The 114,140-nt window shown below is 39.6% G+C and overlaps 3 protein-coding genes across 6 annotated transcripts in view; 2 read left to right on the top strand and 1 right to left on the bottom strand.

Moving 5' to 3' along the window:
• Positions 1-22,166, top strand: part of LOC139764314 (protein amalgam-like) — a 464,651-nt gene extending 442,485 nt beyond the window's left edge. For 2 of the 4 annotated variants that reach the window (XM_071690804.1, XM_071690805.1), the window contains exons 2-11: positions 4,280-4,453; positions 5,322-5,512; positions 11,715-11,894; positions 13,044-13,184; positions 14,731-14,977; positions 16,792-16,919; positions 19,268-19,469; positions 19,845-19,973; positions 21,040-21,170; positions 21,499-21,638. In XM_071690804.1, coding sequence (XP_071546905.1) covers positions 4,280-4,453; positions 5,322-5,512; positions 11,715-11,894; positions 13,044-13,184; positions 14,731-14,977; positions 16,792-16,919; positions 19,268-19,469; positions 19,845-19,973; positions 21,040-21,149 — 1,502 coding nt within the window. In that variant the 3' untranslated portion in view covers positions 21,150-21,170; positions 21,499-21,638. Of the gene's footprint in view, positions 1-4,279; positions 4,454-5,321; positions 5,513-11,714; positions 11,895-13,043; positions 13,185-14,730; positions 14,978-16,791; positions 16,920-19,267; positions 19,470-19,844; positions 19,974-21,039; positions 21,171-21,498 lie in introns of all 4 variants that reach the window. The other 2 variants (XM_071690806.1, XM_071690807.1) reach the window with 1 other exon arrangement.
• A 13,968-nt stretch (positions 22,167-36,134) lies between these two features.
• On the top strand, positions 36,135-86,887 carry Vps45 (vacuolar protein sorting 45). Its single transcript, XM_071690803.1, has 12 exons — positions 36,135-36,359; positions 50,554-50,752; positions 69,642-69,791; positions 70,491-70,627; positions 72,873-72,983; positions 73,577-73,711; positions 79,404-79,544; positions 80,386-80,523; positions 81,524-81,682; positions 82,376-82,483; positions 82,822-82,955; positions 83,398-86,887. The coding sequence occupies exons 1-12, from the start codon at positions 36,267-36,269 to the stop codon at positions 83,588-83,590; spliced, it is 1,698 nt and encodes a 565-aa protein (XP_071546904.1). The 5' UTR covers positions 36,135-36,266; the 3' UTR covers positions 83,591-86,887.
• LOC139764312 (rac GTPase-activating protein 1-like) lies at positions 86,155-111,191 on the bottom strand. The gene is made up of 13 exons (XM_071690802.1): positions 111,058-111,191; positions 107,595-107,797; positions 103,886-104,066; positions 99,668-99,819; positions 99,239-99,353; positions 96,574-96,704; positions 95,182-95,330; positions 92,963-93,089; positions 91,077-91,223; positions 89,487-89,737; positions 88,304-88,436; positions 87,622-87,806; positions 86,155-86,974 (listed from the first exon to the last, which is right to left on the bottom strand). Exons 1-13 carry the CDS (start codon positions 111,128-111,130, stop codon positions 86,938-86,940), a joined length of 1,884 nt encoding a protein of 627 aa, XP_071546903.1. The 5' UTR covers positions 111,131-111,191; the 3' UTR covers positions 86,155-86,937.
• Positions 111,192-114,140: the final 2,949 nt, after the last annotated feature.

Here is a 114,140-nt window from a genome sequence, read left to right as displayed (position 1 = left end):
CGCCCCACTACACCCACAACACCCCCGCCCCCACCCACAATACACCCACCTCCTCTATCCGGGTTATGCCGTGGAGAAGCGCCACGTGTTCGCCGGGCTCAATATCCGGGTTAGGTAGACGAGGTAGCCATCTTGGTGGACGATCTTCAGTGGAAAAAAGGCGAGAATCTATGGGAAAAATGATTGGGTATACGATATAAGCCTAATATAGGGTGTCTCATATATATATATATATATATATATATATATATATATATATATATATATATATATATATATATATATATATATATCCCTATGAGTCCACGGGGAAAATGAAACACGAAAAGTTCCCAAGTGCACTTTCGTGTAATAATCACATCATCAGGGGAGACACACACACACACACATATATATATATATATATATATATATATATATATATATATATATATATATATATATATATATATATGTGTGTGTGTGTGTGTGTGCGTGAGTGTGTGTGTGCGTGTGTGTGTGTATGTGTGTGTGTGTGTGTGTGTGTGTGTGTAGGGCCAAATCCACCCTGGGCTGGGGTAATCTATTGTAGACCCGTTAACTGCTTAATTACGGAAAAGTATTAATTAGATTCGGTAAGAACCCCAGGCCAATAACCCCCCCCCCCAACCCCACACCCCCATGTAAGATGGGTGGGGTGGGGCGGGGGGGGGAGGTGGGGCGAATTCATGACCCCCAGAGACTAAGAGGAGCCCCCTCCCTCCCTCCCTCCCTTCCCTCACCCCCCCAGAGATTTTCTCAGAGGAGCCCCCTCCCTCCCTCCCTCCCTTCCCTCACCCCCCCGGAGATTTTCTCGGAGGAGTCCCCTCCCTCCCTCCCTCCCTTCCCTCACCCCCAGAGATTTTCTCGGAGTCCCCTCCCTCCCTCCCTTCCCTCACCCCCAGAGATTTTCTCGGAGGAGCCCCCTCCCTCCCTCCCTCCCTCCCTTCCCTCACCCCCGGAGATTTTCTCGGAGGAGCCCCCTCCCTCCCTCCCTCCCTTCCCTCACCCCCCCGGAGAATAGCCTGCCTCCCCCCTCACCCCCTTAGATTACCGTGGTGTTTCTGGGGGTTTGTTTAGCCTCGTCCTGTCGACGGGAGGGGAAAATGGGGTAAGGGTGTTTACTGTGGGCGCCAGGGTAGCAAAGGTTAGCGGGGTCGTTTGGGAGAGCAGGGTAGCAAAGGTTAGCGGGGTCGTTTGGAAGAGCAAGGTAGCAAAGGTTAGCGGGGTCGTTTGGGAGAGCAGGGTAGCAAAGGTTAGCGGGGTCGTTTGGGAGAGCAGGGTAGCAAAGCTTAGCGGGGTAGTTAGGGAGAGCAGGGTAGCAAAGGTTAGCGGGGTCGTTTGGGAGAGCAGGGTAGCAAAGGTTAGCGGGGTAGTTAGGGCGAGCAGGGTAGCAAAGGTTAGCGGGGTCGTTTGGGAGAGCAGGGTAGCAAAGGTTAGCGGGGTAGTTTGGGAGAGCAGGGTAGCAAAGGTTAGCGGGGTCGTTTGGGAGAGCAGGGTAGCAAAGGTTAGCGGGGTAGTTTGGGAGAGCAGGGTAGCAAAGGTTAGCGGGGTCGTTTGGGAGAGCAGGGTAGCAAAGGTTAGCGGGGTAGTTTGGGAGAGCAGGGTAGCAAAGGTTAGCGGGGTCGTTTGGGAGAGCAGGGTAGCAAAGGATAGCAGGGTAGTTAGGGAAAACTATATATATAGGGGATAGGGGAGAAAGAATACTTCCCACGTATTCCCTGCGTGTCGTAGAAGGCGACTAAAAGGGGAGGGAGCGGGGGGCTGGAAATCCTCCCCTCTCATTATTTTTTTTTTATTTTTCCAAAAGAAGGAACAGAGAAGGGGGCCAGGTGAGGATATTCCCTCAAAGGCCCAGTTCTCTGTTCTTAACGCTACCTCGCTAACGCGGGAAATGGCGAATAGTTTGAAAGAAAAGAAAGAATATATATATATATATATATATATATATATATATATATATATATATATATATGTGTGTGTGTGTGTGTGTGTGTGTGTGTGTGCTTGTAGAGCCAGACCTGTAAATCTAGAGTCCACCTTGTACTTCTAGAGCCAGAACTGCTCGTAGAGCTGGGATGTGTGGCTGTAGAGTAGACATGTAAAATTGTAGAGTCCGACCTGTGCCTCTAGAGTCAGACATATATAGAGCTTGGCCTGTTCCTTTAGAGTCAAACCTGTGTAGCGCCAGAGCTGGACTTGTAGACGACCAGGACCCAGTCGTCCTTCTTCCACACACACACACACACACACACTGGGAGAGGTCGTTGCTCTACTGGTCGTGCACCAGCTACGACTTCCTCCCCCCCGAGTGAGGTCGTTGTTCTATAGGTTTCGTCCGGGGCTTCGTCGTTCTGTGTCGTCCGGGGCTTCGTCGTTCTGTGTCGTCCGGGGCTTCGTCGTTCTGTGTCGTCCGGGGCTTGGTCGTTCTGTGTCGTCCGGGGCTTCGTCGTTCTGTGCCGTCCGGGGCTTGTCGTTCTGTGTCGTCCGGGGCTTGTCGTTCTGTGTCGTCCGGGGCTTCGTCGTTCTGTGTCGTCCGGGGCTTCGTCGTTCTGTGTCGTCCGCAGTGCGCCAAAATGGGCTCTCAGGTGGAGGAAGTCATGTTGCACAGAACTTGAAAAAGAAAAAATTAATGGAACAGTTTAGGGTTGAGTGTCGTTCGGTGACCTGGGGTTGTGGTGACCTGGGATTGTGGTGACCTTTGGTGTGTGACCTAAGGGGTTGAGGGGTTGCTCCATGGTCTTGGGGTTGAGTGGGGAGGTCCGTGTGACCTGGGCTTGGGGGGGGGTCGGGTCGTCGCTTCATGACCTGGAGAGGAGGGGGGTGGGGTCGTCTTTCCATGACCTGGAGAGGAGGGGGGTGGGGTCGTCTTTCCATGACCTGGAGAGGAGGGGGTGGGGTCGTCTTTCCATGACCTGGAGAGGAGGGGGTGGGGTCGTCTTTCCATGACCTGGAGTTTTTTTGGGGGGGGAGGGGGAGAAGTTGGCCCGCCACAGGATGCTGTGGTGGGTGGGGGGAGGGAGGAGGTTGGGGTGAGAAAGTTTTGAGTCCCAATTGTTTCGTTTATCATATAAACCCACAGGCCTTCTCCCTCTCCCTACCACTCTCACTCGCTCTCCCAAGCTGTCTCCCATCCTCCATTTCCGCCTATCTACCGCCTCCATTGGGAGAGGAAATGGGTAAAGGAGGTGTCTAGAGACGGGAGGTGAGAGGAAGAAAGCGTACATATGTAAACACGAAGACTAGACCCAGAAATTGAAGTCAGGGAAAGAAAGAAATTGAGGGAAATCTTGAATGAAATAGGTATGGATGAGAACGAAGACAAGGAGGAGGTCGAATGGTAAATAGATTAAAGTGGGAGAGAGAGAGAGAGAGAGAGAGAGAGAACTAATCTTCCTTGAAGTCATGTCCACAAAGATCAGAAGCGCTCTGGTTTTATTACACTCTCATCCTTAAATCTATATTCCTGCCCTTAGAGATAGCTTAAAATAGCATGTATGTTTTTCCCCCCTTGTGTGCTGTCCGCTACTGGAAATAATAAGACCACAAAAATCTAGTGCTATAACCTCAGAACATCCCCTAACTTCCTCCCATGTTGTAACTTCCTTGTCCACCTCAAATTCTCCAGTGACGTAACTTGTCATGTAACTTCTCCAGTCCAATGAGCTCTTAACGTAGCAATCCTCTCCATTCGTATGAACTCGGTAGCACAGCAAACCTAACCTAACTTCCACCAGGCCCCCTCGTGTTGTAAGCTTACGACACCTCTTGTTATCACCCTTGTGGTCAAGATAACACTTTTTTCCCCCGCCCTCCAAAGTTTTTTCCCCCCCGAGACAACACAACGCCCTAGTGGTGTGTTCTAATGCCACAGCAACGTCACCAAGGGTGAAAATATGGCTCCCCCTTTGTGGTATTTACGAGATATTGCTGGACGTCTCGGGGGGCTGTCGCAGCCCTTACGTGTGAACGTATGTCGCTTGGCGCCACCGTCGCTCACGCTGCTTGTCGTCTCTTCGCTAATTACTGCAAGTTTTAGTGGCTGGTCGCGACGGCCTGCATGGGCGGGACCAGGCCATTCACGGTGACTTGTGGTAGGGGGTGGGTCCTTGTTAAGGGGCCAGTTGACATCCCCCCCGTCTGTTGTGGTCCTCTTGTCACGGACCCTCCTTTCTCTCCTTCCCTCCCTATCTATCTATCTATCTATCTCTCTATATCTCTCACCATGGCGTCAGTAACCCCTTGCCCTTCCCCCCAACAGGTTTGGGTCTGACGCAGCCGGACGAACCCGTGGACGAAGACTCCTACGACGGGTATGAGTACGAGGAGGAACCCGTCGAATACGGGGACCCACCTGAGTTCGCTGTCGGGCCCCAGCACCTGGTGGCCACCGAAGGCTCCAGTATCAGCATACCCTGCCAGACCACGGAGGAGTGTGAGTATAACATGGTATATTATGCTTATACTCGCCCATAAGTCCACGACCTACACTCAGAAATCACATCCCAAATTGGCACAGCAACAGTCATGGAAGGCTGGATCAAATGCTACCCCCTAACATCAACAGGTGCAACATGCATAAAAGGAGAAAACTCCTTAAACATGTGTGTGTGTGAGTGTGTGTGTGTGTAGGGGAGAGGGGGGTATATTAATCCGGGGAAGCAGTGCTGGCATGTGAAAGAAGTGTGTGTGGCATGAGGAAGGTGAGAAGTGGGCAGGTGAGAAAGGGTGTGAGGGGTGAAAGAGAAGAGAAAAAAAAGAAGAGAGGTGTATGGGTAGTACAAACAGAAAAGTGTGCAAGTGATTGGGAACTGTACAAAAGAAAGTGGCAGACTAAGAGGAAAGAACAGGGATTGAAAAACAAAGAGGGCAAATGAGCATTTGAGTGAATGATTATCAGCCAACTTCAGAGAGAATGAGATGATTTGGAAGGAGTGTAATAGAATGAGGGAAAACAAGAGAACAGAATGTATTATCAGAGCAAGTGTATATTTGCCCAACATATCTTTTCTTTGGATATCTTCAGAGCAACTTCTTCCTACCTTATAGTAACTATTAGATGCATGATGTTCCCACACTGTAACAGGCAGTCCTCCTCTAATCATTTTTTGTTCCATATTATCATATGTTTAAGTATATGAGTCAGTCACTTTATGAGGTCCTCATGCTGGAGCCTCATAGAATGGGAATTTTGAGACTTGAAAAAGTAATATTAGGTACCAGAAGTCAATCAATTTTGAGATGTTTATACATCAGACATTACTCTAATCTCTTTATAACTATTTCCCCCCTTTCTTATGCAGCGCCCTATGTGATCATTATAAAGAAAGCAGAGACAGAGACAGAAGAGCAGCAGCTGCTTTTTGTTGGGTTTGTCAGAGTACCCCGTTCACGCAGATTTAAGCTGAATGGAGGCCAAGTGGAGATCGCCAACCTCAAACCCTCTGACTCGGGTACCTATGTCTGCCGAGTTGAGGCCGAACCCCCACTGGAGGTAAGACATAGATTATTACTGTAATTGTAGTTGTATGAAACTTAGTGGCAGCACCAGCCGTGGAAGTGAAGTGAACAATGTTATTAAACCTGTACTAGTTGTAATACTGTAGTAGAAAATGGAATCCCATTGCCTTTAACTTTTTGAAATAAGAAAGTGTTTCTTCCCTGGTAGGGAAAAATTAACACAAAGCCATGCATTGAAGGCTACATTCAGACTCTGTTTCCTTCTGCAGGGAAAGGAACATGGGTGTCTTTTTTTACCACAGTAAAGGGGACATAGGAGTCTTTTTTCACCACATAGAGAAAGACTTTAATTCATGAGCACTCATTATGGAAAGAGACCTTAAATGAGTTTGACATATGACCTCTGAATAAAATCCTGATGGACATATGTACTTAATTTAGTGATCCTTCTTTGAGATGTTGTTAGGTGATTCAGACAAAGGAACAAAAAGTTTTAGTGTTGATAATGGTTGTGTTAATGGTAATAACAGGAGTAGATTCTGTCAGTAAGGTTGTTGTAAACATGTTATTATTGTAATGATGCTAATGGTAGAAGTAAAGGTACTAATAGTGATAGAAATGGTACTCATTATTTTAGCAATATATATATATATATATTCTTTTTATTATTATTTTACTTTGTCGCTGTCTCCCGCATTAGTGAGGTAGCGCAAGGAAACAGATGAAAGAATGACCCAACCCACCCACATACATGCATATATACAGACACGTCCACATACGCAAATATACATACCTATACATCTCAATGTATACATATATATATATACACACACAGACATACATATATACACATGTACATAATTCATACTGTCTGCTCTTATTCATTCCCATCACCACCCTGCCACACATGAAATAACAACCCCCTCTCCCCACATGTGCGCGAGGTAGCGCTAGGAAAAGACAACAAAGGCCACACTCATTCACACTCAGTCTCTAGCTGTCATGTATAATGCACTGAAACCACAGCTTCCCTTTCTGCATCCAGGCCCCACAAAACTTTCCATGGTTTACCCCAGATCCTACATATGCCCTGGTTCAATCCATTAACAGCACGTCAACCCTGGTATACCACATTGTTCCAATTCACTCTATTCCTTGCACGCCTTTCACCCTCCTGTATGTTCAGGCCTCAATCGCTCAAAATCTTTTTCACTCCATCCCTCCACCTCCGATTTGGTCTCCCATTTCTCCTTGTTCCCTCCACCTGTGACACATATATCCTCTTGGTCAATCTTTCCTCACTCATTCTCTCCTTGTGACAAAACCATTTCGATACACCCTTTTCTTTTCTCTCAACCACAGTCTTTTTATTACCATACATCTCTCTTACCCTTTCATCACTTATTCGATCAAACCACCTCACACCACATATTGTCCTTAAACATCTCATTTCCAACACATCCACCCTCCTCTACACAATCCTATCTATAGCCCATGCCTCACAAACACCCATTTTTGCTCTCCAAGATAACGTTCTCACTTTCGACACCTTCTTCAACGCTCCCAGAGCCTTTGCCCCCTCCCCCAACCTGTGACTAACTTCTGCTTCCATGGTTCCATCTGCTGCTACATCCACTCCCAGATATCTAAAACACTTCACTTCCTCCAGTTTTTCTCCATTCAAACTTACCTCCCAATTGACTTGTCCCTCCACCCTAATGAACCTACTAACCTTGCTCTTATTCACATTTACACTCTGCTTTCTTCTTTCACACACTTTACCAAACTCAGTCACCAGCTTCTGCAGTTTCTCACCTGAATCAGACACCAGCACTGTATCATCAGCGTACAACAACGGACTGCATACTTGCCCCTCTTTCCAAAACTCTTGCATTCGTCTCCCTAACTACCCCATCCATAAACAAATTAACACCATGGAGACATCACACACCCCTGCCGCAAACCGACATTCACAGGGAACCAATCACTTTTCTCTCTTCCTTCTCGTACACATGCCTTATATCCTTGATAAAACCTTTTCACTGCTTCTAGCAACTCACCCCCCACACCATATACTCTTAATACCTTCCACAAAGCATCTCTATCAACTCTATCATATGTCTTCTCCAGATCCTTAAATGCTACATACAAATCCATTTGTTTTTCTAAGTTTTTCTCACATACATTCTTCAAAGCAAACACCTGATCCACACATCCTCTACCACTTCTGAAACCACACTGCTCTTCCCCAGTCTGATGCTTTGTACATGCCTTCACCCTCTCAATCAATAACCTCCCATATGATTTGCCAGGAATACTCAACAAACTTATACCCCTGTAATTTGAACACTCACCTTAATCCCCTTTGCCTATGTACAATGGCACTATGCATGCATTCTGCCAGTCCTCAGGCACTTCACCATGAACCATACATACACTGAATATTCTCACTAACCAGTCAACACTACAGTCACCCCCTTTTTTAATAAATTCCACTGCAGTACCATCCAAACCTGCTGCCTTCTTTTTTCATACATATTTGCCATTTCTCGCATTAACAAGGTAGCGTTAAGAACAGAGGACTGAGCCTTAAATGGAATATCCTCATTTGGCCCCCTTCTTTGTTTCTCTTTTTTGTAAAAAAAAAAAAAGGGAGGGGAGAGATTACTTCCCACGCATTCCCTGCGTGTCGTAGAAGGCATATGATAGAGTTGATAGAGATGCTCTGTGGAAGGTATTAAGAATATATGGTGTTGGAGGCAAGTTGTTAGAAGCAGTGAAAAGTTTTTATCGAGGATGTAAGGCATGTGTACGTGTAGGAAGAGAGGAAAGTGATTGGTTCTCAGTGAATGTTGGTTTGTGGCAGGGATGTGTGATATCTCCATGGTTGTTTAATTTGTTTATGGATGGGGTTGTTAGGGAGGTGAATGCAAGAGTTTTGGAAAGAGGGGCAAGTATACAGTCTGTTGTGGATGAGAGAGCTTGGGAAGTGAGTCAGTTGTTGTTCGCTGATGTTACAGCACTGGTGGCTGATTCGTGTGAGAAACTGCAGAAGCTGGTGACTGAGTTTGGTAAAGTGTGTGAAAGAAGAAAGCTGAGAGTAAATGTGAATAAGAGCAAGGTTATTAGGTACAGTAGGGTTGAGGGACTAGTCAGTTGGGAGGTAAGTTTGAATGGAGAAAAACTGGAGGAAGTGAAGTGTTTTAGATATCTGGGAGTGGATTTGGCAGTGGATGGAGCCATGGAAGCGGAAGTGAGTCATAGGGTAGTTCAGGGGGAGGAGGTTGCAATTTCATGTGTGGCAGGGTGGCGATGGGAATGGATGAAGGCAGTAAGTATGAATGTGTACATGTGTATATATGGATAAGTCTGTGTATGTATATGTATATGCACAGGGGTCCCGGGTTCGATCCTGGCTGTTGGAGGTTTGTATGTTCTATGAAGTTGCGCGTTCATATGCACTTTATTCGTATGTATATGTATGTATACGTTGAAATGCATAAGTACGTATATGTGCGTGCGTGGATGTTTATGTACATACATGTGTATGTGGGCGAGTTGGGCCATTCTTTCTTCTGCTTCCTTGTGCTACATCGCTATGCGGGAGACAGCAACAAAGTATAATGTAATATTGGTGTATTAGCTGTGATGAATTGGCAATCATTGTATTAATATTTGTATTAACGGAAATGGATGTAGTGATAGTGATGTAGTAGTTACTGTTATAGCAGTATATGCAAAAGAAGCAGATGACGTATTCATGATACTAGTAGTAACATTTAAAGTGCTTTGTGCTGGATGAAGTACTGGGGTGTTGTATGTAAAATTAGCTGGCCTTGAATATGGCATACAGCTCCAATTGAGGTCACTTCAGGCTGATATACCACTTCACCTCCAGTTCAGAATATCAGCAGCCACCAGTGGGAGTTCAACAGGTGTGCCATGTGACTCTGGCTTTGCCTTCCTCCTGCAGGAGCTCACAGAACCCAAGTATCAACTACCTCCTACAGGAACCTCATGTGACCATGAATTACACTGCATGAGCACCATGGGATCCCAACAATCCGACAATGCCTCTTCCCTCCTGCAGCAGTTCCCTGAGTCCTAAGCAGTTTCTACCCTTCTGCAGCAGCTCCACAGAACCCTAGGAACATTACTTTTTTCAAACATCAGCATCACAGGATTCTGGCAAAGCCTTTTCCCTCCTGCAGCAGCACCATGGTACCCCAGTCATGTGTCTTTCCTCTGGCAGCAGCATTAGAGGACTTTAACAGTGCCTTATCACTCCAATAACACATCCACATGACTGCTCTTTCACCCCTCTTCCTGCTCCAGCACAAGCAGCAGCAATTTCTGAAGTAACTACATGCCTTTGTCCTTGTTGATATAGTTCTTGATGTTACTAGTCTCACAGCCCTTCTCACATTCTCACAGTTCTCATATTTGTAATGAGTGTACACATATATATCTGTGAGTCAACATGATCATGTTGACCCTTGAAGAGACCGAGAAAGGTTATGATAAAATTTTGGTGCTTTTCAGCCCAACCAAACCATACCTTACCATCAATGTTCTCTCACTTTTTCTGGAGCCAAGCTATGCAGTTTCTTTGTAAATGACCTTATATATACTAACAGTACCCTAAAACCCACATGCAGCTGGATATCTCGCAACAGGAGTTGTCTCTGTTGACTGCCATCATGCCTCCACTGCTACCCTTCCCTGTTCTTTCCTTGCACAGGCCCTGGTTACACTAGCTCTGCCCACAGGATGTCATCATCGCTACCTAACCAACCCAGGGACCTCTGATCCCTCCTCATTTCAATATAGCAAACTGCACTGTACTGTACCATGTACCACCATCGCCACATGAAGATTGCGGACCTGCTTTCTCTACTGCCCATCTCCCTCACCCCACTCCGCCAGCACTGGTCTTTCAGCTGCCAGAAGCATTTACCTCACTTTCAGCATATATCTACTTTGAGGAAAGGATGGGAGAGGGAGCACTATAGCTGTACACTCTTATCATTCCAAAGCCTATTGTACCCACAGTTGTAATTCACATAGGGGGATCTACATGGTATGCAGCTCTGTGATGGTAATTTACAGCTGTAGAACATGTCAATTTACCCAAGTGGCACACATGCTTTACCCAGCTGGCACACACTACATGCATATAGCCCTGGGTGCAGTGATGTAGTGACATGTGCAAAATCAATTGGCCTTGAGTGTATCTCACACCTGGCACATGGATCACCATGAATTCTGCAGGAGCTGTCTGGGACCCAGGCATTGCCTTCATCTTACAGAAGCTTCCTGGAACCCATCATCATTACTCCCTCCTGCAGCATCAGCTCCTTGGGACCCCAGCAGTGCCTTTTCCCTTTCGCAGAAGCACTACAGGACACGAGCAACACTTATTCCCTCCTCTAGCTGCAGTCAAGGACCCTGACAACGTCTCTTCCCTCCTCCAGCAGCAATACAAGACCCCGGCAGTGCCCCTTTCCTCCTGCAGCCAACGCCTCTCCCTTGTGCCATCAACTCCACAGAACCCCAGAAATACCTCATCCCTCCAGCAACAGCAATATGGAACCCTGTCAGTGCCTTCCTCCTCCAGCAGCTCCAAAGGAACCTAGCAGTGCCTAATCCCTCTAGCTGCAGCATAGGCATAGCACTTAACTCTTCCTGCTCCTGCACCAGCAGTAGCATCTCTCCTAGTACCTACACACCTGTATCTATATTAATATAGTTTTGGTTGTGGTACCCATGTTTTTGTTCCCTGCTGTCAGTCTTCATATTCCAAGAGTGATGACAGACACCCATTATTTGAATGTTACAGACATAAAAAACAATGTCAGAACAGTATGCTTCAAAGTTGTGTGGGGAAGCACGGTTAGATATCATCTGAAATTATCATGGTCAAGTTGATATTAGCAAATGATGCATTGATTCAGACACCACAGTAATAAGGCCTGGTTAAAAATTAGATAAAGAAAATGCAGTACTTCCCCTTTTCAGCACCTGAATATGTTGAGCAAAACAGGTTGTAGGTTGCATGATGATTATATCTAGGAATGCCATTAAAATGATAATAAACTAATATTGATTATTCATAGGAAAAAAATAGTGTGGAAAAAATAGTTTTAAAAGTGCTTAGAAATAAATACAGGAAAGATGTCATGGACATAATAATAAATGTTATAATCCAGTGTATACTAATGATGTGTGTTTTGCAGTTGAAACACGAACTGGATGTACAATACGCACCTAACTTCACCAAAAAGTCTGCAGAGCAGCAGGCAGTGGTGAAGGGCGAAAGCGTGCGTCTGGAGTGTGAAGCAGATGGTAACCCCACACCCACCATCCGCTGGACACGCCAGGAAGGAAGATTACCATCTGGTGAACACGAGGAAGAGGTCAGCCACATTTCTCACCTGGCAGCCCACTCTCTTCATCATTAGGCCATTTCCTTTGCCCACTGAACCACCATCCATCCCTCTGTGAAACTTCTGTTGTTATAGCCAAAATCCTTTGTGACTTAGAAACTCTTTTATTGCAACACTTACCTGTTGAAGAAGTGGCTGAGACAAACAGAAGTACTTTCTCCTCAGTTGACAAACTCTTTAACCTTCAAAACCTTTAATGCCCTTTATTTTTCATTTTTGATGTGGTGAATGATTTTTAGTGATCAATCAGACTACCCTTCCAAGACATTTTTCATGTACTTAGGCATATTCATGTTAGTTATGACATACTCATCAACTGAAACTGTCTAATCACACACCTAATCATACACCTACACTAGTATTTCTCATGACATGCACCAAACAGTAAAGAAGTATCATCTATAGTCTTTCCATCTGTTTTTATGAGTGTGACTTGATCTATCTTTTATTAAATTTGTTAATTGATATGTGTTTCAGGAGAAAGGCACTTAATGATGGACTTCTCCAGTACCAGTTGATTTGTTTAATTCAGAGTTAATGATGTATAAGATTAATGTTCATTTTAATGATTATTACAGCATTGAGAATGCTTTATTAATTGTTCAATTAACAGTCTTTAAATCGTTTAGATGATTAAATGATTTGCTTACATTGAGGAGTGGATTTAGCATCAACTACTACATTCTTTAGTGGTTCAATACTATTAGAATTTATTCATTGAATTATTATGAAATTCTGTTTTACAGTAAATTAACTAGTTACTGATCTATTAACTGACTTTTTAATTAATTAATCAGTGATGACATGTATACATCTCAGGACTTAAAAATGATGTTTTAAATAAGTAATTCATTGCCAAAAATGGTACTGTCACAAAGCTTAATCCTTACTGTTTGTAGAAGAGATTGACATAATGAAATAGTGTTGTTATGAGGCATTATCATCACCTGTAGCAGAACAGATTTGTTAATTGAAATGATTGATAGGCTGCATAATTTCTGATGACCACCCTCCAACATGTGTCATGGTGTCAATCTGTGATCTGTTAGCTGTAAAAGGAATTTACTGAATACATGACTATTAGAAGGAAGAGTTTGACAATGTATGTGGGTTTTTCAGGGTCTAAGCATGACGCTGGAAGGTGTGGACCGCCATGTAGAGGGCACTTATGTCTGCTCCGCTGAAAATGGTATTGGTGAACCAATCACTGCATCAATGTCTGTCATCGTAGAGTACCCACCAGAAATCTTCACTGAGAAGGTCAGTGTAGAGAGAGATGTAGGATTGCCAAGGGAAACAGGTAGAAAAATTAAGGGAGCTATTGGAAATGATGCTGTTAGTGAAGTTAATTTACTGATTAATATGGTCTGAACACTAAATAGATTTGGTGTCATAACATAGGAAATTTAACAGTTTTATGGCAGCATTGCACTTGAGATGGATTTGTTCCAAATTCTCATTATAATTGCTACTGTTTTTTTATGTGCCACACTTCTCACTGATAATTATATGCATGCCAAGTTGCAAAATATATTACATACTCACCAGTGTTAATAATTCAACTTGTCATAAAAAAGATTCTCAGTAGTGCTTGCATTACCTGCCGGCCTTTTTAACATCCAGTTCAGCATTATCATTAACCATTACAATGAACAACCAAGAGAAAATACTTGAAAGGAAATTGGATGTGATGATTACATTATCTTCATAGTCAGTCGGAGGTCGTACCTGATCAGTTAGCAAAGCACACAAACCCCCTTTATCAGTGTAAAGTCAAGAAAGCTGTTATATGGGATGACAGCGCTACATTAATATCTGTGTCCTATCTTTTTACAAGGTAAAGTTTGCAGAGACAGGAAGATTTCTTTACAAATGTGTGGTATATTTCATTCAGTTTAATCAGTACTGTGGTCTTAACTTTTATCAAACAATTTTGCACTTTGTAATACTTTAGACTGCAGTACTAACAAATTTCTGTGACTTTTATCATGAGGATATACCCTAATCATTACTTTCTTTATTCACTATCAATAACATGAGTTAATCTGTTAAAATGAGTAATTACATGCAGTTAGAATGCCAAAATATATGATTCCAAAACTTAGAAACTTCAAAAACCACTGGTCCAACACTTTCAAGATTGCTTTACCTTCAACGTGAGTTTGGCCACTATCTATTGTGAACTGTTCTTACCGTCTAAACACATGGGGGGTAAAGCTCATGCTTTTCTTAGTTATTTGTGCAATATTTATATAAATTGTGCCCATTAATGACATCCAAAACTGCATCCAAATGTTAGTGCTGTGTGTAGTGCTAAAGAAAGGAAGCATGCTGTGTATACCAGTACCCATGAAATGAAAAACAAAACACACTGTTAAAGGCTTCATTGTGTTCAGACAGCAGTCTGTGACTCATTTTCCAAAGATCCATAAAAACCCAAAATCCACACATTACTTGATTCCAGGAATTATGAATTTTTTGATATTCAACTCAGAAGCAGAAATTCCCAAAAAAATCTTTAGTCACTAAGTTTACAGAAGGATATGAGTTATAGGATTAAGTGATATGAGTCAGGCATAATGAAGGACTACTTGATATCATAAATGATAGCATTAGCTTAATGATTAGGTAAATGTGGATTGTCGATATATCCTCCAACTTAGAATGGATAATCTCTCTTGAACTTGTATGTGTTGCCTGTCTTCCTATTAGTGTGTGATACTTGTCGGTGTTCAACACATTAGGTGTCAGATGTAAGGTGGACAGTGTACCGAGTCATATGAGCTTACTCTTTCTCTACCGACAGGCAATTGTGCGCACTGGAGAGGGTGACAGGGTGGAGCTGGTGTGTATCATTCATTCTCGGCCTACCGCTAAAGTTACATGGAGCAAAGACAATGAACCTATTACCCTTGATAGTCACCTGGAGGAACAAGATGGAGGCCACCGTCATGCCCTTAAGATATCTCAGGTCACTGAGGATGACTTTGGAGAGTACGTATGTACAGCTGTCAACCAGTATGGAACTGTCAAAAAGTCCATACACATGACAGGTGAGGATCATTATCTCCATATACATAACATGTAAAGAATATCTAAGTCTAGATATCTAAATCTTTTTCACTCCATCCTTCCACCTCCAATTTGGTCTCCCACTTCTCCATCCCTCCCCCTCTAACACATATATCCTCTTTGTCAATCTTTCCTCACTCATTCTCTCCATATGTCCAAACCATTTCAGCACACCCTCTTCTGCTCTTTCAACTATACTCTTTTTATTTCCACACATCTCTCTTACCCTTACATTACATACTCAATCGAACCACCTCACCACATATTGTCCTCAAAGATTTCATTTCCGATACATCCACCCTCCTCTATACAACCCTATCTATAACCCATGCCTCACAACCATATAACATTGTTAGAACCACAATCCATTCAAACATACCCATTTTTGCTCTCTGAGATAACATTCTCTCCTTCCACACATTCTTCATAGTTTCCAGAACCTTTGCCCTTCCCCCACCCTGTGACTCACTTCCGCTTCCATGGTTCCATTTGCGGCTAAGTCTACTCCCAGATATCTAAAACACTTCACTTCCTCTAATTTTTCTCTATTCTAACTTACATTCCAATTAATTTGTCCCTCAACTCTACTGAACCTAATAACCTTGCCCTTATTCACATTTACTCTCAATTTTCTCCTTTCACACACTTTTCCAGACTCAGTCACCAACCACTGTAGTTTCTCACATAAATCAGCCACTAGAGCTGTATCATCAGCAAATAACAACTGACTCACTTCCCATACCCTCTCATCCACAACAGACTGCATACTCACCCCCTCTCCCAAACTCTTGCATTTACCTACCTAACCACCTCATCCATAAGCAAATTCAACAACTGTATCATATTATATTATATGGTTGCAAGGGTTGTGGGGAGTGTGGTGTATGTTTTGGAAATTAAATTTTTGAGGACAGTATGTGGTGTGAGGTGGTTTGATCAAGTAATGCAAGGGTAAGAGAGATGTGTGGTAATAAAAAGAGTGTGGTTGAGAGAGTAGAAGGGAGGGTCTTGAAATGGTTTGGATATATGGAAGGAATGAGTAAGGAAAGGCTGACAAAGAGGATACATGTGTCAGAAATGGAGGGAACAAGGAGAACTGGAAGACCAAATTGAAGATAGAAGGATGGAGTGAAAGTTATTAGAGTGATCAGGGCCTGAACATGAGGGAGGATGAAAGGTGTGCAAAGGATAGAATGAATTGGATCAGTGTAGTGTACTGGGATGAATTTGCTGTCAGTGGACTGAGCCAGGGCATATAAAGCATCCAGGGTAAAGCATGGAAAGGTCTGTGGGGCCTGGTTGTGGCTAGGGAGCTGTGGTTTCGATGCATTACACATGACAGCTAGAGAATTAATGTGGGTGGATGTGGCCTTTCTTTGTCTGTTCCTGGGAAAGGGCAATCAAGTAAGAATTTTTTTTATACTTGTTTGCACTTTCCTGCATTGGTGATGTAGTGCCAGGAACAGATGAAGAAATGGCCTTATTTGCTCACTTCCATTCTCTAGGTGTTTATTCAATTAATCATTATTCTGTGTGGATGGGGGGGAGGGTGCAACTTACACATCTCCTGCATGTTGTATAAGGTGACAGAGTCAGATATGGGGGGTAGAAATCCCCCCTCTAGTATTATCACTTTCTAAAAGTAGGAATGGAAGAAGGAGCTAATCGAGATTTCCTCAGAGTCTCATTTCCTGGTGCTACTTAGGTAAGGTAAGCTGATATGAAGAAAATCATGTGCAGTAGTCTTCAAGGTATACAATATATTTACTTTGATCACGTTACCTCCTCTCTCCAGGCCTTCCGAAGCCACCCCACTTCACCAGTGACCCAAATGGAGGTGAAGAAAACACTTACACCCTCACTTGGGAAACTGAGAGCTACTACCCCATCCTCGAGTATCGTCTTAAGTACCGCAAAGCCAAGGTAAGCACCCACAGAGAAGGGAATAACAATGATAGTGACGTATAGGTTAGGGAAGGGCATTTAGGATAGGGTAGAGGTTATATTCCAAGCCAAAAATCCAAGAATGGATTTTGGGTGTAAAATGCACATTCAAATGTTCATGACTGCCTAATAAAACTTCCCATCTGATTGGGAGTTAATACTGTCAAGAGGTGCAGGGAATGTGAAAGAATAGTAAAGAAAGTACAAATAAAAATGTTCCCTGCTTTAAGTTATAGAAGCACTCCCAGAAAGTGCTAATTTAGGTGAAATTCCTTGAAAAGAACCAAATTTTCCCATAGACTATCATCACATGAGTTGAGATGCATGTCAGGGTCAAATTTTTTGACCCCCACAATACAATACAATTGTCACAGCTACTTTACAGTACAATGATTGTGATATAGTACAACATCAACAATGTGGAATGCTTGTGACTTGGACACTGACAAAAATTTTAATTTTCCAGACTTCTGAGTGCATTAAAAAAATACAAGTAAAAATTTCAATTTGCTGTGCTTTAAGTTATTTTATATTAGGCTATCTCGGTATTTGTAAACTGAATTAGAATAAGAAGATGTGTGAAATATAAATCTTTCTGAAAAAATTTTCCATAGCTCTGACGTCTGGATTCTTGATGTAATCTTATCCCATAAAGCATTTGAAAACAAGGTTGTTTTTATAAAGATGGTGTTAGTAAAGACTTTATACAAAAATATATACATGATAAGTGACATGAATTATACTACCTCAGGACCCCTTCTATGGGGCTCTTGCAGCTTTAAGGCTGTACTACAATCAGGAGCAGGGACATGTGGGATTCCTTTAATGCGAAAAGCTCCTCAACAAGATCGTATTCCTTTTCAACCACTGATGGTAATGAATCTTTGCTGATGGTGACCTTTCACTTGCGATGTAACAGCTTGCAGATGGCCTGTAATAACTTTTCATTATATTATTTATTGAATATCATGAAAATTTTATTGTATAAACACCAGGAAGTCAGGAAGAAGGTGTTAGACTGGAAAGAAAAAGGGTAAACGAGAGAGTATTGGCAAACTCCAGTGAAAATTAGGAAACATCTTAGGAGTTGAATGGTGTGAGAATATGAGACATATGGGATCATCAGTAAGGGGAGCAGATGTGACGAGTGATGTGAAGAGCTGGGGTTAGCATTTTAAAGGACTTGAATGTATCAGATGACGGAAGGAGAGGAAAGGGCAGGTATGGGATGTTTGGGGTGAGGTGGTGCACGTCATGGCAAATGCTTTGGTAAAAAGGAAGGAGGTGGTGAAAGCCTCACCTAAGATGAAGTGTGGCAAAGTGGCTGGACCTAAGATGAAGTGAGATGAAAAGTGGCTGGAGTGGATTGGATTGCAGTTGAATTCTTAAGAAAGGGGATGGCATTGTTATTGATTGGTTAGGTAGGATTTTTAGTGAGGTGCTTGAGGATTGGCTGAATACCCACACAGTGTCATAATATAATGACAAGGTGATAAAAGTAAATGCTTCAATTATACAGGTGTAGTGTCATTGAGTATAGATGGTAGGTTGTATGAGAGGGTGGCAGCATGCATACAGCATCAGGGTGGGAAAAAGCAATGTGCTTTGAGGAGTGATAAAGGATGTGTGGACGAGGAGTTTGCTTTGAAAATGATGTATGAGAAATATCTTGGAGAAAGAGAGGGAATTTTATGCAGCTTTTATGGACTTAGCGAAAACATATGATTGGGTTGAGATACTTTGTGAAAGTTGGGAGTAAAACTACGAGATGCAGTGAGCATTTTTATCAGAGAAGAGTAAAGTGTATGTTTAGGTAGGAAGGGAGGGGGGGTGAATGGTTCGAAGTGAAGGTGGGTCTGCATCAAGGTTTTGTGATATCACTATGGGTGAGGAGGGTGAATACGAGGGTCATAGAGAGAGGGGTGAGTCTACAATATGCTGGAGTTGGGGGGGTGCCTGGGAGGTGTCAGTTGCTATTTGCAGATGACATGGCTCTGGCTGCAGATTTCATAGGGAAATTGCAGAAGCTGGTGTCTGAGGTTAAAAATGAGAGTAACACGAGGAAATTAGGAGTTAATGTTGATAAAAATAAAGTAAAGAGGTTTATGATTGTAGGATAATGTAAAGATTAGACTTTCAAGATAGGAATTAAAAGATGAAAAATGAAATACTCAAATACATCAAAATAGGTGTTAGAACAGATGTAAATTGAAGGATGTAAAAACAGTCAAAAAGAAAAAGCAAAACAAAAGTGTATAAAGTTTTATACATGAATAAAGTTTTATACATGAATAAAGTTTTATACATGTATGTAACTTTGCATCCAGGCCAACGACTCAACGGATGAGCCTGGGGATTGGATGGACAGCACTTTCGAGGCAGCAGATGTAGAAACACAGGGTCTGATGCACAGCATGAAACATACCATTGCTGACCTGGAGCCAGCTACTGACTATCATGCCACTGTTCAAGTGAAAAACAAGTTTATGTGGGGCGCAAACAATGAGTTTGCTTTCTCCACGAAAAAAGGTGAGCTGAAGCCCTTCACTTTTAATAGTTTATGAGGAAGCAGGCACTATAGCTAAATTTTTCAAAATATTGATATATATACTGTACAGTATATTTTTTCAACCATGCTTTTTAAGTCAATACTAAGCACATATGTATCATATAACATTGCTTGATAATGCTAAATACCCAGCCAACACAAGTTCTACTAAGTATGATATCAGTATTCATACAATATTGCTTCATTGATAGTACAGGCTAACATGCCAGTCTCACTGTGCGATTAATAGTTGTCATAAACAGCCTTTCATCAGTAGTTGTAGTATTACTTATCTTCAAAAAAGAATGCAGAGTTTCTTCAAAGACTGAACTTATTTTATTTTTGGTGCATGGAAGTCCCACCCACCACCACCACCACCACTCCCACCACCTCTACCACCACTACTACCCAAACTACCACCACCACACTCCTCACCACCACCCTTGCTGGGAATAAAGAGGGTCCATCAAGTGCTTCCAGCCAAGGTTTGTAGACCCAGCCACAGACCTGCCAGCACCAACCTCTGCTTTTAATCCTGGCTTAGAATTTTGAGACAAACTCAAGTCAGCCTTTGCATTAATGAAACACCTACCATCATCCAGTGACAGTATGATAATCTGAGAACACAGGCTGGTGGTAAGTGCTAGGCGAGTATCTGGACCAACTCGCTGACCCTCCTAACCTCTCCTGACCCTCTTTTCTCATCCCAGCATGATGCTCATTTAACATCCCTCAGCAGGCACCTGGCATAATTTTCGAGTGTTTGTGATGAATATATCATGTTTGACTAATTAATGCATAGCAAATGTTTCTTTCTTTTAATGAAATGCAAGTTACATAGACATCATGGAATTTTTTTCCTCTGACCTTTATTGACCTCTTAACTTTCAGCATTGACATTTCTCTAGAAATCAGAGACTAAAAGCTGAAAAGCTCCTGAATGAATCATCTGATGCATATTTCAGAAGACAGAATGGCTACAGTTGTGTTTATTTCACTGCGAATTACAAACATCATTTATACTATCTGTTGCTCAAATGGCCTTTGAAATGCAAAATGAATATTTCAGCATGAGATTGCCCAAAAAAGAGAAAGTTACACTTTCTTGAAAGAAACATTTACCTTGAACACTCACTGTGTGACATATCTCATTTGTTTGATTTCACTTTCAGCCATCATTACCCAAACTAAACCTAAACCCAACCCCTTCTACTTCTAGCTTTTGAGAAATATCCTGTACTGTACTAAGGATCTTTAGACCTATCATAAGCATTTGTTTGTGCTGAGTTTAGAATTGCTTGAGATGTATTTCAATTCTTTCAGAATGTGTGAAGAACTATTAGCAAGATGTTTTGTTAGATACTCTGTGCCTTTTTTTTTTATTCATATGATCATTATTGCACTACTGTTCTTTTTTTACATAATAGAGAGTAATCAGTACAATTTATAACATATAAAGATAACAGAAACTTGATGTACATTATGTTTACTGGTGAATAAGTAAACACTTCAGTTTGTTCTTCTATACCTGTTTTTTCTTTGGTGTGGCAGAAGTAGCTGTTCAGCAAACGACAACCAGTGGAACTCCAACAGTAGGCAACACTGTCCTGTTGATGTTGCTCTCGCCTGTCCTACTGCTCAGGACTTTAGCTGCTGCTTAAGATTAGTTCCTGCTATGTCGGGTGAGAAGCAAAGATTTGTGGTCAATATCGTTAATTGATGTACTGTTAAAATGAATCAGACATTTCATGAAAATCTTATTATCTGAAATCTAACTAGTAAGATGTGTCAGGAATCATGTTGATGCTGCTCTTGCCTGTCCTATTACTCAGGACCTAAACTGCTGCTTAAGTTTGTTTATGCATTGAACATTAAAACCAAGAACAGCAGAAAAATAACAATGATAAAACCATTCATTAGATGTTTCATTACTGTATTTATGGAACTGTGTTAAAAGGAATGATATCTTTATCCTATATGACTGTTTTAACTAATAATTTTCTGTTGCAGATACTTCAGTGCCTCCATTTAGCACTCTCTTCCTACTAAATTGAGGAACAAGCAACAATATTCAGACTTCAACACTGCAACAGATTCACGCACAAAACACATCTTTATATGAATGATCCATCGATTCCTAATTCTCTGTATTTTATTAAATCCTGTTCAAAAGTATAGAGTGGTTATGAAATTATGATCATGGCCTCAAATCAGTCTGGAACTTGTCATCAGTAAGTCAAAAGCTGGTGTCTTACATTTAATGATCTTGTTTTAGAATGCATTAGCGGCTTTTGAATAATATTGTATTATCTGAGTGGAGGCATAAAGAAAATATTGTCTGAGTGTAGTAATGATGAAGTCTGAGTGAACTTAATAGAGCAAGTGATGTGTTTAACAGAACTAGTTATAGCCTTAGTATATTAGATTGTTTAAATTTTGGGATGAACTACTCTGCCCCAGTGCTCAGACAAGACCCAGTGTTCCCTGAATCATACCCAAGTCAGAACAAAATATTAGACACTGACAAATAGTAAAAATGGTATGTTGTAACAATCCAAGATTGCTTTGCAGTATCCTGAAATGTTATTGGGAAGAAACATCTTAAAAATTGCTTGAACAATGGTGGAACAGTTTTTATGAAATAATATCTTTGTAATAAAGAAAAAAATACTGCAAAATGTAAAAGAAATCTAAGCAAGAAATTCTGTAATTTGGACGATAAAAGTGTGATACAAAGAATTATCATGAATGGGTAATTGAATGAAGGTGTTTACTACACACCAAGTGTTTGTAGTTATAATTGTAAAGATCCCCTGCAACATTGATTCCTGGCTGGAAATGGGCATAAATTGGGTACATATCTTCAACTACTACGGTACACTGGGGTACACATAATGACTCTGGATTACTTCAGAAGTCTTCTTGAGTGCATGGCACAATGTTTCAAGGTACCTGCCCTTGTACTCTGAAGTCCCTAGCTTCCCAGTGCTTTTTATTACTGCCAAACAAAACTCCTTCATTTCATAAAGTGTTCAGACTTGATGAGCCTGGCATGCTTGTGATTTGTGCCTGCTTATTAAGTACTGAATAGCAACAGTGTGGTCTTTACAGTTTTAAATGAATAACCAAAGTGAGCAAAAGGGAGGTTATCAAGGATGGATCATGTATACTGTGGAAGGCAACACTGGAAGGTAGACAATTGATATAGCCTTAGAAACCCATTACTGCATAGAAATAAACTTTGATTTTTCCATATTTTCAGATATATATTTTTTTTTCTTTTACTTTCTACTATGAAATTCTCCTGCTTCCTTTCTTCACATATACAACTCCAGTAATTAAAGAGGATTATCTTAGTCTCTTACATGTAGCTCCTTGAATAGAATGATACAGCCAGACTTGAGTTAAGATATTCAACTATATATATATATATATATATATATATATCCCTGGGGATAGGGGAGAAAGAATACTTCCCACGTATTCCCTGCGTGTCGTAGAAGGCGACTAAAAGGGAAGGGAGCGGGGGGCTGGAAATCCTCCCCTCTCGTTTTTCTTTTTTTTTTTTTTTCCAAAAGAAGGAAGAGAGAAGGGGGTCAGGTGAGGATATTCCCTCAAAGGCCCAGTCCTCTGTTCTTAACGCTACCTCGCTATCGCGGGAAATGGCGAATAGTATGAAAAAAAAAATATATATATATATATATATATATATATATATATATATATATATAATATATGAACGAGATAGCGACAGGAATAGATGGCAGAGCCATAGAGAGAAAATTCCTCGATTGGCTCCTTGCTCTGTTCCTTCTTTTGGAAATTAATACAGGAAGGGAAGATTTTCAGCCACCTGCTCCCACCCCTCTTAGTCATTTATGACATTCAGGGAATACATGGGCAGTATTCTTACCTTACCCTGCTGCCCAAGGAACCCTTTCTATGGAACTCCTAATGTACTCAGGAAGTCAGATATGTCAACTGGTAGGAAACATAAATATCAAGGAATATGGTGGTGATGTGTGTATATCAGTGTGAGATGAATACTGAACAGTAACTGTTCAATGTCTTCAGCCTGGAAATTGCATCTTGAACATTCAAGATCTTTTGATACATTGAATTTACGTTTGTAAAGTTTGAGAGATTGATGGCAAAATAGGGTGATTGTATGTGTATGGGGAGTGTAGTTTCTGATGAAGTGTATGTTTGATGGGGTGGTGTTTAAGGTTTGGTTGAGAGATGGGTTGCTGTTTTGTGCTTTTTGTGTGATTACGAATATATCCTGTCAATTTTGCATTTGTCAGGTGAACGGGGTTTTGTGAGCATAGGTTGCAGAATGTGAGGCACATGTAAACTTTTAATTTCAGCTTAGTGGTTTGTGCTAAGCATGTTAAGTTAGCATTGCATTTGGAAGAAAAAAAAATTTGTTGTGCATGTGTTAAAGTTTTGTGATTGCTAAGTGATCAATGATTGCTCTATGTGCTATATTTTGTCTAGTTTATCATTTTGAAAGGGTGCATGATTAGGAAGGTTTGGCATAGTCTAGGGTGAAACCAATTAATTGTTTGTACAGGAGACAGGGATTCTTTTTCTTGTCTGAAATGTGTTCTGTGGCCATCTGATTTGTTTATGGCCATTGTGTTGATGTTTGCTGAGTGGGGAATGAATCTTGTGTGTGTGTATGTGTGTTTGTGTGTGTGTGTGTCTTATTGAAGTTTTGTGTGTTTGGTGCCTTGCAGAGTGGGAGTGGTTGGTCATTCAGTGTTACAAGTGACTGTCAGTTGGATTAATATCTGTCAGGAATTAGAATCATAAGGATGAATTTCTGCAAGAATAGACATTTTCTTTGGAGTGAACCAGTACTTCAGTTGTGATATGGAGTATTGCAATTTTTTCTTCTTTTTTGCATGTATGTTGTAATTTTTAGGTCATCATCTGTGTGTGTGTATATATATATATATATATTTTTTTCTTTTTTATGCTTTGTCGCTGTCTCCCGCGTTTGCGAGGTAGCGCAAGGAAACAGACGAAAGAAATGGCCCAACCCACCCCCATACACATGTATATACATACACGTCCACACACGCAAATATACATACCTATACATCTCAATGTACACATATATATACACACACAGACACATACATATATACCCATGCACACAATTCACACTGTCTGCCTTTATTCATACACGTACACATGCCTTACATCCTTGATAAAAACTTTTCACTGCTTCTAACAACTTGCCTCCCACACCATATATTCTTAGTACCTTCCACAAAGCATCTCTATCAACTCTATCATATGCCTTCTCCAGATCCATAAATGCTACATACAAATCCATTTGCTTTTCTAAATATTTCTCACATACATTCTTCAAAGCAAACACCTGATCCACACATCCTCTACCACTTCTGAAACCACACTGCTCTTCCCCAGTCTGAAGCTCTGTACATGCCTCCACCCTCTCAATCAATACCCTCCCATATAATTTACCAGGAATACTCAACAAACTTATACCTCTGTAATTTGAGCACTCACTCTTTTCCCCTTTGCCTTTGTACAGTGGCACTATGCAAGCATTCTGCCAATCCTCAGGCACCTCACCATGAATCATACATACATTAAATAACCTTACCAACCAGTCAACAATACAGTCACCCGCTTTTTTAATAAATTCCACTGCAATACCATCCAAACCTGCTGCCTTGCCGGCGTTCATCTTCCGCAACGCTTTTACTACCTCTTCTCTGTTTACCAAATCATTTTCCCTAACCCTCTCACTTTGCACACCACCTCGACCAAAACACCCTATATCTGCCACTCTATCATCAAACACATTCAACAAACCTTCAAAATACTTACTCCATCTCCTTCTCACATCACCACTACTTATTATCACCACCCCATTAGCCCCCTTCACTGAAGTTCCCATTTGCTCCCTTGTCTTACGCACTTTATTTACCTCCTTCCAGAACATCTTTTTATTCTCCCTAAAATTTAATGATACTCTCTCACCCCAACTCTCATTTGCCCTCTTTTTCACCTCTTGCACCTTTCTCTTGACCTCCTGTCTCTTTCTTTTATACATCTCCCACTCATTTGCATTTTTTCCCTGCAAAAATTGTCCAACTGCCTCTCTCTTCTCTTTCACTAATAATCTTACCTCTTCATCCCACCACTCACTACCCTTTCTGATCAACCCCACCTCCCACGCTTCTCATGCCACAAGCATCTTTTGCGCAAGCCATCACTGCTTCCCTAAATACATCCCATTCCTCCCCCACTCCCCTTACCTCCTTTGTTCTCACCCCTTTCCATTCTGTACGCAGTCTCTCCTGGTACTTCCTCACACAAGTCTCCTTCCCAAGCTCACTTACTCTCACCACCCTCTTCACCCTAACATTCTCTCTTCCTTTCCAAAAACTCATACAAATCTTCACCTTCACCTCCACAAGATAATGATCAGACATCCCTCCAGTTGCACCTCTCAGCACATTAACATCCAAAAGTCTCTCTTTCGCGTGCCTGTCAATTAACACGTAATCCAATAACGCTCTCTGGCCATCTCTCCTACTTACATACGTATACTTATGTATATCTCTCTTTTTAAACCAGATATTCCCAATCACCAGTCCTTTTTCAGTACATAAATCTACAAGCTCTTCACCATTTCCATTTACAATACTGAACACCCCATGTATACCAATTATTCCCTCAACTGCCACATTACTCACCTTTGCATTCAAATCACCCATCACTATAACCCAGTCTTTTGCATCAAAACCACTAACACATTCATTCAGCTGCTCCCAAAACACTTGCCTCTCATGATCTTTCTTCTCATGCCCAGGTGCATATGCACCAATAATCACCCATCTCTCTCCATCAACTTTCAGTTTTACCCATATTAATCTAGAATTTACTTTCTTACATTCTATTACATACTCCCACTACTCCTGTTTCAGGAGTAGTGCTACCCCTTTCCTTGCTCTTGTCCTCTCACTAACCCCTGACTTTACTCCCAAGACATTCCCAAACCACTCTTCCCCTTTACCCTTGAGCTTCGTTTCACTCAGAGCCAAAACATCCAGGTTCCTTTCCTCAAACATACTACCTATCTCTCCTTTTTTCACATCTTGGTTACATCCACACACGTTTAGACACCCCAATCTGAGCCCACGAGGAGGATGAGCACTCCCCACGTGATTACTCCTTCTGTTTCCCATTTTAGAAAGTTGAAATACAAGGAGGGGAGGATTTCTGGCCCCCCGCCCCCGTCCCCTCTAGTCGCCTTCTATGACACGTGAGGAATGCATGGGAAGTATTCTTTCTCCCCTATCCCCAGGGATATATATATATATATATATATATATATATATATATATATATATATATATATATATATATATATATATATATATATATATATATATATATTTTTTTTTTTTTTTTCATACTATTCGCCACTTCCCGCATTAGTGAGGTAGCGTTAAGAACAGAGGACTGGGCCTTAGAGGGAATATCCTCACCTGGCCCCCTTCTCTGTTCCTTCTTTTGGGGAAAAAAAAAAAAAACGAGAGGGGAGGATTTCCAGCCCCCCGCTCCCATATATATATATATATATATATATATATATATATATATATATATATCCCTGGGGATAGGGGAGAAAGAATACTTCCCATGCATTCCTCACGTGTCATAGAAGGCGACTAAAAGGGGAGGGAGCGGGGGCTGGAAATCCTCCCCTCTCTTTTGTTTTTTTTTTCTGTTTTCCAAAACAAGGAACAGAGTGGGGCCAGGTGAGGATATTCCAAAAAAGGCCCAGTCCTCTGTTCTTAACGCTACCTCGCTAATGCGGGAAATGGCGAATAGTTTAAAAGAAAAAGAAGAAATATATATATATATATATATATATATATATATATATATATATATATATATATATATATATATATGGGCTGATGTTATCAAGCTCTGCCTTTAAGTGGTTACATTTGAGTGCAAAGTCATCTCCAAGGAGGCTATATCACTATCAGTGGACAGTTTCATTGAAGAACTAATTCACTCCACAGAAGTCTTCCATTTCCTTGCTCCTGTGTACATGTACAGTCTCTAGGCTGCAGAAATATTCATACTGGTGAAAGTGGTCACACCACAAGCGAGACATTTTCATCATGGACAGAAATGTATTAAGTCTCGTCAAGGACCGTTTTGCTCTAAAGAAATCCATCATTTCCCTGCTCTTACTTGGATAGCAGCATCAATACTGTGGGAGCCCCATTAAAGGGGGTCTTATGGATGGTTGTATTGTAAAATGATAGTAGCATTTGTATATAATCACCATATTACCAGACCCCTCATATTCAAGATGTGCCATGCACCCTGAAAACACTGAACGCTTACACCTCAGATGTCATGTATTCACCCCACAAAGATAAACACACAGTATCACTTGACATTTGACCTGTGGCTGAACTCTGTTAATGTGGGTGGCTTCCATCCTAACCAGTGCAGGATCTCCCATAGAAAGGGGTCATTGGGCAGGAAGGTAAGGAGATGTACGTACATAAATACACGTATATTCATATACATACATACTTATGTATTAGCTCTACTATGCAGCTTCACAATCTTCAAACTGCTTATGATTACCATTGATTGGGTCCTTTTCTTTCCTTCAAAACTGATCCTTGGTGTACGGTAGACAAAGCTTGTCTCAACATATCTTGATATATATAAATGCTGATTTAATTTATCTTGTAATTTATATTCTGATACTCCAACTTACCTCTGTACATATAACCTCTCACCTTAACCTATCAACAAATAGGAAACCAGTGCATTAATTTATTTTGGTATGGACATTATAGCAGCATTGGCATCTTGGTGCCTAAATGATGCTATAATGGGGGTCCATCCAGGTCTTCATATCCTTTATGTGTTGCGAGCCTATGAAAAGCAAAGTCATCCGTGCCTTTTTAAACAACCTAGGTGTACTTTTTATATTACCATATATTTAATTGTTTCTGCAATGAACATGTCAGAATACGATATATCCCTATTATTTAATAGGTTGTTAATGAATATTGCACTGACAGGTTTGCTATGTCCTTTGCTCACAACACTAACTGGGTCTGAAATTGTGCTTTAATGATGTGATGTTTGGTCAGGAAGAATTATCATAGAGTTCTGTTATGTTTACACCTCCTTGTGTTGTGATTTGTATGTGTTGCAGAATTCAACATTTACTTTACTTGCCGGTTGATTGTCATTATAGGGTTACCTTTTTTTCTGCAAAGAAAATAAATCTTAAATTTTGATGTCATCATTGCTTTCAAAATACTATAATATGAATTATCAATGAATATACCAAATTGAAAAAAAAATTTTCTTTGAAATCTTGTTAATCATTCACAATGTAAAAACTTAAAAGATATGAATAATATCTTTTGTGTCTTTATTTGAACTTCATCTGAACATTCCAAACAGTGGTCACCATGTTTCTTAAGGCATGGATAATAGCAGCCATTTTAGATGAGGCACTGATAGTGGCCACCGTACTGGCTGAAGTATTGACATTCGCTGCCAAATTTGTTGATACATCGACAGTTGTTGTCGCACTGACTGAGTAGCCCAAGTACTGAAAGTGACTGTCATATTGGCTGAGGCACTGAGAGTTACTGTATATTGATTAAGGCACTGAAAGCGGCTGTACATTGAATTGCACACCGAAGGCAGCTGCATGCTTACTGATGCACGTTGCAACAGCTGCCAGATTGGCTGTGTTATACTGTAGATGTCATATAGGCAAAGGTCTAGACTATGACAGTCATATTGTTGGAGGTATTGACATTAGCCACATTACATATTTTTTACCTTCTATATTCCTTGTCTTTCCCCGATTTCCGGCTATCATACAAAAAGTATATATATATATATATATATATATATATATATATATATATATATATATATATATATATATATATATATATATATATCTACCTCTCTCATTTTTATCAATCTAAATCTAAGAAAACTCGTTTCAAATCCAAGTTGAGAAAAGCACTTCATCTTACACTTACATAGTGACTTAAGCACTCGATAGTGACCACTGTCCTGTGTAAAACACTGGCTTTGGCTGTCATATTGGTTGAGGCTCTGGCAATAACTGCTGTACTAGTTGAAGCATCTACCATGGCTGCTATTTAAGTAAAGGCACAGTCAGATTTTATCTCATACTAAACTATTGCTGCCAAGGGTGAGGGGACTTAATTCTTACTCTGGATGATATGTTAAGAATACTTTACTAAGCAACACAGTGTTTATGTTGAGCTTTTTAAGAGTTAGTCTTCACCTTGCCTTCAACAAAATAATAATAATGATAATAATAATAATAATAGAAATAATAATAGTAATAAGCTTTTTGAGTCATGGTTACTTCTGCAAGGTCACTACAGTTTGATATGCTTAGACACTAAAATGAAGTATTTAGATGGTGGATGGCGCTGGCTGTAATGTGGGACTACTGGCCTTTTTTTTCTGTGTGATCTTACTGTTGCAGCAGTGGGCAAGCAATCTATAGCAAGAGTTTGGCATGGGTGTCAGCACTGCCCCAGCCACTGTATATAGTAGAATGCGAGGGGGCACGTCCCTGCCAGCTCTATACTAATACTGGTGGGTTGCACACAAGCTGATTATCAAACAACAGCTGCTGCTGGTTTGGTTTCCACAAAGCAGCACTAGCTGGTAGTGGTGGTTGTGCTGCACACAGCTACAGTTGATGGGAGTAACTATGCATCCTGCAGCAGCAGATCCTGGTAATCACACAACACACAGTAGCAGCTGGCAGTGATGGATGTACAGCACACAACAGCAGCTAGTGGTGGAGATGGTCGTGCAGCACATAGTAGCAACTAATGGTGGTGGCTATACAGCACACTGTAGCAAGTGTTGATTGGGGGGGGGGGGTATACTTCACACAGCAGCAGCTGATGATATTAAACATTTAGAAACAGCAGCAGCTGATGGAAGGGGATGTGCAGCAAACAACAGCAGCAGCTCATGTTAATGTCTGTGTAGCGTACAGCAACAGCTGGTATTGTTGGCTGTGCACTACACAGCAGCCAATGGTGGTGATGAGTGTGCAGCACACACCACCACTAAGCATAATGTCCAGCACTCAGTAACATTAGCTGGAGATAGAAATGCAACAACCAATGGTTGTGGCATGCCGCAGCAGCTGCAGCATGACCTTATCCTCCCCCTCTCAGCCCAGCTTGCTCTCTGGCCCTCTCAAGATATGATTCATGATGATTGTAGACTCATTCTTGTAAAATTTTTATTTATTAATTTGTGAGTTCTTTGTACATTGTGGAAATTGTAACTTTTTAAATTAAATTGGACTAATGTCCATGAAGTTTTTTATTCGGTACCTTATACCATAATTTTATGAGTGTTGTAAAGAGAGGTTGTTATGTATGTCATTGCTCTAACCAAACCTTCTGCATTAGATAGGAGTGGTTAACTAATATTTAGATAACTCCCTCAATCTTTGTAAACTTAATAAACACAAATTACAAAATTTAATTACCCTAGAGTGTGATCATCTGTATGTACATATATTACTATTATTACTCTATTCCTAATTTAATGAGGTAGATCAGATACATATGCCTTCAAAACATTACTCACTTATCTCAACCACTGCCTAGTATATTCTCTTTGCACCCTAATTGGGTCCGCTATATGGGACCAACATCTTTCATACCACTTCCATACACAAATTGCTTCCATTGCATACAACCTCCCATCATTCCAATGGCTTCTTTATCAGAAATATCCCACCTGAATCAATTTTTCCTGCATCTGTCTATCTCTTCTGTAGCTTACTTCCGCACCTTGTACCTTTTACGATACTGCTATGTACCTTCTTGATGAACCTATATCCTGCAATATGTTATACATGACTATATCACCCTAAAAAGATTTTCATTTATGTACCTTCATAATGACTTCTTCACACTTCATGAAGCTAACACCATCAGTCTTAATTCTTTCTAAACTCCTTTACAGCTCCTGGGTTTCAGAAAGTGCTAAACTTCCATCCCTTTAAGAGAAGAACTGTACTAATATGGTATTAGATCTGCGAAACACATGACTTTGCTTTGTAAAAGCAAACATGTGGTTCTATAACCTACCACATGTCAAATAATGTGTGACCTGAGGCTCAGAGTTAGAAAGATAACAAAATGCTGTTCTTCATGATTCCTTATGCCTTTCATACACTATGAATATATCATACCTGATGGCCTGTGGGGTGTGTTATAACCACGCTTGCATCACTGTAGCCTTCCTTACAAAGTCATTCCTGCTTCTTCATAGCTCATGGTCTTTCCCTTCTCAGCTGTCATCAGTGATATGGACCCTGTTGCTTCATCATCACACTTAGCTCCTCCTAATTAACTGTAGTCAATAATGTGGAGATATTAGTTTCATCACAGCTACAGCTAACAAACTCAGCATGGCCACACATAATTCATCACAGCTCCTGATACTCCTCAGTTGGCAGTGATTTGCACAAGCCCCATCTCTGTACATTACTTATCTTAGTCCTCTTAGCTCAGTATTGATTACCAATGGTCTCAACCATGGCATTACAGCCCATAACCCTTCCATGCGTCTGATGAAAAACACTGACAATAACTACTGTATCACATCCCATAGTTGGAAGATGAACGGTTTCCACTGAAGGTGGATCAGCATTATAGATAAATGATGTCGACAATTTTTGTTTAATCTATTCGTAGACAGAGTGGTGTGTGAGGTGAATGCGAAGGTCTTAGAGCAAGGACCAGGTCTGCTGTATGCTGTGGATACATTGATGGTAGATAGGTAGATAGGTATGGTCATAATGTTGAATATAAAAAATTTTTGTAAATTTGTGCTGTACATGCACCACCTTTTATGCATTTCTTTTTCACGTACCCTATATTGTGGCTACCTTAAGAAACATACTCTGTTGTTGTTGATGGAGTTTATGGGAGTGTGAAAGAGGTAAGCTGACAACAAACATAAAAGTTAGGTAATGAGGTGCAACAAGGAAATAAGGCAATATGGTTCAAGTGTAAGTTTGAATGACAAGGAAGTGGAGTGCTTTAGCTACCCGAGAGATAACATGGGCATAGGGGTTGCATTGTGTCAGGGTGGAAAAGGAGCTAGAATACTAAATGCATAAATTGGTGTGAGGAAGAACACGTCAGTGTCTGTTAAGGCAAAGATTGGTATGTTTGAAGGTGCATTGTATACAAGACTTGGATTTTGTATGGAAAAGAAAGAAAGAGGATGAAGAGGTTGGATGCAAAATGCCTGAGGATGGTATGTGTTGGTGTGAGGTGAAATAGTGTAAGAGAGAGATGCATTTGAATGAGCAGTTTGAGAGAACTTCCCAGAGTGTGGAGAAATTTTTTGAACATACAGAGACGATGTCTGAAGAAAGATTGTCCAAGCGGATCTGTATATCAAGAGAGGAAGAGGTCACAGAGAGGAAGATGGACTAAAGGGATCTCTTGGGTATTGAAGCATGAACACTCAGGAAGGCAATAGGCATTTATAGGATAGAGTGAGTTGGATTGGTGGTATACATGGAACGAAACACTGTAAATGGGCTGAACCAGAGTATATAAAGCAATTAAGGTAAATCATGGAGTAGTCTATGGGGCTGATGTTACCAACTCACCATCCAGGTACAGGAGCTGAGTTACATGTACAGGATGGCAAACACAGGTTTATTTGTGCTATTGGAAAAGGTAAACAAATAAACCAGAGGGTATAACATTAAAGCCTACTAAACACATCACAAATGATATTAAAAGGACTCATTCAGATTTGTGGTTACAAAAAGGAGAAAAATGAAAAACTTAGATGAAAAAAAGAATTCTTTACTAACACTGCATTCTAACTATACTTAATAATATTTTTTCCTTTTAATTATTCCCTTGAGGAGTATCTAGTACTTTATGGTGTCCTAAAAACATGCAGTCAACCCATTACTTACATATATATATATATATATATATATATATATATATATATATATATATATATATATATATATATATATATATATATATATTGCTTTGTGGTAGGCTTGTACTCACTCTACCACCAATGTACACAAGACAAGTGTTGTTATGTCTCCCAAATTCCATGATGCTCAGCACCCACAACTTTAATTACCTTCTTGGTAAGTATCCATACATTTGCATGATCCTACCCAATTATAAATGTTGCTCAACAATGCTTCCGGATAGTTATTAGCACAACAAATCACACCAGTAATTAACCTGGGCCAGCATGTAATGCAGATGATGATCCGCTGCTCACAGTAGCAGTGCCTGTGAGTTATACATTTGACCTTATCACTGTCACTGTGGCTCACTGGATGCAGAGAAAAACACTTCAGTGACTGCAGTGCCCATACTGACTCCAGTGCCCACAGTGACTCGGGTAATCATGGAAACATGCAATGCTTCTCAGCACTTATTTTCAAGTCGGGCTTTGTCAATGGCGACCCTTTCTCTGGTGTGCCATTACTGGTACAGGTCAGGTGTGTGTTGGGTGTGTCATTACTGGTACAGGTCAGGTGTATGGTGGGTGTGTCATTACTGGTACAGATCAGGTGTGTGCGGGGTGTACCATTACTGGCACAGGTCAGGTGTGTGTGTTGGGTGTACCATTACTGGCACAGGTCAGGTGTGTGTGTTGGGTGTACCATTACTGGCACAGGTCAGGTGTGTGTGTTGGGTGTACCATTACTGACACAGGTCAGTTGTGTGTGGTGGGTGTGTTATTACTGGCACAGGACGGCCCATGTGTAATTGTAGTAATGACTAAAAAATAAATGGTACCTCAATTGTTCGTTGCGCCACTACAATATCAGTTTTATTACTATAGGAATATACGCACTCTATTTATTACTTGTTCAGGCCATTTTTGAAGTTCTCAGCTCAACCATAATGACACACATTACTTATACGAATGAGATGGAGGCTGTAACAAAAAAATTATATGCTCCTGAAATTGTTTTTGGATTCTACGCAGAATCATTGACAGGTCGGCTCTTAGGACACCCACTTCCAACTTGATTTGTATTGCTTATATGCATATGATAGTCTCTGTATATGATATAGGCAGTGTCTTTGTATATGATATAGGCAGAGTCTTTACATATGATATAGGCAGAGTCTTTGTGTACGATATAGGCAGAGTCTTTGCATATGGTATAGGCAGAGTCTTTGTATATGATATAGGCAGAGTCTTTGTATATGATATAGGTAGAGTCTTTGTATATGATATAGGCAGAGTCTTTGTATATGATATAGACAGAGTCAGTGCATATGATATTGGCAGATGTATATGATATAGGCAGTGTCTCTGTATATGATATAGGCAGTGTCTTTGTATATGATATAGGCAGAGTCTGTGTATATGATATAGGCAGAGTCTTTGCATAGAGGAAAAATAGTAGAATTAAAACTCCATATATATATATATATATATATATATATATATATATATATGTAGTTCTAAACTCGTCCTAGAGCGAACATCTCACAGACATTCTCAGCTCACTCAGACACACATCACCAACAGGAATGTGGTGTAGGCCATAGCAAGGGAGGAAAATGTATTCCAAAACTCCATTTCTGACTCAATATACAATTTCTGACATATCGGTCAGGAACACCAGTTTCCCTAAGGTCATATCTCAGCCAAAATGACACATATTACTGAAATGATTGTAACATAGACGATCATACGGAAATGATTAGAAAAATCAATTAAATCTCTATTTCTGGTGCTAATTAGAAATTCGGTCAAATAGCCAGAAACACTGGATTCCCGAACATTTCATCTCAGTGAAAATGACATATATAATTGACACGACTGAGAAAAGGGGGGGAATTACCTTAAAATTACATTCCCTGTTCAGGCAAAAGGATATATATATATATTATGTAATCTTAAATAGAATTATGGACCAATTGGCCCAAACTCCTTTAATTGCCATATTGGAGAACTCTAATGAAATGGACACCCATGCACGGATGTGATCTGAGGACTCAAGGTAAAATAAACGCGTTTAAAAACTCCATTTTGGGCTGTGAATTGAAATTATGAACATCAGCGCTAAAGAACCGTCCTCGGAAATGGCAAAAATTACTGAAATTGATGATTTGATGCATGTCATTTTGTCCGTACAGTTGTCGATGTATATTCAAAAGACTCAAAGAAATATATATAAACACACACAAAAAAAGAAGGCAATGGCGTCGATATATTGAATTTTTAACCCATAACACATGTCTTATCTATTGAACTTAATATCTATAACATATACCTTCTATATTGAACCTACTGTCTATAACATTTACCTTTGATAAATACCGAAGTAAAAGTTGACACATAAATCATGATTTAATAAGTGTTCATGAAAACGGCGGGGGGGGGAGAAAAAAAAAAGGGGAGTGGATTTTTTACCATCTCGTCACTAGATGGCAGTGAGAGCGCGGGAGGCATCACAACCCATAACACGGTAATGGCCCCTAAGTTTCCCCTCTTTCCATTCGTGTTGGGTAGGCGTGTATGGACGTAAACAAACACCTGTCAGACATCACGCGTGGCAAGAGAAAGAGAAACAAAAGAAAAAACAGAACATTTCTCTTTATATTTATGTATTTTCAAAGTGGTGTGAGTGTTGTGGAGCAGCCATGAGTGTGGTGCAGGCGGTGAAGAACTACGTGAACAAGATGATCACGGAGAGCGAGCCAGGCTACAAGATCATGCTCATGGACAAGGAGACTGTAAGTTGTTGGGGATGGGCCTATGGGGAGAATCTCTAATTAAGCTGACTATGCTGTTTATTACTAAAGACTTTTTTGAGTCAAACTTGGGCGTCTCTATGACTCCTGTATTTTACTAAACTAATTTGTGTCAAACTTGGGCGTCTCTATGACTCCTGTATTTTTTTCTAAGATGTATAACAAGTCGGGAGGGAAATAAAGGGGTGGGGTTGTGTCCACGAGGATTTGACGTCCATTTTTTACCATAAGCCAACGTGACACTCACGCCAAAAATACTTTACCCTACGCTTGAGCTTTAGATGAGGGCGTATATTGCCCTTTATTCCTCTCTTTACGCATTTGTCCTTCGGGTGACAATCCTCTAGGGTGCTACAAGCGCTTCAGCCCTTTATCCCAGAAGCCCGTATGAAGCACAGCTCAGGATAGAATGTGAACACTAGAGATACAGAATATGTGGAATGATGATAAGATTATAATAATAATAATAATAATAATAATATTGTGAAATGTATGGCACATGGTATGGGATGGTCAAAAGGGCATATTGTAGTATGGCAGGAGGTACAGGGAGGAGTGGTAGGCCATGAGGAGGTTACAATGGTGGCATTTCATACATGGGGACGGTATGATGTTCTCAATTGCCAAGTCGGTTTTGTAAATTAAAAAGTGTCTTTCTCTGATATTTTTTAGTGTGGAAAGTCAAATTAAGTTTCCTTATAATATATGGGACGTGTTGCATTATACACTATAATGCGGTTTGTGACGTTGCTATGAGGACCTCATCAACCCCATTCAATTGAAAATACAGTGATGATAAATAGGTAGATAGGTATGGTCATTATGTTGTATGTATAAAATTTTCATAAATTTGTGCTGCACATGCATCACCTTTTTTGCAGTTCTTTTTCACGTACCCTATATTGTATAAGTTGTTGGAATTGTTAGAAAAAAATAGACAAGTTATTGAAATACCATATTAATAATGAGATAGCATTTCAAAATTATGGTAAAAAATTTTTACTTATACTACGACATTCAGTAAGGCATTAGTGGTGAGGATAATGAATATCAGAGGAAATGTGGGGTCAGGTAATGTAAACCTAGATGTAACACTAGTAAAAAAAAAATCAACCAATTATATGAACCTCACCTAACCTCCCAGAGCAGTCAAGATTTACCATCTTTTTCATATTATTTGAAAGCAAAATTTAATATTTTCATTGCCATTTTCAAGCCTTTGTCAGCCAATCTTTATTTTATCATAGTAATCAATGGATGTCATAGCATGCTTGATCATGCTTGATGTTATGAACCATACATCGGTATAATTGGACTGTATTATTGAATTTAAGGTAAATCATTTAACCTAACCTTCAAGCTGAATATATCTTAAGATTTTTTTTTTTCTTTCTGGCTAAAACTCAAATATACCAGTATCTGCTGCATAATTGACAGGGAGATGGGTGAGGTGAACGCAAAGGTCTTAGAGCAAGGACCAGGTCTGCTGTATGCTGTGGATGGGGAGACGTAGGAGGTGAATTAGTTCTTCTTTTAGGATAACACAGTTCTAGTGGCTACCTTCAGAGACATACTTTGTAAGTTGTTCATGGAGGTTATGGGAGTGTGAAAGAGGTAAGCTGACAGTAAACATGAACAAAAGTTAGGTAATGAGGTGCAGCAAGGAAATGAGGCAGGATGGTTCAAGTGTAAGTCTCAATGACGAGGAAGTGGAGTGCTTTAGGTACCCGAGAGATAACATGGGCATTGGGGGCTGCATTGTGTCAAGGTGGAAAAGGAGGTACAATAATAAATGCATAAATTGGTGTGAGGAAGAACACATCAGTGTCTGTTAAGGCAAAGCTTGGTATGTTTGAAGGTGCATTGGATACAAGACTTGAATTTTGTATGGAAAAGAAAGAAAGAGGATGAACAGGTTGGATGCAAAATGCCTGAGGATGGTATGTGGTGGTGCGAGGTGAAATAGTGTAAGAGAGAGAGGCATTTGAATGAGCAGTCTGAGAGAACTTCCCAGAGTGTGCAGAAATTTTTTGGACATACAGAGAGGATGTCTGAAGAAAGATTGTCCAAGAGGATCTGTATATCGAGAGAGGAAGATGGACTAAAGTGGGCTCTTGGGTATTGAAGCATGAACACTCAGGAGATACAGGATATGTGGAATGATGACAATAGAATAAGAATAAGAATAATAATAATGAAATGTACGGCACATGGTATGGGATGGTCGAAAGGGCATATTGTAGTATGGCAGGAGGTACAGGGAGGAGTGGTAGGCCATAAGGATGTTACAATGGTGGCATTTAATATATGGGGACGGTATGATGTTCTCAATCACCAAGTCGGTTTTGTAAATTAAAAAGTGTCTTTCTCTGATATTATTTTTTTGTGTAGATGGTCACAATGAGTTTCCATATAATATATTGGACATGTGGTGTAATAAAAAAAGATAATGCAGTTTGTGACGTTGCTATGAGCACCTTATCAACCCCATTGAATTGAAAATACGATGATGATAAATAGGTAGATAGGTATGGTCATTATGTTGATATAAAAGTTTTTGTAAATTTGTGCTCTACATGCATCTCCTTTTTCGCAGTTCGTTCTCACGTACCCTATATTGTGTAAGTTGTTGCAACTGTTAGAAAAAATAGACAAGTTATTGAAAGACCATATTAATAATGAGTTAGCATTTACAAATTATGGTAAAGATTTTAGTTTATCCTCATCTATCTTTCTCCATGTTGTTAGACTAAACTAGGATAATGTTCAAATTTTGTCCCACCATATCCTTAATTATAAAATAAGATGTGCTGATTGTCAAATTGTACACATAATACAAAATGAAATATTTTATGGCTAGAAGCTCAATTCAAGGTTAGAAAGTATGAGAATTATAAGATGAAAAATTATGAAATATCACATAAAAGTTCCACATGGAATATCGCATAAAGAATCATCTTTTTCACTAAGACGCTATATCACAGAGGAGTTCTGGAATGGTAGGATTTATTTTGAGCATTCCGAGACTTTGGGAGAGTGATTACAATCATTACTTAGGGAAAGTATACTTTAGTGCTTCACTATTCTTATGCATGCAGACTTATAAAATGTCTTATGGATTATTGCAATTTTGTGAGGCTAATAGACTTAAGACTAGAGGAAGTTCATTAGGATCATTTTTACTTATACTGCAATGTTTAGTCAGGCATTAGTGGGGAGGGCAGTGAATAACAGAGGAAATGTGGGGTCAGGTAATGTAAACCTAGATGTAACACTCGTAAAAAAATCAACCATTTATATGAACCTCACCTAACCTTCCAGAGCAGTCAAGATTTACCATCTTTTTGATATTATTTGAAAGTAAAATTTAATATTTTCATTGCCATTTTCAAGCCTTTGTCAGCCAATCTTTCTTCTGTCATAGTAATCAATGGATTTCATAGCATGCTTGATGTTATGAACCATGCATTGGTATAATTGGACTGTATTATTGAATTTAAGATAAATCATTTAACCTACCCTTGCAGCTGAATTTATCTTAGATTTCTTTTTTTTTTTTTACTGGCTAAAACTTAAATATACCAGTATCTCTTGCATAATGGATAGGGTGATGGGTGAGGTGAATGCAAAGATCTTAGAGCAAGGACCAGGTCTGCAGTATGCTGTGGATGGGGAGACATGGGAGGTGAATTAGTTCTTCTTTGAGGATAACACAGTTCTAGTGGCTACCTTCAGAGACATACTTTGTAAGTTGTTCATGGAGTTTATGGGAGTGTGAAAGAGGTAAGCTGACAGTAAACATGAACAAAAGTTAGGTAATGAGGTGCAACAAGGAAATGAGGCAGGATGGTTCAAGTGTAAGTCTCAGTTACGAGGAAGTGGAGTGCTTTAGGTATCCGAGAGATAACATGGGCATTGGGGGCTGCATTGTGTCAAGGTGGAAAAGGAGCTAGAATATTAAATGAATAAAAGGGTGTGAGGAAGAACACGTCAGTGTCTGTTAAGGCGAAGATTGGTATGTTTGAAGGTGCATTGGATACAAGACTTGGATTTTGTATGGAAAAGAAAGAAAGAGGATGAACAGGTTGGATGCAAAATGCCTGAGGATGGTATGTGTTGGTGCGAGGTGAAATAGTGTAAGAGAGAGATGCATTTGAATGAGCAGTCTGAGAGAACTTCCCAGAGTGTGCAGAAATTTTTTGGACATACAGAGAGGATGACTGAAGAAAGATTGTCCAAGAGGATCTGTATGTCAAGAGAGGAAGAGGTCACAGAGAGGAAGATGGACTAAAGTGGGCTCTTGGGTATTGAAGCATGAACACTCAGGAGATACAGAATATGTGGAATGATGATAATAAAATAATAAGAATAATAATGATAATAATGAAATGTATGGCACGTGGTATGGGATGGTCAAAAGGGCACATTGTAGTATGGCAGGAGGTACAGGGAGGAGTGGTAGACCATGAGGATGTTACAATGGTGGCATTTCAAATATGGGGACGGTATGATGTTCTCAATCGCCAAGTTGGGTTTGTAAATTAAAAAGTGTCTTTCTCTGATATTATTTTTTAGTGTAGAAAGTCACAATGAGTTTCCCTATAATATATTGGACATGTGGTGCAATAAAAAAGATAATGCGGTTTGTGATGTTGCTATGAGCCTTATGAACCCCATTAAAGTGAAAATAGTGATGATAAATAGGTAGTTAGGTATGGTCATTATGTTGAATATATAAAATTTTCGTAAATTTGTGCTCTACATGCATCACCTTTTTCGCAGTACTTTTTCATGAACCCTATATTGTATAAGTTGTTGGAATTGTTAGAAAAAAATAGACAAGTTATTGAAAGATCATATTAATAATGAGTTAGCATTTCAAAATTATGGTGAAAATTTTTACTTATACTACAACATTCAGTAAGGCATTAGTGGTGAGGGTAATGAATATCAGAGGAAATGTGGGGTCAGGTAATGTAAACCTAGATATAACACTCGTAAAAAAATCAACCAATTATATGAACCTCACCTAACCTCCCAGAGCAGTCAAGATTTACCATCTTTTTGATATTATTTGAGAGCAAAATTTAATTTTTCATTGCCATTTTCAAGCCTTTGTCAGCCAATCTTTATTCTATCATAGTAATCAATGGATTTCATAACATGCTTGATGTTATGAACCATGCATTGGTATAATTGGACTGTATTATTGAATTTAAGATAAATCATTTAACCTACCCTTGCAGCTGAATTTATCTTAGATTTCTTTTATTTTTACTGGCTAAAACTTAAATATACCAGTATCTCTTGCATAATGGATAGGGTGGTGAGTGTGGTGAATGCAAAAGTCTTAGAGCAAGGACCAGGTTTGCTGTATGCTGTGGATGGGGAGACATAGGAGGTGAATTAGTTGTTCTTTGAGGATAACAGTTCTAGTGGCTACCTTCAGAGACATACTTTGTAAGTTGTTTATGGAGTTTATGGGAGTGTGAAAGAGGTAAGCTGACAATAAACATGAATAAAAGTTAGGTAATGAGGTGCAACAAGGAAATGAGGCAGGATGGTTCAAGTGTAAGTCTTAATGACGAGGAAGTGGAGTGCTTTAGTACCCGAGAGATAACATGGGCATTAGGGGCTGCATTGTGTCAAGGTGAAAAAGGAGCTAGAATACTAAAGGCATAAAAGGGTGTGATGAAAAATAAGTCACTGTCTGTTAAGGCAAAGCTTGGTATGTTTGAAGGTGCATTGGATACAAGACTTGGATTTTGTATGGAAAAGAAAGAAAGAAAGGATGAACACGGATGTAAAATGCCTGAGGATGGTATGTTGTGGTGCGAGGTGAAATAATGTAAGAGAGAGATGCATTTGAATGAGCAGTTTGAGAGAACTTCCCAGAGTGTGCAGAAATTTTTTGAACATACAGAGAGGATGACTGAAGAAAGATTGTCCAAGAGGATCTGTATGTCAAGAGAGGAAGATGGACTAAAGTGGGCTCTTGCATATTGAAGCATGAACACTCAGGAGATACAGAATATGTGGAATGATGATAATAAAATAATAAGAATAATAATAATTAAATGTATTGCATGTGGAATGGGATGGTCAAAAGGGCACATTGTAGTATGGCAGGAGGTACAGGGAGGAGTGGTAGGCCATGAGGATGTTACAATGGCGGCATTTCATATATGGGAACGGTATGACGTTCTCAATCGCCAATTCGGTTTTGTAAATTAAAAAGTGACTTTCTCTGATATTATTTTTTAGTGTAGAAGGTCACAATGAGTTTCCCAATAATATATTTGACGTGCGGTGCAATAAAAAAGATAATGCGGTTTGTGATGTTGCTATGAGCCTTATGAACCCCATTAAATTGAAAATACAGTGATGATGAATAGGTAGATAGGTATGGTCATTATGTTGAATACATAAAATTTTTGTAAATTTGTACTGTACATGCATCACCTTTTTCACAATTCGTTTTCACGTACCCTATATTGTGTAAGTTGTTGGAATTGTTAGAAATAAAATAGTTATTGAAAGACCATATTAATAATAATGAGTTAGCATTTGAAAATTATTTTAAAGATTTTAGTTTATCCTCATCTATCTATCTCCATGGAGTTAGGTTAAACTAGGATAATGTTCAAATTTTGTCCTACCATCTTCTTAATTATAAAATAAGATGTGCTGATTGTCAAATTGTACCCATAATACAAAATGAAATTCTTTATGGCTAGAAGCTCAATTCAAGGTTAGAAAGTATGAAAATTGTAAGATGAAAAATGATAAAATATCACATAAAAGTTCCACATGGAATATTGCATAAAGAATCATCTATTTCACTAAGACGCTATATCACAGAGGAGTTCTGGAATGGTAGGATTTATTTTGAGCATTCCGAGACTTTGGGAGAGTGATTACAATCATTACTTAGGGAAAGTATACTTTAGTGCTTCAATATTCTTATGCATGCAGACTTATAAAATGTCTTATGTATTATTGCAATTTTGTGTGGCTAATAGACTTAAGACTAGAGGAAGTTCATTAGGATCATTTTTACTTATACTCCAGTGTTTAGTCAGGCATTAGTGGGGAGGGCAGTGAATAACAGAGGAAATGTGGGGTCAGGTAATGTAAACCTAGATATAACACATTATATGAACAAATTGTATGAACCTCACCTAACTTCCCAGAGCAGTCAAGATTTACCATCTTTTTAATATCATTTGAAAGTAAAAGTTAATATTTTCATTGCCATTTTCAAGCCTTTGTCAGCCAATCTTTATTCTATCATCGTAATCAATGGATTTCATAGCATGCTTGACCATGCTTGATGTTATAAACCATACATTGGTATAATTGGACTGTATTATTGAATTCAAGGTAAATCATTTAACCTACCCTTGCAGCTGAATTTATCTTAGATTTCTTTTTTTTTACTGGCTAAAACTTAAATATACCAGTATCTCTTGCATAATGGATAGGGTGGTGAGTGTGGTGAATGCAAAAGTCTTAGAGCAAGGACCAGGTTTGCTGTATGCTGTGGATGGGGAGACATAGGAGGTGAATTAGTGGTTCTTTGAGGATAACAGTTCTAGTGGCTACCTTCAGAGACATACTTTGTAAGTTGTTTATGGAGTTTATGGGAGTGTGAAAGAGGTAAGCTGACAATAAACATGAATAAAAGTTAGGTAATGAGGTGCAACAAGGAAATGAGGCAGGATGGTTCAAGTGTAAGTCTTAATGACGAGGAAGTGGAGTGCTTTAGTACCCGAGAGATAACATGGGCATTAGGGGCTGCATTGTGTCAAGGTGAAAAAGGAGCTAGAATACTAAAGGCATAAAAGGGTGTGATGAAAAATAAGTCACTGTCTGTTAAGGCAAAGCTTGGTATGTTTGAAGGTGCATTGGATACAAGACTTGGATTTTGTATGGAAAAGAAAGAAAGAAAGGATGAACACGGATGTAAAATGCCTGAGGATGGTATGTTGTGGTGCGAGGTGAAATAATGTAAGAGAGAGATGCATTTGAATGAGCAGTTTGAGAGAACTTCCCAGAGTGTGCAGAAATTTTTTGAACATACAGAGAGGATGACTGACAAAACATTGTCCAAGAGGATCTGTATATCAAGAGAGGAAGATGGACTAAAGTGGGCTCTTGCATATTGAAGCATGAACACTCAGGAGATACAGAATATGTGGAATGATGATAATAAAATAATAAGAATAATAATAATTAAATGTATTGCATGTGGAATGGGATGGTCAAAAGGGCATATTGTAGTATGGCAGGAGGTACAGGGAGGAGTGGTAGGCCATGAGGATGTTACAATGGCGGCATTTCATATATGGGAACGGTATGACGTTCTCAATCGCCAATTCGGTTTTGTAAATTAAAAAGTGTCTTTCTCTGATATTATTTTTTAGTTTAGAAGGTCACAATGAGTTTCCCAATAATATATTTGACATGTGGTGCAATAAAAAAGATAATGCGGTTTGTGATGTTGCTATGAGCCTTATGAACCCCATTAAATTGAAAATACAGTGATGATGAATAGGTAGATAGGTATGGTCATTATGTTGAATACATAAAATTTTTGTAAATTTGTGCTGTACATGCATCACCTTTTTCACAATTCGTTTTCACGTACCCTATATTGTGTAAGTTGTTGGAATTGTTAGAAAAAAAATAGACAAGTTATTGAAAGACCATATTAATAATAATGAGTTAGCATTTGAAAATTATTTTAAAGATTTTAGTTTATCCTCATCTATCTATCTCCATGGAGTTAGGTTAAACTAGGATAATGTTCAAATTTTGTCCTACCATCTTCTTAATTATAAAATAAGATGTGCTGATTGTCAAATTGTACCCATAATACAAAATGAAATTCTTTATGGCTAGAAGCTCAATTCAAGGTTAGAAAGTATGAAATTATAAGATGAAAAATGATAAAATATCACATAAAAGTTCCACATGGAATATTGCATAAAGAATCATCTATTTCACTAAGACACTATATCACAGAGGAGTTCTGGAATGGTAGGATTTATTTTGAGCATTCCGAGACTTTGGGAGAGTGATTACAATCATTACTTAGGGAAAGTATACTTTAGTGCTTCACTATTCTTATGCATGCAGACTTATAAAATGTCTTATGTATTATTGCAATTTTGTGTGGCTAATAGACTTAAGACTAGAGGAAGTTCATTAGGATCATTTTTACTTATACTCCAGTGTTTAGTCAGGCATTAGTGGGGAGGGCAGTGAATAACAGAGGAAATGTGGGGTCAGGTAATGTAAACCTAGATATAACACATTATATGAACAAATTGTATGAACCTCACCTAACTTCCCAGAGCAGTCAAGATTTACCATCTTTTTGATATCATTTGAAAGTAAAATTTAATATTTTCATTGCCATTTTCAAGCCTTTGTCAGCCAATCTTTATTCTATCATGTCATAGCATGCTTGACCATGCTTGATGTTATGAACCATACATTGGTATAATTGGACTGTATTATTGAATTCAAGGTAAATCATTTAACCTACCCTTGCAGCTGAATTTATCTTAGATTTCTTTTTTTTTTTTACTGGCTAAAACTTAAATATACCAGTATCTCTTGCATAATGGATAGGGTGATGGGTGAGGTGAATGCAAAGATCTTAGAGCAAGGACCAGGTCTGCAGTATGCTGTGGATGGGGAGACATGGGAGGTGAATTAGTTCTTCTTTGAGGATAACACAGTTCTAGTGGCTACCTTCAGAGACATACTTTGTAAGTTGTTCATGGAGTTTATGGGAGTGTGAAAGAGGTAAGCTGACAGTAAACATGAACAAAAGTTAGGTAATAAGGTGCAGCAAGGAAATGAGGCAGGATGGTTCAACTTTAAGTCTCAATGACGAGGAAGTGGAGTGCTTTAGGTACCCGAGAGATAACATGGGCATTGAGGGCTGCATTGTGTCAAGGTGGAAAAGGAGGTACAATAATAAATGCATAAATTGGTGTGAGGAAGAACACGTCAGTGTCTGTTAAGGCAAAGCTTGGTATGTTTGAAGGTGCACTGGATACAAGACTTGGATTTTATATGGAAAAGAAAGAAAGAGGATGAACAGGTTAGATGCAAAATGCCTGAGGATGGTATGTGGTGGTGCGAGGTGAAATAGTGTAAGAGAGAGATGCATTTGAATGAGCAGTCTGAGAGAACTTCCCAGAGTGAGCAGAAATTTTTTGGACATACGGAGAGGATGACTGAAGAAAGATTGTCCAAGAGGATCTGTATATCGAGAGAGGAAGAGGTCACAGAGAAGATGGACTAAAGTGGGCTCTTGGGTATTGAAGCATGAACACTCAGGAGATACGGGATATGTGGAATGATGACAATAGAATAATAATAATAATAATAATAATGAAATATATGGCACATGGTATGGGATGGTCAAAAGGGCATATTGTAGTATGGCAGGAGGTACAGGGAGGAGTGGTAGGCCATGAGGAGGTTACAATGGTGGCATTTCATATATGGGGACGGTATGATGTTCTCAATCGCCAAGTCGGTTTTGTAAATTAAAAAGTGTCTTTCTCTGATATTATTTTTTAGTGTAGAAGGTCACAATGAGTTTCCATATAATATATTGGACATGTGGTGCAATAAAAAAGATAATACAGTTTGTGATGTTGCTATGAGCCTTATGAACCCCATTGAATTGAAAATACAGTGATGATAAATAGGTAGATAGGTATGGTCATTATGTTGAATATATAAAATTTTCGTAAATTTGTGCTGTTCATGCATCACCTTTTTCGCAATTCGTTCTCACGTACCCTATATTGTATAAGTTGTTGAAATTGTTAGAAAAAATAGATAAGTTATTGAAAGACCATATTGATAATGAGTTAGCATTTGAAAATGATGGTAAAGATTTTAGTTTATCCTCATCTGTCTTTCTCCATGTAGTTAGGCTAAACTAGGATAATGTTCAAATTTTGTCAAATTGTACACATAATACAAAATGAAATTCTTTATGGCTAGAAGCTCAATTCAAGGGTAGAAAGTATAAGAATTATAAGATGAAAAACTATCAAATATCACATAAAAGTATCACGTGGAATATTGCATAAAGAATCACCTATTTCACTTAGAAGCTATATCACACAGGAGTTTTGGAATGTTTGAGCATTTTGAGGCTTTAGGAGTGTGATTACCATCATTACTTGGGGAAAGTATACTTTAGTGCCTCAATATTCTTAAGCGTGCAAGCTTATAGAATGTCTTATGGATTATTGCAATTTTGTGTGGCTAATAGACTTAAGACTAGAGGAAGTTCATTAGGATCATTTTTACTTATACTACAACGTTCAGTAAGGCATTAGTGGTGAGGGTAATGAATATCAGAGGAAATGTGGGATCAGATAATGTAAACCCAGATGTAACACTCGTAAAAATATCAACATATTATATGAACCTCACCTAACCTCCCAGAGCAGTCAAGATTTACCATCTTTTTGATATTTTTTGAAAGCAAAATTTAATATTTTCATTGCCATTTTCAAGCCTTTGTCAGCCAATCTTTATTCTATCATAGTAATCAATGGATTTCATAGCATGCTTGATGTTATGAACCATACATTGGTATAATTGGACTGTATTATTGAACTTAAGGTAAATCATTTAACCTACCCTTCAAGCTGAATTTATCTTAAGATTTTTTTTTCTTTTTTTCTTTTTTTTACTAGCTAAAACTCAAATATACCTGTATCTGTTACATAATGGATAGGGTGATGGGTGAGGTGAATGCAAAGGTCTTAGAGCAAGGACCAGGTCTGCTGTATGCTGTGGATGGGGAGACATAGGAGGTGAATTAGTTCTTCTTTGAGGGTAACACAGTTCTAGTGGCTACCTTCAGAGACATACTCTGTAAGTTGTTGATGGAGTTTATGGGAGTGTGAAAGAGGTAAGCTGACAGTAAACATGAACAAAAGTTAGGTAATGAGGTGCAGCAAGGAAATGATGAGGAAGTGAAGTGTTTAGGTACCCAAGAGATAACATGGGCATAGGGTGCTGCATTGTGTCAGGGTAGAAAAGGAGCTACAATACTAAATGCATAAATTGGTGCGAGGAAGAACACGTCAGTGTCTGTTAAGGCAAAGATTGGTGTGTTTGAAGGTGCATTGTATACAAGACTTGGATTTTGTATGGAAAAGAAAGAAAGAGGACGAACAGGTTGGATGCAAAATGCCTGAGGATGGTATGTGGTGGTGCGAGGTGAAATAGTGTAAGAGAGAGATGCATTTGAATGAGCAGTCTGAGAGAACTTCCCAGAGTGAGCAGAAATTTTTTGGACATACAGAGAGGATGACTGAAGAAAGATTGTCCAAGAGGATCTGTATATCAAGACAGGAAGATGGACTAAAGTGGGCTCTTGGATATTGAAGCATGAACACTCAGGAGATACAGAATATGTGGAATGATGATAATAAAATAATAAGAATAATAATAATTAAATGTATTCCATGTGGAATGGGATGGCCAAAAGGGCATATTGTAGTATGGCAGGAGGAACAGGGAGGAGTGGTAGGCCATGATGATGTTACAATGGCGGCATTTCATATATGGGGACGGTATGATGTTCTCAGTCGCCAAATCGGTTTTGTAAATTAAAAAGTGTCTTTCTCTGATATTATTTTTTAGTGTAAAAGGTCACAATGAGTTTCCCAATAATATATTTGACATGCAGGTGCAATAAAAAAGATAATGCGGTTTGTGATGTTGCTATGAGCCTTATGAACCCCATTAAATTGAAAATACAGTGATGATGAATAGGTAGATATGTATGGTCATTATGTTGATATAAAAGTTTTTGTAAATTTGTGCTCTACATGCATCTCCTTTTTCGCAATTCGTTCTCACATACCCTATATTGTGTAAGTTGTTGGAACTGTTAGAAAAAAAATAGACAAGTTCTTGAAAGACCATATTAATAATGAGTTAGCATTTGCAAATTATGATAAAGATTTTAGTTTATCCTCATCTATCTCTCTCCATGGAGTTAGGCTAAACTAGGATAATGTTCAGATTTTGTCCTACCATCTTCTTAATTATAAAATAAGATGTGCTGATTGTCAAATTGTACTCATAATACAAAATGAAATTCTTTATGACTAGAATCTCAATTCAAGGTTAGAAAGTATGAGAATTATAAGAAGAAAAATGATAAAATATCACTTAAAAGTTCCACATGGAATATTGCATAAAGAATCATCAATTTCGCTAAGACGCTATATCACAGAGGAGTTCTGGAATGGTAGGATTTATTTTGAGCATTCCGAGACTTTGGGAGAGTGATTGCAATCATTACTTAGGGAAAGTATACTTTAGTGCTTCAATATTCTTATGCATGCAAGCTTATAGAATGTCTTATGGATTATTGCTATTATGTGTGGCTAATAGACTTAAGACTAGAGGAAGTTCATTAGGATCATTTTTACTTATACTACAATGTTCAGTAAGGCATTAGTGGTGAGGGCAGTGAATAACAGAGGAAATGTGGGGTCAGGTTATGTAAACCTAGATATAACACTTGTAAAAAACATCAGCCAATTATATGAACCTCACCTAACCTCCCAGCGCAGTCAAGATTTACCTTCTTTTTGATGTTATTTGAAAGCAAAATTTAATATTTTCATTGCCATTTTTTATGCCTTTGTCAGCCAATCTTTATTTTATCATAGTAATCAATGGATTTCATGGCATGCTTGACGTTATGAACCATACATTGGTATAAATTGGACTGTATTATTGAATTTAAGGTAAGTCATTTAACTTACCCTTACAGTTGAATTTATCTTATAATTTTTTATTTTTATTGGCTAAAACTCAAATATTTATACCAGTATCTGTTGTATAATGTTACATTGACAATTATGTAATGCAGTCTATCGCAGATTTTGCAGAAGGCTTGAAAAGAGACAACCATCATGTTTTGTTAATTTTGAAATAGTACCAAAAACAAGATAAATCTCAACTTCAGGGAGATGCGAGGTGAATTTTCCATAGGTTATATTGATTATTTACAAGTGTCTCACCTAGGTTTATGTTAATTAACCTCACATTTTCTTTGTTAATCCAGGATCTTTTCATCTTTGTAAGCAAGGAATTTTTTGCATCTTTTCAGACATCCTTTGTGAGTGTAGTCACTGGCATGAGTGAGGTGATGCGTCAAGAGGTGTACATGTTTGAACGTCTTGACCAGACCAGCTCGGGAGAGAATATGTCATACCTCAAGTGCTTGGTGTATATTAGACCTATTAGAGAAAATATTGATTTACTTGCACGAGAGCTCCAGAAACCCAGATATGGAACATATTACATATGTAAGTTTGTTTTTAATTTTTCTACTGATGTAAAATACTGGTTTACTTAAATAATATTATGAAATTGTCTATGAATTTGTCACCCCTTTAGTCTCATTAGTATGTACACACACAAATTAGCTGATTGAAAACAGGTTGTGTCTGCATGTATATAAGAAGCTAGCCATTTCTTAAAGTCCCAAGAGAAGCATACATTTGATCTTATAAAGAGCCTCCAAGTCGGTGTTTTGAGTCACCTGCAAAATATTTCCACTGATGTAAATAAATTGAATATTTATTTACTGTCCTTTATAGTCCAAAATGAAATGTTTAATACTGTCACTGTTTTGAAACCAAATTTCACAGATACGCACAGTTATGCATTTCATTATTACCAGCTAAAGAATTGCACAGTTTGGAATCGTACTGTAATATGTTGTCTTGTATTATTTAGTGCTTGTTATACATTTTTCTTTTTAAATTAACAGTGAACAGAAGTTTTTATTACCCTGAAATAGACATTGTTCATAGAATAGACTGTGATTTGTAGGCTAGAAATAAGTGTTTTCTCTATTCTGTATTACAAATAAAGCATGGAAGCACAGTTGATTGAAGGTAAATGTGAGTAAAAGTAAATTAATGGTATTTGAAAGGAAATGTATAGATTTTGCTAAATCCCATAGAGTTGGAGAAGAAAGTGTACTGAACCCTGACCCAAACACCTACATCTGCCACTCTTTCATCTAATTCATTCAATTTTCCTTCAAAACATTCACTCAACCTTCTCCTCACTTCATCACTACCTTTTTTCACTTCCTCTTTTGCCCCCTTGATTGATGTTTCTCTTTGTTCTCTTGTTTTCCTCATTACATACCTCCCTCCAAAAAATCTTATTCTTCCTAAAGTTTGCTGATTCATGGTCACCACAACTCTCATTTATCCTCTTTTTTTTAACTTCTGCACCTTCCTCTTGACCTCCTGCCCTTTTCTTTATACATCCTCTAATCATTTGCACCTCTCTCCTTTAAGTACCACCCAAAAGCCTCTGTTTTCTCTTTCACCAGCAACTTTACTTCTTCATCCCACCGTTCACTACCCTTTCTAATGTACTTCTTTGTCCCACTACTCACTACCCTTTCGCATGCCAAATGTATCTCTTGCTCGAGCCAGGACGGCTTCCCTAAATACCTCCCATTCCTCACCAATTCCCTTTACTTTATTCACTCTCACCTTATGCCATTCTACACTCAATCTTTCCTTGTACTTCTTCACACAGTTCTCTTTTCCAAGCTCATTAACTCTCACCACTCTCTTTATACTGACATTGTTTCCACTTTTCCAAAAAACCTTACAGATCTCACCCTCACCTCCACAAGATAGTAATCAGACATCCAACCAGCTGCTCCTTTCACATTTACATCCAAAACTCTCTTTTAACTAAGGGCCTCTCTGACAGCTTCTGTCACTCTTTCTTTCATTTTTCCATTCTGATGGTGCTATAGCTGTCTCTACTGTTGACATATCAACTCTCTTTGGTTCCCGTTTCTCCTTTAACTCTACCTTGGATGACTTGAACATTCCTTCACCCCCTGATGCTCCTCATACTAATCCTACGCCCCTTCCCGTAATCTCTTTTCAGACTGTCCAAAAAGCACTTCTTTCTCTGGACACAAGCAAGACTTTATGGTCCTGGTGGCATCCATCCCCATGTACTGAAAGAGTGTGCCTTTGAACTTGCACCTGTGCTTGCTCATCTGTTCCATTTCTGCTTAAAAACCAAAACTTTTCCTTCTCATTGGAAAAGTGCATTGATACATCCCATCCCTAAGAAGGGTGACTGTTCGATGGATCAGCCTCCCCCTTTTCTCCATCAAAAGCAGTATCCGTCAAGGTTCTGTCCTGTCCCCTACACTTTTTCTCCTTTTTTTCAACAGTTTCCTCTCCACAAATAATCCAGTGCACTCATACACTGACAACTCAACACTGCATTCATCCACTTCCTTCAGTTCTGCTTTATTTTTCTCTCACTTTATCTAGATCTCATCTTGACACAGCTTCCTCAGTAAACTCTTACTCGAACAGGATACCTCAGTGGGGTAAACAAAATCCTGTTAAGTTTAATGCCTCCAAAACCCATCTCTCTTTCAAAAATGTCTCACAACTCTCGTCTCTCCTTTGATGGTTCTGTGATTCCACCTATGTACTCAATGAACATACTTGGTATTGCTGTAACATCCACTCTTTTTTGGAAACTGTACAATACAGGAATAGCTGAGTCTGCCTCTTAAGAAACTGGGTGTCCTGTTTAGATGTTGAAACTTCTGAACAGTTGCTCCATTTACAAAGGGACTGATTTGTCCTTGTATGGAGTATTGCTCTCACATTTGGGGTGGTTCTAGCTCTGTATCTTTACTTGACAAAGTTGAGTCGAAAGCAATTGGACTTATAAACTGTCCCAGGCTAACTTCCAAAACCCCTTGCCCTACACCGCAATGTTGGTTCACTTTCCCCTCTTCTATAGGTATTACTTTGGTTTTTGCTCCTGAGAGCTGGCTGCTTGTGTGCCCCCACCACTGACTAGACCATGCAATACTCAGCAAGCTGCTGTGTCACATGATTACTGTGTGGCCATTGGTAACTCAAGGATGGGCCATTTTGATACCTGCTTCTTTCCCTACATGTCAAAGCTCTGGAACTCTCTCCCCTCTCATGTCTTTCCCAATACCTATGACCTTACCCATTTCAAAAGACAGATCTTTCATGTCCTCCGAAATTCATAAATACTTTCCCTCGTCTTTTTTTTTGTCTGCTTCATAATTCTCCCTTTATTTCAATTAAGGCCCAACTTTGATGTGGACTTTTGTCTGTGACTGAAGCCTTCAACGTATAAAATTAATATGTAATCCAATTATGCCTGCTGACCATCTCTCCTTCTCACATACATACACTTGTGTATGTCACTCTTTTTAAACCAGGTATTCCAAGTCACCAGTCCTTTTTGGGCCCACAACTCCCCAAGCTGTACACATTTTCCATTCATAACACTGAATACCCCATACAACCCACTTATACTCTCAACTACCATATTACTCACCTTTACATTCATCACTGATACTCAGTCTCTTACATCAAAACTGCTGACACTCTCACTCACCTACTCCCAAAACACTTGCCTCTTTTGATCTTTCTTCTCACAGGCCGGGTGCATAAGCATTTAATAATCATGCAGCTCTTGCCAGCCACCTTAATTTTTACAAGCTGTACACATTTTCCATTCATAACGCTGAATACCTCATGCAACCCACTTATACTCTCAACTGCCACATTACTCACCATGAGAGGTATTTGTTAAGGGTGTAAGGCATGTTTACGAGTAGGAAAAGAGGAGAGTGATTGGTTCCCAGTGAAGGCTGGTCTGCAGTGATGTGATGTCCCCATGGTAGTTTAATTTGTTTATAGATGGGGTGGTTAGGGAGGTAAATGCAAGAGTTTTGGAGAGAGAGGGCAAGTATGCAGTCTGTTGGGGATGAGAGAGCCTGGGAAGTGAGTCAGCTGTTGTTTGCTGATGATACAGCCTTGGTGGCTGACTCAAGCGAGAAACTGCAGATGTTCATGAACTGAGCTTGGAAAAGTGTGTGAAAGAAGACAGTTGAGAGTAAATGTGAATAAGAGCAGGGTTGAGGGACAAGTTAGTTGGGATGTAAGTTTGAATGGAGAAAAATTGGAGGAAGTAGTGTTTCAGATATCTAGGAGCAGACTTCACAGCAAATGTTACCATGGAAGTGGTAGTGAGTCATAGGGTGGGGGAAGGGGTAGAGGTTCTAGGAGTGATGAAGAATGTGTGGAGAGAGAGAATGTTATCTCGGAGAGCAAAAATGGGTATGTTTGAAGTGAGTAGTAGTTCCTACAATATTATATGGGTGCGAGGCATGGGCTATAGATAGGGTTGTACAGAGGAAGGTGGATGTGCTGTAAAGGAAATGTCTGAGGACAGTATGTGATGAGGTGGTTTGATCAAGGAAGTAATGAAAGAGTAAGAGAGAGGTGTGGTAATAAAGAGTGTGGTTGAGAGAGTAGAAGAGGGTGTGTTAAAATGGTTTGGACATACGGAGAGAGTGAGTGAGGAAAGATTGACAAAGAGGATATATGTGTCAGAGGTGGAGGGAACAAGGAGAAGCAGGATACCAAATTGGAGGTGGAAGGATGGGGTGAAAAGGAATTTGAGCAATAGGGGCCTGAACATACAGGAGGGTGGGAGGCATGCAAGGAATAGAGTGAATTAGAACAATGTGGTATACCAGGGTCAGTGTGCTGTCAGTGGACTGAACCAGGGCATGTGAAATGTCTTAAGTAAACCAGGGAAAGGTGTGTGGAGCCTGGATAGGGAGTTGTGGTTTTGGTACATTACACATAACGGCTAGAGACTGATTGTGAAATGTGGCCTTTTGTTGTCTGTTTTCCTGGCACAGAGGGTGGCGATGCTTTTTCCTGTGGTGTGGGGTGGCACTGGGAATGGATGAAGGCAAGCAAGTATGAATATGTACATGTGTATATATGTATATGTCTTTGTATGTGTGTGCATATATGTTTATGTTGATATGTGTATGTGTATATGTTGATATGTATATGCATGTATATGTGCGTGTATGTGCGTCTATGTATATACTAGTGTATATGGGTGCATGGGTCATTCTTCATCTGTTTCCTGGTGCTACCTCGCTAAAACAGGAAACAGCAGATAGGGAGCTGTTGTTTCGGTGCATTACTCATGTCAGCTAGAAACTGAGTGTGAATGAATGTGGCCTTTTTGTCTGTTTTCCTGGCGCTACCTTGCTGAAACGAGGTGGCGATGCTGTTTCTTACAGGGTGGGGTGGCTCCAGGAATGGATAAAGATAAGCAAGTAGGAATATGTACATGTATATGTATGTATATGTTTGTATGTGTATGTGCATGTATGGCCATTTATGTGCATATATGTGTATAGGAGTGGATGGGCCATTCTTCGTCTGTTTCCTGGCACTACATCGCTAGCATGAAGTGGCAATCAAGTATGATAAGAATTATAATGATTTCCAGCCCCCCGCTGTCTCCCCTTTTACTTTCCTTTAACAACATGCAGGGAATATGTAGGAGGTATTCTTTCTCCCCTATATATATTCCCCATTTGTTGTAGAAGGCAACTAAAGCAGGGTGGGAAATGAGCACTGGTAACCCTCCCTTCTTGTAGTTCAATTTCTAAGAGAGGAAACAGAAGGAGTCAAGCAGGGAGTGCTCATCCTCATAGAAGACTCAGACTGGGGTGTCTGAATGTGTATGGATGTAACAAAGATGAAAAGAAAGGAGAGATAGGCAGTATGTTTGAGGAAAGAAACCTGGATGTTCTGGCTCTGAGTGAAACAAAGCTTAAAGGTAAAGGGTAAGAATGGTTTGGCAAAGTCTTGGGAGTAAAGTCAGGGTTAGTGAGAGGACAAGAGCTAAGGAAGCAGTAGCACTACTTCTGAAGCAGTTGTGGGAATGTGCGATAGAGTGGAAGGAAGTAAATTCTTGATTGATGTGGATAAAACTGAAAGCGGATGGAGAGATGGGTGATTTTTGGTGCTTATGCACTTGGCCATGAGAAGCAAGATCATGAGAGGCAAGTGTTTTGGGAACAGCTGAATGAGCGTGTCACCAGCTTTGGTGCACAAGACCAGGTATTAGTAATGGGTGATTTGAATGTGAAGATGAGTTTTGTGACAGTTGAGGGTATAATTGGTGTACATGGGGTATTCAGTGTTGTGATTGGAAATGGTGAGGAGCTTGTGGATTTGTGTGCTGATAAAAGATGTGATTGGGAATAGCTGGTTTAAAAAAAGAGATATACATAAGTATACGTATATGAGCACAAGAGATAGTCAAAGGGCACTAGTAAATTATGTGTTGATAGATAGATGTGTAAAAGAGAAACTTTCGAATGTTGATGTGCTGAGAGGGGCAGCTTGTGGGATATGATCACTATCTTGTCAAGGCAAAGGTGAAGATTTGTCGAGGTTTTCAAAGAAGAAGAGAGAATGTTAGAGAGAAGAGATTGGTGAGAGTAAGTGAGCTTGGAAAGGATCCTTCTGTGAGGAAGTACCTGGAGAGATTGAGTCTAGAATGGCAAAAGTTGAGAGCAGATGATGTGAGGGAAGTGGGTGAGGAATGGGATGTATTTAGGGAAGCAGTGATGCCATGTGCAAAAGATGCATGTGGCATGAGGAAGGTGGAAGGAGAGCAGATTAGAAAGGGTAGCGAGTGGTGGGATGAAGAATTAAAGTTGTCAGTGAAACAGGAAAGAGAGGAGTTTGGATGATACTTACAAGGAAGGAGTGCAGATGACTGGGAGATGTATAAAAGAAAGTGGCAGGAGGTTGAAAAACAGGGCAAATGAGAGTTAGGGTGAGAGAGTATCATTAAACTTTAGGGAAAATAAAAAGATATTTTGGAAAGAGGTAAATAATGTCCATAAGACGAGAACAAGTGGGAACATTGGTGAAGGGGGCAAGTGGGGCAGTGATAAAAGAAAGTGATGAAGTGAGAAGATGGAGTGAGTATTTTGAAGGTTTGTTGAATGTGTTTGATGATAGAGTGGCAGATGTAGGGTGTTTTGGTTGGGGTGGTGTGTGAAGTGAGAGGTCAGGGAGATTGGTTTGGTTAAGAGACAAGAGGTAGATGAAATCTGGCAAGGTAGCAGGTTTGGATGGTATTGCAATTGAATTTATTAAGAAAGGGGGTGACTGTGTTGTTGATTGGTTGGTAAGGATATTTAGTGTACGTATGGATCATAGTAAAGTGCCTGAGGATTGGCAGAATGCATGTATAGTGCCAATTTACAAAGGCAAAAAGAAGATGAAGTAGAGTGTTCAAATTAAAAGAGGCATGAGTTTGTTGAGTATTCCTGGAAAATTGTATGGAAGAGTATTGATTGAAAGGGTGAAGGCATGTATAGAGCATGAGATTGGGGAGGAGCAGTGTGGTTTCAGAAGTGGTAGAGGATGTATGGATCAGGCTTGTGGTCTTAAGAATGCGTGTGAGAAATACTTAGATGGATTTGTATGTAGCATTTATGGATCTGGAGAAGACATATGATAGGGTTGATAGAGATGCTTTGTGGAAGGTCTTCAGAGTATATGGTGTGGGAGGTAAACTGCTAGAAGCAGTGAAAAGTTCTTATTAAGGATGTAAGGCATGTGTATGAGTAGGAAGAGAGGAGAGTGATTGATTTCCAGTGAGGGTTGGTCTGCAGCAGGGTATGTGATGTCCCCATGGTTGTTTAATTTCTTTATGGATAGAGTGGTTAGGGAGTTAAATCCTAGAGTTTTGGAGAGTGGTGCGAGTATACTGTCTGTTGGGGATGAGAGGGCCTGGGAAGTGAGTCAGTTGTTGTTCGCTGATGACACAGCACTGATGGCTGATTCGAGTGAGAAACTGCCGAAGTTGGTGACTGAGTTTGGAGAAGTGTGTGAAAAGAGAAAGTTTAGAGTAAATGTGAATAAGAGCAAGGTTCAGCAGGGTTGAGGGACAAGTTGATTGGGATGTAAATTTGAATGGAGAAAAATTGGAGGAAGTGAAGTGTTTCAGATATCTTGAAGTGGACTTAGCAGTGAATGGAATCTTGGAAGCAGAAGTGAGTTGTATGGTGGGGGGGATTGGGCAAAGGTTCTAGGAGCGATGAAGAATAAGCAGAAAGAGAGAACGTTACCTTAGATAGCAAAAATGGATATTTTTAAAGGATTAATTGTTCCAACAATAATATATAGTTGCAAGGCATGGGCTATAGATAGGGTTGTATGGAGGAGGGTGCATGTGTTGGAAATGAAATGTTTGAGGACAATTTTTGGTGTGAGGTGGTTTGATCAAGAAGTAATGAAAGGGTAAGAGAGATGCTAGGTAATAAAAAGAGTTTGTTTGGGAGAACAGAAGAGGATGTGTTGAAAAGTTTTGCATATATGGAGAGAATGTGTGAGGAAAGGTTGACAAAGAGGATTTATGTGGAAGAGGTGGGGGGAACAAGAAGCAGGACACCAAATTGGAGGTGGAAGGATGGAATGAAAAAGATTTTGAGTGATCGAGGCCTGAACACACAGGAGGGTGAGAGCGTACAAGGAATAGTGAACTGGAATGATGTGGTATACCGGGTTGACATGCAATCAATGGACTGAACCAGGGCATGTGAAGTGTCTGGGGTAAACCATGGAAAGGTCTGTAGGGTCTGGATGTGGACAGAGAGCTGTGGTTTTGGTGACTGAGTGTGAATGAATGTGGCTTTTTGTGTGTATTCCTGGGGCTGCCTTGCTGAAGTAGGGAATAGCAATGCTGTTTTACTGTGGGGCGGGGTAACAACAGGAATGGATAAAGGCAAGTAAGTATGATTATGCACATGTGTATGTGTGTAATGTCTGCATATGTGTATGTATATTTATGTATATGTTGATATGTATGTGTATGTATATGTGCGTATGTGGGCCTTTATGTATATATGTGTGTGCGTATATGAGGGGATGGGCCATTCTTCGTCTGTTTCCTGGTGCTACCTCACTGATGCAGGAAACAGCGATCAAGTATAATAAATGAATGAATATGTATATGTACATGTATGTGCATTTATGTATATGTATATATGAGTGGATGGATTATTCTGTGTCTGCTTCCTTGTGCTACCTCACTGAAACGGGACACAGCAATCAAGTATAATGTGCGTGTGTGTGTGGAGGCGAAGGTGAAGATTTGTAGAGGTTTTCAAAAGAGAAGAGAAAATGTTGGCGAGAAGAGAGACTGAGTCTAGAATGGTAAAAGGTGAGAGTAAATGATGTGAGGGAAATGGGTGAGGAATGGGATGTATATAGGGAAGCATTGTTGGCATGTGCAGAAGATGTATGTGGCATGGGAAAGATGGGAGGTGGACAGATTAGAAAGGGTAGTGAGTGGTGGGATGAAGAAGTAAAGTTATCAATGAAAGAGAAAAGAGGTGCATTTGGCTGATACTTATATGGAAGGAGTGCATATACTTGGAGATGTATAAAAGAAAGTGGGAGGAGGTCAAGAGGGAGGTACAAGGGTTGAAAAACAGAGCAAGTGAGACTTGGGGTTAGACAGTATCTTCAAACTTTAGGAAGAATAAAAAGATGTTTTGGAAGGAGGTAAATAATATGCGTAAGACAAGAGAACAAATGGGAACATCAGTGAAGGGGGCAAAGGGGGAAGTGACAACAGGTAGTGATGAAGTGAGAAGGTGATGGAGTGAGTATTTTGAAGGTTTGTTGAATGTGTTTCATGATACAGTGGCAGATGTAGGTGTTTTGGTCAGGGTGGTGTGCAAAGTGAGAGGGTCAGGGAGAATGGTTTGGCTAAGAGAAGAGGTGAAGAAAGCCTTGTGGAAGATGAAATCTGGTATTGCAGTTGAATTTATTAAGAAAGTGGGTGACTGTGTTGTTGATTGGTTGGTAAGGACATTCATTGTATATATGGATCATGATGAAGTGCGCGAGGACTGGCGGAATGCATGCATAGTGCCATTGTACAAAGGCAAAGGGGATAAAGGTGAGTGTTCAAACTACAGAGGCATAAGTTTCTTGAGTATTTTTGGAAAATTGTATGAAGGGTTTTGATTGAGAGGGTGAAAACATGTACAGAGCACGAAATTGGGAAGGAGCAGTGGGGTTTCATAAGTGGTAGAGGATGTGTGGATCAGGTATTTGCTTTGAAGAACGTAAGAAATACTTATAAAAACAGATGAATTTGTTTGTAGCATTTATGGATCTGGTGAAGGCATAGGATAGGGTTGATAGGGACACATAGTGGAAGGTCTTAAGAGAATATGGTGTGGGAGGTAAGCTGCTAAAAGCAGTGAAAAGTTTTTATCAAGGATGTAAGGCATGTGTCCGAGTAGGAAGAGAGGAGAGTGATTGGTTCCCAGTGAAGGTCGGTCTGTGGCTAGGGTGTGTGATGTCCCCATGGTTGTTTAATTTGTATATGGATGGTGTGGTTAGGGAGGTAAATGCAGGGGTTTTGGAGAGAGGGGTGAATATGTAGAGTGTTGGGGATGAGAGGGCCTGGGAAATGAGTCAGTTATTGTTTGCTGATGATACAGCCCTGGTGACTGATTCAGGTGAGAAACTGCAGAAGTTGGTGACTGAGTTTGGAGAAGTTCGTGAAAGGAGAAAGTTAAGAGTATATGTGAATAAGAGCAAAGTTATTAGGTTCAGCAGGGTTGAAGGACAAGTTAGTTGAGATTCAAGTCTGAATGGAGAAAAATTAGAGGAAGTGAAGCATTTTAGATGTCTGAGAGTGGACTTTGCAGCAAATGGAACCATGGAAGTGGAAGTAAGTCACAGGGTGGGGGAAGGAGCGATGAAGAATGTGTGAAAAGAGAGAACGTTATCTCGTAGAGCAAAACTGGGTATGTTTAAAGGAATAGTTGTTCCAACATTATATGGTTGTAAGGCATGGGCTGTAGATAGGATTGTATGGAAGGAGGGTGGATGTGTTGTAAATGAAATGTTTAAGGACAGTATGTGGTGTGAGGTGGTTTTATTGAGTAAGGAATGAAAGGGTAAGAGAGATGTGAGGTAATTGAAAGAGTGGAGTTGAAAGAGCAGAAGAGGATGTGTTGAAATGGTTTGTACATATAGAGAGAATGAGTGAGGAAGGGTTGGAAAAGAGGATACATGTGTCAGAGGGGAGGGAACAAGGAGAAGCAGGAGACCAGATTAGAGGTGGAAGGATGAAGTGAAAAAGATTTTGAGTGATCAGGGCCCACACACATAGAAGGGTGAGAGGTGTGCAAGGAATAGAGTGAATTAGAATGATGTGGTATTCCAGGTTCAACATGTCAGTGGACTAAACCAGGGCATGGAGTAAACCATGGAAAGGTCTGTGGGGCCTGGATGTGGATAGGGAGCTGTGGTTTTGGTGCATTACACATGACAATAAAAGACTGAGTGTGAATGAATGTGGCCTACCCCTCACTTCAGCCATCCCTCGCTAAAGCGAAGGGTAGCAATGCTGTTTCCTGAGGGGGTGGTGGTGCCGGGAATGGATTGAAGGCATGTATGAATACGCACATGTGTATACATGTGTATGTATGTATGGATGGATATGTATATGTAGGTATGTATATATATATATATATATATATATATATATATATATATATATATATATATATATATATCATTAAATTTTAGGGAGAATAAAAAGATGTTTTGGAAGGAGGTAAATAAAGTGCGTAAGACAAGGGAACAAATGGGAACTAAAGTGAAGGGGGCTAACGGGGAGGGGGTGATAACAAGAAGTGGTGATGTGAGAAGGAGATGGAGTGAGTATTTTGAAGGTTTGTTGAATGTGTTTGATGATAGAGTGGCAGATATAGGGTGTTTTGGTTGAGGTGGTGTGCAAAGTGAGGGGGTTAGGGAGAATGATTTGGTACACAGAGAAGAGGTAGTAAAAGCTTTGCGGAAGATGAAAGCCAGCAAGGCAGCGGGTTTGGATGGTATTGCAGTGGAATTTATTAAAAAAAAAGGGGTGACTGTAGTGTTGACTGGTTGGTAAGGTTATTTAATGTATGTATGACTCATGGTGAGGTGCCTGAGGATTGGAGGAATGCTTGCATAGTGTCATTGTACAAAGGCAAAGGGGATAAAAGTGAGTGCTCAAATTACAGAGGTATAAGTGTTGAGTATTCCTGGGAAATTATATGGGAGGGTATTGATTGAGAGGGTGAAGGCATGTACAGAGCATCAGATTGGGGAAGAGCAGTGTGGTTTCAGAAGTGGTAGAGGATGTGTGGATCAGGTGTTTGCTTTGAAGAATGTATGTGAGAAATACTTAGAATAGCAAATGGATTTGTATGTAGCATTTATGGATCTGGAGAAGGCATATGATAGAGTTGATAGAGATGCTCTGTGGAAGATATTAAGAATATATGGTGTGGAGGGCAAGTTGTTAGAAGCAGTGAAAAGTTTTTATCGAGGATGTAAAGCTTGTGTACGTGTAGGAAGAGAGGAAAGTGATTGGTTCTCAGTGAATGTTGGTTTGTGGCAGGGGTGTGTGATGTCTCCATGGTTGTTTGATTTGTTTATGGATGGGGTTGTTAGGGAGGTGAATGCAGGAGTTTTGAAAAGAGGGGCAAGTATGCAGTCTGTTATGGATGAGAGAGCTTGGGAAATGAGTCAGTTGTTGTTCACTGATGATACAGCGCTGGTGGCTGATTCGTGTGAGAAACTGCAGAAGCTAGCGACTGAATTTGGTAAAGTGTGTAAAAGAAGAAAGTGAGAGTAAATGTGTATAAGAACAAGGTTATTAGGTACAGTAGGGTTGAGGGACAAGTCAATTGGGAGGTAAGTTTGAATGGAGAAAAACTGGAGGAAGTGAAGTGTTTTAGATATCTGGAAGTGGATTTGGCAGCGGATGGAATCATGCAAGTGGAAGTGAATCATAGGGGGGACGAAAGTTCTGGGAGCGTTGAGGAATGTGTGGAAGTCGAGAACATTATCTCGAAAAGCAAAAATGGTTATGTTTGAAGGAATAGTGGTTCCAACAATGTTATATGGTTGCGAGGCGTGGGCTACAGATAGAGTTGTGCGCAAGAGGGTGGATGTGCTGGAAATGAGATGTTTGAGGACAATATGTGGTGCGAGGTGGTTTGATCAAGTAAGTAATAATAGGGTAAGAGAGATGTGTGGTAATAAAAAGAATGTGGTTGAGAGAGCAGAAGAGGGTGTTTTGAAATGGTTTGGTCACATGGAGAGAATGAGTGAGGAAAGATTGACCAAGAGGATATATGTGTCAGAGGTGGAGGAAACGAGAAGTGGAAGACCAAATTGGAGGTGGAAAGATGGAGTGAAAAAGATTTTGAGTGATCGGGGCCTGAACATGCAGGAAAGTGCAAGGAATAGAGTGAATTGGAACGATGTGGTACACTGGGGTCGATGTGCTGTCAATGGATTGAATCAGGGCGTGTGAAGCGTCTGGGGTAAACCATGGAAAGTTCTGTGGGGCCTGGATGTAGAAAGGGAGCTGTGGTTTCAGTGCATTATACATGACAGCTAGAGACTGAGTGTGAACGAATGTGGCCTTTGTTTTTTCCTAGCGCTACTTCGCACACATGCGGGGGGAAGGGGTTGTTATATTCATGTGTGGCAGGGTGGCAGTGGGAATGAATAAAGGCAGACATAATGAATTACGCACATGTGTATATAGGTATATGTCTGTGTGTGTATATATATGTATACGTTGATATGTATAGGTATGTATATTTGCGTGTGTGGATGTGTATGTATATACATTTGTATGTGGGTGGGTTGGGCCATTCTTTCGTCTGTTTCCTAGCGCTACCTCACTAATGCGGGAGACAGCGACAAAGCAAAGCAATATATATATACATATATATATATATTCCCTGGGGATAGGGGAGAAAGAATACTTCCCACGTATTCCCTGCGTGTCGTAGAAGGCGACTAAAAGGGGAGGGAGCGGGGGGCTGGAAATCCTCCCCTCTCAATTTTTTTAATTTTCCAAAAGAAGGAACACAGAAGGGGGGCCAGGTGAGGATATTCCCTCAATGGCCCAGTCCTCTGTTCTTAACGCTACCTCGCTAACGCGGGAAATGGCGAATAGTTTGAAAAAAAAAAAATATATATATATATATATATATATATATATATATATATATATATATATATATATATATATTATCCCTGGGGATAGGGGAGAAAGAATTCTTCCCACGTATTCCCTGCATGTCGTAGAAGGCGACTAAAAGGGAAGGGAACGGGGGGCTGGAAATCCTCCCCTCTCGTTTTTCATTTTCCTAAAGAAGGAACAGAGAAGGGGGCCAAGTGAGGATGTTCCCTCAAAGGCTCAGTCCTCTGTTCTTAACGCTACCTCGCTAATGCGGGAAATAGCGAATAGTATGAAAACAGCTAAATGAGTGTGTTAGCGGTTTTGATGCACGAGACCGGGTTATAGTGATGGGTGATTTGAATGCAAAGGTGAGTAATGTGGCAGTTGAGGGAATAATTGGTATGCATGGGGTGTTCAGTGCTGTAAATGGAAATGGTGAAGAGCTTGTAGATTTATGTGCTGAAAAAGGACTGATGATCGGGAATACCTGGTTTAAAAAGCGAGATATACATAAGTATACTTATGTAAGTAGGAGAGATGGCCAGAGAGCGTTATTGGATTACGTGTTAATGGACAGGTGTGCGAAAGAGAGACTTTTGGATGTCAATGTGCTGAGAGGTGCAACTGGAGGGATGTCTGATCATTATCTTGTGGAGGCTAAGGTGAAGATTAGTATGGGTTTTCAGAAAAGAAGAGTGAATGTTGGGGTGAAGAAGGTGGTGAGAGTAAGTGAGCTTGGGAAGGAGACCTGTGTGAAGAAGTATCAGGAGAGACTGTGTACAGAATGGAAAAAGGTGAGCACAATGGAAGTAAGGGGAGTGGGGGAGGAATGGGATGTATTTAGGGAATCAGTGATGGATTGCGCAAAAGATGCTTGTGGCATGAGAAGAGTGGGAGGTGGGCTGTTTAGAAAGGGTAGTGAGTGGTGGGATGAAGAAGTAAGAGTATTAGTGAAAGAGAAGAGAGAGGCATTTGGACGATTTTTGCAGGGAAAAAATGCAATTGAGTGGGAGAAGTATAAAAGAAAGAGACAGGAGGTCAAGAGAAAGGTGCAAGAGGTGAAAAAAAGGGCAAATGAGAGTTGGGGTGAGAGACTATCAGTAAATTTTAGGGAGAATAAAAAGATGTTCTGGAAGGAGGTAAATAGGGTGCGTAAGACAAGGGAGCAAATGGGAACTTCAGTGAAGGGCGTAAATGGGGAGGTGATAACAAGTAGTGGTGATGTGAGAAGGAGATGGAATGAGTATTTTGAAGGTTTGTTGAATGTGTCTGATGACAGAGTGGCAGATATAGGGTGTTTGGGTCGAGGTGGTGTGCAAAGTGAGAGGGTTAGGGAAAATGATTTGGTAAACAGAGAAGAGGTAGTAAAAGCTTTGCGGAAGATGAAAGCCGGCAAGGCAGCAGGTTTGGATGGTATTGCAGTGGAATTTATTAAAAAAGGGGGTGACTGTATTGTTGACTGGTTGGTAAGGTTATTTAATGTATGTATGACTCATGGTGAGGTGCCTGAGGATTGGCGGAATGCTTGCATAGTGCCATTGTACAAAGGCAAAGGGGATAAGAGTGAGTGCTCAAATTACAGAGGTATAAGTTTGTTGAGTATTCCTGGTAAATTATATGGGAGGGTATTGATTGAGAGGGTGAAGGCATGTACAGAGCATCAGATTGGGGAAGAGCAGTGTGGTTTCAGAAGTGGGAGAGGATGTGTGGATCAGGTGTTTGCTTTGAAGAATGTATGTGAGAAATACTTAGAAAAGCAAATGGATTTGTATGTAGCATTTATGGATCTGGAGAAGGCATATGATAGAGTTGATAGAGATGCTCTGTGGAAGGTATTAAGAATATATGGTGTGGGAGGCAAGTTGTTAGAAGCAGTGAAAAGTTTTTATCGAGGATGTAAGGCATGTGTACGTGTAGGAAGAGAGGAAAGTGATTGGTTCTCAGTGAATGTAGGTTTGCGGCAGGGGTGTGTGATGTCTCCATGGTTGTTTATATATATATATATATATATATATATATATTATACTTCTCCCACTCAATTGCATTTTTTCCCTGCAAAAATCGTCCAAATGCCTCTCTCTTCTCTTTCACTAATACTCTTACTTCTTCATCCCACCACTCACTACCCTTTTTAAACAGCCCACCTCCCACTCTTCTCATGCCACAAGCATCTTTTGCGCAATCCATCACTGATTCCCTAAATACATCCCATTCCTCCCCCACTCCCCTTACTTCCATTGTTCTCACCTTTTTCCATTCTGTACACAGTCTCTCCTGATACTTCTTCACACAGGTCTCCTTCCCAAGCTCACTTACTCTCACCACCTTCTTCACCCCAACATTCACTCTTCTTTTCTGAAAACCCATACTAATCTTCACCTTAGCCTCCACAAGATAATGATCAGACATCCCTCCAGTTGCACCTCTCAGCACATTGACATCCAAAAGTCTCTCTTTCGCACGCCTGTCAATTAACACGTAATCCAATAACGCTCTCTGGCCATCTCTCCTACTTACATAAGTATACTTATGTATATCTCGCTTTTTAAACCAGGTATTCCCAATCATCAGTCCTTTTTCAGCACATAAATCTACAAGCTCTTCACCATTTCCATTTACAACACTGAACACCCCATGCATACCAATTATTCCCTCAACTGCCACATTAGGTCAAGAGAAAGGTGCAAGAGGTGAAAAAAAGGGCAAATGAGAGTTGGGGTGAGAGACTATCAGTAAATTTTAGGGAGAATAAAAAGATGTTCTGGAAGGAGGTAAATAGGGTGCGTAAGACAAGGGAGCAAATGGGAACTTCAGTGAAGGGCGTAAATGGGGAGGTGATAACAAGTAGTGGTGATGTGAGAAGGAGATGGAATGAGTATTTTGAAGGTCTGTTGAATGTGTCTGATGACAGAGTGGCAGATATAGGGTGTTTGAGTCGAGGTGGTGTGCAAAGTGAGAGGGTTAGGGAAAATGATTTGGTAAACAGAGAAGAGGTAGTAAAAGCTTTGCGGAAGATGAAAGCCGGCAAGGCAGCAGGTTTGGATGGTATTGCAGTGGAATTTATTAAAAAAGGGGGTGACTGTATTGTTGACTGGTTGGTAAGGTTATTTAATGTATGTTTGACTCATGGTGAGGTGCCTGCGGATTGGCGGAATGCGTGCATAGTGCCATTGTACAAAGGCAAAGGGGATAAGAGTGAGTGCTCAAATTACAGAGGTATAAGTTTGTTGAGTATTCCTGGTAAATTATATGGGAGGGTATTGATTGAGAGGGTGAAGGCATGTACAGAGCATCAGATTGGGGAAGAGCAGTGTGGTTTCAGAAGTGGGAGAGGATGTGTGGATCAGGTGTTTGCTTTGAAGAATGTATGTGAGAAATACTTAGAAAAGCAAATGGATTTGTATGTAGCATTTATGGATCTGGAGAAGGCATATGATAGAGTTGATAGAGATGCTCTGTGGAAGGTATTAAGAATATATGGTGTGGGAGGCAAGTTGTTAGAAGCAGTGAAAAGTTTTTATCGAGGATGTAAGGCATGTGTACGTGTAGGAAGAGAGGAAAGTGATTGGTTCTCAGTGAATGTAGGTTTGCGGCAGGGGTGTGTGATGTCTCCATGGTTGTTTAATTTGTTTATGGATGGGGTTGTTAGGGAGGTAAATGCAAGAGTCTTGGAAAGAGGGGCAAGTATGAAGTCTGTTGGGGATGAGAGAGCTTGGGAAGTGAGTCAGTTGTTGTTCGCTGATGATACAGCGCTGGTGGCGGATTCATGTGAGAAACTGCAGAAGCTGGTGACGGAGTTTGGTAAAGTGTGTGGAAGAAGAAAGTTAAGAGTAAATGTGAATAAGAGCAAGGTTATTAGGTACAGTAGGGTTGAGGGTCAAGTCAATTGGGAGGTGAGTTTGAATGGAGAAAAACTGGAGGAAGTGAAGTGTTTTAGATATCTGGGAGTGGATCTGTCAGCGGATGGAACCATGGAAGCGGAAGTGGATCATAGGGTGGGGGAGGGGGCGAAAATTTTGGGAGCCTTGAAAAATGTGTGGAAGTCGAGAACATTATCCCGGAAAGCAAAAATGGGTATGTTTGAAGGAATAGTAGTTCCAACAATGTTGTATGGTTGCGAGGCGTGGGCTATGGATAGAGTTGTGTGCAGGAGGATGGATGTGCTGGAAATGAGATGTTTGAGGACAATGTGTGGTGTGAGGTGGTTTGATCGAGTAAGTAACGTAAGGGTGAGAGAGATGTGTGGAAATAAAAAGAGCGTGGTTGAGAGAGCAGAAGAAGGTGTTTTGAAATGGTTTGGGCACATGGAGAGAATGAGTGAGGAAAGATTGACCAAGAGGATATATGTGTCGGAGGTGGAGGGAACGAGGAGAAGAGGGAGACCAAATTGGAGGTGGAAAGATGGAGTGAAGAGGATTTTGTGTGATCGGGGCCTGAACATGCAGGAGGGTGAAAGGAGGGCAAGGAATAGAGTGAATTGGAGCGATGTGGTATACAGGGGTTGACGTGCTGTCAGTGGATTGAATCAAGGCATGTGAAGCGTCCGGGGTAAACCATGGAAAGCTGTGTAGGTATGTATATTTGCGTGTGTGGACGTGTGTATGTACATGTGTATGGGGAGGGTTGGGCCATTTCTTTCGTCTGTTTCCTTGCGCTACCTCGCAAACGCGGGAGACAGCGACAAAGTATAAAAAAAAAAAAAAAAAAAATATATATATATATATATATATATATATATATTATCCCTGGGGATAGGGGAGATAGAATACTTCCCAAGTATTCCCTGAATGTCCTAGAAGGCGACTAAAAGAGGAGGGAGCGGGGGGGCTGAAAATCCTCCCCTCTCGTTTTTAATTGTCCAAAAAAAGGAACAGAGAAGGGGGCTAAGTGAGGATATTTCCTCTAGGGCTCAGTCCTCTGTTCTTAATGCTACCTCACTAATGTGGGAAATGGCGAATGTTTATGAAAAAGAATGTATATAAACAATCATTAGGTACATGCAAAATTTTGTGATGTAGAAGATTCAGACATTTTACAGCTTCACTTAGGTGTATGCTGAGCATATTTTGCCACGTTTAAAGCCCATTAGCCTCTCCCTTTTCAAACAGTCCTTCATGACAGAGCATCAGTGTAGACCATATTCACACTATTATCTTCACATCAGTATAGGCATACAAATATGTAGCCTGTATATCATAAGCAAACACCACATCTGTTCATTTATTGAAAAATTAAGATTCTGAGTAATTAGTATATCTTTATCACCAGATTTCAGCAACGTGGTAAGCAAAAGTGATGTAAAGCTCTTAGCAGAAGCAGACGAGCATGAGGTGGTGCGGGAGGTACAGGAACTGTATGCTGACTTCCAGGCTTTGTCCCCACATTTGTTTTCTCTAAACATGCCCATTCATTGCCATGGTAAGTTTTCAGTCTCACATTGTTGAGTGGGATTGGTTCAGTAGCATCGTGCGAATAATTTCCACTTCACTTCTTGTTTTCAGTTCTTGTCTTTTGTAGTCCTTATGCTTCATGAATATTTTTCTATCATTGATCTGACTCTTTTTCGTGTATAGTCTTTAAAGAAACCACTACTGATATCTCAACCAATTCTTTTATTCATCTTCTACCACTGACTGAAAATTTTCTGCTTGGGAAATAATATTAGAAAATTAATGGAACATGCCTCACCTTGAAATCTTTTAGAACAAACTGTTCATTACCTGATAGAATTTACATAAATTTCAACAGTCTTGAGTTATTTTCTATGTCCATTAGGAGCATTATAGGTTTGTTTGCATATTTCCAGTGGATTACTGATTAGAATTCCACTCTTTAGATTTAGGAATTACCTTCTCTGTAATAAAGTAACCCAGTTGCCTCTGGACAAGAATATTATTTTTCCTGTTGTAGTCATGTTTGTAGAACCAGAGAAGCAGATAGGGTGTCCATCCATTAATTTTGAAAGATGGCTTCAGTATGTATGTTCTTTGTTAATGTATTTAGCTTGCTCCCCTTTGGTGTCAGTGGCACATTTTTTCATATCAGATCAAAGGGTACTATTTTTATGTGTACACCTTTAAATTATAATAAAAATTTATTTCAGAATTTTCATTTTAGGCATGAAGTGGGCAAGTGGGGCACTGCAGCGAACAGTTCAAGGTCTGGCAGCTGTATTATTCAGCTTACAGTTTTTGCCAACCATCCGATATCAGAATAATTCTGAAATGGCACGTAGTCTTGCAGAGAATATTAGGGTAAGACAATTTCTGCAGTTACGTTTTTGGCATATTTCATGCCCTTTGGCTTGTCCAGTAGGAGTTAAAGTAGTTTTAAAAGTTAAGCAGTACATGAAGTGCTGAATGGATTATTGGTTTGATATTACTGTTAGATTATACACTTTCAAGTCATTACAGCTTTATCTATTATCGCTCAAAAGTTTCAAGAGTATATTGGTGCATACGCTGATGGCAAAAAATACAGCTTTTAAAAAAGGAATTGCATAAAGATGTGGTATCCCATTGCCTCTACAAAGTATTTTGATGTCTTTTAGTCATGCTCTTATTTTATGAATGTGAAAACTTGATATTCCATACAAGGTGACTGTCATTAGCTGGAGTATGATTATGAATGACTTTTCCGTGCTTTCACTTCAAAACTTATTTAGAGTATTATATATTATTCATCTCCTTTAGTAATATATTTTTGACTGAGGTAAATTTCCATTTTAAAAAAGTCACCATGTTCAGGTTACATATTCATTGAAAAGGACTTTCTGCTATATATATATGTATATATATATATTGTTCCAATTCACTCTATTCCTTGCACGCCTTTCACCCTCCTGTATGTTCAGGCCCCAATCACTTCAAATATTTTTCACTCCATCCTTCCACCTCCAGTATGGTCTCTTACTTCTCCTCGTTCCCTCCACCTCTGACACATATATTGTCTTTGTCAATCTTTCCTCACTCATTCTCTCCATGTGACCAGACCATTTCAATACACCCTCTTCTGCTCTCTCAACCACACTCTCTTTATTACCACACATCTCTCTTACCCTTTCATTACTTATTCGATCTAACCACCTCAGACATCTCATTTCCAACACATCCACCCTCCTCCACACAACCCTATATATGGCCCACACTTCGCAACCATATATCTTTGTTGGAACTACTACTGCTTCAAACATACACATTTTTGCTCTCCGAGATAACGTTCTTGCCTTGCACACATTCTTAAGCACTCCCAGAACCATCGACCCCTCCCCCACCCTGTGACTCACTTCTACTTCCATGGTTCCATCTGCTGCTAAATCCACTCCCAGATATCTAAAACACTTCACTTCCTCCAGTTTTTCTCCATTCAAACTTACCTCCCAATTGACTTGTCCCTTTATCCTACTGAACCTAATAACCTTGCTTTTATTCACGTTTACTCTCAGCTTTCTTCTTTCACACTGTTTACCAAACTCAGTCACCTGCTTCTGCAGTTTCTCATCCGAATCAGCCACCAGTGCTGTATCATCAATGAACAACAACTGACTCACTTCCCAAGCCCTCTCATCCACAACAGACTGCATACTTGCCCCTCTATCCAAAACTCTTGCAATCACCTCCCTGACAACCCCATCCATAAACACATTAAACAGCCATGGTTTTATTGGGCAGCCAGAACCCATTTGGATGTATCAGAACTGGTGTGAAATATCCAAAGAAGTTTAAAGCAACCCACATGGGTGATCACAAATGCTCTGATATGATAGTGTCTTTGCATATAATTGTGCCAGTGTCTTCTGATCTTGTAAGAGTGGGTACAGTACTGACATATAGTCCAAATGACTTTATTATAATACAAACACATATGACTAGGAATAAGATTTTCCTTGGAAATATATGTGCTGCATGAAAACTGAACATGTATTTTATCTATTTTCTCATAAATATGGAGTTAAGAACTTCGTCAATGAATATAATGATGTATTCCACCAAGAAAAAGTACTGCATTTCAGTACTGGATTATGCCATATTACTGTACATAACAGTCAGTACATACATATTTACAGTTATAGTACATATAGCACTATTTATTGAGTGTCTGATCCTTTAGGCCACTTCAGGATATAATTAGATATGTTGGTCCATGAATCCGGTATTCTTAGTGAAGGTCTAATGCAACGGACCTTCAAATATATTGTCTCCTTGCAGTTATTCTGGTATAGCAAGGGTTCACTGTGTTGATTAAAACCATTATTGTTAAAAGACATTACAGTAATACAATGTTATAGAACATTGTATGCATTCAAACATTTTTTCAATAAAGTTTTTGATATACACTCTTGTAACCAGGGTATTGTCATATCCTTACTTAGTTTCAGCAGGTGCTGGATAAAAAATGCAGTTCTTGAGCATTTTATCACTTGGTTAGACAGGTAAAAAGTGTCCATATTTAAACTCTTGAAAATCTAATAAAAATCCTCATCTTGCTTTTGGCTTGCAGCAAACGATCCTGACAGAAAGTTCCCTATACAACAGTGCTGAAGCCGAAGGCAATACTCTTTTACTTATTTTGGACCGCCGAGATGACCCAGTCACACCACTTCTTCACCAGGTAATATGAAGTGGAATTTGCAGGCTTAAAAATGATTTCCAAAAGAGAGAATGTGGATTACTTGCCTGGGTATAGCTCAGGGGGATTAACTATAGGATTATAAGCCACAGGAACTCATCTTTTTCTCTCATGAATTACTGTTCCATGGCACTCCCACAGTATAGTCCCAGTAAATACTTAGTAGTTTTTCAAGACAGGCAAGTTTTATAATCACTGCAATCTCTTCATTTTACTGCACAGCTCATTGCCATGTATTTTGCTGTTGCCGTGTTTACTGATTTGTACTGTCATTTTTCATAAATATTCCTGTATTGTTATGAGGATCTTGATTGTAGAATGTATTCATCAGATAGCTCTTTTACTGAAAATGTTAGATTGATCTGGACAGGTGATGTGTTACTAGAGTTTTCTCATTTTTTCTAATGTTTTTTCAATGGCAGTTGTTACTTATCACTCTGTGTTCTTCTTGTCAGAGAAGACAGTCATCCTCAAAGATTTTTGATTATTATAATATTAGAGTAATCTGTAAATGCTCTCAGTTGATGGCTGGTTTTTTCAATATTTATTTTTTCCTGATCTCATTATCAATGCAGTGGACTTATGAAGCAATGGTACACGAGCTGCTTACTGTGAACAATGGTCGAGTAAGTTTGGCTCATGTAGCTGGGGTGTCTGATGACTTGAAAGAAGTTGTTATGTCGCCTACGCAGGATGAGTTTTATGCTCGGGTGAGTAGATTGTAAACTTTCACTTCACTTATATTTATTTATTTATTTATTTATTAAACTTTGTCGCTGTCTCCCGCATTAGCGAGGTAGCTCAAGGAAACATATGAAAGAATGGCCCAACCCACCCACATACACATGTTTATACATACACGTCCACACATGCACATATACATACCTATACATTTCAAAGTATAGTGTGTGAAAGTGTGTGTGTGAAAAAAGAAAGATAAGAGTAAATGTGAATAAGAGCAAGGTTATTAGGTACAGTAGGGTTGAGGGTCAAGTCAATTAGGAGGTAAGTTTGAATGGAGAAAAACTGGAGGAAGTAAAGTGTTTTAGATATCTGGGAGTGGATCTGGCAGCAGATGGAACCATGGAAGTGGAAGTGGATCATAGGGTGGGGGAGGGGGCGAAAATCCTGGGAGCCTTGAAGAATGTGTGGAAGGCAAGAACATTATCTCGGAAAGCAAAAATGGGTATGTTTGAAGGAATAGTGGTTCCAGCAATGTTGTATGGTTGCGAGGCGTGGGCTATGGATAGAGTTGTGCGCAGGAGGGTGGATGTGCTGGAAATGAGATGTTTGAGGACAATGTGTGGTGTGATGTGGTTTGATCGAGTAAGTAACGTAAGGGTAAGAGAGATGTGTGGAAATAAAAAGAGCGTAGTTGAGAGAGCAGAAGAGGGTGTTTTGAAATGGTTTGGGCACATGGAGAGAATGAGTGAGGAAAGATTGACCAAGAGGATATATGTGTTGGAGGTGGAGGGAACGAGGAGAAGAGGGAGACCAAATTGGAGGTGGAAAGATGGAGTGAAAAAGATTTTGTGTGATCGGGGCCTGAACATGCAGGAGGGTGAAAGGAGGGCAAGGAATAGAGTGAATTGGATCGATGTGGTATACCGGGTTGACGTGCTGTCAGTGGATTGAATCAGGGCATGTGAAGCGTCTGGGGTAAACCATGGAAAGCTGTGTAGGTATGTATAATTGCGTGTGTGGACGTGTATGTGTATACATGTGTATGGGGGTGGGTTGGGCCATTTCTTTTGTCTGTTTCCTTGCGCTACCTCGCAAACGCGGGAGACAGCTACAAAAAATATATATATATATATATATATATATATATATATATATATATATATATATATATATATATTCTTTCTTTCTTTCAAACTATTCGCCGTTTCCCGCGTTAGTGAGGTAGCGTTAGGAACAGAGGACTGGGCCTTTTTTGGAATATCCTCACCTGGCCCCCTCTGTTCCTTCTTTTGGAAAATTAAAAAAAAAAAAAAAACGAGAGGGGAGGATTTCCAGCCCCCCGCTCCCTCCCCTTTTAGTCGCCTTCTACGACACGCAGGGAATACGTGGGAAGTATTCTTAATCCCCTATCCCCAGGGAAAATATATATATATATATATATATATATATATATATATATATATATATATATATATATATATATATATATATATATATCTTTCTTTTCTTTCATACTATTCGCCATTTCCCGCATTAGTGAGGTAGCGTTAAGAACAGAGGACTGGGCCTTAGAGGGAATATCCTCACCTGGCCCCCTTCTCTGTTCCTTCTTTTGGAAAAAAAAAAAAAATCTTTCCTCTCTCATTCTCTCCATGTGACCAAACCATTTCAAAACACCCTCTTCTGCTCTCTCAACCACACTCTTTTTGTTACCACACATCTCTCTTACCCTTTCATTACTTGCTCGATCAAACCATCTCACACCACATATTGTCCTCAGACATCTCATTTCCAACACATCCACCCTCCTCCGCACAACCCTATCTATAGCCCACGCCTCGCAACCATATGACATTGTTGGAACCACTATTCCTTCAAACATACCATTTTTGCTTGCCGAGGTAATGTTCTTGCCTTCCACACATTCTTCAACACTCCCAGAACTTTCGCCCCCTCCCCCATCCTGCGACTCACTTCCGCTCCCCTGGCTCCATCCGCTGCCAAATCCACTCCCAGATATCTAAAACACTTCACTTCCTCCAGTTTTTCTCCATTCAAACTTATCTCCCAATTGACTTGTCCCTCAACCCTACTGTGCCTAATAACCTTGCTCTTATTCACATTTACTCTCAACTTTCTTCTTTCACACACTTTACCAAACTCAGTCACCAGCTTCTTTAGTTTCTCACCTGAATCAGCCACCAGCGCTGTGTCATCAGCGAACATCAACTGACTCACTTCCCAAGCCCTCTCATCCACAACAGACTGCACACTTGCACCTCTCTCCAAAACTGTTGCAGTCACCTCCCTAACAACCCCATCCATAAACAAATTAAACAGCCATGGAGACATCACGTACCCCTGCCGCAAACCGACATTCACTGAGAACCAGTCACTTTCCTCTCTTCCTACTCGTACACATGCCTTACATCCTCTATAAAAACTTTTAAACTGCTTCTAACAACTTTCCTCCCACACCATATATTCTTAATACCTTCCACAGAGCATCTCTATCAACTCTATCATATGCTTTCTCCAGATCCATAAATGCTACATACAAATCCATTTGTTTTTCTAAGTATTTCTCGCATACATTCTTCAAAGCAAACACCTGATCCACACATCCTCTACCACTTCTGAAACCACACTGCTCTTCCCCAATCTGATGCTCTGTACAAGCCTTCCCCCTCTCAATATAATTTCCCAGGAATACTCAACAAACTTATACCTCTGTAATTTGAACACTCACCTTTATCCCCTTTGCCTTTGTACAGTGGCACTATGCACGCATTCTGCCAATTCTCAGGCACTTCACTGTGAGCCATACATGCATTGAATATCCTTACCAACCAGTCAACAACACAGTCACCCCCTTTTTTAATAAATTCCACTGCAATACCATCCAAACCCGCCACCTTGCTGGCTTTCATCTGCAAAGCTTTCACTACCTCTTCTCTGCTTACCAAATCATTCTCCCTAACCCTCTCACTTCGCACACCACCTCAACCAAAACACCCTATATCTGCCACTCTATCATCTAACACATTCAGCAAACCTTCAAAATACTCACTTCATCTCCTCACATCACCACTACTTGTTATTACCTCCCCATTAGCCCCCTTCACCAATGTTCCCATTTGTTCTCTTGTCTTATGCACTTTATTTACCTCCTTCCAAAACATCTTTTTATTCTTTTTTTTTTTTAATGCATATTCACCATTTCCCACATTACTGAGGTAGTGTTGAGGACAGAGGGCTGAACCATAGAGTAAACATTCTCATTTGGCTCCCTTCTCTGTTCCTTCCTTTAGGAAATTAAAAACGGGAGGGGAGGATTTCCAGCCCCTTGCTTCCTCCCCTTTAAGTCGCCTTCTACGACATGCAGGGAATACATGGGAAGTATCCCTTCTCCCATATCCCCAGGAAAACAGGCGAAAAATGCCACATTCATTCACACTCAGTCTCTAGCTGTCATGTCTAATGCACCGAAACCACACCTCCCTATCCACATCCAGGCCCAACAGACCTTTCCATGGTTTAACCCAGACGTTTCATATGATTGGTTCAGTCCATTGACAGCACATTGACCCCGGTATACCACATTGTTCCAGTTAACTCTATTCCTTGCACGCCTCTCACCCTCCTGTATGTTCAGACCCCAATCGCTCAAAATTGTTTTCACTCCATCCTTCCACCTCCAATTTAGTCTCTTTCCATGATAGGTAGTGTAGATGGGAAAGAATTGCATTTAAAAGGTATGAAAATAACTCTGTATTAGCCTTATATTTACATTGCAGAAAACAGTATCATTGCTTCCATTCCCATGTAACATTATCATAGTATCTTTTTAGTTTTGTTTTCCTAAGAAATTTATCAACACACCTCATTGTAAGTGGGTAATATAATGAATGTTAGTAGCAGGTGATTAAGAGGAGGCAGGAGAAGAGGGCTGGAAATATTCCGTTTGTGTATTACTGTCCAAAAGAAGGAGCAGGGAAGGAGCCAAGCGAGGATTTTTTCCTCTTGGACTTAGTCATCTGTTCCTAACACTACCTTGCTCACACAGAAAATAGCAAATATACATGAAAGAAAAACTTGCGATAAAAATAACTGATATGTAGGTTTTGTAGATTTTTATAGTTAATGTAGTTCAAAACTGTGTACCTCACTATGCATAGCTGATATTAGTGAAACATTGGTAAGTCCAAAGTACCAAAGAAACTTACCTTAGAGTGTATTATTATTATGCAGTCCCGTAAAAAGTGATGGATTCAATTGCAGTGGGATGTCCCTTGGAAAGACTACTTTTTTCAATCTACTCATGATGATATAGCTTTGCTAAAGGTGGCCTGTTGGTGGCAGGTGGAGTCCAGTAACACCAACACAATGAAACAAAGATCCTCCAAATATAACTCCACCTTAACATGACACATTAAATTCTTTGCAACAGCACTATACTTTTTTAATATAAAAATTGCTTTTTTTTTTTTTTTCCCATAGAAAGAGTTGCAAAGAATTTAATGGCAGTCATGTTAAGGTGCAGTTGTATTTGGAGGATCTTGGTTTCATTGTGTTGGTGTTGGGTGATTGTGGTTGCTAAGGGAGCGAGTGATAATTCTGATTGCTCGATTTAGCGTGGTTCTATGTGCTTTTGGCAGAGGGGATAATGATCAAGGAGGTGAGGTGCAGTGGATGTAAAATGATATCCCAAAAAGACTGAACAGTCGTTGTTCTTCATAGTGATTGCCAGTGAATACATCCACCATCATGGCTGGTGTTCATGGACTTTGCCTCCAAGTAATAATCCTACAAATTAGAAGTTACCAAAAAAGAGTCCTAGGATTACATAACTAACTCTTTTATACTTTGTCGCAGTCTCCCGCGTTAGCGAGGTAGCGCAAGGAAACAGACGAAAGAATGACCCAACCAACCCACATACACATTTATAAACATAAACGCCCACACATGCACATATACATACTTATACATTTCACCGTATACATACACATACATACATACAAAGACATACATATACATATATACACATGTACACAATCATACATGGCGCCTTCATCCATCCCCACTGCCACCCCTCCACACATGAAATGACACCCTCTCCCCTGCGTGCATGCGAGGTAGCGCTAGGAAAAGACAACAAAGACCCCATTCATTCACACTCAGTCTCTAGCTGTCATATATAATGCACTGAAACCACAGCTCCCTTTCCACATCCAGGCCCCACAAAACTTTCCATGGTTTACCCCAGATGCTTCACATGCCCTGGTTCAATCCATTGACATCACATCGACCCCGGTATACCACATTGTTCCAATTCACTCTATTCCTTGCACGCCTTTCACCCTCCTGCATGTTCAGGCCCCAATCGCTCAAAATCTTTTTCACTCCATCCTTCCAACTCCAATTTGGTCTCCCACTTCTTGTTCCTTCCACCTCTGACACATATATCCTGTTGGTCAATCTTTCCTCACTCATTCTCTCCATGTGACCAAACCATTTCAATACACTTGTATGGTTATTTAAACATTTTTGGAATTATGGGATGCATATGACATCATAACTTTATTGCTCATTCCTCTTATTTTGCATCTTTAACTTCGAATATCTAGTTACTATCAATTTGATGTCTTATCTTTTCATTTAATACATATCTGGTTTTCAAAGCATGTTCCATTAAGACAATGAATTCTACAATTACAGAGTATGTTCTTGAATTATGGTGAAATTGGACAGACCATCAAGGATCTGATGGAAGAATATCAGAAGAGACTTTCCAAGCAACAAAAAGTGGAATCCATAAATGATATGAAGAACTTTGTTGAGAGTTACCCTCAGTTTAAGGTGAGTACTTTGATTAGAGTTATCCCATACATGAGTAGAAGTGGTTTGCAGTCATTTATTCACACTTAAGGTAAATACTTTTTTGGAGAAATTTCCTCCATCAGGAGCACTACTGAAAAGTAATTGAGAAAGGGTTACCATTACAGTCATTGTGACTTTGGCATATTCATGTGCTTACTTAACTAGAACCATAGAATTAGGAAAACTGGCAAAATTAGGAACAGAAATATCAAACCAGGAGTTTAATTTTCATCAAATGTTTTCATCAAAGTCTAAAAGAATGTGGTGGTAAAATGATATGGAGTGACAGAAAAGAGGAACAGTGTCTGAAAAATTTTGAGTGCAAGGATGCAGAAACTGTCCGTGAGAGGACATGGGGAAGAGAGTTGCAGGTATGGGTGAATGTTTTATCCGTGTAAGAGGGAGTTCTTTGGGGAGAAAAATATGCACAAGTAAAACTGTTTTAAAAACACATTGCAGCATTTGTACCCTTATTTATGTAGGAGACATAGGATAAGGAAATCAGTGAGAATTAAACTGAGTTATATCTCACATTGAAACATCATCATTACCAGTTTGAATTTCAAGTATCCTAGTTTTTAAGTGAAGGAATTTACCGAATATCATTTCTTGTTTTAGTATTGTGATTAATATCCACTTTAGGCTTTAAAAAGTAAGCTGGCTGGATACTTGCCATTTGCTGTAAGCCTCAGAAGATGTACAACTTAGTTTTTTAAAAGAAATTATAAAGTTAAAGTAGAGAGTAATACATCAAATCAAATCGGATACATAATGAACCTGTATGTGCATTTCAAGTACATATTTAAAAAAATACTTACAGAAAATGTCTGGAACAGTGAGTAAACACGTGACAGTTGTGGGAGAATTGTCTCGTCTGGTGGGTACCCACAGCCTCCTTGGGATTTCAGAATGTCAGCAGGAACTAGTTTGTGGGTCTGATCACTCTGCAAACCTACAGGTATTTCATTAGATCTTCTTAAATCATGATTTTTCATTGATAAGTTTCTTAAGTATTAGCAGTAACAAAAACTGTTTACAAATGTACTATCGCTGTCGGTTAGGACCTTCATTTGAAGGAAAAATTAAATATTATGGCTGCAAAAGAAACACAGTGTATACTGTGTATCGATAGATTTTTTAAATACCAAATTGGCGTTTCTACCACTACCACCACCACCACCAACACCACCAATGAAGCTCTCAGTAGACCTCCATTATTACTGTCTGCTTGACTTTTCCCCTCTACCATTGATCATCACTTACAAATACTTAACTCATTGACAGCCTCCTGTTCTCCATTCGAACAAAATGCTGTGGTAGTTTCTATTCTTTTCCACCATGTCTCAGTAGTCCATATCATTCACCCATGCTACCTTGTTGCATGCAGTACACCATCACTGAAAATGTTGAAGAACCAAACGTTTACATAGCCTTTAGGAGCATTATGTATAGACTTCTCACGCTTACCACCAATTATTGTACTACAAGCTCTACCTTCTTTGTAAATACTCTTAACGGCATTCAGAAACCTGAAAAGTGGTAGGGACGTTGATTAATTATTAATTCTAGATATATAGTTGTGTTTTGTATGATTGAAGAAATTTTAAGTATTTCTGCTACATTGATTATTGAAAATACAGCCGATGAGGAAGATCCTAGTTGTTTACATGACACCTCCAGACAGTATATTACTAACACAATCAAATGAGAGGAAGAAATTACCATGGAATGTAGATAGTGAATTTTTGACAGGGAATTTACAAAGTGATGTATCATAATTAAAGATATTTTGACATCTTTACATCATAAATGTACTGATGAGTGGAGATGAGCCCAGCAGGAAAATTATTTCCTTGATTTCCATGTAATGTTTTTTCTTGCAGAAATGTGAACAAAAGTTTTAAGTACTAGTGTCACAGTAGTGCCCTTAACCGACTGTCCAAACTTTGTTTCTGCAGAAGATCTCCCACCTGGTGACAGACCCAAGGGTAAGGGAGGTGGATGCTGTGATACTAGTGATGCTGTATAGCCTGAGGCATGAAGGTCACCCCAACAATGATACACGAGGACTCATTAATGCCCTTAGGAAAAGGAATGTTGGGGACCGTTACTTGAAGGTAAGATTAAAGATAGTCCCAAAAATATTGCTATATTCACTTATTCACTAATTTTAGCTGCCTCTCTGGTAAAATGAGTGAATGGTTGAAGAACTCAGGAAGGTGCACCAACTTGTAAGAAGCTTATTATAATAAATCAATCCAGGTGCAACCTAGTATACTTTCGGCTATATCTGTCACTTACATGTGAGTAATGTGTTCTGTACTGTTGTACATGTATGTGTTAAGAAAAGATGCAGTTGTCTGACAGAGGATGTTGGGAACATAGGCTGCAAGAATGCTGCGAGAGTCTCATCTACTTTGGTGTATGTCTAGACCTGAACACATAAGAGGTTGAAAGGCATATGCACAGGATAGAGTGAATTTTTGTGATGTGGTATACAGAGGACAACATGAAGTCAGTGAACCAAAACATATGAAGCAGCCAGGGGAAACCACAGAAAAGTCCATGGGGGCCTGGTAACAGATAGAAGGCTGCAATTTTGGTGCATTACGCATGACAGCTACAGGTTGGATGTCAATGAATGAGTTGGGGAAACAGCAAACAAGCATGAACAAAAATATAGAAATATTAGCAATTTGTCTTTTTCTTTCATACTATTTGCCATTTCCCGCGTTAGCGAGGTAGTATTAAGAACAGACGACTGGACCTTTGAGGGAATATGTCTTGTAACAATTTTTTATTTCACCCAGTTGCTGTCATCCTTAATGGACTTTGGAGGAGCAAGAGCCCGCCAGAGTGATTTATTTGGCACACAAGTCCCACAGGATGTATCGACAATCAAGAAACGTCTCTTCAAAGTTAGTGTTATTCATACATTTAGTTCATTAGTGAACCCTTTCACTTTCTAAACTTTATGCTACTAGGTACCTTCAGTCTCTTTTCCCAGTTATTACAGCATAGAGGAAAAACAGGCTTATTCTTTCAAGGTATCAGGATGCACATAGAGCATCCACTTCTTTGCAGGTAGCACTGTATACTTTTAATCAAAGAATACAGATACCAAATAAATATAAACTTTTAATCCTCTTCCACACTGGAGTGACTCCTTGGATACATTGGTAAACATAATTATAAGATTGTGATACGAGTCATTTAAGAGTTTATTTCATAATTGACTCTTTCTCTGGTTCCTCAGGGACTGAAGGGTGTTGACAATGTCTACACTCAGCATAAGCCAGTGTTGCTGGAGACCCTAATGGATCTGATGAAGGGTCGTTTACGTGAGGGAGCCTTCCCCTATTGTGGCAACCCACCACCTACAGCAACCAGGTCAGTAGTGTATGCTCACTGCTTTTAAAAGAACTCCTCATGCCTCTGTCACCAGCACTTCCTTTATATATTCATTAATTACCTTCTAATTTGCTGATAACCACGAGGAAAAATGAGACAGTAAGTCTCTAGTGCACTGTCGTGTGATTAATACATCGTCAGCAGGTACGAGAATTCATCCACATTTTTGCATCTCCCCTGATGATGTATTAATCATATGAAAGTGCACTTGGGACTTACTGGGTTTATCAGCATAAATTAGATCATGCACATCACTGTGACCTACTGCAACATTACATTTTTTTGTATCTTAAACTGTCAAACACCACCAGAAAATGGACACTTGTGCATTACAGTGTAATGATAAGTGAATTTGATATATTCTGCACTTTGCCATTTAGTGACTGCTGTGTATTCATTTAGAAATTTTCATACTCAACAGACCCCAGAATGTAGTTGTATTCATCGTTGGAGGAGCAACATGTGAAGAGTCCCTGGCTGTTCATCAATTTAATACGAACAACCCTGGAGTGCGTGTCATTTTAGGAGGTTCTAACATCCACAATTCCTCTTCCTTCCTTGACTCAATGGAGTCAGCAATGGAAGGCATTCCACGCAAAGCTCTTAGAATATGAATATCATAGGTTGTTGTAAATTCTGTAGATCAACTAGGGACATTTCATTTGAATGGTAATACATTCTGTAAACACTCAGATTCAAAAAATGAGGTAATTTTGGGTACATAAGACATATACCCTCCTTGTCAACCTCTCCTCACTCATTCTCTCTGTATCTATTTATCTGTGCCTATTGCCCATTCTCTTCGGGAACTTCCATCAAGGGATAGCCATGGCTGACGTCTCCACTTATCCCTGTCCTTACATGCCTCCCTTACATACATCATTCCACGCATTCTTCCACCATTTCTCCCCCACCAGTATTCTTCCATGCTATTTCCCCATGTTACAGATGGTCTTCCTCTAACACCAACCCCTTTAATTAAGCTATTATATACACTCTTGTACACCAGTCTTGCATTCTTTCCACATGCCCAGCCACATCAAAATATTATGTTTCACCCACTCTATCACTCCACAATTCATACATCTCTCATACACCCCTTCAATTCTTTATTCCATCTAGTCATAACACATGCTCCTCTCAAAGAGCTCATTTCCAAAGCCTGGATTGGCGACCTCTGTGACTTATTCCATGTCCATGTTTTGACTTCATAGGTCAGGGTTCGGAGGACTATGCTGCCCCTTAATCCTCTATTCATTTCCATACTTACACCTCTACCCTTCATTATCCTATCAAGGGACCCAGTGACTCTTTTACCCTGTACTGCTCTTCTGAAATGCTTCATTTCATCCTTACCTCGTACAGTTTTCATAATCATGGGCGCATGTGTACATGCCATTGCATACTTACAATTTCAGTCTTTCCTTACACCCACACATCTTGATTCATTCCATCCATGCTTTTTAATACACTCTCGATGATAGCAGAATTGCACAGCCTTCTTTTGCCCTTCCCTGATAATTTTAATTAATTCCCATCCATACCTGTCCTCCATCTATGCCCTCTCGTAACTTGCAGTCATTTCCATTTTCACTCCATACTCAAGAATATGTGTTTCCCCAATCCCCAGCACATTCATGCTATAACTTTTAAACTTTTCTACAGGCTCCCTCTTTTTCCTCTCACCAGTCATCCCTTTTACATTCAGCGGCATCACCCTCAGTCGTTCATCTATTTTAATCCTCAGCATAACTGGTAGACTCCATTGCTGCTTCTTAATCTTTTGTGCCTCACCCTTTACAGACCACTGATATAGGGCAACTCCAGTACAGCGTTTTCAGAAGCAGGAAATTTCCGAAATTGTCCGAATGTAAGTGGCACCTCCCAGCCTCATTGGTTACAATACTGCCACTGCCCAGCTCTCTCAACCACACTGTTTTTATAACTACACCTCTTTTACTCATTTCTTACTCATTCAAAGTACCTCTCACCACATATTGTCCTCAAACATTTAATTTTCAACACATCCATCCTCCTCTGCACATCTTCATCTAGAGCCACGCCTGTCATCCATACAACATCATTGGGACTACTATATGCCTTCAAACATAAGCAAGTTTGCTCTCCCAGATAATTTCTTCCACACATTCCTCAGTGCTGCCAGACCCTTTTCCTCATTACGCACCCAGTGACAGACATATGGTTCCACTTGCTGCCATGTCCACTATTAGGTATCTAAAATGCCTAGCTTTCTCGAAATCTCCATTCAGATTCACACCCCAGTTAATCTGTCCTCCCGCCCCACTAAACTAAATAACTTGCTTCATTCACACTTGGAACGTCATTTCACATGCCTACTTCCAAACTCAGCCACCAACTCTCATTTGCCCTCCTTCCCCCTTTTATCATCCTCTTGACCTTCTCCCAGTCTGTTGCTACAAAAAATGGGAAGCATGTATAGAGAAATGTACTTTAGGAACTTTTAATTGAAGAATTATATCACCAACATTCTGATCTGTATACCCAGTTACATTTGGTTGATCAGATGTTTGACTACAATGCACTTTGCGTGAATTTAGACTTCCAAAATGACACGGAAAAGTGCATCAATAAAAATGCTATTGTTCCTTTTTAACCTTTACAGTCACTCTAAATATGAACTTTCTGTTCATTTTTTATGCCCGCAACCCTTCTCAAAATTCCATTACATCAGAACCTCCCAGTTTTAAAGAGAAGTCATTTAATACAGCAAGAATTACTTCTTGCTGTATTAAATGACTTCTCTAAGTAACTAAAGACAGTTTTTTTTTTTTTTTTTTTTTTTTTTTTGGGGGGGGGGGGTCCCAAGCATAGATAAACGAGGTTAGATGTCAGAGAAGGGCATCCAGCTTGTTAAAAATTCTGGATGAAAGTGGAGGCAACCCCTACTGGGACTCACGCCACCAGTACCACTCCTAGCCTGTGGGCAAATTTTAGTAAAATTTTTTATTTGTAGCATGCCCAATTGTGGGGGAAAAAATATTTATGGCTGAAAAATACCTGAATGAAGGTTACAATGTTGCACCAACAGCCCAGTAATATTCAATTTAGTTGAATGAAGTTAACATGTGGCACAGCTAGTGCATTTTACCATATTGTATTTAAAAATTTGAGCCAACATAAGGAGAGTAACTCATAATTGGTCTATATATATTTATTGATTCCATGAACAATTTTCAACAAAAGGCAATTCCCAAGTGTATATATATTTTTTTCTGCATTAAAATTTCTGAATTCATAAAGGAGGTAATATTGCCAAGATCATGTGTATATATATTTTCTGCATTAAAATTTTTTAATTCATAAAGAAGGCAACATCAAAGATGAATGTCCATGATGGTTGTGGTCAAAATATGCATGTTAACTGGGGAAAAATGAAAACTTAGGATTATGGGAGAAAAAAGTCTTAAATCTCTACTTATTTTGGCAAAAATCAAAATGTATACATTAAATTTGGCACAGACATCTTGTTTCCAATTATATCATTTATCATACACAAGACACTGTCCTGTGGAGAATTGCCTTTAGTGCAAGTCTAAAGTACTTAAAAATGATGAAACTAGAACAAATTTGCAAAAAAATATAACTAAAGTAATCCCCTGCCATTGTCAAGGGTGAGGCACTAAAGGCTCTGTGACACAAAAATTTTGCCTTGGCCACCCTCGAGGGAGTTCCAGAAGGGAAGTCATCAGTAATATAGACTGACTTTAACTCCAATGAGGAGTATCATTGGAGTTAAAGTCAGGTGTGCCCTTACGAAAGGGCATGGGCAGCAAATTTGCACCAACTTAATGGAAGTCTATGTACATGTCATCTACTGTATGTAAATAAAACTGGTGGTACTCTAATAATAAAAGGAAGGGAAAATAAAACTATATTGGCTTTTAATACTCCGGCTCCAGTGTAGCTCCCATCCGAAATCTTACTTCCTGAAGTGGTAGTAGGTCTTGGGAGTATCCCTGAAACAAAACCAAAAAAAGGCCTTTGTTAGTTTGAAATTGAAAATATTATGGTTTAATTCTTTTAAAATTAAACCCCTTTGGACCTTTCTTTTCTTTCTTTTAAACTATTCGCCATTTCCCGCGTTAGCGAGGTAGCATTAAGAACAGAGGACTGGGCCTTTGAGGGAATACCCTCACCTGGCCCAATTCTCTGTTCCTTCTTTTGGAAAATTAAAAAAAAACGAGAGGGGAGGATTTCCAGCCCCCCGCTCCCTCCCCTTTTAGTCGCCTTCTACGACACGCAGGGAATACGTGGGAAGTATTCTTAATCCCCTATCCCCAGGGATAGCCTTTGGACCTAAGTACACTAAAACCTCTCCTTAAAAAATATGAATTTTAGGAAAACTTGAAATATTGTATATAAAAATAAAGGCATTTACACAGCCACAGGAATTTTAAATCCAGCTTGTCACACACAGTGAACCTTGGTACTATGCACAGAATCTTTATAACCACACATATAAAACGGTATAATTTATGGCATGATTCTATTTCTTAATGTCAAATTAACATGTCTACAACATTTCAAAAATAGACCACCTAGCACCAAAGATTGTGCTAATCGTAATATTATTAATATTCAATAACATGTCTAGAAACCTCACCTGGCCTGCAGAGGAGTTCGAGATAAAAGAGAGCGTCGCCGAGTGTTTGATACGGGTAAGCCACCAAGAAGACTACCACCAGTTTCTGGTGTTCGTTGCTGTACCCCAGAATATACATTCTCATCTTCCACATTGATGAAAGTACTCCAGTAGTCAGAGGATATTTCCATCAGCTTCTCCATGACCTGAATAAAAAAAATTCAATAACATCATCACAGTGCTACCTCACTAACAAGGGAAATGACCATGTACGTAAAAAAAGAATGCGATATCCGGACAAGAAGAGGAGTGTGGTTGAGAGAACAGAAAGAGTACTGTTGTTACCCAGGACTTTTCTAAAGCTGCAGGGAAACACAGACTCGACTTGACTTGCAAGTTCTTTTATGAAACTGTACTCACATTTACTCTAAAGTTCCTCCTTTCACAAACTTTTTCAAATTCAGTCACAAACTTCTGCAGTTTCTCACTGGAATCTGCCACCAATGTTGTGCCACAAGAAATACAAATGACTTACAAGATGTGGGTGGCTGTTAGTGCTTATGCACCTGATAGTAAAAGAGGAAAAAGGTGCTTTTTTTCTTACATTAAATAATTATGCCTCAAGAACTAATGAAGCAAAATTAACAAACATTTCTAAGAAACTAAAGCCTTCTTCAGATACGAGAGTAAAATATCTACGTACCATCTGCTGCTGCTTTGTTTCCAAAACCATAGTAGATGCATTTGGTTCAGCAACAGAGTACCCAACTAATGTTGGCCCAAATACTTTGGCCAAATTGGATACTGGCATTTTACATTCAGGGCATTCAGCAACTCTAAAATAAAGAACACACGTACTTAAATATACTGAAATATCTAAGGCATTCAAAAACTACAGAAATAATAGTACAGGTATAAAAATTTCAATGAAATATCCAATCATGAAAGTTCTCAATCTACTTAATGTCTAGTCATGCATTCCCTTAGAGTACCCCCACCCACTAAAATAGTAAGCATGACAGGAGTCTTCCATTTCCCTAAAACCTCGAGTCTCCTATTTTCCTAAAACCTCAAGTCTTCTATTTTCCTAAAACCTACAGTCTCCTATTTTCCTAAAATCTCACCTCAGTATATAAATTTACATTCTCCTCCCAAGCTGCCAGCTCTCCCCTCAATCCTTTTTCTTCTAACCTCTTTATCAAGCACCATCTGAGAAGTGACTGCCGCAACCACGATTTGAACCTATGCATTTGACCCCTGGCAGCCCCTGAATGCATTCTGGTCAGCAACATTAACTGCTACGCCAAAGAGGTCCATATCTACTGGAGTGATTTTCACACTTATTTTTGCATTATCTACACAGGGTAAAATGAAGCTGTATCTCCCATTTGCATCAATGTCAGATATAAGAATGAGGAACAGAAGGGGTGCAATTACAGTTCCTTAGGGTATTGAGCTTTTTACCATGGAAGCATGGTTGACAATTACGTGTTGTGATCTGTTAGTTAAAAAGTTTTACATCCACTTCCCAATCTTTCCAGTTATTACAATCTTTCACACTCTATGTGCTATAACACCATGGTCACAACCATCAAATACTTTTGCAAAATCTGTGTAAATGACATCTGCATTTCCTCCGTTTTCCAAAACTTCAATAATCCTAACCAGTGTGATCAAGCACCTTTCAGCACAACCTTCCAACATACTTGATATATTCTTATATTATGCCATATACAGCCCTCATTCTTATCACAATATGGTTTTCTTTTAAAAAATCCTACGACACAGCTTACCTTCCACTCTCTACTCTCATAAGGAACGTAAACATAAAACATCTCAACACCTAACAACACATTTCCAGTAACCTAGAAATATTTGGTCCTTACCTTTGCAAATGCATGATAACCCAGGCTAAAGTATCACGATTAGGTTGTGGAAGCTCTGAAATAGCCTGATACAGAGCTGCAGCAGAATCCTGTGATTCTGACTTCTCCGCAGCACTTGCAAAATCCTTCCAAAGTAAGTGAGTGACAAGGGGCTCCTTCAGTGATCTCATAAAATCTTTCAGACTTCCACAGACAGCATGAATATCCACTTGTGAAAGATTAGGCATGCCTTTCCCCCTCAGGAATCTTTCCTGGAAAAATTCAAACAAACCGTTCACAGTCTGCCCTCTTACGAGGAAGTAATATCTGTATCCTATTCAGAATGGAAGTAATATTTGTATCCTATTCAGAATGTCTCATCTCAACCATTAGACCAACATAACCACATAGATGTTGTCTATACATCTTTCAAACATGAAGCTATTTATCACATTTCAAGTAGTACTTACAAGATCCCATCCCACTTTTAATCCCACTGCCTTTAAACAACAGCATTACACATGCATTCTGCCATACCTCAGGCACCTCATCATGACCAATACATACTGTGAAAATGACTAATTAACCAATCAACAATACAGACATCCTCTTTTCAAAACAAAACTCAAAGGCAATACCATCCATCCAAGGTGCCTTGCCAAATTTCATCTTACACAAGGCTTTCACCAACCTTTCTCTCTCTTCATCAAATCACTTTCCATGACTCTCACTTAGCATACCTCCTTGACCTAATAACCCTACCCTACATCAGTCATCACTAAAATGACATTGGAAAAAAATCTACAAATGCTTGGCAAAAAAGTCTAAAATAATATTAAATGCAGCTCTCAGATGATTAAGAAACATGCATGGAGTGGATTAAGTGTTTGATTTAAAGGCTGCTGTGCCCGTGCTGTCTCGGATATATATACATAAAAAAGAAAATTACAAGGCATTTATGGAGCTCAAGAAATCACATGATAGGGTTGTAGGTCTTACAAATACACATTGTGGAAGGAAAGCTACCACAGGCATTGGGAAGTTTTTATCAACGATGTAAGGCATGCGTACAAGTAGGAAGAAAAAGTTGTTCCTGAAGGATGGTCTGCAGCAGGGGTGTATAATGTCACCATGGGTTTAATCTGTCAACAGATTGGGTTGTGAAGGAGATAAATGCAAGGGTCTTTGTGAGATTGAGAGGGGCTAAGGAAATCAGTAAACTGTTTGCTGATGACACAGCACAGGTGGCAGATTCAAGTGCAAAAGTTGGTAACAGTTTGAATGTGAGAGGAGGAAGCAGAGTAAATGTGAATAAAACTAAATCAATTAGGTTTAGCAATGCAGAGGGACTGGTTAGGTGTGGAATGAGTTTTAATGAAGAAAATTTGGGAGTGAAGTGTTTCAAATATCTGGGTTTGAACATAGCAGCAAATGGAACCAAGGAAGGAGGAGTGTCTTAGGGTAGGCGAGTAGGTAAATGTTCTGGAAGCATTGAGGAATGTGTGGAAGTCATTATCTGGGAGGGCAAATATAGTTGTTACTTTTCTAGGATACAGCATAAGATGACTGCATCAACTTTCACAAGAAAATTTTTTAATAACAATATCGCACCTTTAGTTCTTTTACTTCTTTTTCTGCTCCAGGTATGCGGTAAATCCCTACTTCACTGAGCCCACGGTTCTCTACCTCATTGGTACAATGAACAACTAAAGCAGGTACCATAGGAGGAATGCGTGGTGTGTAGTCTGCAATAACACCCTGAAATACATATGCATAGTAAATGGAAAGACTCTATAACAGGATTATGGCATTATGAAAATAAGTTACATAAACCATTATATTTTACATCCAGTGTCCTACCTCCAATCAAAATGAGGTAATTATAAGCAAAGTCCTCTGACGTACGGTGTTTTCAGATAATACAGGCAATGAATAATTTCTGTATGTCACATATCATCACCATTAGGACATGGGATGATATCAATCATAAAAAGAGCAAGTTGACATAGAGAATACCTTCATCCAAACACACCTCATTAATGTTAAATGCATTGCTACTCTGTAAGAATTTTAAAGGTCCCTTGCAATAATTTTACTTCAAAATTTCACAGCAGAACTCTAGTTTTGTCAAATTCCACCTGCTTGTGGATTTGTTGAAAATGGAAAAATCACCATCAAAGAGGTTGTATCCTTGGAGTACAATCTCATCTAAGCATGTAAGTGGTTAACACCCTAAATCTTTCCTGAAATGATAATTGCTCCTACCCAAACAGTTGTTCCAAGCATAACATCCGCTTCTCATTCACTATTCTCCCACATAGTTTATCAAGTACACCAAAAAATTTTTTTTATCTTACTAATTCTAAGATTCATTTTTCTTCTGAGGCATCTCTACGAGGGATATGCACGTGATGAACAGCCAGACTATCTAATCAATAACTCCATCACCCTCTTCCTTGAGAAACTTGAAAGCAACTCATACAAATGTGATGCTTTCTTCAATTCTATTTTCACAGTCTCCCCTCTTTTTAGCAGCTAATCTGCCATTACTCTATCACTCCATAATCTACTTTATTGCAGATCTTCTTACAGATTTAAAAGTCCTCCAAAAGTAAGTGAAAAACTCTTCTCTTTCATATCTGTCTCTCTTACTACTTCCCAAAAACTCTCCACGGTGTTGCCTTATTTGTTTACTTCCTTCCATAAATTTTTTACTTCACCCTGACATTCATTAAAGCTTTCTAACCCAATCTCTCATTTACCCTCTTTTACAACTCTTGCCGCTCTCTTTCAAATTCCTGCCAATTTCTGTAGTACTCCTCTAAATCACATGCTCCTTTGCCTACAGATATCATCTGTACTCCTTCCCTTTCTCTTTCACAGATGATTTAACTTTATCACTCCACCAATCACTACCATTTCTAGAATATCCACTTCCCATCTTTTGCATGCCTTTCAATTCACCTGCACATCTAAGCCCTGCTTCCATACGCATCTTCCACTCACTTAATTTTGCTTAATCACACTCAGTTATTCCTCACACAATATCTGCACAGAAACTTTTCCCAGCTGACTAACTTTCAATCATACGTCATTTCTTCTTTTCCGAAATCCATAACTAATTTTCACACTTGCCTTCCACAAGAAATGACCAAACATTCAATTTGCCACCCTTCTCACTAAGTTTCCATTTGTCAACTTCTCCTTTGCATACCTATCAATTAATACACAATTCACAAACTCCCATCAACCCTCAAAACCACTCGCCTTCATGCATGTAGTATTCTTGAATAATATTTTGTATTTCCTATCACTATTCCCCTTTCAGCACATAACTCAAAAAGCTTTTCCTGAATTTCATTTGCAATCCAGGGATACCATGTGTCCCAATTACACCTGCTATCATCATAACCACAGCTGCATGGCTTTCACAATTTCAAGTGAAGGTTCTAATTATGTTTAAGGGCAAAACTGCAAAATACAAATTAATCACTCACCAGCTGGCCCTTAGCAGTTGGAGTGTTTGCTGTCGGGACACAAGGAAGAGGAACAGACTCTCGACATTCAGGATGGCAAGTAGCTCGACAATCCCGGCACTTTAATGCAATCTTACCGAACTTGATTCTGCAAGCAAAGCAAATACACTGTAACAGATGATGAACCATAAAACAAGAATAACACAAACAGCTTCCCTTCTTACATTCTGCTTAGTGATATTCAAGCAAAATCTTCTTGCATTAAAATCAAGTTCCCTTAGTTGTATATGTCTTTCCATTCCCTATGATCAATCAGCTGTTCTTGGAACCCTTTCTAATACTTTATCATGTAATATTCATTTCACTAGTCTTAATTTTCCTTATGTTCAATTGCTTAGCCCTGTAATTACTATTTCATGTCAAGTGGACAGAGTTTTACACTTGTGATTCTCCATCTCTCAACCCTGTCTACAAGTAGTATGTCTCTTACTCTTATGTGTATATACACAACTACACTCCACCCAAAGCCAAGTACCAATTCATCGAACATCCCTGAGGGTAGGATGAAGACCTGGGTTGGACGTGACCAATTACAATGCCCAGGATTTGAACCCATGCATGCAGACCCACAATGACTTCTGATTAGTAATGCCAACCACTACATCATAGAGGCTCTATCTGGAGCTTTTTTTTAATTGCTCTGGAATGATTCCAATCTTTTTTTTTTCCAAGCTACAGTTAAGCCAAAGAATACTTTAAAAGTCCCTGTCCAGTGCTCTTTGTACTCCTTGACCAAAATGAAGTTCCTGGAGTCTGGTCTTCACACAAACCCCAAGGGTACATTGTTTCTGGCCACATTTGGTATGTAGGTCACGAAGGAAAAAAGCTGCTGCTCAGTAATTATAAATTTGATTCAACAATCTTAAAAGCGATTACTGGTTCATAAACAAAGAAAAAATAATTCCTTACGGGGAGCATACAGAAATGAAAGGAAAGGTGGCACACCTCAGCAAAATAAACAATTACCAGCCTTGATAATACAACATTCAATGTGATGGCAAAAGATCATTCAATACTCAAGCCTGATGCAGAACTTGCTTTGCTCCGACAGAGATCTTCTCATATGATTTTAAAATTATTTTTTTTTTTTTTTTGCTTTGTCGCTGTCTCCCGCGTTTGCGAGGTAGCGCAAGGAAACAGACGAAAGAAATGGCCCAACCCACCCCCATACACATGCCTTGATTCAATCCACTGACAGCACGTCAACCCCGGTATACCACATCGCTCCAATTCACTCTATTCCTTGCCCTCCTTTCACCCTCCTGCATGTTCAGGCCCCGATCACACAAAATCTTTTTCACTCCATCTTTCCACCTCCAATTTGGTCTCCCTCTTCTCCTCGTTCCCTCCACCTCCGACACATACATCCTCTTGGTCAATCTTTCCTCACTCAATCTCTCCATGTGACCAAACCATTTCAAAACACCCTCTTCTGCTCTCTCAACCACGCTCTTTTTATTTCCACACATCTCTCTTACCCTTACGTTACTCACTCGATCAAACCACCTCACACCACACATTGTCCTCAAACATCTCATTTCCAGCACATCCATCCTCCTGCGCACAACTCTATCCATAGTCCACGCCTCGCAACCATACAACATTGTTGGAACCACTATTCCTTCAAACATACCCATTTTTGCTTTCCGAGATAATGTTCTCGACTTCCACACATTCTTCAAGGCTCCCAGAATTTTCGCCCCCTCCCCCACCCTATGATCCACTTCCGCTTCCATGGTTCCATCCGCTGCCAGATCCACTCCCAGATATCTAAAACACTTCACTTCCTGCATGCTAAATTTAATGCAAAAAGGTTCCCATAGAATACTGAAAACAAAATTCCAGGTCTTTTCCATTATCTTAGTATAAACTTCATGACCAAAAAACATAGGAATCTTCTTCCTGATCACAAAATCTTTTGCAACATTAGAAATCCCAGATTTCTATCTTGTACAATAACCAACATTCTACAAAACTTAATTAATGTTAATGTATATCATATGAAGCATCATAGAAAGTGTTTAGTGTTACATTAATACAAAAAACTGAGGTCTAATCACAACACTGTAGACTAGCTAATGGCAAGGCACCTCATACCCTGACGGTGACTTTGCTCCCGTTACCACACTACAATGAAAGTATAATCACATCCCCAAAACAAACCTGATAACTAGACTCACCGTTTACTACAAGGTTGACAATGTTCACTTTTATATATGGTTTTTGTATAAAAGGCATGTGCTCTTGTATTCAACTTGCTTGCAGAACAGTTACGCACAACAGGTGTAATAGGTGTACGTGTTGGTGTAGCATATGGCGTAACAGGACCCTGTTAAAATAAATGGGATAAGACAATTACACTATGATCACAACTTGACATCAATTCAGTGCAGCTGTGTTCGGGAGTATGATTTGCTGTTTCTAAAGTAAAGTATTTTCAAGTATGATATCCTAATTATGGAGTCCCATAGTGTGCTAGAATGTTATTCCATCCACAAATGCTTCAAGTGGAGTCTGGCTCCCCAAAGTGAACTAGCACTCCCATCTTGGAAAAATCTCATCACAGGTGTTCATAGGTATGTAGGTATCCCAGCAGAAACACCCAGGAACCCCAGAGACCCACATCAAGGGGCCTAAGGGATGTCCTGGAACTGACTTCTGTGGTGAAGGCCAGGTAGACATGTTGATCATAACCCACAAACAAGTCACGGCAAAGATTTGACACCCTTAAAGAGTAGGGTCATAGTGACCTAATCATCGTTTATGACACTGAATTTAAATGATACTTAAGTTTCAAGTTCCATTTTTTCATACTTATTTCAAGAAGCTTGGACAAGTTCTTCTGCATATATCTGTTTTTGGCCTTAAGCACAAGTTTACTGAAAAAGGATGAGCAAATACACTACTCCATCATCAAATGATATCTATACGTGAAAAATTTAATAAAGATATTTCCACAAACAATTAAGATCTCGCCAGATAGCCAGACAAGGAAAGTTTATAAAATGGACACATATTTGACTCTGACCTTAAAGTTCAGACATACTGACCTAATCATGGTACATGATACACTGTCCCCAGATGATCCTTAACTGTTCCAAGTCTAATGGAGATATCAATAGAGATAAAGAACTGACAGCCTAGGAGAAGGCTTTAATAGAAAATGCATAAACTCTAATGTCACTATGAACTAATTATACATTTCCAGTTTCACAAAGATATTTTTACAAATATGAGAGATATTGTCCAGTCAATATGTTCTGAAAATGGAGATGCTTTACCTTAAGGACAATTAATGTTCAAAGTCACATTTACAGATGATATTCAAACACTTTAATGATCAGGAAATGAATTCAGCAGAAACGGGAGCTTATGCTACGGGTGGACTGCATCTAAATGGAACTTGTGCATATTGCTAAGGAAGAGTAAAAATTCTAATAACACCTGTACATAAAGGTATTAACAAAAACTGGACATAAAACTTATTCTATGCAAGACAGTCAGTCAAACTGGAGCCTGAAATATAAGACTTTCTGTCAAAATAAAATAAGATACAATATTCTGATGTTTACCTGTGGTGTTATAGGGTTGGGGAGAAGATGGGGAGAGAAGACAGTGTTGCTGATTAATGGAGTTATAGGTGGCTGAGGTGCCGGAGCTTTTGGAGGTTTTTTAGCTGGGCTCCCTTCCCATGATGACTCATCTGAAATTAAACAAAACCTGCATGTGAATATGAATATATCACTGTATGCTTAACTTTAGTATATAAAAAAACACTAAAATGAGCCTGTACTGCTCACCAGGCTTCAAACTGTTATGACCTATTCGCATAACTATATACTTAACATACACACATGCACGCAAAATGTATATATATTAAACAACTTGTATTCATGTAGTTATGGTTCAAATTTACGACGAGAATTCCTTAAAACAATGAGACTGACAATTTGAAGAAATGACTATTTTCAATGGTGATCAAGGTTGATAGAAACAATAAAAGTTCTAAATGACACAATGATACTCAAATCATAAATATACAGTAGTACTGCTCTCATCAAACAAGCATCAAGGTGACAATTTTCATCCGACTCAGGCAACAACTTACGATTCCTCCTGAATATTTCTCTACATTTTGAGTAATAGGATTCTATCTGACATTCATTAGTTATACAATTTATTCATAATAATCATGAATTGTGCAGTATTACTTAGTTTCATGAAGTGCATTATCAATAAATATTTCTGACTGTCGATCAAAGAAAGTTTCCACTGCACATACAAAAGTGTGACACAAGCATGTTTATCTTTCCTGTACATTTCAGCTGTTGGCCACCAATACATTAAAAGTCTGAGAGCTTAGCAAAATACAAGTCAATTTGGTTTAACAATGAAAGTGGTGAAGCAGACATCACTATGTCTTTTTTCATTCTCTAAGCCTCCATCCTAAACTGCATCAAAAATAAAGTAATGAAGATTTTATCAAATGGATTTGTATGTAGCATTTATGGATCTGGAGAAGGCATATGATAGAGTTGATAGAGATGCTCTGTGGAAGGTATTAAGAATATATGGTGTGGGAGGAAAGTTGTTAGAAGCGGTGAAAAGTTTTTATCGAGGATGTAAGGCATGTGTACGTGTAGGAAGAGAGGAAAGTGATTGGTTCTCAGTGAATGTAGGTTTGCGGCAGGGGTGTGTGATGTCTCCATGGTTGTTTAATTTGTTTATGGATGGGGTTGTTAGGGAGGTAAATGCAAGAGTTTTGGAAAGAGGGGCAAGTATGAAGTCTGTTGGGGATGAGAGAGCTTGGGAAGTGAGTCAGTTGTTGTTCGCTGACGATACAGCGCTGGTGGCTGATTCATGTGAGAAACTGCAGAAGCTGGTGACTGAGTTTGGTAAAGTGTAAGGAAGAAGAAAGTTAAGAGTAAATGTGAATAAGAGCAAGGTTATTAGGTACAGTAGGGTTGAGGGTCAAGTCAATTGGGAGGTGAGTTTGAATGGAGAAAAACTGGAGGAAGTGAAGTGTTTTAGATATCTGGGAGTGGATCTGGCAGCGGATGGAACCATGGAAGCGGAAGTGGATCATAGGGTGGGGGAGGGGGCGAAAATTCTGGGGGCCTTGAAGAATGTGTGGAAGTCGAGAACATTATCTCGGAAAGCAAAAATGGGTATGTTTGAAGGAATAGTGGTTCCAACAATGTTGTATGGTTGCGAGGCGTGGGCTATGGATAGAGTTGTGCGCAGGAGGATGGATGTGCTGGAAATGAGATGTTTGAGGACAATGTGTGGTGTGAGGTGGTTTGATCGAGTGAGTAACGTAAGGGTAAGAGAGATGTGTGGAAATAAAAAGAGCGTGGTTGAGAGAGCAGAAGAGGGTGTTTTGAAGTGGTTTGGGCACATGGAGAGGATGAGTGAGGAAAGATTGACCAAGAGGATATATGTGTCGGAGGTGGAGGAAACAAGGAGAAGAGGGAGACCAAATTGGAGGTGGAAAGATGGAGTGAAAAAGATTTTGTGTGATCGGGGCCTGAACATGCAGGAGGGTGAAAGGAGGGCAAGGAATAGAGTGAATTGGAGCGATGTGGTATACCGGGGTTGACGTGCTGTCAGTGGATTGAATCAAGGCATGTGAAGCGTCTGGGGTAAGCCATGGAAAGCTGTGTAGGTATGTATATTTGCGTGTGTGGACGTATGTATATACATGTGTATGGGGGGGGTTGGGCCATTTCTTTCGTCTGTTTCCTTGCGCTACCTCGTAAACGTGGGAGACAGCGACAAAGTATAATAATAAAAAAAAAAAAATAAATACACAACAGGTTTATCAAAAAGAAAGCATGTGAAAACCAATGGAAAAAATTAGAAAATAGTGTAAAGAATATGATATATTGTGGCAGACCACCATTCACATGAACTGTCAAAAGGGGATTGAGCTCTCCCTTAACTTCTCTCATAGCAAAATAAACCATCACCAAATGTAGATAAGGTTATCTCTTAACTTCTCCCACTGTCCAGCATTCACAGGCAACTAAGGCCTACTCAACTTTAAAAAATATTTCAGTCAGTTACCTCTTTGAATATTCCATGCTAAAAAGCATAAAGATACCTCATAATCAGAGAAATAATGATGTGCAAAAAAATGTACATAATTACAGAGCCAGAATTTTTATCTCAGAAAATTCTTTACAAAACATAACATAACAAGAATGATATAGCACTAGAAACTAATTTGCCACCTACCAGAAGAAACTGGTGGAGCGGATGGTTTAACTTCAACCTCAGTGTGAACCTTCTTCAAGTCTTCACCTGTGGTGTAGTATGTAACCTGTGTCTTTACTTCATGGCTGCGCCTTTCCTGTTGATAATCCACAAAGAAAAAAAAAATCAACTAAGGTTTCCAGAGTTGTCTGGCATTCACACTACATAATTATATTAATGCTTAAAGGGGTGTAAACAGGGACCAGACAATGATTACATGCTTAACTAGGAGGGTCAGCAAAAGAATTGCAAGCCAAAACGGGATGAAGAATGATAAAGGAAATATTTTTGTTGGAGAAAAATAATTTCAGCTAAAATGATATGGAGAATGCTTAAGGAAATACAATCACTAAAAAAATATATATATATTCATAGTTCACTTCAAAGTACATCTTAAAAAAATGTGCTTACATTACTCTTTCTATTAGAGAGTCTCTTTTGCCCAGACTTTTCATGACGATCTGGTGAGGACTTGCGTTTATAATTTCGGCCAGACCTGAGGCTAGATTCTTCAAGCTCATCCTCCTCAGTTATGTCCATCTGCGACACATCCAAAATAGTATCTACAATGGAAAAAAAAATATCTTATGTAGTGTTCTCTCATGGAAATGAAAATTCTTGTTTTGTACATATATTTATTTATTTATTTATCTTACTTTTGTCACTGTCTCCTGCGTCAGCGAGGCAGCGCAAGGAAACAGACAAAAGAATGGCCCAACCCACCCACACACACGCATACCCATGCACGTCCACACACGCAAAATGAGGGCAAATGAGAGTATCATTAAATTTTAGGGAGAACAAAAAGATGCTTTGGAAGGAGGCAAACAAAGTGCACAAGACAAGGGAACAAACGGGAACTTCAGTGAAGGGGGATAATGGGGAGGTGACAACAAGCAGTGGTGATGTGAGGAGATGGAGTGAGTACCTTGAAGGTCTGCTGAATGTGTTTGATGACAGAGTGGCAGGTATAGGGTGCTTTGGTCAAGGTGGTGTGCAAAGTGAGAGGGTTTTGTACATATGTACTACATTTCATACCATAAAACTTCAATACACAATATATCCAGAGCACCTTCATTAAGTACTCAATACGTTTGAATATACACCTCTTATCTATCTGTCTATATCTCTGATGCCCATTCCCTCCAGGAACACTCAATGGGATGGCCATGGCAAAACTCTATAAGTGGTGTAGTAAACTTATGTGCCTCTTCTTAACATTAACTGCTTCATCCTTAACAGGCTACCGGCAAAAGGAAACTCAAACATAATGTTTCTGGAGGCTTCTACCTCATGTTCCCACTATCTACTTCTTGAATGCTTTACACGAGTAATAATCATCAAAGATGAATTAAATTCATTCTCCCTTAAGCCTTTTTACCACTTATCAGCAATACTTTTCAACATTACAACATCATAAACAATATAACAAATCTAACTGAAAATGGAAAAACCTGAATACTGTTTCAACTATCTATTATCATTATACCATTCCCAAATTAATGAGGTGGATCAGGTACATAAATCCTCCAATGCGTTACTTTCAAACATTCTCAGCTTGTGCGCTGTGGGTTAGAGCGAAACGTACACTTTTAAATAATACATGTGCTTATTACTAATTTACTTTTAACACTAAGGTGATTTATTATGTAAAACAAATGTCTCCATTCATATCAAATTCATGCACAAAATGCTTCCATTTCATCTATTTCATGATTTGTCATGGGAAACAAATGTTTCCATTCATACCAAATTCGTACACAAAATGCTTCCACTGCATCTATTTCCAAATCCATTCTTTACCAATTTCACATCCCTATCCCTAAGGATAGAAGAGAAAGTATACCTCCTTTGTATTCCCTGTGTTTTTCAGGTGACTAAAAAGGGCAGGATTGGGGAGCCAGGAATCCTCCCCTTTTTGTATTTCAATTTCTGAAAGTTGGAGCAGGAGCCAGGTGAGGACTGCTCATCCTCCTTGAAGGTTCAGCCTGGGGTGTCTGAATGTGCATGAACATCACCAAGACTGGAAGGGAGAGACACCTAGCATGTTTGGAGAGAGGAAACTGGATGACCGAGCTCTGAGTAAAACTAAGCTCAAGGGAAAGAGGAATAAATGGTTTAAGAAGTAGTTAGCGTACGGGTGTGAGCTATGGCGGAGATGGCACTTCTGCATGAGGGAGTTGTGGTGGATGTGTGATTGTGTGTAAGGATGCAAGACCAAGACTGATAAAAAAAAAAGAGTAGATTATGAGAGGTGAGTGACTGTCACTGCTGATTGTTTGAGAGGAACTCAATTAGTATCTGTAATTCTAATGACGAACTAAGTTAATAATGGGTAATCTGAATGCAGGAGTGTGTAATGCAACAGTTAAGCATGTCATTTGGGACCATGAAGTATCCAGTGTGAGTGAAAATGGTGAACAACACGTGAAGGTGTACTGAAAATGAATGGCGACAGGGAATCTTTGGTAAAAAAAAATTGGAACATCCATAAGTATACTTGAGGAACTATGGTAAGAGGGAGAAAAACACAAATGAGAACACACTGGCCCATGTCTGGGTTATCTGTTTTTGAGCTTTACCTAATACTAAGTACAGGAGGTAAGGAGAGAACAGTAAGGCTCACTCGCCACCTTCCATTCCCTCTGGTAAGAAGAGTCAGCATAAAAAAGAGGTTACGAAATACTATGCACATTTTTTGTAAGCCTGCATGGAGTTTGACATAACAGAATGAAGAAGAAAATCAGAGTAAAATGTTCCTATACTATCCCACCATCTTTGGCACTAAAATAAATCATCTGGGCCTGTAATGACAAAAAGGAATTCATTATTCATTTATTCATTATACTTGATTGCCATTTCCTGCATCAGCAAGGTAGCACCAGGAAACAGATGAAGAATGGCTCATCTACTCATTCTTCTTTCTTTCATACTATTCGCCATTTCCCGCGTTAGCAAGGTGGCGCTAAGAACAGAGGACTGGGCCTTTGAGGGAATATCCTCACCTGGCCCCCTTCTCTGTTCCCTTCTTTTCGAGAAATAAAAAAATGAGAGGGGAGGATTTCCAGCCCCCCGCTCCCTTCCCTTTTAGTTGCCTTCTACGACACGCAGGGAATACGTGGGAAGTATTCTTTCTCCCCTATCCCCAGGGATATACACATATATATACATAAATGCCCATTTTTTTTTTTTTTTTTTTTTTTTTTTTTATACTTTGTCGCTGTCTCCCGCGTTTGCGAGGTAGCGCAAGGAAACAGACGAAAGAAATGGCCCAACCCCCCCCCCCCCATACACATGTACATACACACGTCCACACACGCAAATATACATACCTACACAGCTTTCCATGGTTTACCCCAGACGCTTCACATGCCTTGATTCAATCCACTGACAGCACGTCAACCCCTGTATACCACATGACTCCAATTCACTCTATTCCTTGCCCTCCTTTCACCCTCCTGCATGTTCAGGCCCCGATCACACAAAATCTTTTTCACTCCATCTTTCCACCTCCAATTTGGTCTCCCTCTTCTCCTCGTTCCCTCCACCTCCGACACATATATCCTCTTGGTCAATCTCTCCTCACTCATTCTCTCCATGTGCCCAAACCATTTCAAAACACCCTCTTCTGCTCTCTCAACCACGCTCTTTTTATTTCCACACATCTCTCTTACCCTTACGTTACTTACTCGATCAAACCACCTCACACCACACATTGTCCTCAAACATCTCATTTCCAGCACATCCATCCTCCTGCGCACATCTCTATCCATAGCCCACGCCTCGCAACCATACAACATTGTTGGAACCACTATTCCCTCAAACATACCCATTTTCGCTTTCCGAGATAATGTTCTCGACTTCCACACATTTTTCAAGGCTCCCAAAATTTTCGCCCCCTCCCCCACCCTATGATCCACTTCCGCTTCCATGGTTCCATCCGCTGACAGATCCACTCCCAGATATCTAAAACACTTCACTTCCTCCAGTTTTTCTCCATTCAAACTCACCTCCCAATTGACTTGACCCTCACCCCTACTGTACCTAATAACCTTGCTCTTATTCACATTTACTCTCAACTTTCTTCTTCCACACACTTTACCAAACTCAGTCATCAGCTTCTGCAGTTTCTCACATGAATCAGCCACCAGCGCTGTATCATCAGCATGCCCATACATGCACATATACACATCAACATACATACATATACATATATACAAATGTGCATATTCATACTTACTTGCCTTCATCCATTCCTGTTACTACCCCATGAAACAGTGAGAAGCATCATTACCCCCCATTGCAGCAAGGTAGCACCAGGACAACAGACAAAAAAGGCCACATTCATACACACTCAGTCTCTAGCTGTCATGTGTAATGCACCGAAAGTGTTCATCCAGTAGCTACCTGAACTGATGAAAAATTTGTCTAACCAGGCACTTAGTCTTCGCAAGTATTATGGGTTGAATGTGCTCTCCACATAAGGGTCCTAGAACTGAGTGGTATAGCAAATGAAAGTGGAAAATCATTTTTTTCCCTTCTAAAGGATTATAAGCTCTCATAGAATTCTAGTCAGATTTATGTTTACCATCTGAATCATGACAGATAATAAACCTTAAGTATATTTACCAAGCGAGTCTCTGTCTTCTGTGATGGTGGACAAGGGGCCTGGAGAATAATCTTTAGTGCTTCGTCGCTGATCAGTCCCTCCAGCATAGGTGAAAGAATGCTGTAGCTGTTGCAGTTTCTCCCTGGTCTCATTGACCTGGCCTCGCCCAAGAAGATCCATTACCAGTCCAATTTGTCCAGCCTAAGATTAATTCACCAGTTATCATATTGGACTGTAGTCATCAACACAAAATACAAATTAAACCATCTCAACAAACAAAGGAAGATACTGTTAAACAACATGGGAAGAAATAGTAAACAAAACAACTGAAGGCAAAAGGGAAGAAAAATACCTGAGAAAGTACATGAAATAAAACTTAGATGTGCAAAAATGTCAAGGGTGAGGGAATACACCTGTTGGAGTAGATGGTAGAGATATCACAAGTGAAAGGTATGTGTGTGGGTGATGCCGTGCATAAGTATAGAAGAGTAAGGGTTGGGGACAAATCTGAGACAAATTAGGTGGTAGGATGACTGAAAAGTGAAAGACTAGGGCTGTGGGCATGCCAAAAAATTCAAGTAAAGGCAAGGATCAACTTCGTTCTCAGTCAAGAATGAGAGAAAACAGATGAAATCCAAACAAAAAGAGTAAGAAAGTAACTAGACTAGAAGGGGGTAATGATGATGATGGTAATTGGGGTGGCGCAGGAAATGGCAGTACTGATAGCACTGAGGGAAGTGGACGTGGTGACAGTGCTGGTAGAGAAAATTAAAAAATGGCAGAGGTGGGACCTTTGACAGTATGGGGATGGCAGAGGTGGAAGCTGTGATAGTAAAAAAGGAAATGGCTGGTATGGTGGTAGTGGTTTTGGCAATCAACTTGAGATAGTGGCACAGGTGGTTGCAAAAAAGACCTCTCAAAGTCAATAGGCACCTACCTAATCCCAAGGGGAACCCGCATGGCAACTCTCGATGAAATCCATTTCATAAAATAACATTACTAAGCAATACAAAGTAACTTCAAAGAGCAACAGTAACCCTGAATATCCACAACTTCACTTCAAAAAAAGGGAGCCGTCTTCACATAACCCAATTCACTGGCCTAAGAGAAACATATACTAAGTCGTAATGAAATCAATCTTTTAGAATTTACATTTTTTTGCAGAAATGAAACCAACCTTTAAGGTAAAAATCAACTGGGAACTTTCATGCAAAGTGCTAATGAAATCTAAACCACTGAATTATTGCAGAGAAATGAAATTATCTAAAAAATCAACTTCAATTGCAGCAATGGCCTTGACCCTTGGCTTTTTTAACTCCTAAACCAATTTCTTTGTTTTCCTCCAATATTCATCAATGGGAAATTACTTGAAATTAATCAAGAAACTTGTTAAAAATCAAGTTTCTTGATGTAAAGTAGTCCATTTATAGTAAATGAAAGATGGATGAATGGAATTAAATGATTGAGGTTACTGCATGGTTAAGAAGGTGTATGATGGTAAAGAGTATTCTAGAGACGGAGCCCCACAGGAGTAAAACTCCATCCCCATACAGGACAAATACGTAACTATACATAGCTAAAAATATGCATGTGCTTACAAAGTTACATAACTGTATGCTGATGGTGGGAGAGAACTGGACTCAAGAGGTAAATCTTCACCAAGGTGAGGATATCTATGCTGAGAGTTCTTCCATACAGAAAAATCTGGCTCTAATATATCAATTGGCATTAAGGTGCTCAATGTGAAGTGGAATTCCATTACATCCTAGATTTCTCCCAAGGGGCATTGGGAATCCTTAACTTATAATGGCACATGCAACGTTCTTATACTTTTAAAGTACGAGGGGTGGACTAATGCAATTAGATGACAAGACTTGGTTAAGGCACACAACATACAGAGATATACTAGGTATGACAGAAGTAAATGTTCAAGAAATAAAGCCCCATGAGTGTAAAACTTCCTCACCATACGGTACAAACAGGTGATTACTGAGGATGTGGAGGATGATTTTAAGATATATGAGGATCTGAATAACAGGTACAAAAGTATTACCACAGTTGAAGACACAACAGCCCCATCACCAGTAAGCTGGAATGGATCGGAGGTTATAGAGAACAGTGAGAGTGAGTTATACAGAAAGGAAATTAACAAAATACTAAAAGGTTTTAATCCATATGAGCTCACAATCCAAATGAAATTTCACTGTATGTGCTGATTATGTGATGATATGCTAAGCAAACTTCTTGAAATACTCTTCTAAATATCCATGAAAAGAGAGAATGGGCCCAGGGAATGCAAGACATTATAACTATTCATAATAAAGGAGACTGGAGCAGGAGTTGAACTACATGCTGGTCTTACTGATGAATGTGGTCCGTTAGGTTCAGGAAAAGATGATTAAAAAGCAAGTGGGTGATTTTCTGCACAGGAGAAATTTCCGAAGAGACAGCACGGTTTTAGGGAAAGATGATCATGTGTAAAAAACCTCTTAGATTTCTACAAGAGATCGCTGTCTTAGGCAACAGGAAAGGTTGAGAGAACTGATTGTGCCTGGAATGCCAGAGAGTATCCAATATCATACTGCATGGAAGGTTGATTAAAAAGCTAGATCATGAGGCAGGAATGAAGTGAAAACTCCTTTGATGAACTGATTATTCATCCAAGTGGATGGGAACAAAGAATGTATGTGAAAGGAGCTTCTCAAAATGGGTAGAAGTCACCAATAAACTGCCAAAAGATTCTGTTCTACAACCACTGATTTATGATAATCACTTCCCTGAAGGTATGGAATCCTACCAGAATACATTTGCAGATGATGTAAAGGTGACAAGGAAAGCTAAGAGAGTGAAGATTTGCAATACTGTTTTTTACAAGAGGATCTTTAACTCCAAAGTTGGTCTGATACAGTTCATGAAGTTCAACCCAAGTAAATGTAAAGTAAGGAGGATATAGCACAATGAAAAAATGGCCTCAATATGATCATCACTTAACAGAAAATAAGCTGAAAGAATATGAGTGTGAGATAAAACTCGGAGTCGAGAATGTCCCTGATCTGTTGCTAGATCAATATCTTGGAAAAAGACTTAACAAGACCAATTGTCTGCTGGCAAATAATAGAACAGCATACAAGTTCATGGACAAGGACTTATTCTACAAGCTATTCATATAATACGAATAGCCAAAACTAAAATATGGTTCTCAGTTTGGTCACTTAAAGAAGCAAAAAAGATCTATAATTATGAGAAAAGCAACAAACATGGTACCAGATTCAAAACAGCCAAGTCACAGGGAAAGGCTACAAACTTTAAATCTGCCTAACTTGGAAGAGTAAAGAATGAGGGTGATGTCATCACAACCTTTATGTTTGTAAAAAGTATCAATGATATGGACAGTGAGCAGTTCTTTGTGAGACGTAAAGATAACATAACCATAGGAAATCACGTGAAACAAAAGGAAAAAATAAAAACTTGTTAAAAAAGATGTAAGGTCAAACATTTGTAGCATAAGTGACAAATAAATGGGGTAAAATGATTGAAGACATGGTTAATACTGACAGCATACAAAAATTTAAGTCGTATGATAGGGAATGTTCAGGAGATGGGGCCCAAGGAGCTTAAAACTCTCTCACGGCACAATACAAATATGTAACTACACACACAACTGAACATAATTACATTATGTTACACCTCAATAAAAGGAAATCATATCCCATAATGATGGCAACTTACCAAATCATTCTTTTCATTTTCTGCAGAGATTCTTCTTGATTTTTCTACATCCAGCATGTGTCGTGCATTTTTCAGTTTCATCTCCAAATTCTTTATTTCCCTCTGATACTTCACTGTTTGTTCTTGTAAACGTTTTACTTCTGCCTCTAAATTACGTATTTGGCCGATATGATGTTCCTCCCCCTCTATGAACTCCAAGAATTCTATGGAAAAAAAAATTTATACTCTCCACTCTCAAATTATAATGAGGAAATAAACTATATACCAAATTCATTCATACTGTGTAGAATAAGTGCATTCATCTTACCTCACTATAGCACAAACTTATCTGGGATACTGAAACCTTCTGCAATGCATTTCACAATTACTCACCTTACACACTGTCATTCCCATTCACACTTCTATCCAGACAGACAAAATACAATAACTACTTATGACTAATAGTCACCCCTTCAAATCTGAAATACTCCTAACATTTTAGATTTTACTGACTGAATGTGTCCACTTAGTAAGTTGTCTACCTATCTGAATCTATGGCACCTGTTCCCTTTGGGAACTCCGTCAAGGAAGAGGGCGGGCAAAAATGTCTCCATAACTGATGAACAAGAGTGCCACTTCTTAGTCTTAGTGTCTCACCCTGAACAGGCCACTGGCAGAGGGCAACTCAGTGTTTTCCGAAGCTCCTACCTAATGTTCCTACAGACTACTTCTGCCTAATGTTCCTACCTACTGCTTCTACTTGAGGCTCTCCTCTCATGTTCCTTTCTGCTACTTCTACCTAATGTTCCTGTCTACTGTTCCTTCCTACTACTGTTTATTGATCCTACCATTTTGCTGAAAGCCAGGGCTCGGGGCTAGTGCACAGTGCTCACCACAAGAAGATCTAGTTACAAAGAACAAGTTGCGTGATTTAAGTGGTAAAGTGTTATGTGTGACATGGAGAGACTGTATTTTCATGAGCAGAATGCCAGCAGTCTATCAGTAGGTAAGGCTGAAAGAAGTGACAGCTACCTGGATCAGAAGAGTACAAAATGACAACCATTAAAGAGCTGGCCTACGACACAGCCATCACTAACCCTCTCGTTACCCATATGGGTAGTACTGGTAATATAAATCCTTGGTCGGTGGCTACCTACCATCTGCTACCTACTGTGTTGTCTACCTTTGTATCCTCAACCACTGTAACAGGTCTTTACTGATAATTCACCTTTACATCTCACCCAACAATTCTGTCTTGAAAACTTTGATCTATAATTCTACAATGATCTCTTCATATCACTTACATCTAAGCTGGATATGTATCAAGTGTTAGGGACCAAATATTAATAACACTAGAAAAGATATCACCGGTTGATGTTGCCTTGCAAATCCTAGACTGATGATCACAAAAAAAGACTGAAAACAACAAATTTCAACAAGCAATTCTAATTTTCAATCTAAAATCATAAAACAAAGTGACTGACCACATCTTTACAAAATGAAAATTCCTTTATACTTATATACCTTTTAAATAATCTCTTCTACAATTGATCACCAAAGTGACTTAACATTTTCCCAGATAAACCATCATTCTTACAGCTTTTATTTTGTTCCAACAGGTCCTAAATGTTCTTTGAAGTTACCTGACGACTAAAATGGTTGTGAACTTAAAGAGGCCATTATTCTCTATTCCTGGAGCTATTCAATACAGCAAGAATGGCAAACAAGTCTAAAAAAATTAATCATATGTAAATGTACACAATTATTTCCATACTTGTTTGTCACTTCCCATGTAAGCAGGGTAGCACCAAGAACAAATGAATTAATGGCATCATTTGCTCACAACCATAATCTAGCTGTCATGCACAATGCAGTGAAACCACAGCCCCCAACCCACAACCTGACCCACAGAGTTTTCTGTGGTTTCGCCTGACCATTTAATATGCTTTGGTTCACTTCAGTGACAGTATTTTGCCCCCTGTATACCCCACTGCTCTAATTCACTCTCTCCTATGCACACATTAAAACCTTTTGCATGTTCAATACCCAATCACTCAAAGCCTTTTTCACTCCATCACTCTACTGCAAATTCAGTCTCCCCATATCCTTGTCCTTCCATTTCTGATACATATATCCTCTTTGTCAACCTCTACTCACTCGTTCTTTCCACATAACAAATCCACTTCAAAGCATCCTCTTCTTCTCTCACCCAAACTCTTTTCATCGAACTTAATCAATCCTTCTCACACCAAAACCCCACAAATTTCTTATTCAGAATTAAAAAAAAATCAGTAACATTACTCTTACTTGCATCGATATATCAATGAAAAGTTCAAAGCAGTGAGAAACTACATCAAATTACTAAACAAATTATACATCCTGTGTGGTGGTCAAATCTTTTGGTACAGTAAATTTTGTTTAAGCAGGCTAGTATAAGGTCCTTGCTGTCCAGCACTATAAAATGAGTGTACAACTACACGACTGTAAGAAACAGCAGACAACATGGACAAGTAGGAAGATTCATAACACTCATCCACCAAACCATACTTTCCTTAATAACAGACACCACAAAACACCTCAAAGACAACACCACCATAGAAACACAATCCATAAAAATAAAACGTCACTTCAACTACAATGTATCAATATCAACAAACCTCACCTATAAAGTCAAATTATACCAAAAATATTGTCAACATCTGCTGAACTGATGCATGCAACAGGAGGCAGTATACAAGCTCAGCAAACAGTGCAATCTGCAAATAAACCTCCCACTAACTGGATATGAATACCACCGCAGCATTCAACCTTTTTTAGCATTCAGGTACCATCAAAAATAAGGTAAATTAAGGATGCCAGCATTAGTCAGGAGTGATTTTATGGGTTTTGCTGAATTTCAGAAGTGCTTCACTTTTAACCTCACATTATCCCTGATCATCACTTGTCTTACAGTCAGAAAAAAATTACACTTGAAATCATGCTAACCAGGCTAACTCGCTTCTATATCCATAAGTTATTTTTGTACTGCCCCTACCTTGAAAACCTAAATCTTTAGGCATAGCAATACTGAAGTCCATATCAACATATGTCCTAAATATACACTTGCTACAACCGAGTTCCAATAATTTCCAAAGGTACTATGCACTGTAAATGGTATCATAATACATAATTCACCACCTTACCCCATCGAGCAAGATGGCTACTGCGGAATCAAGTCCACACATCCTTCTTACACGAATCCAAATGCTGTTACCCAGCATTCTTAAGCCCTCTCTACCCCAGATTCTTTGATTCATCTTTCACCAACTCTATCCTCCCACTCCTCCACTTTAATCTGCTCATATAGCTACTATTCCTCACCCTTCTCACATTCCCAAAGTACAACTTCAAATACATTAAACTTAAAATCCAGTAATCAGGTCCTTAACAAGCAGAGACCACCCAAAATCAAGATACGCTTGATGTAACCCCGAAAGTCACTTACTTTTCTCTGCTGGATCCGACAAAACCTGCATGCACCGCATGAGGTCATCAAACTGTGCCGTTATTGAATCCATGATGTTCTATACTGTAGCTATATTATCCTGTAATTCTCACCTGAAAACAGATATTAAGTTGCTAATAAAGGAATCCTTGGAATCCATGACACTAGTTCGAATGACAATGAAAAATGGGAAAATATAATAAAAAATTATCAATAGCTTTACCTATTATACACCTATTACAACTACATACTGTACAAATATTTTCTTATCTATTTGCTTTGGTGCTGTCTCCCATGTTAACGAGGTAGCGCAAGGAAACAGACGAAAGAATGGCCCAACCCACCCACATACACATGTATATACATACACGTCCACACACACAAATACACATACCTATACATCTCAACGTATACATATACATACACACGCAGACATATACATATATACACATGTACATAATTCATAGTCTGCCTTTATTCATTCCCAACACCACCCTGCTACACATGAAATTACAACCCCCTCCCCCCTCATGTGCACGAGGTAGCGCTAGGAAAAGACAACAAAGGCCCCATTCGTTCACACTCAGTCTCTAGCTGTCATGTAATAATGCATCGAAACCACAGCTCACTTTCCACATCCAGGCCCAACAGAGCTTTCCATGGTTTACTCCAGACGCTCCCATTGCCCTGATTCAATCCATTGACAGCACGTCAACCCCAGTATACCACATCGTTCCAATTCACTCTATTCCTTGCACGCCTTTCACCCTCCTGCATGTTCAGGCCCCAATCACTCAAAATCTTTTTCACTCCATCTTTCCACCTCCAATCTGGTCTCCCACTTCTCGTTCCCTCCACCTCCGACAAATATATCCTCTTGGTCAATCTTTCCTCACTCATTCTCTCCATGTGACCAAACCATTTCAAAACACCCTCTTCTGCTCTCTCAACTGCACTCTTATTATTACCACACATCTCTCTTACCCTATTATTACTTATTCAATCAAACCACCTCACATAACATATTGTCCTCAAACACCTCATTTCCAGCACATCCATCCTCTTCCGCACAACTCTATCCATAGCCCATGTCTCACAACCATATAACATTGTTGAAACCACTATTCCTTCAAACATACCCATTTTTGCTTTCCGAGATAATGTTCTCGACTTCCACACATTCTTCCACGCTCCCAGAACTTTCGCCCCCTCCCCCACCCTATGATTCACTTCCGCTTCCATGGTTCCATCCGCTGCCAAATCCACTCCCAGATATCTAAAACTCTTCACTTCCTCCAGTTTTTCTCCATTCAGACTTACCTCCCAATTGACTTGTCCCTCAACCCTACTGTACCTAATAACCTTGCTCTTATTCACATTTACTCTCAACTTTCTTCTTTCACACACTTTACCAAACTCAGTCACCAGCTTCTGCAGTTTCTCGCACGAATCAGCCACCAGCGCTGTATCATCAGTGAACAACAACTGACTCACTTCCCGAGCTCTCTCATCCACAACAGACTGCATACTTGCCCCTCTTTCCAAAACTCTTGCATTCTCCTCCCTCTCAACCCCATCCATAAACAAATTAAACAACCATGGAGACATAACCCACCCCTGCCACAAACCTACATTCACTGACAACCAATCACTTTCCTCTCTTCCTACTCGTACACATGGCTTACATCCTCGATAAAAAGTTTTCACTGCTTCTAACAACTTGCCTCCCATACCATATATTCTTAATACCTTCCACAGAGCATCTCTATCAATTCTATCTTATGCTTCTCCAGATCCATAAATGCTACATACAAATCCATTTGATGGAGAAGATCCTTAAATGCTACATACAAATCCATTTGCTTTTCTAAGTATTTCTCACATACATTCTTCAAAGCAAACACCTGATCCACACATCCTCTACAACTTCTGAAACCACACTGCTCTTCCCCAATCTGAGGCTCTGTACATGCTTTCACCCTCTCAATCAATACCCTCCCATATAATTTCTCAGGAATACTCAACAAACTTATACCTCTGTAATTTGAGCACTCATCTTTATCCGCTTTGCCTTTGTACAATGGCACTATGTATGCATTCTGCCAATCCTCAGGCACCTCACCATGAGTCATACATACATTAAATATCCTTACCAACCAGTAAACAACGCAGTCACCCCTATTTTTAATAAATTCCACTGCAATACCATCCAAACCCGCTGCCTTGCCGGCTTTCATCTTCCACAAAGCTTTTACTACCTCTTATCTGTTTACCAAATCATTCTCCCTAACCCTATCACTACGCACACCACCTCAACCAAAACATCCTATATCTGCCACTCTATCATCTAACACATTCAACAAAACCTTCAAAATACTCACTCCAACTCCTTCTCACATCACCACTACTCATCATTACCTCCCCAGTAGCCCCCTTCACCAATGTTCCCATTTGTTCTCTTGTCTTACGCACTTTATTTACCTCCTTCCAAAACATCTTTTTATTCTCCCTAAAATTTAATGATACTCTCACCCTAACTCTCATTTGCCCTCTTTTTTTTTACCTCTTGCACCTTTATCTTGACCTCCTGCCTCTTTCTTTTATACATCTCCCAGTCATTTGCACTTTTTCCCTGCAAAGATTGTCGAAATGCCTCTCTCTTATCTTTCACTAATAATCTTACTTCTTCAAATATACACATACATATTTGTGGTTTCAGTACATTATACGACAGTTAGAAAATAAATGCAAGTAAGGAATGATAGGATCACAGTCATAGGTTTCACACTAGCTTCACGAAGTAGATAAGAAGCAGTTCTCTGAAAGATACTGGGACAAACAAAGAAGCCCATTATGCAAAATTAAGAAAACTTTTTTAAAAAAGGTAATGTTCTTTTACAATAAGCTAGTAGTGGGTGAGTGGAATAAACTGAGTGATAAAATTTTTAAGGTGAATTGCATACATTTAGTCTAAAACAGATGTTATATTCATCGATTTATTATGCTTTGTCGCAGTCTCCCGCACAGTGAGGTAGCGCAAGGAAACAGACAAAAGAATGACCCAACCCACCCACATACACATG

Source organism: Panulirus ornatus, chromosome 49 (assembly GCF_036320965.1).
Source record: "Panulirus ornatus isolate Po-2019 chromosome 49, ASM3632096v1, whole genome shotgun sequence".
In the NCBI taxonomy this organism is placed as follows: Eukaryota; Metazoa; Arthropoda; class Malacostraca; order Decapoda; family Palinuridae; genus Panulirus; species Panulirus ornatus.
The sequence above is the reverse complement of the archived record's forward strand: the minus strand, read 5'-3'. Positions and strand labels throughout refer to the sequence as shown.

Coding starts and splice junctions, on each gene's coding strand:
- Vps45 (XM_071690803.1), top strand. CDS start 36,267: ATGAGTGTGGTGCAGGCGGTGAAGAACTACGTGAACAAGATGATCACG. Junction 73,712..79,403: donor AGGATGAGTTTTATGCTCGG/GTGAGTAGATTG, acceptor CTACAATTACAG/AGTATGTTCTTGAATTATGG. Junction 80,524..81,523: donor ATCACTCTGCAAACCTACAG/GTATTTCATTAG, acceptor TTGTTTCTGCAG/AAGATCTCCCACCTGGTGAC.
- LOC139764312 (XM_071690802.1), bottom strand. CDS start 111,130: ATGGATTCAATAACGGCACAGTTTGATGACCTCATGCGGTGCATGCAG. Junction 89,738..91,076: donor AAGAAGTAAAAGAACTAAAG/GTGCGATATTGT, acceptor GAATTTTTCCAG/GAAAGATTCCTGAGGGGGAA. Junction 87,807..88,303: donor AAACAAAGCAGCAGCAGATG/GTACGTAGATAT, acceptor TTTTTTATTCAG/GTCATGGAGAAGCTGATGGA.